Source organism: Typopeltis vanoorti, chromosome 15, assembly GCF_054136105.1.
Source record: "Typopeltis vanoorti isolate ZY-2024b chromosome 15, IOZ_Tvanoo_1.0, whole genome shotgun sequence".
NCBI lineage: Eukaryota > Metazoa > Arthropoda > Arachnida > Uropygi > Thelyphonidae > Typopeltis > Typopeltis vanoorti.
This window is the reverse complement of record NC_143563.1, coordinates 40748678-40885925: the sequence shown is the minus strand read 5'-3', so window position 1 is coordinate 40885925 and position 137248 is coordinate 40748678. Positions and strand designations below refer to the sequence as shown.

At 37.2% G+C, this 137248-nt stretch overlaps 1 protein-coding gene across 2 annotated transcripts; it reads left to right on the top strand.

Annotated features, from left to right (window-relative positions):
* The first annotated feature begins 50058 nt into the window (after positions 1-50058).
* Positions 50059-131609, top strand: LOC150098686 (uncharacterized). Of its 2 annotated transcripts, none has more exons than XM_090405229.1 (2): positions 50059-50788; positions 129820-131609. In XM_090405229.1, exon 2 carries the CDS (start codon positions 130001-130003, stop codon positions 131402-131404), a length of 1404 nt encoding a protein of 467 aa, XP_090261355.1. In that variant the 5' UTR covers positions 50059-50788; positions 129820-130000; the 3' UTR covers positions 131405-131609. The 2 variants fall into 2 exon arrangements, with proteins under 2 accessions (XP_090261355.1, XP_090261356.1); XM_090405230.1 differs by lacking the exon at positions 50059-50788 and adding an exon at positions 90943-91105.
* Positions 131610-137248: the final 5639 nt, after the last annotated feature.

Sequence of the window (137248 nt, the reverse complement as noted above, 5' to 3'; positions counted from 1 at the left end):
GTGGCAGTCCATTCCAATCATGCATCACTCTAAGAGAGAAAAATCTAAATCTCGCCCTCTTCTTAATGGCAATCATTCTCACGAATGAGAATGAATGCCGTTCTCTTCCAAGGATGGTGTCTTGTCCTTTCCTCATCCTCCATAAAATAAAAAATTCAACAGAAATCCTGTATGATCCTTTCAGAAGTTTGTAAGTCTCGATCATATCACCCTCTCTTTCTCTTGTTTGCTAGTGTCTGCAGTCTACAAATTCTCAATCTGTCATCATAATCAGTATTCCACAACCCTGATTATTATTTTTAACACTCGTCTTTGCACTTTCTCCACTGTATCAGAATCACAAGAGACCAGACCTGTGCACAATAGTCCAACTTTGGTCTTATCAAGGCCTTGTAAAGAGGCAAAATGACATCCTTATCCTTTATATATCAAAGAGTTTGCTTTAGAATTGCAGTTATTTTTTGAGTTTGCAATCTTTGCTACATGGTCCTTCAACTTCATATCCACTAACACTTCAAGATCTCTAGCCTGATCAGTTTCTTCTATCATAATCCCTCCAATATAATATGACATTGGATATCTAATAACACTGAAGTGCATGACTTTGGATTTCACTTCAGTGTCAGTAAATATAATTTCCCATGCCCAGTGAAATGAAAATCATTTCATTCTTCAAGCACTACATGTCATCTGCATTGTTGATTACCCTACCTGTCTTTGCATCATCAGTAAATAGCTGTATGTTGTCTGTCATATCCTTCCAGTGTCTTTAATGTATTTGAATAATAGTGGACCAATGACTGATCCTTGTACACCACTGGTTACCTTAAATCTTGCAGACTCATATCCTGCGTATATCACTGTTTGATATGTCAGTCAGCCATTCTCTTATCCATGCTAAACCCATATTCTCCAGTTTATGCAACAGGCATCCATGCTGTATTCTGTCAAAAGCCTTAACAAAAAAATTCCAAAAGTATCATGGTGTATCCATTCCCCTTGTCTAGCTCAATGGTAGCATTATTATAGAATGTGAGCAAGTTGCTAAAACATGACCTTCCCTTAGTAAACCCATGCTGTTCTTTGCAAAATATAGATTCTCTGTCAACCCATTTCTGAATGCAAGCCCTGATTAGTTGATAGTTGGACACATCAATCTCTTTCCACCACCCTTTTGCAATGGAATTACCATACATTCTTTGCGCTCCTGCGGAATCTTCCGTGTTCTGAGATTCAAATTATATAGCCTGTTTAAAGGAAATAGTTTGTTCAGTTGAACATTCTTTTAGTATTCGTGCTGATATCCCATCAGTTCCTATTGCTGAGTTCTTGTGCAGTTTGTGCAACAGCTAATATCTCCTCCTTATACACCTCAGTTTCTTCATCCAGTGAAGAGGTGGCAGTGAACTAAATGTTGTATACACCAGTTTGATAGCTTTTATCAAAATGGACACTTGTTTGTGGAACAACCTCTTCTGCACATGTCACTCACACCATCTGCATTCAGTAGTTATTCTTTCATATTCATTCTTTCTGTTACTAGCAGAATATCGATAGAATTCTTTTGGGTTGTCTTTAGCTTGCAGAGCTAATTTATTTTCATACTAAAACTTAGCTCTCCATATGATACTTGTGACTCTTCTTGCCTGCTGCTTATATAATTATAACTGATATCCTCCTTATGCACATGGTATTTCTTCCACATAATCTTTTTTTCTTACAAATCTCTTGCTTAATTAGATTACACATCCATTCAAATCCCATCCTATTTATTATTTGAACTCTCGGGACATTCTGATATTGCATCATGTAAGTATTTTTTAAATGCTTCCATGCATGGTTGAAATTCTTCCCATCCAGCAACCAATACCATTGAACTAAAATCTTTATACTCTTTTGGTGGTCATAATTTCCTGCATGTAACCTTTTCTGAATGGAACATTTATAAACTGAGTGCTGCATGATCACTGTCACCAACCAGAGCAGAATAGTTAAGTCTTTAACTGAAACACCCTACTCTTTGCACCAATCTTTATTTGTGATGCATTTCTTCATCACCAGCAACCGATCCACCAGGTCTGTAACAACACCCCACTATATATATATATATATATATATATATATTTGATCTTGTTAGATTCCACCTCGCACCATGTGGCTTCAAACTCACTGCCATATGGAAAACTGTTGCTAGTATTACAATCATAGGTCTCAACATTAACTGGATTCAAGTCATCCAATATCATTAGTAGCACACCCTCTCCTCTCATATCCTTCCTAAAAATACTGTACCCTTTATACTCAATACCAGTTAGTATGTCTGATTCTGATAGCCAAGTCTTACTAATGCATACAATCTGAGGTCCCAACATATTGACAGCAACAAACTCTACCCCTTTGTTTCTGATACTCCTGGCATATATATACAGACATAATAAGCTACCTACTTGTTCTGTTGTATACCCTTGTCTCTAGTCTGTGACATAGTTGGATAACTTGAGAAGTGTTTGAATTAAACTATGTAGGACACATTTCATCATATTTTGAAGATTTAGTGGGATAATTTAGTTTTTTTTTTCTGTTTTTAGTGAATCATGTAATGATATGAGCATTTTTATGTTTGAATGTATTTGGTAAAGCATTCTGGTTATACCTTTTTAGGTGATTACTTTTGCAAATTTCAATAATCCTTAATTGTACTGAAAATGATCTGTAAAGTTAATTTTTGCTTCATTACATGTCATAGTTACAATTTGTAAATAGGGAATCAAACTAAACAAATAGGAATAAGAAAAAGTTAATAAAAAGCTACATACATATAATTATTATATGTAGCTTTCCAGGCTTCTCTGTTTTGAGCCAGTTGAGTTATTTCTCGTGGAGAGAGAGTAACTGCACTGATAAGGTGGTTAATATAATATACTGCCAGAATTGTGTAGTTAGTCTTCCTTTCCATCTTTGTCCATTTGTGGGAGCATATAAAACTAAGATATCAAAGTAGGGAGAAGGAGGATGTCATAGTTGATGTCCAAGCCAATCAACTTGACGTTTGTGGTGGGTTTCTATCAAGGGTATTTGGTTTGCCTCTTCTAAAATAGCAGAATTATGAATATGATCCTTCCAGGAGTAACTGAGTAGCAGGTTTCATTAAAGCTATTAATGATTTTTGGGGTGCTTAAGGGTCAAAGCTGTATAACTGAGTGGAGACCTCCACATAGCCTTTAAAGGAATGCGGGGAACCGACCAGGGCTTGTGATCTTATGTCCAATCCTCACCTCGTGGTGCGCCCTGTTGGGTATCTACCTGGATACTGAACGAACGAGGACGGGCTGGCAATTTTGGATTTAGCTAACCAAATTGTATTTGTATTGGCTTAAACCAATATACAAAATGATGGTACAACATGACGAAATTTCATGCCAGCTGGGGTGTTGCTTGGTTACACAAGGCCCCTCGTTTTTGCCAGGGAGAAAAGTCAGCTACTGGAACAAATCTGAAAGCACACCCCAACTCAACATCAACTCAGTTAAAGATCGGTACTATACTATCAACATAAGCCTGAATGGCAAAGAAATGGAGCTAGCTGAGGAATTAGATAAGTACCAGATCGACATAATAGGAATGACTGAAACAAAAAAGAGAAACTGGTGAGATCTTTCTGAGCAATAAATACAAAATGTTATATATTCAGGCAATGACAATCAAGGAAAAGAAGGGGTAGCCATAGAATTCACTAAATAAGAGGCTAATCTTCAATGGCAGGCAGTCTCAAGAAGAGTGATGTGGGCAAATATCAGAATAGAGAACTAGACAATGAGACTTATTTGTGCCTATGGTTCCACAGAAGGCTCTAGTAAGGTAGAAGTGGAGGAATTTTTTGAGGCTCTAGAGCAAGCTACTGACAATGAAAAAGGAAAAGTTGGTCCTTGTTGGGAATCTAAATAGAGTAGGAAGTGATTGTCAGACATACAAAAATATTTCGGGAAAATTCGGAGAAAAGAGCAAAGCTAATAATAATGGCAAATATTTTGGGAAAATTTGGAGAAAAGAGCAAAGCTAATAATGGCAAATACCTGTTGGATTTCTGCTCAACTAATATAAGTAATAACTACTTATATTAGTTATTACTAACACCATGTTCCAACATAAAAATGTGCACAAATTCACATAGAAGAGGCAAGGAATAAGAAAAGTCTCGTTGACTTATTGTTGATGGAGATGTTAATGTCAGCTCTTTGCTTTATGCGGACGATGTTATACTTCTAAAAAAATAAATCTGCTACAAGGTTGCAAGATTCCCTGACGAAATTGAATAACTTGTAATAGATATGGTAAGGTCAACAATAAAAAGACAAAGACAATGAAAACAGGTAGAATTGTTGAAAATGTCAATTGTGTTTTGAATGGGGAACTTGTGGAACAAGTAAAACATTTCAGCAACTTAGGTACCATTTTTAGTGAAGATGGTAAATTAAATATGGAAATAGACAACCGAATCAACAAAGCTGGTATGGTAGGAAGTCAATTGAATAAATTCATATGGAATAAGAGAGAAATTAGTTGGAACACTAAATTAGCTGTATACAAGACAGTGCTCGAACCAGTTTTAACTTACGGATCTGAGAGCTGGGTCAGAAGTAAAACACTTTACCAAAGACTAGACACCGCAGATATGAGAGTCCTGAGAAAGATTAGAGGCGTGAACAGATGGCATCAATGGCAATATCATGTTAAAAACGAGGATATTAGAAAAGAACTTGACATTGTCAGCATCCGCGTTAGCAGAGCTAATCTCAGGTGGTATGGTCACTTAAACAGAATGGGCGATGAAAGATTAGTAAAACGTGTTCTCTGGCAGCAAAGTGACCCAGAGAAAGACCAAGATATAGGTGGATTGATAGGTACAAAGTGCCTTAGACGATAGAAATATAAGATCTGATAATGTTGGAGTCTTGACAAGTAACAGACTGATTTGGAGGAAAACTGTAAATAGGAAGAAAGTGATGTAATTTTTTTCATCTAGTACTATCATCTATCCTGTTGTGTATATATATATATATATATCTTAGATTCCTGTGTTGATTTAGAGTTATATTTTCTTAATATTATGACATTACATTATGATATTATATTTGAGCCTAAGTATGGGAAGTCTTCTATTTTTTCTAAGCTATGTTCTGTAATGATGGAACCTTCTATTCTATTTGTATTTTATTTTTATTTGAGTTAACTCAATCCAAATATCTTTGCAGCTTGGTATAGTTTGTCCAAGTGTTGCACCTTGGATAAAGATGAATCTATTAATTAATACTATATCATCTGCATAGCTGAAGTCACTGAGACAGTTGTTTATCATTGGTTGTTAGCATCGCGACGAATCCATCCTGTAAATGTAGTCTATGGTTAAAAAGAGGAAGGGAACCATGGTCTCCGTATAGTACTCTTGTTGTTATAGGAAATTTTCCTGTTCTCTATTGACAAGAACATGAGTGTGAAAATTTTGAAAAGGTGCTGCAATTGCTTTAATAATAATTTTGTTTGGAATATCCTAATGATAAAGATTACTAAACATGTTAATTCTACTACTGGAATCAAATGTCTTTGTGTAGTCTATGAAATTGAGGATTAGAGATATATTGTCGTCTTTGGAACCACCCAGTATTCTTATGCTGAATGTATTCTAATGTGCTTCTGTTTAGGAATCCCAGTTAGTTTTTCCTTAATAGTGGGGAAATATAAGGCTCTATATTATTAAGAATCATTTTATTGTAAAGTTTCAGAGCTGTAGGTAATAGTTATTCCACAGTAGTTTTTCAGTGTATTTAGGTTTCTTTTTTTCCCTGGTATTGGTATAATTATACTTTCCAATGGGAAGGTATTTCTCATGTCCTGAGAGTGCTATTGCAAAAATATTCTGTAGTTGGTTGCCACCATGGAGTATGGCTTCGACTGTGATTCCATCAGTCCCTATGGATTTACCTGTTTTTTCGCTTGCTGAGTGATATTTTGAGTTTGACTAGAGTGAAGTTGTTGCAGTTTATAAATATTTCTTCACTTATTTTGATTCTGGGCACTGGGATTGGTGAATTTTTTTTAATGTTAAGTAATCTCCAAAAGCAAGCTATTCCAGTCATGCTCTGTGAGAAAGAAAAATTTAGCTCTCACCCTTTCATTCATTCTCAACTCCCACGGATGTCCTCTCAAACCCTCCATAAAATAAATTTCCATCCTGATAGCAGGATGGAAATTTAAAAGTATCATTTAAAGTATCATACAGGATATCTGTACGATTCAAACAAATGTAGATCTATCCTATCAAACCCTCTTTCTCCTGTCTGTTAGCATCTGCACTCCACAACTTCTCAATCTCTCCTCATAATTACATTCCACAGTCCTGTATCATCTTGAACCCCCTTTTCTTCACACCCTGTCTACTCTACTTGCATCTCCTTGGAAACGAGGCAACCAGATCTTTTTCACAGTGGTCATATCAAAGCCTAATAAAGAGGCAAAATTTACAAGAGTAAATTGAACTTACAAAATAAATTACTGCTTTACCGGATGGTTATCCGTCCAGTTATTACCTACGCCTCACCAGCATGGAGTCACACTTCCCGATCAAACATTTCAAAACTAAAAGAATCCAAAATAAGTGCTTAAGGATGATTTTAAATGTCCCATGGTTTATCAGAAATTCACAGATTCATTGAGAAACCGGCATTCCATTCATTTCCTCCCTTCGTTGTGATCTGTCAGAAAAATTCTTCAAGTCAAGTTCACATTCAAACCCCCTGATCGTACAAGCTGTCAGTTACAATGAAACAGAGTAATGAAGGCTATTCTACTCCCAGCTGATCATAACTAATACAACTGTCCCTAGAGGGAGAGCTTAAAGCTCACAAAATTTCCTTTACAGACAAAGGGGAATATGAAAAGCAATTTTGCCTCACCCATCCTGACAGTAGTGTTATAAGTTATAGTTACCCAGAACTACAGCCTTTCGAAATGTGAACTTTAATAATTATAATCACCCTGTATGTGTATGTCGGGCTAATATTCAGAGTGGGCAGTGTACATCCATGAAATAGCAATATCACCGATTTTATATTTTTGCATTTACTCCAGTTAAAGCCTCCCCTAATTGTTTCGTAGCTTTGCGTAATTCCTAAAATTAAACACAATATATACTAATGCTGCATGAAGAGGACACTTTTCGACGTGTAAACATTGCGTCGCATTCGGGTTAATACCCTGGGTGTGCGGGCTATTACATATACATTTGTGCCCATTGAAGAGACATACGGCAGGTCAAATTCTTAGCCTTCCAGTGTTTTAAACAACTTAGAATGCGAGCAGGTTGAGTGCTGAGACAGTAATGCCCAGAATTCAATGGTTATGATTAGTTATTGTCAACCAATTCATTTTTCATGAGAAGCTGATTTTTTTTTTTTTTTTAGTTTCATCTGTTTTAGCTGTTTGAAGTGTGAACTGGGCACATATCTATCTATTCCCTTCTGCCATACGGCCGGGGGGGGGGGTAGCTATATGCTACCATACTAGGGAGATGATTATGAGCAAGGTGATTTCCCATTGCCTTCCTTGCTGTAAGTATTTGACTGTAACCTGTGTGTTCACGGGGCTGGTTTGCCTGCTTGCGGGATGAACCCTACTGTCCACGCCCAAGACCGGCTAACTTAGCTATGGCTGAGGAAGATCCTTAAACTCCTCACGTCGTGGACGGGAATCGAACCTAGGACACTCCTTCCCCAGGCATATAGTTGCGAAGTAGAAAGCCACTAGGCTAAACGTGCAGACATAACTAATAACTTTTTTGCCTATCTTTACAATGGGAACAGTGTTGATGATCTACCGAATGTCCTGTTTTCTGCCAGTGGGGATTGTATGATTGAATATAGTTGGAGGACGGAACTTATGTATAAATAAGTAAAACGAGTTAGTGAGGCCTGTTTTGGTTCAATGTGGAAAAAATAATGTCCCAAATGAATATCTTTTACGATTTTTATGCGTATTATATGGCTGTATTTGGAGATATTAACAAAATTTAAATTATCGGTGTCTAACTCTATTATTATATAACGGTGTCTCCACAGAGTCAAAAAACCCATCGCGGGAGACCCCACATTGACACACTAACCATTATTTACACAACACCTATCATACTTCTTAAATTCATTCACAGATGAAGCAATCACAACCACCTCTGGCAACGCATTCCACCCCTTTACAACCCTCCAAATAAAAAAATCTAGTCCTAACACCCTTGTTAACCACACTCTTACATGATCTCCAGGGATGTCCACTCCCTTCCTGCACTAGTCTTAAAAATATCAGTATCAATCCTGTAAAATCCCTTTAATAATTTATATGCTTCTGTCATATCTCCTCCCCTGCGTCTATCTAAAATCTATCCTCGTAGGGGAACATCCCAGAGACCTGCAACAATCTTTGTAACTCGCCTCTGAATCCTATTCCCCATTTCTTCATCACCAAGAAATCCAGGTGACCAGATCTGTGCACAATAATCTAAATGCAGTCTTATTAATGCCTTATAAAGTGGAACAACTTCCTTATCCCTACCCCTACTTGTTGGTGTGTTCTTCAACAACCATGTAATTTGATGTGATATTTTGGAATCTTTGCAATATTCCCTTTAAACTTAAGTTCTCTGTCCACAATTTGGGAGTTATTGTGGACAGAGAACTTAAGTTTAAAGGGCATATTGCAAAGATTGCTAAAATATTTGCTAATGATAATCTAATCTCACTACGAAGCTTAAATTCTTTGTGCTTCTCACATAAACGGTCTGAGTGAAGCATTGCCAGTCAGTGGCGCACCCAGGATTTAATCTTGGAGGGGGGGCCTAGTACTCGAGAATTAATCTTGGGGGGCAGCGAGGTGAGTAGACGATTTGAGAATATACACACTATGGATTGCGTACGACCTATGCCTGATCATCTCCAGTGATCGCCAATACATGATACCCGTGATCTCTGGCCCGGCTCGAGCAAACAAAGTAACGCCCGAGCACTACTTCGTTCGCCTTGCGTTCACAACGACCGTGATTCCCGAGAGCCAGAGGGTATTCCTATCTCATGTGACCGTTAATTCATAAGTTGTATAGAAATAGAAGACTACACAACATAAATTTTAAAAAAATTTAAATTAGAAAAAGATTTCGGAAATTTTTCTAGTTTTTTTTGCCAGTTTTCTTTTGGGTGGAGCCAGGGCCCCCTACCTGGGTGCGCCAATATAGCCAGTAATCACTTGACCTTTATGCTTTACATATTTGAAATTAATTGATAAAGCAACTAGATTTGAACCACCAAATCCTTTCTGCGTGTGGTCAAGCGCCGTAGAGTACAAACACCACTTCAACTGAGCTACACAGGCTCTGCGTGGCAAGAATATAGAAAATAAATATATCATGAAAGTGGCAAAATATACTGGAGGTTGTTGAAGAAGCTTAGGAATGGAGGAAAGAGTGCTGTAAAAGGAGTTAGAGATGATAAAGGTGACATGAAAAGGGTGGAAAAAGATATCCTTCAAGTATGGAGTAATTACTTTGAAAAACTGTTAAAAGAAACAAGCAGTGATGACAGCACAGTGGTAAAAAAACACTGCCCAGGCATGCAGTCAGGAATACATATCCATACTTGAAGTAGAAAAAGCCATCAAAGGCTTGAAATGTGGAAATGCAGCAGGAGTAGATGATATTTGACCAGAAATGCTGAAGTATGGTGGTATAAAAGTGTTACAGTGGCTGCACTGCATAGTTCAGAAAGCCTGGACAGAGGGACGAATTCCCGATGATTGGAGTAGAGCTCTCATAGTACCCATATATAAAAAGAGAAATAAAACTGAATGTGAGAATTACAGAGGTATTTCCCTACTGAGTGTTCCTGGCAATATCTATGCAAGTATACTTGAGAAACGGTTGAGAAGAATTGTGGAAGAAAAGCTTGGTGAAGAACAAGCTGAATTCAGGCCAAATAGAGGCTGTCAGGATCAGATCTTAACTTTATGACAAATAGTCGAGAAAGCATGGGAATATAACAGACATCTGTATTTAAGTTTTGTCGATTTAAAAAAGGCATATGACAAGGTGCCAAGAGAGAAGCTATTCAATATGCTACAGTTATATAATGTCAATGGGGCATTATATCAAGCAATACTTAAGTTGTAAGTCAGCAGGTTAGAATTGAAGGAAGTACAGGAAGATGGTTTAATGTTAAATCTGGTGTGAGACAAAGATGTACATTATCCCTTCTGTTATTCATTATCTACATGGATCACTTTATGAAGGAAAGTGGTATTAAACATGATATCAAAATTAGAGATGTTAATGTCAGCGCTTTGCTTTATGCGGACGATATTATACTTCTAGGTTTGCAAGATTCCCTGACAATTAAATAACTTGTAATAGATATGGTATGAATGTCAGCAATAAAAAGACAAAGACAATGAAAATAGGCAGAGTCATTGAAAATGTCAACTGCATTGTGAACGGAGAACCTGTGGAACAAGTAAAACATTTCAACTACTTGGACACGATTTTTAGTGAAGATGGTAAATTCAATATAGAAATAGACAACAGAATCAGCAAAGCTGGTATGGTAGGAAGTCAACTGAATAAACGTATACGGAATAAAAGAGAAATTGGACAAAACACTAAATTAGCTGTATACAAGACAGTGTTCAAACCAGTTTTAACTTATGGATCTTAGGAGCTGGGTCAGAAGTAAAACACTTAACCAAAGACTAGAGACCGCAGATATGAGAGTCCTGAGAAAGATTACAGGCGTGAACAGATGGCATCAATGGCAATATCATGTTAAAAACGAGGATATTAGAAAAGAACTTGACATTGTCAGCATCCGCGTTAGCAGAGCTAATCTCAGGTGGTATGGTCACTTAAACAGAATGGGCGATGAAAGATTAGTAAAACAAATGTTCTCTGGCAGCAAAGTGATCCAGAGAAAGACCAAGATATAGGTGGATTGATAGGTACAAAGTGCCTTAGACGATAGAAATATAAGATCTGATAATGTTGAAGTCTTGACAAGTAACAGACTGATTTGGAGGAAAACTGTAAATAGGAAGTAAGTAATGATGTAATTTTTTTCCTGTTATACTATCATATACTGTATACCCCTTGAGGGTACATGGCAGGAATTTAATAATGATGATGAAGAATAGAAAAGATCCAGGGCCTGACAGCATATCCAACAAAGTTATTAAACTGCTACCCTGAAATGTCAGCATATATCTTACAACAATAATAAATGCTATGTTCAGGTTTAAGTACTTTATCTCTGCATGGAAGTTGGCAGACGTAGTTCCTATATACAAGCCTGGCAAGGATCCTATGCAGCCTCAAAAGTATCGTCCCATTAGTCTGATTTCTAAACTGGGCAAAATAGCAGAAAAAGGTATCCTTTCCAGAATTCAACTTTCAGTAAAAAAAATTAAACATCCCTCCTTCAGAACAGTTTGGTTTTCGGCAGTTTCACAGTACCACCCAACAAATTCATAGACTAATTGAATTCATTACCACAAATTACAATTGGCAGCAATACACTGGAGCAATTTTTCTTGACTTAGAAAAGGGGTTCGACAAATTATGGCACTTTGGACAACTATACAAGTTGATTTTAGCTGGCATTCCATTAGATCTAGCAAATTGTAAAGTCATTTCTTAATGGCAGACGAATGTAACTCTCTTATGATATATATTATCTACCCAGTGACGAATCTTGGTAGGAGTGCCTTAAGGGTCCCTACTGGCACCGATACTTTTTTGCACGATTTACATGGCGGACATTCCGCACAATCCAATGTCATCTATCATTGCCCTATACGCAGAAGACAGCTATACTAACCAGATCTATTAAACCGCATCTTGTCACCAAGAAACAGCAATAAAACCTGCAGAGATTAGAGCACTGGTACCCGGAATGGAGATTGCAAGTAAACCCTCAGAAGAGTATCGCCATGCTCTTCACTAAAAACTCAATATCTCCCAAAGATGACATCTTCCTATTTAATATCAAGATTCCCTGGAAAGCAGAAGCCGAATATCTGGGTGTATTGCTGGACAGAAAACTAACCTTCAGTCCACATATAAAAGCCTCGTGTACAAAAGCATCAAAAATCATTGCACAGCTTTACCCTCTTATTGATAGGAATAGCAAGCTGGATACCAAAATAAAAATGCTCCTTTATCAGTTGATGATTCGACCCATTATTACTTATGCATCCCCAGCCTGGAGCCACACCTCAAGTACAAATATCTCAAACTACAGAGAGTGCAAAACAAATGTCTCCGCATGATCTTAAACGCACCATAGTACACCATAGTATATCAGAAATGTCCAACTCCACTGGGATACAAATATCCCCTACATCTACTCTTTCCTGCAGTCTTCAGCAGTAAAGTTCTTCTCAGCCTCCTCTTCACATCCAAATGAATTAGTGCTACAAGCAGCAAATTACGATGAAACAGACTTCTCCAAATATAGGAGACCCAAGGCCATCCTACTTCCAAATAAAGATCTTTAAATCGCACCCACTCAGGAAGAGCACTTAGCTCATAAATGTTTCCCTACACAGCAACCTTATCAGATAGCAGGGATTATGAAAGCATTTTGCTTCACCCTTATAGTCAGCAACTTCTTGCGTCAAATTGATGAGAATTTTGTAGCGCTGGTTGCAAAAGCCACCCAGACCTAACTGAAATGAGCACGCGACGCTACTGATATATAAATATATTATAGTCGATCCCTGGCCGAGTCAGTTGAGTTTTCCCCCATAAAGTCTCGTATTTCGGGAAAATCGATAGTCGAACTTACACTATATCAAATGCCAGTTAGGGTTGAGGACAAAATATGGCATTTTCTGTCCTACTTTCTCAACCTATAAGTCTTCAAATTCTTGGCAAAGCTAAACGCAACTTCCAATTGGTTTTATTATCATTATTATAAAACCTCCATATAGTCAAAGACTCATCGGTTATACACACAATTTATCATACCGCGCCTTAAATATATATTCACTCTCTCTGCACTCACCACTCTCCATACGAAAAACCTGCTCCTCACACCATCCTTATACAGCTTCCAAGGATGACCTGTTGTTCTCTTCCTATCTTTACCCATTCTGTGCAAAACTTCCCCGACATTAATCTGGTAATAACCTCTTAACACCTTAAATGTCCCAATCTTATCCGCTTTCCTCCTCCTATCCACCAATTTCTGAAAATTACATTTTGTCAATCTGACTTCATACTCAACATTTCAGAGACCAGAAGCCACCTTAGTCAATCGTCTTTGAACTTTTTCCAACACATTTTCATCTTTTTGGAAACAGGTGACCAAGTCTGTGCACAGTAATTCATATGTGGCCTGATCAAAGCCTTATACAAAGGAACCATAACATCTTTATTTCTACAAGTCAGTGCCCTCTGCATCATTCCCATTATCCGCTGTGTTGACCTCACAATTTTAGTAACATATCTCCGAAATTTTAGGTCCTTGTCTACAATCACTCAGATCTATCATCTCCTCTATCATTTCCAAGATATTTCCACCGATTGTGTACTATACATCCCATCTCTGCTTCCCAAACTTCAAGCCTTACACTTTACAACATTCAATTGACATCCCCACCTATTTACCCATTCAGCCAGTGTATTCAAGTTCTCCTGCAAAGCTACAGCATCCACTCTACTCCGGATAGTTCCCCAACTTTGCATCATCTGCAAACAATCGCATATTACCATTCACACCTCTCCAAATATTATTTACATACGAATTAAACAGCAATGGACCAAAACAGACCTTTGAGGTGCACCTCTAGTAACTTTCCTCTTCTAGGATATCACTCCTCCATAGACAACTCGCTGATACCTATCAGACAGCCAGTCTCCAAACCAGCGAACTGATGTTCTGTTCAGCTCCATCCATTCCAGTTTAATTACCAGCTTGTCATGTGGCAATTTATCAAACGCCTTTGCAAAATCTAAATAAACCACTGTATATGTAACTCCCTTATCTAACGCATTTGTCACTTTATTATAAAAAGTAAGCAGATTTAGCTGCTAAAGCACGACCTTTCTTTAGTACTCGTGAATCCATGCTGACCGACAAAGAATATTTTTCTGTTGTCAACCCAATTCTGAATCTTAGTTCTAAATAACTTCTCTAATACCTTAACTACAACTCCAGACACACAGACTGGTCTATAATTCGAAGTCTTACTCTTATCGCCTCTCTCGCGAATTGGAAGAATTTTACCCTCTTTCCACTATTTTCGAACTTGACCCAGTGAGAGACTCATGTTGAAAAATATGCAAAACCTGTTGTTCACTCTCTGGAACACTCCCTCAAAACTCCTGATGAAATAGCATCAAGTCCCGCAGCCGTATTTACATCGTCTATTCAATTCCTCATATACCTTCTGTTCACTCATTAACTGTTCCTCCTCCTCCTTTTTTTTCACTGCTTCGAGTTCTTCGTGATATCACATTCCTAAGAATGAAATACCTTTATAAATTGCTCATTAAATATCTTAACTATATCCTCCGCAGCGATTATCATTCCTCCGTTTTCACCAATCACTCCCATCCTACCATAATCATTCTTTCTTCTACTGGCAACATATCTATATCTATCTATATGCGTGTGTGTGTATATATATATATAGCGGCCAAATATATATATAATATATATAAATATATTTGGCCGCTTTAGCTCAAAGCTGCTCACACGGCATTTTTGCTGTATGAGCAGAAAATGCTCTACTCTATACTTCTCATGCAACTCTTTGTTATAATTACTAATCTTGTTCTTCTTCCATAATACCTTCTTCTTAGAGATTATACCTTATCTCTTGATTCATCCATTTCACAACTGCTTTATTTATCCTCTTAACCGTGGAATATAGTCTGAAAAAAAAATAATAAAAAAATTAAACATGAAAAAATATTGCTTATTATCGATACAATTATACAGTTTGGTATAATTCAAAATTACTTAAAAATAAAATATATTCTTCTTGATTTGTTTCATGAAAAAATCTTTATTATAGATAAAATTATACAGTTTAATATAAGTCAAAATTACTAAAAAATAAAATCCATTATCATAACCCCAATAATGTTCTAAAATAAAAACTATAACAAATGTTATGTCTTTAATTGTAATGTCCACATATTTAAAGAGACGGAGTAAACATCATAAGCACTACGAACAATCTACTACTGGCGCAAACTGCATATAATCAAGAGTGGAACTGTGCGACGGACAGTGCCGCGTTACGCTAATAGCTCGCATCTCACTATGACATGCATATGCTTGCGCTCGTAGCAATATGACACAGTGGTAAACACAGTACTGCTAGCGTCCTTCGTCATCCTAAGTGCTACGAGATGGATTTTTATTATTTTTTATAGAAAATAAGAGAATTATATAGGATTGGTGATGATAAACTTAAATATTACAAGCAAATATAAATAAATTAACAAATATATTTATATATCGAGAAAAATTGCGGCAACTGCAGTTCCACAGTGCCTATGCACGAGTCTCCCCTGATCTTTTCCAAAAGACAAACTCTCAATAACGATGCTACCTGGAGTATACCAAGGCTCGGATTCATGCAATCTGTCATACTACGGGTAAACAGGATTCAGTCTATGAAAGTAATTCTGAACATCAAGACACATCCGGCTCATCAAATTGCCCAAATCGCAACCATATGCCTGGGGAAGGAGTGTCCTAGGTTCGATTCCCGTCGGTGACGTGAGGAGCTGAAGGATCTTCCTCAGCCATAACCAAGTTAGCCAGTCTTGAGCGTGGACAGTAGGTTTTTTCCCCCCTAGTTTATCCTGGGATTTTTCATCCCGCAAAGCAGATTAAACCGGCCTTGAGAACTGAACACTACAGACATAAGATACACTGGAACATAGGGCTGATCACCCTATCCTGTGAACGGTTTAAGGTCCGATAATTAATAAACTCTCGACACCACAAGGTAAAAGAGGGAAAGGAAGATGAGAAGAGATGAGATATTCTTTTCAGCCCCATTTAACAAACCCGCAATTACTTGTACTGAGATATTCAAATTTGATACATACTATAGTGTTTTATTGTTCAAATTCCATGGCGATGTTAGATAAATGTTATTTTTACGTGGCAAGTGTATGAATGTTTATTTTTCGGTCTTCATCGATGGATAATCAGTAAAAATACAATTTGCCACAGTGCTGAGAACTATAGCTGAGATAGGGATTCAATGAGGGGGGGAGGGAAACTACGGGCTGCGCTTCACAGATTTATTAAGTATCTTCATGTGTATAATCTGTGACATGCATAATATATGATACCTGAAATGATAGGTATATTTTGGAACAAGGCTTCACTATGTCAGTCTGCAGACAACCATCAATTTTCAATATAACACACTCCCTTATGCAATTTCCAGGAATGGCCTCTAGTTCTTCCCTTTCCTTCTTTTCTACTATCTGCAAAATCTGTCAGTTATGCATCCAGCGAATACCTCTCAAGAGCTTAAACGTTTCAATCATATCACCTCTTGGCTTTCAGCTTCTATCAGCTAAACTTTGCAGATTACATGATTCAACCTATCCTTATAGCTAACATTTCACAGTCCTAATATAGTTTTTCTCAACCATTTCTGCCCTTTGCAAAGTATCTTCATCCCCTCTAACCCTGGTTACCAGATCTGAGCTCAGTTGTCAAGCTGTTGTCTGATGAGGGCCTTATACAATGGAATCACTACCATTTTATCTCTGCTGAGCTGATTAATGTTCATTTTTATATTGCAAATCTCTGAGTTGTCTTAAACACCTTTGCAACATGTCCTTTAAATTTCAAATTTCGATCCACTATAACTCCAAGATCCCATGCATCCTCAATATCCTCCAGTATACCTCCACATATAGAGATTGCAGCATCCCATCTACTGTTCCCAGAATTCTAAACTTGACATTTAGTAACATTAAACCTTGACCCATTCATCTGTCCACGTTCCAGCTTATTCAGATCTTACTGAAGAGCTATTACATCACCAATACTCTCAATAACCTTCTGGGGATTCACGTTATCTGAAAACAATTGAATATCTCTGCGAATTTCAGTTAAAATATCATTGATATAAAGTTGAAAAGTATTGGTCACAGCACAGAGGCCTGTGGAACTCCACTGGTAACTTTCCTTTTTTCTGATATTGTCCCTCCATACATGATCCTTTGATATCTATCAGACAACCATTGCCAATCCACTCCACCAACTTGATATCTGCTTATCTTCACAGATAATATTATTTTATCTTATCTTCCTTCCACTTCTCGGGTTTTCTAGTTGTAAGGGTTTCATTAAATATTATTATTATTATTATATTATTATTATTATTATTATTTCAGGCGACTCCAGGGAGTCCTTAGACTCATCGAGGGAGGCCATAAACATCATGTCCACAAAACTATACGACATTCTCACAGTATATGTCATACTTTGCCTTGAACTCGCTCACCGTAATAACACCCACAACAGACTCTGGCAGCTTATTCCACTCATTTACCACTATAAAAGTAAAGAACCCAGCTCTAACACCCCTGCGAACCACACTCTTGCCCAGCTTCCACAGGTGTCCCCTAGTTCTCCCACCACCAGTCCTGATCTCAAAAATATCCTCTGAATTAATCCTATAGAATCCCTTTAGTAATTTGAATGTCTCAATCATATCTCCCCCTTTCCGCCTATCAACTAGTTTCTACAACCCACAAATCTTCAACCTGCTCTCATATGGTTCATTCCATAGAACTGCTATCATCTTAGTCACTCGCCTCTGGATCCCATCCACCTCCTCCCCATCAAAAAGGAACCGAGGTGACCAAATCTGCGCACAGTAGTCGAGATGAGGTCTTATCAGGGCTCGGTACAGAGGTATAATAACTTGCTTGTCTCTGCTGGTCAAGGTATTTTTCAACAACTAAGTGAGTTGATGAGCTGATTTAGCTAGCTACTTTTGCAATGTGCCCCATAAACTTCATCTCCCTATCCACCACCTGTTTAGATAAATAGCCAAGTCAAGAGAGCTGTAAGTTGTTTAGTGCATTCCGTTAAGACCTGTGACGAAATTTCATCCAGTCACAAACTATCTGCCATCCAGAGTACTTAATATTGTAAAAACATCTACTCCACTTAGTTCTAATCCCTCTCCATTCTCTTTGGCATAAGACTCACATCCCCAGAATGAAACACTGTAATAAAGTAATCATTAAACAGCTCCACAATATCATTCGCCTTGGTCATTAGACCACCCTTTCCATCTTGCTAGACCATTCGTCTGCAATCATTCTTTCTTTTCTATTCATATAAGAAAAAATTCCTTAAGGTTGTCACTTGAGAGTAGTGTTAGCCACCTCTCATATTCTAATTTTGCCTGCCTGCTATACTAGTCACCTTTCTTGCTTGAGCTTTGCATTCCTCATGCAATTGTTCACCACTTATTTTATACTTTTTCTATAACTCATTTTTTTCTGCAATTCTTTGTTAATTTCATTGGTGATCTGTTATACCCCAAAAATGTGTGGAGCCATTTAATCTTAAATTAGATATTGCTTAGTATCAAAATATTAGGCAAATTGATTTTAAGTGATGCAGAATTGTGTTACAAATTACCTAACTCGAATTTACATTACACAAGCACAAGAAAGGGTTTAGTTTCAGTGATGATATGCCTTAATATTATTTTGTCATAATAGACTAACTAGTTACTTGACCAATTCAATTATTATTATTATTATTATTATTATTATTATTATTATTATTATTATATAAACACCTCCTGGAGTTAAAACTCATCAAGGGGTTAACTGGTTTAATGTTTTCTGCATTTACCACCTCAATTAGTAATACATGGTGGTCAAAATTAAAGTATCTCTGTGTTAAGGCCTAGTGGGGCGTCACCCAGTGATTCCAATGCTACGAAACTTTGCAGGAATACATCGTTCGTCATGCGGAAGCGATATCTGAGAGAAAAGAAAGTTACAGAAACTCACCACTGGGGGCGTTGTATGCAGTACGGAATGTAAATGTAGCAATTTTTCTGTGTATGCAAGGCGAAAAGTGACAAAAGCATAAGCAGCACAATTTTATTCACTTCCATTATGCATTTATGGGCTGCACTGTTCAGTGTGCTGCCTTTTCCCGTATTCAAAAAACTGCATACTTTGTGCATGTTTAGTGAGTTCAACGGCAGAACGCAGCTGGTCGGAACTCATGTTGCGCACATTCAGCATTCTGCTGTCTTTTAGCACTGGCAGGGTGTCCGGATGATCATGATAAACATTGCCGAGAAAGCCATAGAGTCATATGTCACAGGGAGTCAGATCACGCGGACGAGGGAAACGCATGGCCGATCACTTTGGCTTCCGCGAGATGTTCTCGAATAACCTCCTGTACGGATCGATCGATGTGTGAGAATAGGTGCCATCTTGCATGAAAATGGTTGAATTCATGCACAGGCGCTCTGTAGCTGTGGCACAACAAAATTGTTTATCATATCGCACATCTATCGGCAGTAACTGAGCAGGTCAGAGGAAATAATTGGCGAATGTCTTCAAAGAAGAATGGTCCAAAGATAAACGAAACCTCACAAAGTAAACCGCAATACTAATTCCATACAAAACGTATTCCATTATATTCATCCAAAGTAAACTTTTGGGTGAATATAATGGAATATGTTGGATTTCATGAGCGTTTTTCGTAGCGCTTACCGATCAGTTGTGGGTATTCATAGCTCGCTTCAGATGAAATTGAGCCTCACCCACTACAAAATCATCCACTGCCATATAGAGTCCAACTCCACTCGAGCAAGGAATGTGAAAGCGAATGTCAGACGACTTTCAAAGTCCTCCAGGTGCAACTCCTGTTTCGATATTACTTTGAATGGGTAGAAGTGCAGAATTGTTTCTTAGAATTTTCCTCATAGTTGTGATATAGCATATGCACTACAGGAAAAAGTCATGTTTTTCATGATTTTTTGCACAACGAGGGTAGCAAACCTTATTCACTTGTTGTGAGGTGATTGGTTTGCGACCTCTACCAGGTCTTACTCCCGTCGATCCCGTTTCTTTAAAAACAACTGATCGTTCGCTGCAGAGTACATAGAAATAGTTGACCTAATCGACATTTGTTCAGGAGATGCAATTCGAGAGTGCATCAACACCACTGCAACTTTTTAGGTAGTAGAGCTTCACGAGCAAAGCACATTTTGACAAATGTAGTGTCAAAAATGGTTTTTCTGCATTTCTTTAGACTGCATTAACAACTAGAATGTAAGGGGAATCATGTGTCCATCTATTTAAAACCTCCTGGCACCTGCTGAGTTGCGTGATATGCAAATTCTATGCAATTCGTTTTTACTCCCTGGTGGTAAATTTTGCAACTGCTCTTTTTCTCTGATATCACTTCCGCATGACGCACAATGTATTCTTGCGAAATTTGGCAGCAATTAGATCACTGGGTGCACTCCACAAGGCCCTTAAACAGGCATACTTTAGGTATTGTTTCTGGGAAAATTTATTGAAAAATTTCCATGTTACTCCTCTAAATAAATATTAATTTTATGGCTATTTTTGTTTAGGAGTACTTTTTTTTATAATGTCATTGGCTTTTTACTCAATTTTTTAGGGCATGACTAATGTTTTAAAACAGATACATGAAAAATACTGTATATGGAAAGAATAAATTTGGACATGTCTTTGTAGGATGTTCCTGGTGTCTTCTTATTCAGCGGAATCTGGCGTTTGGCGATATACATTTGTATTACGGCTGAAGTACGACCGAATGGAAGTGGGAGGTTAGAAATGTCGAGATAGAGAGATGGGGAGAATTGCGGGTTAAGCAAGATGTATGCGAATTTTAAAACCCGGATTTTAAGGGAGGGCTGAGAATTTTTTGGGAAGTAGGTGAAAAATAGAAAATGTTTGGGGAAAAGAGGATAGAATATGGTAGAACAAGATTAAGGGTGGAAGTAACGGGGTAGGAGCCGTTTAGACAGAGCGTCTTCTTCGGAGCTCCTGGGAAAGGCGGAGGCTATGTCATGTCGGCTTGATGTTTTTGTCTTGGGTGTATCTGTGTTGTTTTCTACTGGTCGGAGTCGTGATCTAATATTTATGTTTTGGAGCTTCCAACTCTCAGAGATTATATAGGGATGGTGAACGTTTATTGAGTTTTTGTCACATTTTATGGCTATCATTTCCTATATTCTAATAAATGTTTCGTTTTCCTGCATTTCTGGAAAACATTTAAAAACACTTAAATGTTTTCCAGAAAATCGTTTTTTATTATTTAAATATTCTGGAGTTGTATTGTTGCAGTCACAAAAGTGTTCTTGTAGTCTTGGCCATAAAGATCTGATCGAGGAACCCATAAATGACAATGCAGTCTTGTTGGAAGGAAATTTGTAAACTACATTGTTTTGTTCCAGTATTTCTTTGTATGTGTGAGATTTTGTAGATTTTAGTATTGCTAATTTTTGGTTCGTGGTGAACATCAGCTTATAATCGCTCTGTTTAAAAATGTATTTGTGTGCTTTGTATGTATTTTGGATCTATGGCAGTTTAATGATTTTTATGTGTTGGGAAGTTTGTTGGATTGTTTTGACGGGTCTTTGCTCTTTTGTTGGCGTAATTTATTAGCTGTTTTGGGTAATTTCGGTTTTTAAAAATCTGTGTTAATTTCTTTATTTCTATGTTGAGATAGTTTTGTGTAGTCGAAAACTTAAATGCATTTATAAATTCTGCTAGGATGACTGATTATTTGATAGAATAAAATATTCTATGAAAAATTTGATAGAATATTTTCATAGAATAACAACGTCAGTGGAATTGTCAGTTCATTAGCACATTTTTTCACAAAACGTGGTTAAATGCCATTCAGTCCAATAGCATTATTCTCATCAAGATGACTTAAATAGTATAGATTTCTATCTCATTCTCATTAGGTAAGCAACCAAGGATACCCGGTGTCCATTTTTGAATAGTCCAGATGTGTTCTTATCAAAACCTTGATAAGGCTTGATGATTCCTTCTAGCATAGTTATCTGATAATGTCTTCACCAAAATAGAACTAGTTTCTAACGTAAGTTTTTATCTGTTACTCAAAAGCATCTGGCTTCATTGGTTATTTTTAGAAGGTTTCTATTTATATATTAGGTTCCCTGCTATGTTCTCAATCAAAAATTCATGACCTACACTTCGCGAACTTCTTTCATTGTCATTTGTCCATGGAACCAGCTATTCAAATCATTTTGCAGGAATTCTGTTTCCGTGCTGTCTCATAATAAGCAAATAACTGAATATCATCTTTTATACTAATAAATTGTATGTTAGTATCATTAATGTTCAAATTAAACAACAATGGGACAATTATAGATCTCTTAGTACACCTAGTGTCACTCTTCCTTTAGACGAGGCCCCTCTGGAAATCACTTTCTGATGAGTAGCTGACAATGACTAACCTCTCGGTTAGGAACTCATTCATAAAATCTGATGCGCATATTGCATGCTCATCCGTTTGAATGGATATGACAACAAGATCCGGATGTCGATTCAAATCCCTTGTTGACGTTAATGTTTGTGATTGTCTTTTGGCAGGTGATGAATTTTGTGGCCTGATTTGAGACCACTACCTTTGCTTACTGGAGGTGTCAAATGGCTTATAATATTTCATGTTTGGTGTCCAGAGGAGGGTTTGCAGAACACGTCAGAAATGAATAAAAAATACAAAAAAAATGCAAAAATACATAAAGAATCCTGAATTCACCAATAGCGCTAATGCACTATATATTTGTGTACATATCAGGGGTGGGTAGGTGTCATAAAAATAAATAAATCCAATCACGTAAATTTCAATGATGTAAGTATATTTCATTTCTCTTACTCAAACCTGCTGTCACTTCTGTTACTGAATATAAGCAAATTACTAAAGCTTCGGGCTTTTTCACAAAATCAAACTGGCATCCTGGGGGGCCTGTCTACCTATCGCTGAATATGAACCCTGACTACCATCTCCAATAACTCTGAATAGCCTTTCATATCGGTATACATAGATATGATCAACTAAATATAATCTGTATATAGATCAAAGAAAGCTCTGAAGCTCTACTTTTTTAGACCACACTTTAATCATAACAGTGGCCTTACGATTCCAAAAGATTGGGAAATTGTTATACTCAATTGCCTAAAATAGATGATGATAATAATATCAAGCTAATGCGTTTTATTCCCTTAGCAGGCAAGGCCTTTAATTAACCTATCTAGCTTCTGGAGATTGATTGTGCAGTTCAATCGCCGCCAGTAGCCAATCAGAGATAGCTGGCCTATGTCTATCACTAATTATAGCAGCAACTGACGAAGAGACCAGCAAACAAATGCTGCCATCTATTAATACCTAACTCTAACAGGATATGTTACTGTCTGAAATAAGCTAGGTTCTACGGTCGATTTTCTTGAGTTTAGGGGATAAAAATTCGAGTTCACGGATGTAAAACCCGAGTTTACGGAATGAAACATCGGAGTTTCTGGGAGGAAAAACCCGTTTTCCCATCCCAGAGATCGACTAACTCGGGAACCTGAGAAAGGCCTAGAAAAAGTTCCTGCAGTCAGTGACTGGACTCGAACAATAAGTGTATCTTCATGCAGAGGATGCAAGCAAACTTCCATTGAGCTTCATCGGCTCTGTGTAAAAGATTCTGTCATAATAATTCATTTTATTTATAATTTCATTTCAATAGTTTCAACAAACACAACTACATGAAAAAGAGGGATTCAAACCTGGCACATGCGCTGTACTGTTTTATTGTTCAAATTCGTTACTGTTGTTCTTTGCTGTCACAGATGTCTTACTGTTCTTAGGACTAAATGTTTGTATATAAAATAAATATTATATTTCAGTGTGTCACATGTACCTTTAGTACGTGAATGTTTCATAATATCTTACACTAGATATACTAGAGTAAGATATACTATGGATATATATGTATATATGACAGAATGATCATTGACTCGGTTAACATACATAGTTTTATGAAAAAAATTGAATGACTAGAACCGAGATTTAATTAAAAAGGTTTTAATATAAACACACTACTAGTTTCGGCCTGTAACAGCCTTCTTCAGGTGACATTATAAAAGAAAAAACATTAAACATTGAGGGTTAAAAGACTATGAACATCATAGACAGTCTTTATACATAATTAGCATTAAAACGTTGTAGTTGTATTTGAAGCTGTTCTTTCATTTGTTGCATTGTTGGGAGAGTGCGTGCTTGCTGCATCACGTGAACGCCAGTACATGATTACAGCTGAATGACTATCCGGGAGGTTGTAGCTTAAGTTGTTATTTAGGTGAACAGGATTGAAGATGATTTCTCTCGATTCCACAATTTTTCTCTCTATTTCGTCACTGCAACGGAAGATGTTTGTAGATTTTTCCCAGCAGACTTTGTGACTTTGGTTATCATCATTAGGATTAGCCGAGAAGAGGATATGACTTGATAATGCACTTGCTCGCTGTCTCTTGTAAGTAATGTCTCTCATGTGTTCTTCCATACGCATTTCGACAGATTTGTCTGTCTGCCCGAAATAAGGAATATCGCAGTCACATAATATTTTATATACGCCAGGGTATTTGAGTTGATGATGACAAGGTTTTGGGTGGCTAATTAAGGAACGGATCTTTGGAAGTGGAGTGAACAAGGTTCTGAAATTGTATTTTTTTAGAACTTTTGCTAATTTATGTGAAACAGTACTTATGTAAGGAATAGATATATTGCTTTTGAATCTATTTGTTTCTTCTGAATGATGTCTGGGAGGATTAAGAAGGAATTTGTTAATGATTTTCTTGGAATATCCATTAACTTCGAAAGAAGTTTTCAGATGGTTTATTTCTGTAAGCAGTTCATTTGGATCATCAAGAAGAGAACGGGCTCTATGTCCCAAGGTGGAAATTATTCCAAGCTTATGAGGAGGGAAATGATGGGATTGACTGTGCAGATATCTGTTGGTATGTGTAGGTTTTCTATATATCGATATTTTTAGTTTACCAGCAGAAGAGCGAGTCAGTTTGACATCAAGAAAAGGCAAGGAATTATCCGTTTCAAGCTCAGCAGTAAACTTAATACTTTGATGTCGGCTATTGAGATGTTCGAGGAAAACCATAAGGGATTCATGTCTATGGGATTCATCTCCAAACAATGAAGACATCATCCACATAACGTTTCCAAACTTTAGGTGTTAAAATAAAGGAAGAGATTGCCTTGGTTTCAAAATCTTCTAAGTAAATATTTGCAAGAACAGGAGATAAAGGATTACCCATAGCCAGTCCATGATTTTGTTTGTAAATATTATCTTGAAATTTGAAGTAACCGGACCTGATGCAATGTGTAAGCAAGGCTAACATTTTTTTGGATAACTTGTCCTTGAGTAATGTTAGGACTTCATCTGTTGGGACATTAGTGAACAAAGAAGTTATGTCCAAGCTAGCCATGATGTCATTTTCATCAACTGTAATATCCTTGATGTATGTAACAAATTCTGTAGTGTTCTTGATAAAGGAAGGTGATTTCCCTGAAAAACTTTTGAGGTATTTGGCAAGGTATTTTGAAAGATTGTATGTAGGAGAATCGATACCTTCTACAATTGGGCTTAATGGGGTGTTCTCTTTATGGGTTTTAGGAACACCATATATGCGAGGAATTAACGGATGGAGAGAGCGAAGAGATAAACGGACGTTTCGGGATAATTCAGTTGTTGTTTTTAATCAGTTGTTTGTACGATTTTGAAGTTCGCGAGTTGGATCTCTCTCAAGTATTGAGTAGGTATCATTATGTAGTAAATCAATCATTTTATTCTTGTAATCTTCGGAGTTCATGATGACTGTTGCATTTCCTTTATCTGCAGGGAGGATGATTATATCTCTGTTGTTTTTTAAACTTTTAATAGCTTTGCGTTCAGTTGAAGTAATGTTGTCTGCAGGTGGTTTTGTGTTATTGATAATAAAGATTGATTCAATACGTAGAAGGTTTGCATCTTGTGGAGGGAGAAAAGAAGCAGCTCTTTCTATTTTTGTAAGTAGTGTTTCCTTTGGTATTAATTTTGGTGAAGGAATGAAGTTTAGACCTTTACTAAGGATGCTTTGTTCTACATCTGAAAGTATATAGGAGGATTTGTTGATAACGACTTTGTCAATATTGATGTGTGGTTTTGAGTTCCTATTATTTTGTAATCTCTTTAACGTTTCAAATTTTTTTATAAGATTTACTTTGTTATTATATTGTATTCTGGCTGCTTGAGATTCACAGTATGTATTAAAGGTATGCCAACTTTCATTATCTAGAGATTCTTCCAGTATTTCAGCTATGGTTCATAGCTTGGTATATATATATATACCAAGTATGTAGGAGAAATATATATATATATATATATATATATATATATATATATATTTCACCTTGGTATATATATATATATATATATATATATATATATATATACCAAGTTATTTTAAACCTGGTTTTTACTCCATTTCCAAAGTAAGCAAACAGACAAATAAGTCAAGTTTGCGCCTGCATTTAATGCAAGTCTAACTGACCCATAAAAAAGTAGTACAAGTCTAGGCAACTCGTAGTAAAGTTAGAATAAGCTCTGATTACTATTCTTAATATTTACCCTTACTGCAAAGCGCCATCTCCTTGAGGAGATGTATGATGCTATGCATTAGAGGCAAGGGGCCGCTACCTAGACCGGTTTCGACCTTTATCGAGGTCTCATCAGTGGGAGCCAGGCTAAGAAATACCTTGGTTAAGTAATACAGAGCTTATAAATATTTTACCAAAACAAGTTACCAAAAGCTGCTTTGACCTTATTAAATAAAAATCTCAGGATGAGAGATAGATGTAGAAAGTTTTTTACCTTGAGTATAATATATGTCAAAGATCCCAAGTTATTTTAAACCTGATTTTTACTCCATTTCCCAAGTAAGCAAACAGACAAATAAATCAAGTTTGCGCCTCCATATAATGCAAGTCTAACTGACCCGTAAAGAAGTACAAGTCTAGGCAACTCGTGGTAAATTTGGAATAAGCTCTGATCACTATTCTTAATATTTACCCTTAATGCAAAGCCCATCTCCTTGAGGAGATGTATGATGCTATGCATTAAAGGCAAGGGGCCACTACCCAAACCGGTTTCGATCTTTTTTGAGGTCTCATCAGTAGGATCCAGGCTAGGAATAGGAATATTAAGAATAGTGATCAGAGCTTATTCCAACTTTACCACGAGTTGCCTACTTGTACTACTTTCTGTGTCAGTTAGACTTGCATTACATGCAGGCGCAAAATTGATTTATTTGTCAGTTTGCTTACTTGGGAAATGGAGTAAAAACCAGGTTTAAAATAACTTGGTATCACTAACATATATTATACCCATGGTAAAAAATTTTCTACATATATATATATATATGTATCAACTATGTATCAGTAGTGATGCAGGGCGTATGATTCTTGGGTTGTGTATTATCAGCATCTGTGTTTTGGTGCCGTTGATTAGAATTGCGTTTTGGTGGAAGTATGTTGTGATTTCGTTTAGCTCCTGGTGTGCTTTGCACAGAGCTGCGTTAATGTCTGTGTGGATTGCTAGTAGTGCAGTGTCATCTGCGTATTGAAATATTTGAATTCTTATGGATATGTTATGAACATCGTTAATGTATATGTTGAATAGAGTGGGTGATAATATGGCACCTTGAGGTACATCGTGTTTATTTGTATACTCCGACTATGACATATACCTATTTTTGTTACTTGTGTTCTGTTTGAGAGGTAGTTCTTGAACAATGTATGCAGTGTTCCTCTTATACCTATTGAGTATAGTTTGGTGAGTAGTATGTCATGTTCAAGTATGTCAATTGCTTTGGTTAGGTCCAGCAGTATAAGAACGGTGTACTTGTTTTTGTCGAGAGCTTTGTTTATTGTGTCGGCGATGTCTTCTAATAAAGTAATGGTGCTGTTTGTTTTCTGAAAGCCGTATTGGTTTTGTGAGATGATGTTGTACTTCTCTAAATAGTTCTGTAGTCTGGTGTGTGTTATTTTTTCTAGGATTTTTGAGAACTACAGACCAATAGCTACACTGGTAGTGTAGCTATTGGTCTGTAGTTCTGAGTATCGTTTCTTTTGCCGTGTTTGTATATTTGCGTAATTACTGCAATTTTTAGTTGTTGTGGAATAATGCCTGTGTATTATTCCACAACGAATAATATTATGTTCAGGAGTTTCAAAAGTGGTGGATTTATTTGTTCAAAGTGTGTTATAAGGTCTGTGAATCTTATTTTGTCTATTCCTGGAGGTGGTCTTATTTTGGGTTCTGAGAGTTTTAGTTTTAGAAGTGCTTCTTTCAGTTCCTGTTTTGTTACGGGTGGAAAATACATCGTTTGTTGTTGACTTTGTGTTGGTAGTTTTATGGTGATCGTTGGTAGTTTGTCTTTTTTGAGTTTTGTGATGTTGTTTGTGAAAGCATGGTTGAATGAGTCTGCTAGTCCCTCTTGGTTTGTGTCCTGACCGAAGCTTTTTGCTATAAAATCTTGTGCTGAAGTTTTCTTTTTTCGGGTTACTACTACTACTACTACTACTAATAATAATAATAATAATAATAATACTCTGTTCTGTAATAATAAGTTTCAGAAACTAGTGTGCTCTTTATTTTAATTCAAACAAATAGAACATAAAAAGAAGGTCGACTAACATTAATCGGAAGATGATGATAAAGATGCTGCATAAGAGGATGGAGTAGGTGCTGGAGAATTAGGATTTGATTCTGTTTGGAGGGAAGCTTACCACTGAAGTTGATTTCTTAAAAAAGGTATCAAAGGTTGTTTGCACAGCCTTTTCCTTTTTTCATCATGAATGGTCTTGTAGCATCGGGAAGCTGCCAGCAGACGCATTACCACCAGTTTCTGTCCCATGTAACTGAATCCAGATATTTATTTTCTTCTCTTGTCCTTTATCTCCTTTCAAACGAAAGAATCATCTGAATTTCTCATGCTACTATCATCATTGATATACAGTATATTAAAATTCCGGCCCTTTCTTATGTTGCTTGTTCTATCTAAATTCACTATACCTATCACTTGCTCTTTCTGGTAGGTCTCATTACTACCAATAATTTGTGATCCCTCACATTCACCTACTCTACAACTCTCTATCTCCACCCCTCTGACCACCAACTAAACCGAACCTCAACTACCATCATCATCTACACAAACGCTCTCTACCGCCAACTACCAGCACCACTGGTATTTTCACAGACAATCACAAACAACCATGTCCATGGTGGGAGTTGAACCCGCAGCCTTTTGGCTGGAGAGCGGATACGCTGACCACTCGGCCAACTAAGCTTCAAAAAGGAACCTTTTGATGACTTTGTTTAAACTCTTTATTAATATTTATTATCCATTCTTTTAATAATACTTTTGAAAATTATTTTACCATAGTTGTGAGTGAATGCTTCTCTAAACAACTAAACTTGGGTCTGAGAATCATCGGTCGACAGTAAAAATGAACTATATAATTATTGTACTGTTGTGTAGCTCAGTGGATGTGGCGTTTGCATACCACAGCGCTTGACCGCACGAAGGAAGACTTTTTGGTTTCGAATCTAGTCGGCAACAGGAAGATTTTTTTCTAAGCCTTTTTTCGGCCGGTTCCCGAGTTAGTCGATCTTTGGCACAGGCAAGCGGTTTTTTTTTTTCTCCCGGAAAGTCGAGTTTTTCGTCCCGTAAACTCAAGAAAATCGACCGTAGAACCCACATTATTTCAGACATTAAATACGAGTGTTAGGGTTAGGGACCACGATATGGCGACACTTGTTGAGCCATCTCTCTTCACTGCGTGCCGCTTAATTAGTGATAGCCTTGGGCCAGCTATCTCTGATTGGCTGCCAGTGGAGATTGAACTGCCCACTCAGTCTCCAAAAGTTAGATAGGGCTAAACGGCTTTGCCTACTCCTTATATACAGGAATATAAAGGCATTAGCTGATTTTTTTTTGTTTCACATTTCTGGTGTATGTTACAAATTTACCTATGGTTATTCGTAGGCATTTTGTTAAAACAGTTTCAAATGTCAAAGCATCCTAAACACTTAAATTAACTTTCATTCATTCACAAAGTTGTTTTTTTACTTATTTATTTTAAACTCTTTCTTCTCACACATTTCTGCTAAGTTTATTCCTGATTTCTCAAGCTGTCTCTCTTTCCGCTAGAGATGTATTTACTTATTTTGAGAACTAGATTGGTCAATTGGATAGCGTACCTGCTTTCTAATCGAGAGGGCTTGGGTTCGAATTTCATTACGGCATGAATGATCGTGAAAGGCATGTAGTTGATAAATTTCATCGCCAGTGGCAGACCACTAACCAGCGTATAAATATGAGGTTGGCCTAAAAGTAGGTTTGCTGACACCTAAAGCACAGAGTTTGCTGATTTTCTAACTTTTATAGCCTCTACCCACGACTAAAGAATATATTATAGCTTTACAGGCTTTTGTGGGCGAGAGTCGTATACAGTAATAATTAAGTAACATAGTATAAAGTATATCAAAGAAATACTTCTGAATTACGGTGTCACTGGCAATATACCTGAAAAAATGACAGTAGTGAATAATTAATCATACAGTATTGCTTTATGGATTTTTTCCCTCAATAAAATAGGTCATATTTAAAGCGATGAATATCTGTTATTTACTTAGTTATTGTGATGCATCAGAATAACTAAGTGCTATATTTTGCTAAATATATGCTTAAGTTTCCAAAATCTTAATTATTATGAATACCCATATTAATGAGCCAGCTTTAGGTACTTTGCCCTGGCATCACCCAATAATGTCTGTGTTGTCATCTGTTATTATTCTTAATCTGTAATATACCCTTTTTGCCAGGAAACAAACTGTTCTGTAAAAGTACAGTTTATAATGTACTTTAGTGGAGCTTGTCATTTGGCATAACTGATTTTTCCCACCTATAGTAAGTTTTCCTTAAGCCTTATTAGACGAAGATTTTTGTTGGGACCCTTCCCCCTTTATATGCTTGAGGATGATGGCTATCCATTTGTAGACTGCTTTTTAGACATAATCTGTAAATAATATCAGCATTTTGCTTACTGCACCAATTTACTTGTTACTGGAAAGTATAATCCAGTGGTGGACATGTCATCTTGTTGCACTTCTGATTTTCATCTCTACCTATTTTATCATATGCCTAGGTGCATGACAAAAAAATAATAATGGGGGGAAGACTACCATTTGCTGTATTTCCTCTTTGCTTATCTTTCTCGCTTTGTATTTTGTATAAAGATTATCATTGGTGTTAGAACTCAGTACTAATGTGTTCCAATACCAATAGTAAAAAATATTCCTTAGGATAATAGGGTCCAATATCATCAGTTATTTACTTAAAATATGGTTCAAGAAGGTGAAAGAGAATACTAGGTTTGTGATGTTATGTTCCTTGTGCATATGATAAAATCAAAGAAGGAATATTATATATTCATTATTTATCCTTTCTTTTGCCATCTGTCATGGTACTTTCTGCATCAATAATCAACACCCTTCATTTCCTGATAAGCATTATACTAAACTTTAATGCTTTTGCATTTTGGTTTTTTTACTAATTGCTGGCTTGGGTAGTATGGAGATCCCATTATTAAAAGATTCGATACTAGTTTCATGCTTTCTTATTTCAATTTTTTTAAATAATTATGGGGATAGCAAAATAGCTTTCAAGAAAGTATTCATTAATTAGAAATTAAAGATACCAAGAAATTCGATCGCTTACATTTGGTTGATCGAATGGAACACCTTTTTTGTTGCCTTCTTCAATCACCTTGCACAAAAGAGGACTTTATATCCTGCACAGAAAGAGCAGTTGATTGTGCAAGATACTGGAGGAACAGCTGATGATATTTATTGTATATGACTTATGTCTCTTTTTCTTCATATTTTACTTATTATTCCCTGTATAATTCACCTACCAAATTTAAGCTGTTCTCATTAGTAATGTACCCTAATTTGTTGTAAATAATGTTGTACCACATGTGTTTGGATGCGAAATAAAATAAACCAAGAAATCATATACTCGGTTTAATCTTTTTTCCAAGTGTAAGCAAACAAAGTTTGCACCTGAAGTATTTTCAGGACTGGGGCAACTCGTGGTAAAGGTGGTATGACTTCACATCACTTGCCTTAGTATCTCATGATGCAAAGTGCATCTCCTTGTGGACATGTATAATGCTATGCATTATGGAAAGAGTTACTACCCAGACCAGTTTCACTGTTAAAGTGCAGGGTTATCCTCTCCAAAAATTCATGCGATCACTCAGATCACCCAACAATGAGCAACCTGAGTGATTGTTTAACTCAGCAGTGGCTCTGCTCAGTGACAGGCTCGCTTAACACCAAGCAGAACTGCTCATATTCCAGGAAAAGCATCAGTCAAGGAAGCCCTAATATAGGCCACACCAATGGATCAAAATCCCTGGATGTCAAAAGTTCCCTAAGGCAAGCTAAACCTTAAGGGAGCAAAAACTCTGCTCCCCTGGAATCAAACCACCAACAGGTTCCCTGTTTAAGTGTGAGATTCCTCTCCAAAAACTTGTGCGATCACCCAACAATGAACAGCCTGAGTGATCATTTAATTCAGCATTGGCTTCCTCCACCACTGAGCAGAGCCATAATGTCAGTGGTGACCCCACTCAGAGACAGGCAAAACCCAACCCCCCAAGCAGAGCTGCTCATATCTCTAGAAAAGCACTACCCCTTCTGCACAAAAGCACATCTGTCAGAGCCAGACCCATAAAAAGCAATAGCCAAGCCTCAGTTAAAACTTCATTGGCTACAGCATTGCCACAATCACTTCAGCACAAAAGCATAGTCGTGAGAGCCAGACCTGGAAACAGCAACAGCAGAGCCTCAGTTAAAACTTTATTGGCTACAGCCTTGCCACAACCACTTCGCTGTTTAAATGTGGAGTTATCTCCAAAAACTCATCAGATCCCCCAGGCCACCTAACAATGAGGACTGAAGGACTTCTTAACTCGGCATTGGCTCTACCCAGTGGCAGGCTCACCCCATCACTGAGCAGAACCACACATGTCATCTGAGGGGTAATAGCAATAGCCGAGCCTCAGTTAACTTCATGGGGTTACAGCCTTGCCATCTGTTACCCCCCCCCCCACGTATAGCATTATACTTGTCCGGAAAGAGATGTGCTTCGCATTATGGGATACAAAGGCAAGTGATGTGTAGTCATACTACGAGTTGCCCCAGTCCTGAAAATACTTCAGGTGCAAACTTTGCTTACACTTGGAAAAAGGATTAAATCAATTATATAATTTCTTAGTATCTTTAATTTATAGTATAACCAAGTGAAAAAACTTCCAACAAAGAGTATTCATTGTTGATAATGTGAATGTTGTAACAGATGGTAAAGGCATCAGTGGATATCGAACAAATATTGATGAAGGTTGCACACAAAAAATAAACTTAGTCTTATAATTGTTAATTGTAAACAGAATTATTCATAGAAATAAAAGTTTGATCGGACCTAACTCTTATTGGTAAGCAGCTAGATACTAGCATACACCTAGTCTAGCCATAAATATTGTTACAGCTTGAACAGTGTGTAAATCTTTAATCTATTAGTAAATCATTTACAGCTTTCAGCACATCTAAACCACATGTATAACATGCATATAGCTGCTCTGAATGTTTGAAATGTCTTCCTTTTGCCTTGTACACACCTGAAGTCTGTGAAGCCACTGCAATGGTGGCACACAACATCCAATTAAAACACAGCCACTGCTGACTCCAAATCCACCTTCATGCTGATGATGCTTGGATGTTGTTTCTTGTAGGCTACTCTGACCACAATGGGCCTAGCCTTGTGTGCAGGGGCTGAGTCCTATTGGAAGGTCCATGTCTACCTTGAAAAGGTGTTGTTCAGGAGCTATATCACAGATTCCAGCACAATCAAGAGATTGTGCTGGAGGTTTTGACTTCTTTATCACAGAAATGCAACTTTGGTGGAGGTTTTGACTCCTTTATCACAGAAATGCAACTTGTATACCTCCGATAGATTTCCCCAAACCATCACTGATGTGTAGTGATGACCCCTCTGAATCCTGGCACTTGCTGTGTGGGGAATATACCAAATCATTTTGGTGGTTAAACAGTTCTTCAGTGGTGAAAATCTTTTCATCTGTGAAAAGGATATCTCTGTTTCTGTTGTTTGCATATTGTTGGAGAAGTGCCTTTGATTTTATTACCCTCTGCCACATAAGTTGCGGCGTTAGGAAGTGTCCAGTAGAATGATGATAGGCTCTCACTCCCAGGTCAGTTAGTACATGTGACATTGTTCTCTGCCAAAGGTTCATCTCTCATGACATCACTTTCTGCATTCTCCTAGGATTACGGCAGAGGCATGCCTTCGCAGCCCTCACAAGCTGTTGTGTACCAACATAGCATGTTCGACCTGTTCTTTGGCAGTCAGATATATCTTCTGTATCATTATAATGGTTAATAGTCTGATGTACTATTGACCATTTCATTTCATTTTCATTTCATATGATGATTTAGCGGCCATGAGCCCCTTTTACAGGGAGGTACGGGCACCACCTCAATTCCCCCCTATTTTTATCCGGGCTCAGAACCGGCATAGCTGACAATGCAGATCTATGGTGGAGGGATTGTCTTAAGTATTCCTGACTGTATCCATGTGTGTTCACGGGGGGACCGGTTTGCCTGCTTGCAGAATGAAAACCCCCAGATAAACTGGGGAAAAAACCCTGCTGTCCACACCCAAGACTGGCTAACTTGGCTATGGCTGAGGAAGATCCTTAAGCTCCTCAAGTCATCGACAGGAACTGAACCTAGGGCACTCCTTCCCCAGGCATATGGTTGCGAAGCGCATAGCCACTAGGCTAACTGTGTGGACATTGACCAGAATACCGATCCGAAGTGTTTTCAGCACATTGAAAATAACAGGTGGCTGCATTCCAACCTTGGGAAGCAAAGTGCTATTAGAGCTACACAGTTCTCATAATCTCCCCACTGCATGTTAACCTGTACAACTAGACCACTCTCTCTCAACTGATATGCATGCAATGTTGACTGTACCGCTGATAATGGAACCGAGCTCACCAGTTGTGTGGGCATGTAGGGTGTGTGTAGAAATATTTATGGCAAGATTTTGTGTGTGTGTAAATTTATATATCACTCCCATATTATTATTATTATTATTAAACAAGACCTCATGGAGTCAAAGACTCATCTAGGAGGTCCTTTTATCTCACACACATCTCATCATACCGGGTCTTAAACACATTCAAACTCCCTGCAGACACCACACTCTCAGGCAAGGCATTCCAATCATTCACAACTCTGCACGAAAAAAACCTGCCTCTCACTCCCCTACTCACACACTCTTTATACAGTTTCCAGGTATGACCTCTGGTTCTCCCCTGATCTCCCACTATTCTCTGTAGAACTTCTCCACCATTGATCCTATAACAACCCCTTACCAACTTGTAGGTCTCTATCATATCTCCCCTCTTCCTTCTCTCCACTAGACTCTGCAAATTACATCTTTTCAATCTTTCCTCATACTCGACATTCCAGAGGTCAGAGACTACCTTAGTCAGTCGCCTTTGGACCCTTTCCAACATCTCTTCATCCTTCTGAAAACCAGGTGACCAAATCTGGGCACAATAGTCCATGTGTGGCCTAATCAAAGCCTTATACAATGGAACAAGAATCTCCCTACTTCTACATGTCAGGTCAGTGTCCTCCTCATCATTCCCAGAAGTCTTTGTGTTGTCTTCACAATTTTGGATATACAAGAGACTGCAAAGCCAATAGCAACTCAGTGCTGCGTGTAGGCAGTAGTGAACAGAGTAATGTTCATATTCTTTTGAAGAGTTGGGGTCTTTGGGAATATTAATGGAGAAAGCTGTTCCAATGAAGTCAGGTAGGTGAAGTGAAATGTGTGGGAATAGTAAGTTTAAGGAATCAGCAGTTCAACTATAGGCAGTTGTTGCTTGTGTTATTATTATAGATTTAGCAGAAATAAGAAGTATAGTGGATGCCAGTTTCAGCTGAATGGCCTTTGGAAATATTTGTAGAAAAGAAATGCAGTTTGGAAACTGACCATGTACATATGAGACAGTGGCAATTTTAAAAAGCGTGAGAGAAAGAGAGAGAGAGAGATTGTGAAACTACTAAACTTCCTTCTGAACAACACAAGAAGTTTTAGATGCACCACTTCCAAGAATTGAGGCAGATTTTGGATTTATATGAGTTAGTAGCCTGGATAGAGATGAAAAGTAATGTTTTAAATGTAAAAGATTGCCAAGTTTTTTTTTGTAAGCCAAGGATTCTATAGAAGTGATGTTGTACAAGGAAGGGCTGGGATATATATCATTCCAAGAGGAGAAATCTGGTCTTGACTAAATTTAAGCTCAGCATTATTGAAGTAAAGGGAAAACTAAAGTCTTTTAAGTGTTTTGTAGGCACTAAAAGTGATCATATTATCACCTCATTGAAGGATGTCTTGAACATCAGTGCTTAGGACACTGGTTATAGATGAATTTGAAGCTTTAGATATCTGAGCATTGCAAGGTTTGTCATATGAGATATGGAGTCTGTCATATCAGGAATTGTTTGTCATATGACGAACCCCAAACCCTATTCCTATGAATAGGGTTTGGGGTTTGTGAGAGCAGATCATTTATGTATATGAGGAATAGGGTGGATGAAATAACCAAACCCTGAGGAGTACTTGCATTAGTAGAAAAAATCTGCAGAGTGTATTGCCTCCACTGTTAAATGCAGTGAATGACCTGAGAGAACACTGGCAATTTAGTTATGACAAAGTGGAAAACCATAAGATGACAATTACTATTATTACTACAGTATGGCGCAAAAAAAAATAAAAATAAATAAAAAAGAAAACAATACTGAATAACTACAACTATTTATGTTATGGAGTAAACTGGTTTATTAATAAAGAAATATATGCCTGATGATATGTACATCCCAATTATCAGTGAAATCTTGGTTAAATAAAGCATTAATAATGGTAGATTACATGCTCAAAATGGACACTTTGTCTTTCAAGACAGGTTTCGTAGCACATGAGAAGGTTCTCTGTTATCTTGGAGAACAAGGATTGGGACATTTGCTGGACATATTGTATAATTTTATCCCTTATTTCAAGGTTTGAAAGCAGGTCATGGTGGAATACTTATTTGTTTTGCTCTAGCAGCTCTATATGAATGAAAATAATGCTCGACAATAAACATCTTTTCTTCCAACATCAACACCATTGTTACAACTAAATGTAATGGCATAGACTCTACACATGCTCTTCTATTAATGTGCATGCAGTAGAATAGAAATCTTGTACTGCGTGTACTGAAAGGGATGATAAAGCCATACTCTACTTAGGATAAGATGGCACGGATTACAATATTTGCTTTTCTGAGCAGAACTGCAGTATCTGAATATCAATATCTACTTATCAAGTAGAAGTTGTCAAATAATTACTATATAGGTGGTAAGTGTCTGGGTGTGTCACTCTCGTGTTTTTTCCCCCCACATGTGGAAAAAACATTTTCATAATTATTATTTAGGCATATCTGTTGAATCCCAGGTTTCATTGTGAGAGGGTCCACAGTTAACTATTATTCATACAGTGCCTATCATAACCTCCTGCTCATTCACCAGTGGTGAATTCTCCATGCTTGCTGCGCAAACTCATTAATTGAGAAAGAAGTAATATTTATTTGTTATTAAATGCATGCATGCATTTATAGGCATTCCATTTAGGCTTTTATTTTTGTAGACAGAAGACATTTTAAGCTTGCGCGGCAATAATTGAGCTTTGCGTTGTGTATCGAAGGCCGACGCTAGTCAAGCTACCTTGGCTTGCTTGGTTGTGGGAGAGTCTGGGTCCTCGCTTCAGCACTGTGATTTCATGCTTGCACATAGCCATTTCTGTTCCCTCCACGTCATCTCACCCTGTTGGTTAAACACAGACCATACGCAGTCAAAGTAGCTCTAGCCAGTGAGCTTCAGCCAGCCTTTACAAGTGCACATGTTGCTTGGGAAAATTAAGTTACAACCAACTTTTTATGACGATGTTATTGACCAGTTCATAAAGAAGAACTGTTGGATAGAATTTGTATTCAAGTAGCTAAATTGAAAAATATAGAATATCATTTGTAAAATAAATGTATTTGTATGATTAAATGTACATAAATTTCTAAATACAGGTAATCCTTGTATAACGCAGTACTTATACAACGCAGTTTCGATATAATTGGTATAAAATTGTAACCCTTTATCTTTTCATATATTTTTCATCGTGCCATTTAAAAATCAAATTTTATCTTCATTAAATTTTTGTCTGCCTGTATCCAGCATGTAATTATAAGTAGTGAATTTATATTAGGGGAAATACCCTATAGCACACATGTACCTCAATTGTTTACCGTATAAAACGTTTATTGTTGAAAATTGTACTCATTTCTTCCAGGAAAGTGCATTAAAAATCATAAGTGTGTTCATCTCAAGCTGAGTACTTTATTTTCTGGTGAGTTACATACAATATGTAATGCTTGCTTTTTTGTATAAAAAATTATTTTTATAGTAATGGCCACAAACTGCTACAAAAGGGAAAAACCAACATTGAAAACAAAATTTAAATTCTCTCAAAGAAAAATATTCAAAAACTTGGATCGGTTGAAAAATGGAGAAAAACCAGGAGTTCTTGCAGGGACTTTGAATTTAAATGAATCAACAATTCGAACAATCAAACAAAATGAACATAAAATCTGAGAAAGTGTTTATTGCTGGGTCAACGATAAGTGCAAAGCACGTTGCTCGTGTATGCAATATTCTAATAGAAAAATGGAGAAATCTCTAATGATTTCAATAGAAGATTGCATCGCAAAAAAAATTCCTATGGATGGAAATCTTATTAAACAAAAAAACTCTCAAAGTATATAAATATTTATAGAGTAGACCAGGTGTTCAATGCAGATGAATCTGGGTTATATTGGAAAAAAGTGCAAAAACGCACCTATATTTCGAAAAATGAAAGATCAGCTCCTGGATTCAAAGTTTCCGAAGATAGAATTACTCTACTGTTTTGCAGTAATGCATCAGGTGATCATGACAAAACCAGTGTTTATTAACCAATCTTCAAATCCTCTTGCTATGAAAGATGAAAATATGCACTATTTTATTTTGCCTAAAACATTTATGCATTATGTGCAATGAACTTTAAGTGCAATTTGTAATTTTTATACTTTTATACTATGTATTTGTTTCATAGTTTATATGTTTTCTTAACCTACATGAATTACCTGAATTAAATAAAAATATATTTTTTGTTGGTATGTCGTTGTTTATATAATTTCAAAAAAAAAAAAAAAAAACGATTTCGAAAAATAAACCTTCTTTTTCTATGTGATCTGTGTCTTGCATAACGTGATTTATATAATGCGGCATTTCTGCGGAACCTAACATCCGCGTTATACGAGGGTTACCTGTACATAGTTTTAAATGGTCCGTAATTCATTATTCAGACTGTTAATCAGACTTCAATCACACTTCTCATTCCCTGAATGATAACAAGAGCAAGCTTAAATTTCAAGACCAGCATTTGCCCCTGTCATTCAGTGATGGTCTCCAAGCAAAATATTTAGTTCTCACACCCTTGCTGTCCAAATTCCTACTCAGCTGCTTGGAATCTGTTGTTTGTTATATGTACGTTATCTGCTGCATTTAATATTTAAAGAAATGTAATTACAAATACAGTATCTAATACTTATTTCATGCTTATTTCTGTTTATTATTATTATTACAAGACCCCCATGGAGTCAAAAACTCATCAAGGAGGTTCTTTTGTCATACACACAGCTCATCATACTGTGCCTTAAACACACTTAAATTCTCTGCAGATACCACACTCTCAGGTAAAGCATTCCAATAATTCACAACTCTGCATGCAAAAAACCTGCTTCTCATATCACTCAATCTGGCCTGGCAGACCATATTTTGGATACAACCCTAGGATCTCCTGGAAAAAAACCACTATGCTCCACCATAGTAAATTCAGAAAAGAAAGACTATTTTTAGAATCTGTGGCAACACTCAGAAATCAAGTGAATTTAAATAAATACATTTGCATAAAACTTCCCAAAATTTGGGAAACAGTAATTATCAGAGATCCCACCTTACATCCTAGGCCACCCACAAATGCCCATAGAGGGCGCACCACCTAGATAGGACTCTAGAGTCACCCGTATATTTCACTTAGCATTGTATTATATTTGAGCATGTGTTACATTAGTTTTTTTTTTTGTAATCCTTGAAGATATCTCAGTGATTGAGACAAAATATTGAAAGCATTAAAAATCAGTTTTAATCCTATCTGAGTGCTGTATATATTCCATTAAGCCTCCAACATGAACATATGGCTTTACACTCCCCTGCTCACACCCTCCTTATACAGCTTCCACAGATGTCCTATGGTTCTCCCCTGATCTTCCACTGTTTGCTGTAAAACCTATCCAACATTCATCCTATAACAACCCCTTTTGATAGAGACCTACTAACTTGTAGGTCTGTATCATATCACCCCGCTTCCTCTTATTCACTAGACTCTGTAAATGGCATCTTCTCATCCTTACCTCATATTCGACATTCGAAAGATTAGAAACTACCTTAGTAAGTTATCTCTGGACCCTTTCCAACATCTCTTCATCCTTTTGAAAACCAGATGACCAAAGCTGTGCACAGTAGTCCATGTGTGGCCTAATCAAAGCCTTGTACAATGGAACAAGAATCTCCCTACTTCTACAAGTCAGTGTCCTCTGCATCATTCCCAGAAGCCTTTTGTATTGTCTACACAATTTTGGCTGTGTACCCTAAATTTCTGATCCTTATCCACTATCACCCCCAGATCTCTTATTTCTTCCACCTCCGACAATATATCCTCACCGAGCATAAATTCTGCATCCCATCTTTGTTTTCCAAATTTTAAAACCTTACATTTTGCAACTTTGAACTCGCATCCCCATTTCTGTGCCCATTGAATCAATTTATTCAAGTCTTCTTGTAAGGTCACAACATATTCCCTAATCTTCATAGTTCATCCCAACTTTGCATCATCTGCAAACAACTGACTATCTCCATCCAAATCTTCGTCAATATCATTAACATACAGTTTAAACAGCACTGGCCCTAAAACAGATCCCTGAGGCACACCACTAGTGACTTTCCTCTTCCTGGATATTGCTCCCCAATACATAACTTGCTGATACCAATCAGATATCCAGTCTCTGATCCAATGCACTAATCTAATATCCAACCCCCATCGGCTCTAGAGTAATTATCAACTTATCATGTGGAAATCTAATGAAAAGCCTTTGCGAAATCTAACCATACTATTGTGTATCCTCTCTTCTGTCCAAGGAAGCTGTCACCTTATTGTGATAAGTAGATTACTAAAACATGACCACCCTTTAGCAAATCTATGCTGTCCATCAAAGGTAATACCATTGTTGTCAACCCACTTCTGGATCCTAGTTCTCATCAGCTTCTCTAACAACTTAACCACAACACCTGACACAGAGATAGGCCTGAGTTCTATCACCTCCCTTATGAAGTGGCACCATCTTGTCCTCCTTCCACTCCTTTGGAACTCGACCCAGTGCAAGACTTATATTAAAAAAATATGTCAAGGCAGATATCAACTCCCTGGAACAATCCTTCAGAATACGTAGTGTTATGTTATGAAATCCCACAGCCTTATTAACATCAAGTTTGCTCAATTCCCCATACGCCTCCTGCTCACTTATAGTCAGTTTCTCCTCCCTATAATCAACTGCTCTCAATTTCTCCATGATGTCACATTCACAAGAATGAAAGACCTTTATGAACTGCTCATTAAGTATCTCGACTATATCTTACGCAGTAGTTTTCCTTATACCATTTTCTCCAATCAATGTCAAAAAAAAAAAAAAAAATCAGCTAACGCCTTTTTATTCACGTATATATAGGGAGTAGGCGAGGCCATTTTTAGCCCTATCTAACTTTTGGAGACTGAGTGGGCAGTTCAATCTCCACTGATACCCAATCAGAGATAGCTGGCCCAAGGCTATCACTAATTAAGCGGCACGCAGTGAAGAGTGATGGCTGAACAAGTGCTGCCATCTTGTGGTCTCTAACTCTAACACTCGTATTTAATGTTCTGAGATAATGTGGGTTCTACGGTTGATTTTCTTGAGTTTATGAGACAAAAAAAACGAGTTTCCCGGAGAAAAAACCCGCTTGCCCGTGCCAGAGATCAACTAACTCGGGAATCGGTCAAAAAAAAGCTTAGAACAATTTCCTCTAGTCGCCAACTAGACTTGAAATCAAGTCTCCCTTTGTGCGGCCAAGGTGCCATGGTGTGCAAGCACCACATCTACTGAGCTAAATCAATGTCATCTTTCTGTAATCATTCTTTCTTTTTTTTGCTGGCTACATATCAAAAGAACTCCCTAGGATTCTTTTTGACTTCATTAGCTAATTGCTGCTCATACTTTACTTTTACTACCCTTAACAATGAAGTCAGCCTCCTTGCTTGGTCTTTGTAATCCTCATGGAATTGGTTATTACCACTTTTCTTAAGCTGCCTCCATAATGCCTTTTTTGTGCCCTTTTGTGTACACCACTTATTTAAGATACTTGAACTATAAACAGAATTAAAATTGGTTAATTGCTCTAGACTGGTGTTGCTAGGTGATAGTTGCTGTTGGGATATCAGGAAGTAGTGCATTATGAATGGAGAAAACAAAAGGTTAGGTGTATGGAATATATTGCAGTAATGTCATAATGAAGGTTTATTTTCTTGATCATATGAATTAGTAAAATAATATTTGGTTTACAGATCAAGTATTGATAAAATTTATTAACTCTGCCAACTAGTTTCGCCACACTTTAACTGTTGGCATCTTGAGGACACTGACATATAGGCTTAAAACAATCTCACAATTATGAGTAACTAAAACTGACAAGAATAATTACAAATAAAATAGAATCAAATGTGAGTGAAACACGTATTGCGTGTACAAGGTTAGCTAGCTGTTGCTAAGGGGGGGGAAAAATACCATTCAAGAATTTTCAAAGAAGCAGCCACCGTCGCTCATTCTACTGTTAACCTTAACAGAAATCAAGGTTTTATACTCCCAGAGATATGGAAAACCCTAATTAGATCTCTAAAAATACAAGAAATGAACTTCAACACAAACTACAGGAAGTTCCTTAGCAACAGCTAGCTAACCTTGTACACACAATACGTGTTTCACTCACGTTCGATGCTATTTTATTTGTAATTATTCTTGTCAGTTTTACAGTTACTCATAATTGTGAGATTGTTTTAAGTCTATATGTCAGTGCCCTGAAGATGCCAACAGTTAAAGTGTGGCAAAACTAGTTGGTAGAGTTAATAAATTTTATCAATACTTGATCTGTAAACCAAATATTATTTTACTAATTGCATTGGAAAGTAATGTATTGGAAAGGGTAGGAGAATTGAGTTTAAAATTCTGTATGATGCATTTCTTGCTGGGTAAGACCTCCCAAACTGAGTTTGTTGACTCCATGGAGACATATTATAATGTTAAATAGCAGTGGCATAACTTATATTTATTTTGCTTATCTGAAATTTTTAAAGCTAAGTAATTTATCAATGACTATTTCATTCCACTCGTTGTTATCATACTCGCTAGTGTATCATTACCACCTACCTTGTAAATTTTAAAATAACATTAAATTATTGTAATATAATGGTATTTGTGACTTGTGATACATAACCTGTTGAAATACATACAACTGAAATCATTAGACTTGTTATACTACTTAATATCAGCATAAAAAAAAAGCATGCAATCACAAGTGTATTTTGTCAATTTCAATAGATGTCTTTTGAATGAATCTTAATAACAATTTTTGCAAAAAAAAAAATAATTACGAATATATCATAGAATAAACTGTAAGGCAATCTGTGTGTCTAGATTGTGGTTAAAGTATTATAAAGGTTAGTGAGGACCAAGATTCAGAATTGCATTGACAGCAGTAGCATTATCATTGATGGATAGCATGGGTTTGATAAAGGAAGATCATCTTTTAATAATTTACTTACTTAAATAAGATGACAAGCATATTAGACAAGGAAGATGCATACATAGTGATATACTTAGATTTTGCAAAGGCCTCTGAAAAAATGACAAGATAACTCCTTGGAATGCAAGGAGTTGAATAATGGATTGGTGTGTTGAATTGGAGAATTATGTATCTGATAAATGTTGTGTAGAGGGGAGTAATATCCTAGAAGAAGAAAGTCACTGGTTGTGTGCCCTAAGGTCTGTTTAAGGGGACACATTGCTAAGATTATGAGGCCACGATAGATTATGATGATGATGCAGAGAACACTCACATATGGAAGTTTGATGTGTATGGTACCGATATTGGTAAAGGTTAGAATTGTAATCTGCAGATGATGCAAGTTGGCAAGAATTATGAGGAATAGAATAAAAGTTTTGGCTTTGCAAGAGGACTTGAGTAGATTAAGTGGATGGACAAAATGAACAAATGAGTGAGGTTACCATTCAGTGTTGCAAAGTGTAAGGTTTTGAAATTCACGACTCATTAGACTCCATGGAGGTCTGGTTAATAATAATAATGCAGAGTAAACAGTTGGTGGGATAACTTACAGGTAGAGGAGATAAGGAATTTTAGATTGGTCGGTTGCTTTGAATTTATAGCAACTAAGGTTATGAGGTCAGGGTATTATTATTATTATTATTCAGGCCTCCATGGAGTCAAAAGACTCATTGTGGGAGTTCCTTCCTAAGAACATAAAGTCTGTCAAGATTCATCGAGGGGTGGTCCCCCTTAAGAAACACAAAGTCTATCATACCACTCCTTAAACTCATTGACCGTTCTCGCTCTCACCACTCCATCAGGCAATGCATTCTACGGTTCAACCACCCTCCACTCAAAGAAACCACTCCTCACCCTCTTGCTCACAGTTTCCTTTTGTAACTTCCAGGGATGGCCTCTTGTCATCACTCCTTCCTGCTGTTCAACCAAGCGAAAGAATTCCCCAGTGTCAACCCTGTAACCACCTCTCAACAGTTTAAAAGTGTCAATCATATCACCTCTCCTTCTATCCACTGAACTCTGCAGTCCATATTCCGTCAGCGGATCCTCATAACTATCCTTGTACAGTCCTGAAACCATCTTTGTCATCTGCCTTTGTACCCTTTCCACAGTTAATTTATCCCCCTTCAAATCCTGGGGACCAAATCTGAGAACATGTCAGTGAGAACACATAAATTGTGTGTTGTCACTAGTTTATCTGTTTTGGGTGATGAAAAACCTGAGTTCCTGAAAAGAAAAAACTTTCCATCTCCACATGAGGCTGGCTAACTCACTTTTGGTTGAAAAACCCTTATAGTGGTTCTTCACATCCTAGATAGGATTTAAACTCAGGTCTTTCTGGTCATACCTAAAATTAGGGGACACATTGCTAAGATTATGATGATGCAGAGGACACTCACGTATGGAAGTAAGGATATGGTTCCATTATATAAAGCCTTGATCAGGCTCCATATGGATTACTGATCACAGATTTGGCCATCTGGTTTTCAGAAGGCCCCAGAGTTATTGGAAAGGGTCCAGATATGATTGAATGGCTAAGTTCTGTGTTTCTGATCTCTTAATTGTTGAATATGAAGAAAGATTGAATATGATTGAAAGTTGAATATAAGTTAGTAAGGGGTTATTAGAAGATCAGTGTGGATAAGGTCTTTTCAAGGAATGGAGGGAGACAAGAGGCATGAAAGCAGTATAAGTAGAGTATAAGCAGAGGAATGAGGAGTAGGCTTTTTGCATGGAGCATGATTGATATTTAAAATTCATTTCCAAAGAGTGTAGTCTGATGATGATAACGAATAATCATCATAAAATCATGTAGTCTTACACTGAGTGATGAAATTCAATATCCAGTTTATTGGAGGCTTGAGTTGTCTTCAGAAATGGTCTGATTAGGAACAGCAATTCCAAAATTGCCTAGCTAAGAAGCCTATCACTGTGTTTATACAATGTATCCTAAGTTTTACAACAACATTTCACAAACAAGATTGACATACAAATGAATAATTATGTAACTATCACAGTATTTAAAAACCACAAATATGGAGCAGTGATTGTTGCATGTCTGGAGACACATTGGAACTAAAAACATTAGAAGGCTGGTTGTTTGGAACGGCAATGTGTAGTTCATATATTTATTTATTATTATTTTAGACCTATAAAGAGTCATGAGACTCATCATGAGAAGTCTACCTTATACAACAGTCTGTCTTACCATTAAATTTGTTCACTGTTGATGCTTTTACCACCTTTTCAAGCAGTGCATTTTTGTTTTTTGTAGATAGATATAATGAGGTCCCAATTATTTCTCACCTCACCAGGCTTTCTTAATTATGCAATGTAGCCATTTTAAAAAATTTCATGTCCTCCCATTTGAACAAGTACATTAGCCTTTCAAATGTTGCTGATAGAATATCATCTGTTCCAGCTACTTTTCAAGGTTGTAGGTTCCTGATAACTTTTTCCTGCCTCAAAGTTGATATCTACACCTGACTGTGTTACTCTTGATTCTTTTCTATCAGTGTCACTGCTTTTTTCAATAGGTTCTAGAACATTTTGCTACTTTCATGATATTTATCTTCTGTCTTAAATGATATTTATCTTCTGTCTTCTGTCATGATACTTATCTTCTGTACAAAATCATTCCCCATGACTTTTATTTAGCTAATTTTATGTATTGCTTAGTTTTCTTGAGTTTATCTCGGTATTCTCAGACACATGCCAACTTACTTGTTAAGAGTTTTTGGTATGTTTCTTATTTTCCAGGATTGCTTTATTAGCAAAGTTTGGTCGATTGGTAGAGTCTCTGCTACTAATGACTCACAAAAAGTTAAGCAAGTTTTAGCGGGATTAGTAGTTTGAATGGGTTCGATCGTTTGATGCTGTTAGCACACTTTCCCTCGATGAGTCTTTGAACTCCTTGGAGGTGTCACATAATATTAAAATAATAAACTTTCAGTGATTTCTAAAGAGTTTTGGATTTTTCCAGAGGTGTAGCTTGGGGGGGGGGGGGTCTGCAACACTTTGAACCTTTGTGAACTTTTGCAGTTAATTCTAAAGTACAGTCCCGAGAACTCACTTCCAACTATTGTATAATACTAATGCAAATTTTCCTCACAATTGCTGTGTTGCTAGTTGTGAGAGGAATTTTTCTAAATTAAAATTGATTAAGAATTACCTGCATTACTATGAAATAGACTTCACCAATGTCATCAACAATTTTGCTAACAGAAAAGCAAGAAAAATAACATTTTAGAATGTTGAAATTAAAGTTTTACTTCAAAAATAAACATACTGTTTTAATTTATTTCTCTATACATTGTTTTGACTTTTTGTAGTATTTTTGGTGTGTATCGAGAGGTGGTGGTAAACTCAGGGCCTGCCCTGGGCTGCAAAAGCTTTAGTTACATCACTGGATTTTTCTACAACTTCATCACATACTTCCCTGCTTAATCGATCAATGTTTTCTCCAAATTTTTCAAGTGAGTCTGTTGGTTTTGATCATGTTCTAAAGTTATTAATTTTTGAATTCTAATAGTCTCTGGCACAAGCCTGGAAAAAATTAAACCAACATAACAGTTGTTGGAAGTAGAGGAAATAAGAGATCTTGGGGTGATAGTGGACAAGGATCTAAAATTTAGGGGACATCACCAAAATTGTGAAGACAACACAAAGGCTTCTGGGAATGATGCAGAGGACACTGATGTGTAGAAGTAGGGAGATTCTTGTTCCATTGTATAAGGCTTTGATTAGGTCACACATGGACTATTGTGCCCAGATTTGGTCACCAGGTTTTCAGAAGGATGAAGAGATGTTGGAAACGGTCCAGAGGCGACTGACTAAGGTAGTTTCTGACCTCTGGAATGTTGAGTATGAGGAAAGATTGAGAAGATGTAATTTGCAGAGTCTGGTGGAGAGGAGTAAGAGGGGAGATATGATAGAGAACTACAAGTTGGTAAGGGGTTGTTATAACATCAATGGCGAAGTTCTACAGAGAATAGTGAGAGATCACGGGAGAACCAGAGGTCATCTGGGGAAACTGTTTAAAGAGGGTGTGAGTAGGGGAGTGAGAGGCAGGTTTTTTTTTGTGCAGAGTTGTGAATGATTGGAATGCCTTGCCTGAGAGTGTGGTGTCTGCAAGGAGTTTGAGTGTGTTTAAGACACGATATGATGAGATGTGTGTGTGTGTGATAAAAGGACCTCCCAGATGAGTCTTTGACTCCATGAGGTCTTGGGGTAGTAATAATAATAATAACAACAATTTACTATTGTTATATAGGTTTTAATTCTCTTTCATTTAAATGCAATCATTTGTTATTAATAACACTGAATGCTGAAGATAGAACAGTAAATTACAGTATATTAGAATATTTATAATTAATATTATCATCAGAAGTTCTGGTTGTTTAGAGCATTGATGTTGTGTAGTTTACTGTATTTATGTATTACATTTGTGAATTTATTATTTTATATCGTTTTTATTTATTTTATTTTATTTTTTTATTTTTTTCAGAAATGAAAACCATGGTAAGCTCTTCTTGACCAAGAAAATGAGAAGCTGATGACAATGACCAATGCTTTATTGCAGTCTTACATAGTAAAAGTTTAAAAAATTCATGCTAAAATATACACCAGATGATTTGTAGACAGTAAGTTACAGAATAAAGAGAGGAATGGGTTTATTAATGAAATAATCATATGAAATATTTTTTGAAGAAAACATCAACAGCCACAGAATATTAGAAAGAAAGACTAAATGCTGTATCAGAGGTGTTCAGAATAAGTGCACTACAATTAACACTGAGAATAATTACAAAGTAACTGATAAAAGAGAAAGTGTTAAGTAATACAAAATACATCATGAATGTGGAACAAGTGGTAGGAAGCTTTTCATGTTTGAATGAGAAAAAGCCCTCAATAGTTCAGTGTAAAAGGAAACATTTTCCATGTTCAGTATGTGGAAAGTCATTTTCAGACCCAAGAAATCGAAGAAGACATTTACTGTTACATACTGGAGAAAAACCTTTCTCTTGTAGTGCATGTGGTAAGGCATTTTCATTATCATATGATCTCAAAAGGCATGAAAGAGTTCATACACAAGAAAAGCCATTCATTTGTTCAACATGTGGGAAGGCATTTTCACTCTCAAGTAATCTCAAAAAACACATATTAATACATACTGGAGAGAAACCATTCTCCTGTTCTGTGTGTGAAAAGACATATAAACAATCTCATGAACTCAAAAAACATTTAAGAGTGCATACAGAAGAAAAACCCTTCTCTTGCTTGACATGCAGTAAGACATTTTCTACATTAAATGCACTGAACTCGCATTTAAAAGTTCATAAAGAAAAGCTATTCCTTTGTTCCACTTGTGGCAAAGCATTTTCGAGGTCAACTGCTCTTAGGGAACATTTAAGAGTTCACACACAAGAAAAACCATTCCTTTGTTCAACATGTGGTAAAGCATTTTCAAGATCCAGTAGTTTAGCAATACATTTAAGAGTTCATACACAAGAAAAGCTGTTCCTCTGTTCGACATGTGGTAAGGCCTTTTTGAGGTCAGCTGCTCTCAGAGAACATTTAAGAGTTCATACACATGAAAAACCATTCTTTTGTTCTACATGTGGTAAAGTGTTTTCAAGATCAAGTAACCTTGCAGTGCATTCACAAGTTCATAAATAAAACCCTTCTTTTGTTCAACATGAATGATAAAGTTTTTGTCCTTATTTAGTCTAAAACCTGTTTGTTGTGTGTGTGTGTGTGTGTGTGTGTGTGTGTGTGTGTGTGTGTGTGTGTGTGTGTGTGTGTGTGTGTTCTCCCCCTCTCTCAGTTTTGTAGCCATCCAGTAATCTCAGAAGATAATTTAAGATTATAATCTTAGGAAACATTTATAATTTATCTTAGGATATAATTTATAATCTAAGATTATCATGTTAGAAGATATTTGTAATTCATACAAAAAAAAAAAAAAGAATGACAGTGAATTGTGCCCATTGATTGGAAAACACCTAAGTTTGATTCTCATCATGACAAAAGCAATCTTTACATGTTTTTTTCAATTGAACATGAGTTAGCCAATCTCATACAGAGGTAGCAGGGTTTTTCTCTTGGAAACTCAGGTTTTTTCATCTTGCATACAGAAAAGCAGCTCGAGTAAACATGCATTTTACAGACAAAAAAAAAATACTAGTGGTGGTGGGCAATAGACAATGATTATAAGTTGCAGTTCCCTGTAGTTGATGGATTAAGTTGCAGGAGACAGAAAGCTGTAGAGTAGGTGCCCTTCCTTAATGAGTGTATGGACTCTTTTGAGGGGTCACGTAATAGTAATATCATAATACAATGCATGGCAAAGCATTTTAATGGATAAGCTATATAAATTTATATTGAAAAAGGTCCTTAGTCATCACATGCAAAGACATTTCCAGAGGTAAGTCACCTTAAACAACATATATTGAATAGATTGAAAAAAATTTTGATTTCTTTGTAAATTGTTCTGAAGTAGTTTCTCTGTTGTAAAAATTATTATTATTATTATTCAGGCCTCCATGGAGTCAAAAGGCTCATTGAGGGGAGGTCCCCCCCCCCAGAAACACAAAGTCTATCATACCACTCCTTAAACTCATTGACTGTTCTCGCTCTCACCACTCCATCAGGCAATCCATTCCATGGTTCAACCACCCTCCATGCAAAGAAACCACTCCTCACCCTCTTGCTCGCAGTTTCCTTTCATAACTTCCAGGGATGGCCTCTTGTCATCACTCCTTCCTGCTGTTCAACCAAGTGAAAGAATTCCCCAGTGTCAACCCTGTAACCACCTCTCAACAGTTTAAAAGTCACAATCATATCACCTCTCCTTTTTCAATCCACCAAACTCTGCAGTCCACATTCCCTCAGCCGATCCTCATAACCAAAATTGTACAGTCCTGAAACCATATTTGTCATCCATCTTTGAACCCTTTCGACAGTTAATTTATCCCCATCAAATCCTGTGGACCAAATCTGAGAACAATAGTCTAAGCGTGGTCTGATCAGAGACTTATACAACGGAATGATAACCCTTTTATCTCTGCAGGTCAGTGTCCTTCTCATAATTGCAGCAATCCTTTGTGTTACCTTCACCACCTTTGCAATATGTCCCCTAAATTTCAGGTTTCTATCAATCATCAACCCCAGATCTCTTGTCTCCCCTACTTCCTCCGGTATAACTCCTCCCATAGAGTATGCAGCATCCCATCGATGTTTTCCAAACCTCAAGACCTTACATTTTGCTGCATTAAACTGACACCCCCATTCATTTGCCCATCTATCTAGCTTATTCAAATCCTTTTGCAGGGCTACTACATCTACACTATTACTAATAATCCTTCCCAGCTTTGCATTATCCACAGACAACTGAATATCCCCTTGCAATCCACTGGCAATGTCATTGATATAAAGGTTAAACAATATAGGTCCTAATACTGAGCCCTGTGGGACCCCACTTGTAATCTTCTGCCTCCATGAAACTGCTCCACCATACACAACTCTCTGATACCTATTAGACAGCAAATCCTGAATCCAGTTGACCAATCTGACATCCAGACCCATGTGCTGCAACTTAAATATCAGCTTATCATGTGGCACCCTGTGAAATACCTTTGCGAAGTCTAAGAAAATTGCAGTATATGCCTTTCCCTCATCTAATGCTCTTTGTATCTTTATCATAAAAGGCTAGCATATTGCTAAAACAAGAGCACCCTTTCACAAATCCATGTTGACTCTCACAGATAACATTACCCTCATCTGCCCAATGCTGTATACAGTCCTTCACTACTTTCCCCAATATCTTAACAACTACTGATGACACACAAACTGGCCTATAATTAGACACTTCCAGTCTGTTACCACCCTTATGCAATAGCACTATCATACCTTCCTTCCATTCTCTGGGCACCTTTCCTGCAGCCAGACTTTCATTGAAAAGCCAGGTTAAAGGCACTGTCAGTTCCCTAGCACATTCTCTCAAAACTCGTGGTGAAATACCATCCAGTCCCAAAGCTTTACTGACATCCAGAGTACTCAGTATCTGAAACACACTCTCCTCCTGTACCTCTAAACCTCGAACCTGCCCTATCCCTCTAGCATTAAAACTGATAGGATGAAATACTCCAATAAAGTGTTCATTGAATAATTCCACTATGTCCTCTGCATCAGTCACTCTATTCCCATTTTTATCCCACAATATCATTCTTCCACAGTCACTGGCCACATAGGTAAAAAATTCCCTAGGATTTTCTTTGGATTTTAGGGCCAATCTCCTCTCATATTCCAGTTTCGCTTGCCTTACCACACTAGTCACTCTTCTGGTCTGTGTCTTATATTCTTCATGCATCTTCTCTTCACCTGTCTCCTTATATCTATTCCATAGCCTCTTTTTTGCATGCAATTCCTGTTTAATATTGCTTGTCATCCGCTTTACTCCAAATTGTGTCCTCTTCTTCACTCTTGGTATACAACTTACCATTGCTGCTAACAAATATTCTTTCACAATTTCCCACGCATTAATGATATCCTGGCCTTCCAATTCCTCCCTCCATGAAACTTCCCAAAGTTGACGTCTAAGACTATTATAATCACCTGCTTTATAATTCCACATAAGTTCCCGTCTCTTTGATACTCCTGCATGTCTATTCATTTTCCAAGGTCAAAACCATATGGTTACTCTCTCCAACTGGTGGGAGAGATGTCATCTCAGTTATTATCAACTCTTCTGATGCTATAACCAAATCCAAAACTCTTGAACCTCTTGTTCCCTCTATTACATGTTGCCTAAGACATTTGTCTTAGACAACATGTAACAGAGGAAACATGTAACATGCAACAAAAATTCTAGAAATTCCATTCCCTTATTGCTACATGCACTTCCTCTCTCCAATTTATACTACTGTAGTTAAAATCTCCCATAACAATCATTCTTCTTGCACTTGTCAAACTTAACTGTCTAAACATCTTTTGGTCCCTATCCTTTGTACTTTTGGGTCTGTAGCAGCATCCCACTAAATATCCTGTCTTGCCTACCTCTACCTCACACCATATGCTCTCATAATCATTTGTCTTGCTTCCTTCCAAAGCCTCCACTCTTAGAGGACATAGGTCATCACTTATCATAAGCAGTACCCCAGCACCACACTTTCCCCTCCTATCCTGCCTAAAAATGCTGTACCCAGTGACTTCTATTCCTGTTATTTTATCCTCTTTTGTCAACTATGTCTCAGTGATCCCAATAATTTTTGGCCAGGCTGATGCTATCTGCACCACCAATTCCTATCCTGCCACCAATTCCCCACCAATTCCTATCTCTCAAAACTCGTGGTGAAATACCATCCAGTCCCAAAGCTTTACTGACATCCAGAGTACTCAGTATCTGAAACACACTCTCCTCCTGTACCTCTAAACCTCGAACCTGCCCTATCCCTCTAGCATTAAAACTGATAGGATGAAATACTCCAATAAAGTGTTCATTGAATAATTCCACTATGTCCTCTGCATCAGTCACTCTATTCCCATTTTTATCCCACAATATCATTCTTCCACAGTCACTGGCCACATAGGTAAAAAATTCCCTAGGATTTTCTTTGGATTTTAGGGCCAATCTCCTCTCATATTCCAGTTTCGCTTGCCTTACCACACTAGTCACTCTTCTGGTCGGATACTTCTGACATTAGTATAAAGCATGTATATGCCACTGTTTCTATACCCAGCATTATCCCCTCTAGACTCCACTGGGCTCAGTGTTACCTGATGTCGTCTCCCTTCTCCCAAGTAGGGAGACAACATAAATGCTTAATTCTTTTTAAGTATTTTCACAGGGAGTTGATTTAAAAATGAGTGACAAATAATATCTTCTCTAAAACTTTTTTTTTAACTTTGTATATCTGAAAGTCATTTATTTTCATATTATTATTATTATTAATGGTATATCCATGGAGTTCAGAGACAAACTATCATTCTCACACACAAAGACTATCATACCTCTCATATCATAACCCATTCACTGTTCAGGGAATGTGCAACTAATTCTGTCAATCTATTCCACTCATTTACCACTCTCTATGCAAAAATTTCTGATCTGTGTGCTTTATTATCCATAATCTTTCACAACTTCCACAGATGACTCCCAGTTCTCATATATTGAAAAATTTCCTTGGCATCAATTTTATAAAACCCCTTTAATATCATAAGTTTCTATTATGTCCATCCTCTTTTCTGCCTATCAACTAAACTTTGTAACCCACACACCTTGAACCTATCCCAGTAGGGAACATTCCACATTCTTGTCACCAGCTTAGTTACTCTTCTTTAAATCCTCTCTACCACCTCCCGATTAGGGTTACCACCTTTTGGTAAGTCTAATGAGGGACACACTTATCGAATATTAAAGTCTTCCCCTCTCTCAAATTAAAACATGAAAAAGCCAAAGTTCAATATGTAATTCTAACCTTATAAAAAATTAAAAGATTGAATACATTGGTATTGGTATTGGTATTAGTGATTTAATAATATTTGTATTTTAAAGTTTAGTTTCTATGATTTTACCTTAAAAATGCACAAAATTCACTATAATATCACTTGAAACACTTTTAATGTGGAGAAAATACTGAGGAGCACAAGCTTACCTGTTCTTGAAATTTGAGATTTGAAACTGTACTTCATATTTGATTTGGCTGCTTCTAAAAGCTGTCTGTTTTGTTTTGCTCAAACAAAATAGTCCTTTCAAGTATCTCTAACAGTTTTTGAAATGATGATTTCACTTTTTATGAGGTCAGCTGAGCACTTGTTTCTTGAGTCTCTCCATTTTAAATTCATACAAAGGCATTACTACCAGGAATGCTTAAAACAAACTATATGAGCTTATAGAGATTGGGAATGTTTTCTTTACCAGTATTCTGAATAATCTCCTTTCATTTCATACCTAAGGTTTTGCCTGCTGTATAGTCCACTTTAGTGGTATTTATTTTGTCACAACTCAGGCAGAATTCCTCATAAAACTCATCCAGGCTAAATCAGATTCTAGATTAAGTGATTTCACAGTCTCTTTGAGATGCTTGAAAGACAATTCACTTTGGAGGTTTAAGTTCTGCAGCAGACTAAAAAGATTGTTTTCTGTGAAGTCAAATGATTTCTCCAAATGGCTTAAAGTTTTCTCGTGGAACTTAAGAAAGTCTGACTTGCACTGATTGCTTTCTTGAGGGATCATGGCTTCTAATATCTCTTCAGTGGCATTTCCAAAGAACCTGTCCTCTTGTCTTTTAAGAAGTTTGTTTTGTAAAACACTGACTACTTCAAATGCCTCTGATGCACTCAAGTCTTCTTTTTCTAGGAGTTTGATACATAAAATGGTTGAAACATTTGAGAAAAATAAAAAGTATAGTTTGGCTTGGATGACCTTCATGCCATCAGATATTTTCCTCAGAAAAACAGGACATTCTTCAATGCTTTAAAAGTAGCTCTCAATAGCATCTCAGTTAAGTAAAAGTCTATCAGCTGCAGGTTTTAAGGAAAGCCATCTAGTACAAACATGCCTCAGAACCTCTTGCCATTCTAAATCAACAAACTCAAAATATCTCTGCAACTCTTCTCTCCTTTTGGCAGAACAAGAAAAGTAGTTATAAACTTTGAGAACAACTGTTTCTATATCTATATTTAGTGCATCACATGCATGCTTACACGTGTTATGTATGATGTGAGCTGAACAATTGGCTTTTATTATTTTGTTATTTGCCTTAGATAATAACTGATACACTGAATGTTTCTTCCCAAAATTAACACTGCCTTTGTCTGCGCTGTAGCTTGTGACATTGTCTAGGCTCAGGGAATGCTCTTAAAGACAACTTTTGATATTTAAAAAAACTGAATCTGAATTCTCTTCTGGATCCTCATAAAAATCAAGAACCTTACATTCAATGCCCTTTTCAGCTGTGAAATATCTTACACACAGAGGCCACAACTTTCTGTTACTTGCATCAGTTGCTATAGAAAAGTAACCTACTTTTTTTAGATCTCTGGTAACTTCGGAGACTGATTCAGGGGCCATTACATTGCAGACAAGCATTTTAGCCTTTGTCCTACCACATTGAACCTTTAAAGCAATTTAAGAGTCATTATATATAACAGGACACATTTTATTGGCACAATCCATACTTGAATATGATAAATTATGTTTCACTGCGTGATAAACCAAACCTTATTTTGCAGCTGTTACTGATTTTCTTTTCGTTTCAGATGATATAAAAAAACTTCTTTCCAATTTCATTCCCTGTTTGCTACTGTTCTCTTTCTTTGTGTGGATATTCACTGTTTGAATGTTTTTAACTTCATTTTCTCCACCATGTGCAATACTGAATTCACGGAAGCCAATATTACAGAATGCTTTAAAAGAGTTTGTTCCGTATGGCTTCAACCATGGATATTTCCCTTCCCAAACACTTCTGTACACACATAAAAGCTTCATTTTTTTGCTTTACTTCTCTTTTTCACTATCACTTGAAACATCGTGAAACTAATGTTGTGCAATACGGCTCCAGTTCACTATCAGTGACTAATGTTGTGCAGAAAGCAATTATGAAAAAAAGAAAAAGAAAAGAAATAACAATTTAGTATCCCACAAAACTTAAGAACATGCTATCTCTCAATCATTGATCATAATAATAACTTACCTCTTCCTCTGAAAAAAAAAATGCCACGACTTCTCCTTTAAACAATGAAAAATCAAGTCAAACTCAATGTAAAAAACAACCAACTCATAGCATTCATTCGTTGACGTTGAGCAAAGTCATATGTATCTAGATTTTAGAAGGCTATGATAATGTATAACATCACTGGGCAGTGATTTCACTGCTGCCAACATAATATACAATAATTATGGTGATAAATCACATAAACACATTAGGCCACGAACATGCTTATTTCATATTACAAGTAAAGATTATCAGTTAATCGAATCACAACTAGCATTACAATCTATGGGAATCTAAGTCATCTGAGCAGAATTTGATCAATGAAAACCCCAAAACACAGATATTTTTGCATGGTACACATTGTGGATATAAATTTAAAAATGTCACTAACACTCGCTAAGAATTCTCGCAAAATCACCGCATAAGTTGTCCCACTTAAGTGTAATTCGGGATGCTGAAATGTTTCTTAAAATTCGAGATGTCCCACCTAATTCAGGACAGGCGTCAACCCTACTCCCGATCCCCAAGAAACCCATTTTAGAAATCTGTGCACAGTGGTCAAGATGCAACTGAATCACAGCTTTATAAAGAGGGATAACTTCCTTATCTTTATTTGTTAGTACATTGTTCACCATTCAAGTAATTCTTTGAGCTATTTTACTGGTTTGAGGGCAGATGTCCAAGATTTTTTGTCCTTTTATAAGTTTGTCCAAGGGAACACTTGTCTGGTCGGACATTTTGTCCAATCTCAATTTGTCCTATATATCACTGTCTTATATATTACTATGTTCAATCTAGATTTTTTCTGAGTGAAAATGCCAGAGTAATTCTGAGCCACTTGTTTTAATTTCTACAAGATATGTATGTGAGCTTTTAATTATAACAAATCAAATAAGGAAACAACAGAATTAATTCAGAAATGACGTGAAAATGAGATAATGGATTTTGAAATCTGTCGTGTTTGGAGAATTTAGTCTTCCTCATTGACTACCTTGGCTGGGTTTACCTTCAAACGATAAGCGATTGACCCCAGGTACATGTTGAATCTGTTTTCAGCCTTGTACTGAGGATATTGCTGTACTAGGGAGAAAATGCGTTCTTGGTTACGCAGGTAGAGGCTATTCACAGGACCCGTGATATTTCATTGACCTCGAAGAAGGTATGTTATATCTTGTTTGTTCTGCCTATGTTTCTCCTTCAGGGAATTGATGAACCTCCAATAATAATAAATTTAGTTTAATCCTTTATCCAAGTGTGAGCAAACAAAGTTTGCGCTTGAAAGTATCTTTAGGACTGGGGTAAGGTGGTACAATAGCGGGCAACTCATTGCAAAGGTGGAGCAAGCTAACATCACTCCTATCTCAGTATCTCCCATAATGCAAACCACATCTCCTTGCGGATATGTATATTGTTATGCATTAAGGGAAGGGCCACTACTCAAACTAGTTTCGACCTTTATTGAGGTCTCTTCAGTGGGAGCCAGGCCCAAGTGGAGATACCAGGCAGAAGCATTAGCAAGGTCATCTCTACCTATAGGAGTTGCCAAATGGTGTGCCACCTTTTTATTAAATTACTCTGGATTTAGAGAATGATGTTGAAAGTTTATTTTTCACTTGGTTAGACTATAATAAATTTAGTTTAATCCTTTATCCAAGTGTGAGCAAACAAAGTTTGTGCCTGAAAGTATCTTCAGGACTGGGGTAAGGTGGTACAACACCGGGAAACTCGTTGCAAAGGTGGCGCAAGCTAACATCACTCGTATATCAGTATCTTCCATAATGCAAAACACATCTCCTTGCGGATATGTATAATGTTATGCATTAAAGGAAGGGCCACTACCCAGACTAGTTTCGACCTTTATTGAGGTCGATGAGCCTCCAAAGTGATGGATGGTAAACCACGATCAACTTTTGGAATTTGTTATGAGAACCTTCTACAGAATTGTTGGTTCTCTGTGTCCCATTCATGACCAAATCATGGCCATTCCATACCTCAGGTGAAAAGCGAGCGTTTTCTGCCCCCCCATGCCCTCGAGCTCGACGCCATCTGATGTAAACATGTTCAATATACTCTATCATTCCTTCCAGGTCTTCCAAAACACTCTCTGCAATGTAGTGTAGTCAAATACTTCAAGTACGTCATCAATTGGCACAAATAGCAAGCCGAACAGCAATAATGCTTCTTCACGTATAGGACTTCCTGCAACTTTATACTGCTGTGACAGACCCAAAGCTGCCATATGTCGCCAAAGGGCCTGAGAAAAGTGAAATAGACACTTTATATTTGCATTAGGAAATATCTCCCATGCAGCATTCATATTCGCCAGCTCGAAATCCATCATAACAGTATGTGGATTCACAATGATTCCTGCTTGTTTTGCAGTGTTCACAACATGCTGGTATATTGACCGATATGTAGTTTCAGTTTTTGCGGGAGTTATAGCATACACCAGAGGCATGACATGCTCTCAAAATATTCCATGCATAGTAAACAACTGAGCAAATTGTGAGGTTGTAGTTTTAAATTTGCCATTGGAGAAGATGTCACACGCTCCAAGTAATCTTAGGTTCTTTGTTGTGGCAAAACCAAGAAGATGATCCTCATCCTGTACACCAGAATCATAAAAAAGAAATCTGTCATGATTTAATGTTAGTTGATATTCTTCTGGTATCTCAACGCCAACCAAATTTGCGGGAGTATGAGGCCTTGCAGTGTTCTGCCATCTGTTGACTTGCCTTCGTAAACTATTCCTCTCTGGCAACATAAGTAATACTTCATCTTGCTGAACTTGTCCTATAACTATATGCATAACGTGTGAGGGTGGACCATGCATATTGTCTTGCACCCTTCTCTTTAGATTATTTTTAACTTTCCTAACCTCTCCGTCCGCGCCTGATTCATGTTTGTGATCGTCCTTGCCGTCTTTATACACCAGAATGTTGCCTAAACTGGCAGTTGTGATGCACCTAGCATTGCAACCGTCACAAACTTCTCATCGCCAATACTGTCTAGTCTTATTCTTGTTATAAGAATGAAAATGATAACAATAATTTTGTTGATAAAGCATTGGTTTACCCCTGTCACTCATCACAATTTCTGCCATATTCAGCACTGCCAAATTTTAAGGAAAAAAATGCTAACGTCAATTGACTATTATCAATTGACAAGTTGCTTATAACTCCTTGGACTAATATGAAGAATTGAACAAATAGCATTGGACGAATAACCTCAAACCCAGGTGCTTTCAGGGCATTTCATCCAATTATTTTCAATTGGACAAATAGCATTGGAAGGAATAGGATTGGATGAAATGTCCTACTGGACAAGAAAAGTAATGGACGAAATCGAGGGAATGGACGAGATTTTGATTGGAAAATAATTGGCCGAACTGCCCTGAAACCATTTTACCAACTTTTGCAATGTGTGTTTCTGAACCTCAACTCTCTGTCCACCATTACCCAAAGTCCCTAGTCTCATCAATTTCCTGCAATCCAATAACAACAACATGGTACACCATATGCAACATTTGCAATATGCAACCTGCAGTGCATAACCTTACATTTTGCAACATTCATTTGACAATCATTATCCTTTGCCCACAATGCCAATTAATTTAAAGCATCCTGCAGAAATTCTATTGTTATATTTTATGGTTGTCTACTGTGCCATTGTAACATTTTATTTCCTTACTGTCTTGTATTTTAAATTCAACTGCACCTTTATTAACCTTGTACGCGCTGCACTCCCAGCATCTAACTTTACACTGCTTTACCTTTACTTTAACTTTAATCTGCTTAACATACGTCTCACTATTAATCCTACCTAATTTTATTCTGTGTTCCCACTGCTAGTAAACAGACTTTAAGTTATCAACCTATCTACGATATACAGATTACCAATTCTTGCACTAATCAATCAGAAAAATTTATTTTGATTAATGACTGCACCATTCTAATTGTTTATGTAGTTTGAGAATTAAGGTAAGGAACACATGCAAGATCTTATTTAATACAAATATTTTCCTATAGCAAGTCATGGCAATTCTCAATCTAAAGTGCACACAGGTTTGCTAATTTTTTAGAGATAGTGCACTGGCAATAGATCAGGCAAAGTAGTTAAACAAACAAAACATTTTATTTTAAGCTAGTAAGAAAGTACAGTATACACATATCTAGGGGGAGAGGTAGTCTTTCTCAACCTATTCAAATACACAGTAGCTGCAACATACAATTTAGAACTTTGCACATAACAGTTACTTGATTCCATCACAAAGCTAACTTATTTATAATACATATGTAGCTATTCCATAGGTTACATCTTAACTTAATTCCTTCCATTATATGTACACATTTACAATCAATATACCTCTTTTGTAACCATAACTCATTACTTAACATTTCAATAACAAATACCTGTAAGCACACTCATTACACATACTAATTACAATGATACCTTTCCAAAACATTAACAAAATGTGCTTACTTACAATAACCTTTTACATACACCTTTCAGTCAATTGCACAAAACTTCAGATACATCTTCGTCATCGGTTACGATCATTGCTTGGACTTTGTGGCGGTTCTCACTCTGGGAATTGCTGGAGAAGATCGGAGTGATTCTTCTGTCAGTACTGCCACTGTGATTTCCCATCAGTAACAGGAAAGGAACTGCTGAAGTCTTTGTTATGACCACGGAAGTAGCACTCTCCTAGCACGACCATACATTCAAACAGGAGCTCCATCTATAACAGCTTTGCCTCCACACACCTGGAACTCCATCCTCTGAGAAAAGAATGGATGGAGTTCCACACACCTGGAACTCCATCCTTTTCTCAGAGGAAAGGATGGAGTTCCAGGTGTGTGGAACTCCATCCATTCTTTTCTCAGAGGATGGAGTTCCACACACCTGGAACTCCATCCTCTTAGAAAAGAAAAAAAAACTGACAGTCTAAAAATCAAGAACCCTCTTGGTCCATCTCAGTCCTCTTATATCTTCTCTAATCAAGTTCCAAAGGAGTGGAAGGAGGGCAAGATTGTGCCATTTCATAAAGGAGATGATAGAACTCCAGCTTCAAACTATAGGCCTATCTGTGTGTCAGGTGTTGTAATTAAGTTGTTGGAGAAGCTTGTGAGAACTAGGATTCAGAATTGGGTTGACAACAATGGTATTGTCTTTCATGGACAGCATGGATTTACTAAAGTGAGGTCATATTTTAGTAATCCACTTACTTATTACAATACGGTGACTGCTTCCATGGACAGAGGAGAAGGATACACAGTCTTATACTTAGATTACCACATGATAAGTTGATAGTCAAACTAGAGTGGATAGGGTTAGATATTAGATTGCTGCATTGGATTGGAGACTGGCTATCTGATAGGTATTAACAAGTTGTGTATGAGGGAGCGATATCCAGGAAAAGGAAAGTCACTAGCGGAGTGCCTCAGGGGTCTGTTTTAGGGCTATTACTGTTTAACTTGTATATTAATGATATTAGTGAAGATTTGGATGGAGATATTCAGTTGTTTGCAGATGATGCAAAGTTGGAATGAACCATGAAGAGTAGAGAAGATGTTGTGGCCTTACAAGAAGACTTGAATAAAATGAGTGATTGGGCATGGGAATGGGGATGTAATGAGATGCAGAATTCATGCTTGGTGAGGATATATTGTCGGAGGTGGAGGAAATAAGAGATCTGGGGGTGATAGCGGATAAGGATCTGAAATTTAGGGGGGACACAGCCAAAATTGTGAAGACAACATAAAGGCTTCTGGGAATGATGCAGAGGACACTGACTTATAGAAGTAGGGAGATTCTTGTTCCATTGTATAAGGCCACACATGGACTATTGTGTCCAGATTTGGTCACCGGGTTTTCAGAAGGATGAAGAGATGTTGGAAAGGGTCCAGAGGCGACTGACTAAGGTAGTTTCTAACCTCTGGAATGTCGAGTATGAGGAAAGATTGAGAAGATGCAACTTGCAGAGTCTGGTGGACAGGAGAAAGAGGGGAGATATGATAGAGACCTATAAGTTATTAAGGGGTTGTTATGGGATCAATGCTGGAGAGGTTCTACAGAAAATAGTGGGAGATCAGGGAAGAACCAGAGGTCATCCCTGGAAACTGTATAAAGAGGGTGTTAGCAGGGGAGTGAGAAGCAGGTTTTTTTTCATGCAGAGTTGTGAATGATTGGAATGCCTTCCCTGAGAGTGTGGTATCTGTAGAGAATTTGAGTGTGTTTAAAGCATGGTATGATGAGCTGTGTGTGTGTGTGTGTATGATAAGAGGACCTCCTAGATGAGTCTTTGACTCCATGCGGTCTTGGGTAATAATGATAATAATAATAATTCTTTGTTACTATGGTATAGTTTCCAGGATTACTTGCCAGCATGATGTCACTTCGGCTCCCTCTGCTTGTGTGTCTCTATCGTGGTTGCATATTTTCATGTTTGCAAGACTTGGCAAACATTTGTTTTTTCTTAGTCATCATTCTAATTTCTGGGAATCCCCTTTTTTCCATTTTACATTCAACTTAATGGAAATTATTTTATGTATTTTACAGAAAATTTATTTCATTTATTTAATTACCACATAAATTCTATTTTATATATGTTTGGAAAGCTCTTTAAAATCGAACTCGATAAGTTAATTAATTTAACGAGTCACAAGAAATTTTATACTATATCACCTTTATTAACTATTATTCTCCCCAATTTTCCATCATCAGCAAACTGAATATCTCTGCTTAAATCTTTCCCTGTATCATTGGTATACAAATTAAAGAGTAGCAACCCTAGCACAGAGCCTTGAGGTACTTCACTAGTCAATCTCATTCTTCTAGATTCTACTCCACCATAGACTACTCTTTGGCATCTGTCTCTCTGTCTGTCAGCCACCTCTTTATCCATACCATTTGCTCTAATTTTTTTGTAAAGTTTTATATGGTATTCTCCCAAATGCCTTTGCAAAGTGCAGTAGTATCATGGTGTATACATTTCCTTTATCCAGTTCTGCTGTCACTTCATTGTAAAATGTGAATAAATTACTAAGGCAGGAAATTACCCTTTTCAAAGCTGTGCTTCCAGTATAGGTTATTGTTTCCCTATCCATCCACTGTTAGATTTTACTTTTAACCAACATTTTCGATACTTTAACAACCACCACTAATGTACCAATCGGTCTGTAGTTTGCTATTTTCTGTGTTAGAGTCACCTTTATGCAATGAAACTGGCTTATCCTCTTTCCACTTCCCTGTAATCCTGCCAGAACTGATACTTATATATCAGAAGCAATGCCAGTTCTTTTGCACATTCACAAAATTGGCTGCTACTGTAGGTTCGAGATACACAGAAAAAAAAAAGCAGTGCCATGCATTAGCAGATTAGTACAGTGACTGCAGGACAAATAATTTCGGGGGACTTCAACTGTGGGGATAGATTCGAAAGAGGAAAGAATACATGGCGGAATGGAAATGGAATTTATACAACTACTAAGAGGCAGTTATCTGAAACAGCACATGATGGAGGAGTTTGATACTGCAAGATCTAATAGCATCAAAAGACGTATCCATAATCAAGGTGGTTGCTCTGTATCTAATTGGGGAGAGTGATCATGCAGTTTTATCTTGCCAAGTTAAAAAATAATGGTAAGACTATACAGGTCATTGTTGTAGTGCTTCATTAGTAGCGTTTCCGATAAATGTAGTGAAACAGGATTGCAAAGGGACTTTTTTTAAGCGCCTGTGTAGCGGAATTGGAAGAACGACGGTATGTTGCACCCTTCGATTGGAAAGGGCACAAGTTCGATTCTCGTTGTGATGGGAGAAATCTTTATATACAGACATTTTCAATTGAAGGTACGTTAGCCAATCTCATATGGAGATAGCAGGGCTTTTTCTCCTGGAAACTCAGGTTTTTCTTCCCACATACAGACAAATCGGCCCTTCAGAACGCACGTAATTTACAAACAAAAAATACTAGCTGTGGTGGTGGTGGGCAGTAGATGGTGCTGATGTTGTTGATTGGTAGTAAAGGTTTGGTGTAGTGGTGGAGATGGAGAGTTGTACAATAGGGTGTCCTCCCGCGATGAGTCTTCGGACTCCTTGGAGGTGTCATGTATAATAATAATAATAACAAGTTGCTAGATGTGTGGAATTTTCAGTAAAGAATGGGATATATGTGAAGCCTACAGAACTTGTCGAAATTGTCACACTTATCAAAACTACTTATTGAAATTGTCACACTATAAAAGATGCTTAACAATGAATTTGCCAAGAGGCATTGAAAACCTAGATGTGCTACTGATTTCCATCTTTATTAAAATCTTCATTAAAATAAACATTTTCAGTACATTAATTGTTACATAAAAAACTGGAAGTGAAGGATGTCAGAAGTGTATTGGAATTGGTTAGTCTTTAGGATTTTCTTTGGGACAATATCTCTTAACCAACTCATACTAATGCCAATACTAATTATTTTATGCACTATATATGTGTGTGTGTGTGTAAAATAAAAATTGGCAGCAGATCTTGTTACTTTTTTCATAAAGTCGACCAAATTACTAAAACAGGAGTGCCCCTTAACAAATCGATGCTGGCCTGCATAAATATTTGCCTCATCTTCCCAGTTCTGTATATGAGTTCTTACCAGTTTCTCCAAAATCTTAACAGAAATGGAAGAAATACAAACTGGTCTGTAGTTTGATACTTCTATTCTACCACCACCCTTATGCAATGGTCTTACCCTTTTCAGGCACCTTTTCCATTGCCAGACATTCATTTAATAAGCCAGTTCACTGAAGCTGTCAGTTTCCTTAAAATGCTTTCCCAAATCCCTCTCTAGTTCCACTGCCTTATTGACATCCAGAGTACTTAGTATTTGAAACACATTTACCTCATGCACTCCCGAGCATTGAACCTTCCCCATCCTTCTAGTAATAAAACCTCCTTTTTCAGGTTGAAGTATCTAACTAAAGTGATCATTAAAAAAAAATCTACTGTGTCATATGACCTCCATTTTCATTTAAGTGTTATTCTTCCACATTGATTTCTTCTCCTACAGGCCACATAATGAAAAGGTCTTGGATTTTCATTGGCTTAGGGATTAATCTCCCCTCATTCCAGTTTTGTCTTTCTTGCTGTACTAGTTACTTTCCTGGCCTGAGTCTTATATTCCTCATGCAGCTGCACTCCACCCCTCCTTCTCTTTATAATTCTTCCATAACCTCGTTTTCATCTGCAGCTGCTGTTTGATTTCATTGTTATTATTATTCTTTATTTTATAATAATACAACAACAGAATGGTTATTCTCTTTCAAAGAATTTACATGTACACAGAAGGATATAAGCACAAACTTCCAATGTCATACAACTTTCATTACAAGGCTGCTTACATTTTGTTACAAACAGTTAGTAGTTATGTGTATAATTTTTCATTCACCTCTTCAATAAATGATAATGACAATAATATATATATATATATATATATATATTTAAATACATTACAATAACTTTATCATCATCATATATACAGAGTATTTACAGATATCAATTCAAATTAAGCACAAATGCCAGCCTGGCTGGCAAAGTGGTTAGTGTATCCGCTCTCCAGCCAAAAGGCTGTGGGTTCGAAGTTGCAGTTAGTTGGTGGATTGAAGGAGTTGTAGAGCAGGTGCCCTTCCTCGATGAGTCTTTGGACTCCCTGGAGGTGTCTAATAATAATAATAGCTATTTTTATGTAACCATACATAAATGATAATACAAATGATGCATTTTCCAATTTTATGAATGTATTTACTCTACAGGAAAACTTTTTTTATAATAATCAAAATATTTTTTACAATGAGTGATATCCTTTTTAATAATATTGGTTTCAAATGAGGTATAATGCAATTGCATATATCCTTGAAGCACGTGCTAAGCTTACCTGAGGATGACATCCTCAGGTAAGCTCAGCACATGTTATTGTGCTAAGTTAATATGTTGCATTCTTGGCAGTAGTTCATATGTATTCCACACATACATGCACATGATACCCAGAAATTTCACGTTGCATCACTGTACTTGGAAGTCAGTTAGTGTAGTGTGTATATTTCTCTTTCGTGGTGTAACCTTAGGGATCATTTTAGAGTACTATGACTTGCAAGGGTTCTGTTTTCAAAAGGCAATGTATTTAGTATATCTGGAATATAAAAATTACAGATGGTTTTTCCATAATAGTTGTTGTATTTATATGTAATATAGTTAGTTGCCTGAGGACTGGCACAGGTTTCTATGTAGCTGTTAATATTTTGTATTCTGCAATGCAAATAAAGTTGGCATAATCTCTTTGCTCCTAGAAGATCAACTTAAAATCATAGATTTTGTCTTGTCACAGTTTAATATTTCAAAGTATTTGTGGCACAGCTATTAAACAACAGAATTACATGATAATCACAGTAATGAACTTTAATGAAAGCATAAATATTTCATAGTGATAATAACAGTACCTCATCAGTCTGTAAAAACAAATCAAATCAAAGAACAAGGAACACAAGGTACATACAACAGTCAGTTTACATTAAACATAATTGCTGTGTGCAAGAAATTAATATTAATAAATAATATTAAAACTATTTTTGATGATTACATAAAATGAAAATCTCCAAATGTTTGGGAGAGAGTGGCAAGTATTATGATTCAGGTTAGGCTAGTGTAAAAGGCCTTCCTAACTTTCTTTGAAAAGGCATTCATATTTAAAACTGCTTTGTGAAGAAGATAAGCTTCATCCCACAGGATAACGTGTTTAGTATCGGTACTGTACTGTGCTAGACTAGAGCTTTTGAGGATATTTTTTTCTAAGCAGTGTTGATTAGATCTATGAAATCCTCCAAGAGAGTTTTTGTTCCGTTTAATTTCTGGAAACTGTACTGTGTTTTAGGAATGATATCAATTTTTTCTGTATAGGTAGCAAGTTTATTAAAAATAATCATCTCCATAAACTCATTGATAACTAGTATTGTAGTTATGGTAGTTGCTGACTGAATTTCATTTTCCTTGTTTCTATACATTGCTTGGAAAGAAGTTAATTGACATCATAGTGTGATAAACAAACAGCCATATTGCACACCTTAATATGATGTAGCACCTCTTTTCACTGCAGCAATCCTACATGGCATATTTTCCACAAGCATATGATAGTGATCAGTGAGAAATTTGGGCCATTTTCCTGTAAGCATGTAATGAGATCCTGGGTTGTTGTGACATCACACCGCCACTTCCGAATTTTGTTGGATGGCATGTCAGCCCATGTAACATGTGAATGTGCAAGAGAATTGGCACTGCTTCTGATGAAGTTTTTCAATCTAAGTTTTAGCTCTGGTAGAGTTCCAAGGGAGTGGAAAGAGGGTAAGATAGTACTATTGCATAAAGGTGGCTCTAAGACTGAAGTACCCAATTACAGACCAATTAATGTATCAGGAGTGGTTGTTAAAGTATTGGAAAAGTTGATGAAAGGTAAAATACAGCAGTGGGTGCATAGGTATGAGATACTCTATAGTGGGCAGCATGGCTTTGTAAATGGTAGGTCCTGTCTTAGTAAGTTATTCACATTTTATAATAAAGACAGCAGAACTGAACAAAGGTAATCACTACACCATGATACTGTTCAACTTTGCCAAGGTACTGGGCAGAATACCACATGGAAAACTATTACAAATGGATATAAGGCTAGTAGTATTGATGGGGGGGGGGTTATGAACAGACACCAGAGAGTAGTATATGTTGGCGTGGAATCTAGGAGAATGATGGTGATTAGTGGAGTACCTCAGGGTTCGGCACTAGGGCCACTACTGTTTAATTTGCATATCAGTGACTTAGGGAAAGATTTAAGAAGGGATATTCAGTTATTTGCTGATGATGCAAAACTGGGGAAGACAATAGTTAATAAAGGTGATAGATTTCCTGCAGGATGATTTAAATAAATCAGCATTGTGGGCACAGAATAATGATTGTCAACTGAATGTTGCAAAATGTAAGGCTATGCTCCAATTTACAGAATGAATGTCATTTAGCTGCAGAGGTTCGCTAATAGTGTTACCTAACATTAGAACTACATCCCATAGTCTCACATCACTATGTTCCTTATACAATCCTTATGCTGTTGTGAATTTAATAATTTGCACTGCAGTTTTACAGAGTTAAATTCTTGATGCATACCATACCTTAAACACATTCAAATTCTCTGCAGACACCACACTCTCAGGCAAGGCATTCCAATCATACACAACTCTGCATGCAAAAAACCTCCTTCTCACTCCCCTGCCTCACACCCTCCTTATACAGCTTCCAGGGATGTCATCTGGCTCTCTCCTGATCTAGCTTGAGATTTTGCTTGAGTAAATTTGTTCTCCCCTCAGTAGCAACATTTTCGTTAGTCATGTTTTGCATTAGACTTATGTTTCCAGGTAGGTTTGGAAAGGCCATAACATGCATAGTGAAGATTTCAGAGCTGGTTTTTTGCTTCATGACTCTCCTTCTCCTTAGTTCTTTAAGCTGCTTATGCTGCCTGTTAACAATGGTGATGTCCTTTGTTCTTCAATCACTGTTGACCACTGTCTGCACCTGAATTTTGAAAATTATATAATTTGAAAACTATCTATTCGACAGAGTTTGGTAATTTATACATACATATCTTCAGCTTGTTGAGTGGCAGCTTTAACACTTCCAGGTTAATTAGTAAGGGGGGAAAACTCCCTTATAACATACAGATAAAAACATTAATCCTATCTTCAATGCTAGATTAAGCTCTTCTGAAAAGAGTGGGATGTCCTTCTTTTACTGTTTGTGTTTTGGTGTATACGTGCATGTGATGTTTTCCCTGTAATCTATGTAACTGATCGTGTTTAGCCTTTTGGTTGTTCTATGGATGTTATGAGCTAATTGTGTTGATACCACTTTCATTCTTGTTTTAGTGTTCAATGACTGTTTGGGTTCATAGTTTAGCTGACAGGCAGAGGAAACTGGGAGGATATGATAGAAACTATAAATCAATAAAGGGATTCTGTATGATTGGCACAAAAGAAATTTTTCAATACATGTGAAGTAGTTGGAAACAAGGGATCACATTTGGAAGTTGTCTAAGAGTATTTAGTTAGTAAGGATGTGCAGACTAGGTTCTTTACTCAGAGAGTGGTAAATGAGTAGAATGGATTTCCAGAGGAGGTTGTGAGTGCCGCAACAGTAAATAAGTTTAAGGAAATGTATGAGGGGTTTTATGCTAATGGATAGCATGGGTCTCCCATGATGAGTCTTTTGACTCTATGGAATACCTGTATAAATAATAATAAAACTGAAGCACCTTGTTCATGGAAATAGTGGTGTGAGATATGAAGAAAGAGAATAGTAATGCAAGAGGAATAGGAGAAGTTGGAGTGGACAGAGAGACCAGCATAGGGAGAGTAGATGTTAGAAGTGGTAATGAATGTATGTATGGTAATGCATATGTATATTCCCATGATCATCATGGAAATGGAATGGATCAGGACATGAGTGAGAGTAGTTGAGACTGAGAAGATATTTGGAGTAAGTGGTAATAAAGATGATTGGGAAAGGGCAGGTGTGATAGAGACATCGCAAGCAAGTGACTTGGGTGGGACTGGTCTATGACCAGTCCCACCCAAGTAAAAAATAGAAAACCCACGCGTGAGTGGGTTTTCTACATACAGTGAAGGAAAGGTTACCATTAGGAAGGTGTGTTACTAAAGTGTCTAGGAAGGGTAAACTATGGTTATTTTTCTTTATGTGCTACCTACATCCCACAAGATGATGATGATGATCCCACAAAAAATACAAGTTAAAAAATTAAAAACTTACTTAAAAAGTATCTTTCTGGCCATCAGACATTACAAAAAAAGTCAAACCTTTTGGTTCTTGTATCCCTCCCCTACTAATATGCTTTACCTAAAATCCACAAACCTAATTCTCTCCTAAGACCTATAGTAGATGCCACTGATGCTCCATGATACAAATTGCCAAAACAGCTGGCTAACTCTGTTATCCCCCCCCTCACTGGACTTATCACATCCTATATGAAAAAACCCATTTTAAGACCTTGATTGAAAATCTAACTTTAAACTTAACACTCTTAAAAACAGTGTTTTTCTTCTGATATCTTAGATCTCTTTTCCTTTGCTCTGGAAGAGCAAAATTTACAAACACATAGAGGAATCCTGTCAAATGCTTTTGCAAAATCCAGCATTATCACTGAGTAGCCATTTGCAGTTTCCAATTCTGTTGTCACTTTATTATAAAAAAAGTAAGCAAATTACTAAGGCAAGACCTACCCTTCACAGAACCATGCTGCCTTTCGTAAAGTATCATATTCCTGTACCCAATTCTGAATTCTGTGTTTTAACCAACTTCTCCAGTATCTTAATCACCACTCTTGAGATATTAATTATCCTATTATTTGCTGCTTCTCTCATGGAGCTTCCTTTTTGTGTAGTGGGATATTTTGCCTTCTTTCTACTCCATTGGACCCTTACCATTTAATTTAATTTAAGCCTTACCAGAGGCTTAAATTAAATGGCTTGGTCAGAGGAGTTAATAATTCCCTTGCACATTCTCATAATGCATGGGTTGATATGCCATCTAATCCTATGACTATGTTTGCATTACTGCATAAGGTTCAATGATATTCTAAGCATTTCCATCTCTTCACACTCTGTTCTCCCATTGGTCATCGTCACATCCAAAATGATAACTCAGTAACTCAACTATTTGGTTTTTGCTTCTGTTACTTACCCACCATCAGCACTTTTTTAAAAATCATATTTCCATAGTGATTCCTCCTTATACTTGTCACATAGCAAAAGAACTGTTTAAGATTTCTTTTAGCCTCATCAGCTAGCCTTCTTTCATAATTAGGTTTGGCCTTCCTTACTGTAAAGGTCTATCTCTGCCTTGTACTGCTTGGGAGCATCCTGATTACCATTTCTTTATACTCCACAACTTTTTTTCTTTGTTGGTAACTCCTGCTTAATGGTACTATTCATCCATTCTTCCTGATTTATCTTTCTAACTCTGTGTATAGAGTAGGATACCACTTTCTTCAAACTCCCATTGATGAGTCCCCATGCACCACCACCATCTCACTTCTACAAATTCTTATTCCATGGCATTGCTAAAAGCTGACTCCTCAGCTTTCAACAATCTTCCTGGAGCAACCCTGTCATTCATTCTCTGGCAGAGCAGTAGGCCTTTGCATGCTGTCGGCTTTCTTGTTGCCATGGAGAGCTGAGGCTTGGCATGAGGTGGACTTACCTTTGACTGTGTGGGGGGCTGAGGTTCAGCTCAGTGTCTCAGGAGAAGCTAAGGACTATTGAGATTTTGAGAGCTTATTGTGCTATGCTACAGAGTGGCCTTGTTTAGGTTACTCATGGGTTTTTGGAATTCTGAAGATATTGACCCAATGAAATCCTTAGTAAAGGTCAAAATGGTCTAGATAGACCCCCCCCCTTACTGCATACCATTATGCAGATCCTTTCAGATGTGCATAATACTTTGCATTATAGATACAGCTTCTGTATAATACATCTATATTATAGATACAGCTTCTATATAGATACAGCTTTGCATAATACAGCTTCTGTATATAAGTAGCCTAATCATGACGATACTTCATGTACAAACTTTGTTTGCTTACACTTGGATAAAGAATTAAACAAGAATATAATTTCTTTACAACTATAATTTACTTTGTAACTATGTGGAAAAAACTTTCATCAGTCCATACACAGTATAAATTTTGATAAACTTCCCTTTGTAATGTGCATACATATCAGCATTGATATTAATATCCTTTGGAAAGAACTGGCTTTAAGCCTTGTGTTGGAAGAACCTTTATAAGGAAGAGCATTTCAACTGAAGGTGAATTAGCTGGTTTCACATGGAGGTGATGGTATTTTTCCCCCTCACAATCTTAGGTTTTTCTTCTTATAAAATGAACAAACTTGCTAGTGTAAATATAATTCACTGGCCTTTAGCCTTAGTTGCTTTAGTTACAGTTCCAAACAATCCAATCTGATCCTAACAACAATTCTTCTTGTCCATACTATATAGAATAAAAATGTGATTTTATACAGAATGATCAAAAAATAGCTTAAGAAATAGTCTTCAACTTTATGCAGCTAACATATTCAGATTATTCTCTGTATTTTGGATCATTATATTATTGCATGTTGCATGCTGCACATTACACAAATTTAAGCATTGCCTTGACTCCTCCATTCAGTGAGTTTTAAAGTCCAAAAATGCACTGCCTAATAGAGTTACTCTAACTAGCATGTTCTGTGTATTAGCATACAGAAATTCACTGAGTTAAAAGGGTTTTTTTTATTATTAATTGTGCTGACTAGTCATATTTTGAATTTTTTTTCTAATTGTAAAGCAGTTGCATAATTGGTCATTAAATGCTTCTTTGAAATAGCAGAAGTTATTTATTCATAAGATCATAATGGAAATTTAGTTTGTAAATGGGCTTTGAGATTTATCGAGATATTGGACTGAATTTGAGTTTTTAATATTTTATGCTTAGCTTTTTCTAAAGCCAGATCACATTTGATGTGAGTGTAAATATTAGGATGTACTGTATAATAGTCGCATTAGTATTAAAGAAAAATTGTAATGGAAAAATTAATTAGCATCATATCCAAAATATCCTTGATAATGATAACTTGAGTGAAAGAGAAATGGGAAATAGACAAAGGCAACTTTTTTTTTTTATTATTATTATTATTATTCAGGCCTCCAAGGAGTCAAAAGACTCATCGAGGGAGGTCCTTTCTAAGACATAAAGTCTGTCAAGACTCATCGAGGGGAAGTCCCCCCCTGAGAAACACAAAGTCTATCATACCACTCCTTAAACTCATTGACTGTTCTCGCCCTGACCACTCTATCAGGCAATGCATTCCACGGCTCAACCACCCTCCACACAAAGAAACCACTCCTTACCCTCTTGCTCACAGTTTCCTTTCGTAACTTCCAGGGATGGCCTCTTGTCATCACTCCTTCCCGCTGATCAACCAAGCGAAAGAACTCCCCAGTGTCAACCCTGTAACCACCTCTCAACAGTTTAAAAGTCTCAATCATATCACCTCTCCTTCTTCTATCCACCAAACTCTGCAGTCCACATTCTCTCAGCCGATCCTCATAACTATCCTTGTACAGTCCTGAAACCATCTTTGTCATCCGTCTTTGTATCCTTTCCACGGTTAATTTATCCCCTTCAAATCCTGGGGACCAAATCTGAGAACAATAGTCCAAGTGTGGTCTGATCAGAGACTTATACAACGGAATGATAACCCTCTTATCTCTGCAGGTCAGTGTCCTTCTCATAATAGCAGCAATCTTCTGTGTTACCTTCACCACCTTTGCAATATGTCCCCTAAACTTCAGGTTTCTATCAATCATCAACCCCAGATCTCTTGTCTCCCCTACTTCCTCCAGTATAATTCCTCCCATAGAGTATGCAGCATCCCATCGATGTTTCCCAAACCTCAAGACCTTACATTTTGCTGCATTAAACTGACGCCCCCCCATTCATTTGCCCATCTATCTAGCTTATTTAAATCCTCTTGCAGGGCTACCACATCTGCACTATTACTAATAATCCTTCCAAGCTTCGCATCATCCGCAAACAACTGAATATCCCCCTGCAATCCACTGGCTATGTCATTGATATAAAGGTTAAACAATATAGGTCCTAGTACTGAGCCCTGTGGGACCCCACTTGTAACCCTCTGCCTCCTGGAAACTGCTCCACCATACACAACTCTCTGATACCTATCAGACAGCCAATCCTGAATCCAGTTGATCAATCTGACATCCAGACCCATGTGCTGCAACTTAAATATCAGCTTATCATGTGGCACCCTGTCAAATGCCTTCGCCAAGTCTAAGAAAATTGCAGTACATGCCTTTCCCTCATCTAATGCTCTTGTAACTTTATTATAAAAGGCTAGCATATTGCTAAAACAAGAGCGTCCTTTCACAAATCCATGTTGATTCTCACAGATAACATTACCCTCATCTGCCCAATGCTGTACACGGTCCCTCACTACTTTCTCCAAGATCTTAACAACTACTGATGACACACAGACTGGCCTATAATTAGACACTTCCAGTCTGTTACCACCCTTATGCAATGGCACTATCTTACCTTCCTTCCATTCCCTGGGCACCTTTGCCAAAGCCAGACTTTCATTGAAAAGCCACGTTAAAGGTATTGTCAATTCCCTAGAACATTCTCTCAAAACTCGTGGCGAAATACCATCCAGTCCCACAGCTTTACTGACATCCAGAGTACTCAGTATCTGAAACACACTCTCCTCCTGTACCTCCAGACCTCGTACCAGTCCTATCCCTCTAGCATTAAAACTGACTCTTCTAGGATGAAATACTCCAATAAAGTGTTCATTGAACAATTCCACTATGTCCTCTGCATCAGTCACTCTATTCCCATTTTTATCCCACAATATCATTCTTCCACAGTCATTTCTCCTCCTACTGGCCACATAGCTAAAAAATTCCCTAGGATTTTCTTTGGATCTTAGGGCCAATCTCCTCTCATATTCCAGTTTCGCTTTCCTTACCACACTAGTCACTCTTCTGGCCTGTGTCTTATATTCCTCATGCATCTCTTCACCTGTCTCCTTATATCTCTTCCATAGCCTCTTTTTCGCATGCAATTCCTGTTTAATATTGTTTGTCATCCACTTTACTCCAAATTGTGCCCTCTTCTTCACTCGTGGTATACAACTTACCATTTCTGCTAACAAATATTCTTTCACAATTTCCCACGCGTTAACGATATCCCGGCCTTCCAATTCCTCCCTCCATGAAACTTCCCGAAGTTGACGTCTAAGACTATTATAATCACCTGCCTTATAATTCCACATAAGTTCCCGTCTCTTTGATACTCCTGCATGTCTATTCATTTTCCAAGTCAAAACCATATGGTCACTCTCTCCAACTGGTGGGAGAGACGTCAACTCAGTTATTATCAACTCTTCTGATGCTATAACCAAATCCAAAATTTTTGAACCTCTTGTTCCCTCTGTTACATGTTGCCTAAGACATTTGTCCCTCAAGAATTCTAGAAATTCCATTCCCCTATTGTTACATGCATCTTCCTCTCTCCAATTTATACTACTGAAGTTAAAATCTCCCATAACAATCATTCTTCTTGCACTTGCCAAACTTAGCTGTCTAAACATCTCCTGGTCCCCATCCTCTGTGCTCCTGGGTCTGTAGCAACACCCCACTAAATATCCTGTCTTGCCTACCTCTACCTCACACCATACGCTCTCAAAATCATTTGTCTCACTACCTTCCAAATTCTCCACTCTTAGAGGACATAGGTCATCACTTATCATAATCCTTATCACTTATCATATCACCCCACCACCACGCTTTCCCCTCCTATCCTGGCGAAAAATGCTATACCCAGCGACTTCTATTCCTGTTATTATATCCCCTTCTGTCAACCACGTCTCAGTGATCGCAATAATTTTTGGCCAGGCTGATGCTATCTGCGCCACCAATTCCTCTCCCTTATTCCGGATACTCCTGGCATTAGTATACAGCATATAAATGCCATTGTTTCTTTAAAAGATTTCAATAGGGTTGAGGGTGGGGCTTTGGTTGGCCAGTTCAGTTTTTCTACCTATATTGTCTTCAAACCATGCAGCCAGGGGCCCTTGCTTTGTAAGTAGGTGCATTATTGTGCTAACACAGGAAAGGGCTTAAATGTAAATATAGTAATGTGAGTGGACTAAGAGGTAGATAAATCCAGAAACCTTGCTCCACAGAAAAAATGTGGAAATTTTTTAAGCTACTTTAATAAACAATGCAATTTATTTGAATTTCAGTGAAGCCTTTGATAACATTCAACAGACAACCTACTAATTGAAATGCATGAAAGCTATACGTGTATTAGCAATTCTTTTATACTAACACATACTGAACTATACTATCTTACATAAATTGTGTTATATGTACCTTTATTTTGCAGGTGTGTGTGTGTGTGTGCATGCATATGTACCATTCTGGATAAGAGTGGTCACATTTCACTCTCATGACAGTGAAAAGTTCATGTATATAATTAAAATGTAATTATTAGTAAAATTATTTTTATAAAAGTAATACATCTTTATTTTATTACTGTCTAAAAGTAAATAATATCCATATTGGTGTATAAGTGTTCAAATGTAAAAAAAAAATTAATAATATTATTGTTATTATTAGAATTAATTATTAGAGAATTAAAGAAATTATTATTATTAGAATGACAATGCTGCTGCATTGTCATTCCATGATTTTAATTTAGATTTCAGTTGTTTCGTTAAGTGTGAGGTCTGTTATATGTATTCCTTCGATCACATAAATGATTTGTGGATGTTTAGCGCGGATGGAAGTAGGGTGTGTGTGCGAAGTGTGACCTGAACGAGGAACTGATGAATGCAAATATGAAATTGATGACAGAAAGTGTTAGTAATGAGAATTTCGTGGGAAACATGAGTGCACGTTTGAAAGAGAAGGATGGTGAGTAAAGAGAGGTGAAAAAATGTTAAAAAATCAGTAAAAAAGAAAAAGAGTGATTTGAGAACCGTAACGGATGTTAAAAGGGACAAAAGTGAGGTGAGAGTGGTGGAAGGAAACGAAATTGAGAGAACAGATGAAACTAGAAATGGCGTGACGCAGAAATCGACAGTGAAAAAAATCAAAAGAATGAATGATAGCGAAAAAAGAATGAATGGTGGCGAAAGTTGGAAGCATGTACACCGAAAGTACAGAAACAAAGAAAAATAAATGAGAGTGAAAGTGAGAAGAATGATAGCGAAAGTTGGACGTATGTTGGACCGAAAGTACGGAAACAAAGAAGGATAAATGAGAGTGAAAGTGAGAAGAGGGGGTCGAGAGTTAGAAAGATTTAATGATAGAGAGAATGTGTCGCAAGATTCGGAAGTTGAATTGGATTGGATGAGGCAAGAAATGGATGCGGAATGAAATTAAGAAAATTCAGGTCAAAACTATTAAAATAAATCATGATGGCATGAAAGAGTTAACGAAAGATGAACGAGTGGCATTGTATGGCGACTCCATTATTAAAGGTGTACTAGAGGATAGAATGCACAAGGTATGTTTTCCAGGCGGTAAAATGAGTAGAGGCATTGGATATGAGGCAGGAACGAGCAAAAGAGTTAATAGTATTAATTGGTACAAATGATATGAGAGAGGATGACCAGAGATCAGGAGGAAACAGTTGGAATTGAAAAGGGTTCTAAAATGAAGAAGCAGAAAGGGAAAGGTCCCAGTCTAGCATGGAGAGATCACAGTGAGTGAGTAGTATCAGTGGAACTAGCTGTAGATCCAGAAATGAGCTGTTGTGTTTGTATACCAATGCTAGAAGTATAAGAAACAAGGCAGATGAAATGGTTGCACTAATTGCGTCTGTTCACCCAAAGATTGTCGGAATAAGTGAGACATGGTTAGATGAGGATGACATCCTGACAGGAATAGAGATGGAAAGGTATGATGTGTTTCGTGAGGATAGAAGGGGTAAAAAGGGAGGGGGAGTGCTATTGATGATAGAGAAAGAGTTATGTCCATACAAAGTAGAGATGCAAGATGGAAATAGTGCCAGTGGTTTTGAGGCAGTATGGTGTGAGATAGAGGTGAATGGAATCAAATACTTTGCGGGAAGTTGTTATAGACCAAGTAATGTGGATGGTGGTAATAGTGAAATGTATAGTCAAATTAGCCAAGCAAATAAGAAAATGGTGATCATTATGGGTGATTTTAATTATGGCAATATAGACTGGAATGATGAGATAGCAACTGGAAGTAAAGAAAATGAGTTTCTTGAGTTTTTGAGGGATAACTACCTCAGACAGTATGTAACAGAGGGCACATGAGGATTAAGGGTCTTGGATTTGGTCATCTCATCAGAGGATGTAATTATAAATGAGGTGTCAAATCATCCACCAATTGGTGAGAGTGACCATGAGGTGATTACCTGGGTGGTTGCCAGCAGTGCGATGACCCCTGTGAGAAAAGGGTATATGTGGAACTACAAGGGGGGGGGTGATTATGAAGAGCTCAGGCGACAGCTTGCGGGTGTAGCATGGAATGAGGAGTTAGCTGGAAAAGAGATCAATGCAGCTTGGCAGATTTTCAAAAACTATCTAGCACATGCAATGTCTAAATGTATTGCAAGGGTGAGAAGGTTAAATAAGGTAGGTGTGAGATGGATGAATAAAGAGATCAAGCATGCAATACAGAGAAAAAGGGCTTTGTGGAGGCAGCATAAGAGAAGTGGAAATAACCAATTTCATGAGGTCTACAAACACCAGGCGAGGAGAGTGACTTGGTTGGTGAGAGCAGCTAAAGAGAGGTATGAACAGCAGTTAGCTAGTGAAGCCAAAAAGAATCCTAGGGAGTTCTTTCGATATGTAGCCAGCAAAAGAAAGAATGATTATGGAAGAATGACAGTGATTGGAGAAAATAGTATAAAGACAGCTGTTGCAGAATGTGTGGTGGAGATACTTAATGAGCAGTTCATAAAGATCTTTCACTCTTGTGAATGTGACTTCATGGAGAGATTAAGAGCAGTTCATAAAGATCTTTTACTCTTGTGAATGTGACTTCATAGAGAGATTAAGAGCAGTTGATGATGGGGAAGAGAGACTGACTGTAAGTGAGCAAGAGGTGTTTGGGGAGTTGAGTAAACTAGATGTAAATAAGGCTGTGGGGCTTGATAATATATCGCCGCGTATTCTGAAGGAAAGTGCCAGAGAGTTGACACCTGCCTTGACATATTTTTATAATACGAGTCTTGCACTTGGTCAATTTCCTAGGAGTGGAAGGAGGGCAAGATTGTGCCACTTCATAAAGGAGGTGATCGAACTCAAGCATCAAACTATAGGCCTATCTGTGTGTCAGGTGTTGTGGTTAAGTTGTTGGAGAAGCTTGTGAGAACTAGGATCCAGAGTTGGGTAGACAACAATGGTATAATCTTTGATGGACAGCATGGATTTGCTAAAGGGAGGTCATGTTTTAGTAATCTACTTACTTATTACAATAGAGTGACTGCTTCCTTGGACAGAGGAGAAGGATACACAGTAATATACTTGGATTTCGCAAAAGCTTTTGATAGAGTACCTCATGATAAGTTGACAGTGAAACTAGAGCAGATGGGGTTGGATATTAGATTAGTGCATTGGATTAGAGACTGGCTATCTGATAGGTATCAACAAGTTGTGTATGGGGGTGCAATATCCAGGAAAAGGAAAGTCACTAGTGGTGTGCCTCAGGGATCTGTTTTAGGGCCATTACTAATTAACTTGTATTTTATTGATATTGGCAAAGATTTGGATGGAGATATTCAGTTGTTTGCAGATGATGCAAAGTTGGGACGAACTATAAAGAGTAGTGAAGATGTTGTGGCCTTGCAAGAAGACTTGAATAAATTGAGTGATTAGGCACGGAAATGGGGATGTGAGTTCAATGTTACAAAATGTAAGATTTTAAAATTTGGAAAACAAAGATGGGAATCAGAATTTATGCTTGGTGAAAATATATTGTTGGAGGTAGAGGAAATAAGAGATCTGGGAGTGATAGTGGATAAGGATCTAAAATTTAGGGGACACATATAGATTTGAGATTTGGTTAGCAACGATCAGATGTCAAGTATACACTTGGTAGGGAAACTTTAACAGACGTAGAGGAGATGAAAGATCTCCTCTACTTCATAACAGAAGTGATGGTGGACAAGTACCTGAAATTCAGGGGCCACGTTGCACAAGTTGTGAAGACATCACATCGAATAATGGCAATGATGCAGAGAACCCTGACATGCAGAAATAGAGAGGTTATGATTCCATTATATAAGGCCTTGATCAGGTCTCATATGGATTATTGTGCACAGATTTGGTCATCAGGTTTTCATGGTGACGAGGATATGTTGGAAAGGGTACAGTGAAGATTCACAAAGGTAGTCAGTGGTCTTTGGAATGTGGAGTATGAGGACAGATTGAGGGAATATAAGTTGCAGAGCCTCATGACTAGGAGGAAGGGGGGGGGATATGATTGAGACATATAAACTGTTCAGGGATTGTTATCAGGTAGACATGGAAGAGATTTTTCATAGAAGTGGAGAAGGAAGTAGAACAAGAGGCCATTGATGGAAACTGTATAAGGAGGGTGTGTGCAAAGGAGTGAGAAGCAGGTTCCTTGCATGGAGGTTGGTTGGTGAGTGGAATGCATTGCCTGAGTGTGTTGTGGATGCGGACACATTGAATCAGTTTAAGACACGGTTGGATGAGATTGTATGCAATAGTGAGTACTTCCCACGATGAGTCTCTGACTCCACGGAGGTCAGGGGTTGATAATAATAATAATAATGACAGTGGTACCACATAACATCATCTAAAGATAAGGCAGACCTCTTTGCATGTCTTCCAAATCTAGCATAAGTGACACAAGAGATATCTTCCACTGTACAGCTTACAGCATGGCTGCTCTGATCATTTGTCAGAAAAACATCCAAAAAATCCTCAATTGTTTTTGTACTAATAGGTCCAGTGGTACACATGGTATTCCTCCAGTGTTCAAAAAAAAAAAAAAAAAAAAAAAAAAAAAAACGTGATTTCTTGAATTAACATCCATCCTGTATAGTCTGTGAATGCTGTCCACATCTGGTATTTACCGAGTAGTATGGAAGCAAGCCTTGATCTAGTTGTCCCAAAATAAAAAAAAAAGGAAGATAAGTTAGCCATCAAACTATTCTCAGAGCAAAATCATGTAGAAAGCCATTAATGGCTTGCTTCCATTAGTAATGACCAGTATGGATTCTGCCACTATCTTTCCACAGCAAAACTCCTAGCTAATGTTACCCACTGTTGGTCACAAGGTATGGTAAACTTTGGGGGAATTCCTGTAATTGATGTTGATATTTCCAAGACATTTGATTAAGTCTGACATTCAGAGGGGTCTTGCCATGTGACCTACCTTATAGTTTCCCTACTTGTGTTATGGGATTGCCAGTTTTCTCTTTTGTCATTCATCATGCTGTAGGGATGTTACATCCAATTTCTCTATCAAGCTATGAAAACCCAGGATACTGTACTTTTATCCAAACACTTCCTCATAGAGCAAATGACCATCTCTTACTAGTTAAAAATCCTATTTGTGGTTTTTGGTCTGATGACATTACACTTTGCCTTCATTTTATTATGAAACCTTTCAGGTTTCATAATAAAATGAAGAGCCAACTTCTTTATGGAGACCTTTGAAGAGAAAGCCTTAAACTCAGCCCCACGAAAACCTACCATATGGCTTCGCTACGTTGATGATGTGTTCGCTATTTGGCCACATAGCCCGGATTCACTCTCCTTTCTAACACATTTAAACACCCAATACCCTAGAATCAAGTTCACCCTGGAAAAAGAGGAAAACAATAACCTCCCCTTCCTAGACACACTAGTCACTCACCAACCTGATGGAACCTTGGTTTTCTCAGTTTATAGAAAACCCACCCATACAGGCAGATACATTCACCAACAATCCCATCACTCCCCCTCACAACAATATGGAGTTATCAAGACACTATTCAACAGGGCAAAAATAATCTGTTCAAATGATCAAGCACTAACCACTGAGGTAAATCACATCCATGACACTTTCTCAGCCAATGGCTACCTCCCAAAAAGAATCCAAAAAATACTTAACCCAGATATCCACAACCCACCATCTCCTCCCCTTCACAAAAAATATTACTCTAAATCCATCACCATTCCCTACATCCGAGGCACCTCAGAAAAAATCAACAAAATTTAAAAAAAACATGACTTGACCACCTGGTACAGACCATATAGAAAATTGGCATCCCTTATCCGCTCCACTAAAGACCAACCACTTCCCTTGTACCTAACTGGTGTATACCAGGTCCCTTGCAGCTGTAAATTGTCCTACTTTGGCCAAACAGGCAGGACAGCAAATATCAGAATCTCAGAACACAGTGATTACATCCGATTTCACCAGTACAGCCACTCCGGGCTTGCAGATCATGCTCTGGATACTCGCCACAGAATAAGATGAAAGAAAGCCACAGTAATACACTGCAGCAAGTTCAAATATGAAAGACTATTCATGGAATCAGCCTCAGCCCTTAGGAGCATGCCAAACCTCAACAAATTTGGATGCATGAGACTGCCCCAAATTTGGGAAACATTTATCAGAAGAACTTCAGCCCAAAGGCCAAGAACTACCAATATAGCCCGCCAGGGGACACCATCAGGACTTTAGGAAAACGTTAGTTTCCTAGCTTCGGTTCTCATTTGCTGTTATGTAGTACTTGTGTGCACTTGTCTTTGTATTAAGTTCCCAAGAAGATAGCAACGTAACGTTTGCTGAAATATCGGAAAGTATATATTAAAGTTTATTTAATTTATATTTCTAGTGTACACTGTCAATTCCTTAATTATTAGTTATCATGTATAACCAGCGTATAAGCCTCTCAACAAGAATAACAGCTTCTGATGTATACCGCCCTCTTTTGCTGTTGACCTTGAAGGCGGTATCGGATTGCTTTGGTTATAATAGGTTTCTTTATCACCCAATAGTAAGTGATAACATCAAACATATTTTCCGAATTCTAAAGTATTGCCCTGCAACTTCTATTTTAAGATATTTGTTTACTCTATTCTAGCATGTTTAATTCCTCTGGGTCTCTATAGATGGGCTTTGCTATCTACTTAGATAAATTCTAACAAATTTCTGATTTCCAGGGCATTTTCCCTTGAACTACATATTCATATATCTTCTATATACACAATATCATGCTAATTTTTCTGAGCTAATTTATATGGGCTGTTAGTATTATTTACATTTAAAATTTACATTGCTCTATTAATGCCTTCAGTTCATCTCCATAACAAATACTTTTTTTGAATTTTGGATGGGACTCCTGTAAAAGTCGATGCAATAAAATTTTGGAAAGATTATGACGCTGCATCGCATTTTACAGCATTAAACTAAGAATATAATTTCTTGGCATCTAATTCACAAGGAAGTAATTGTGTCTTTACAACAAGTGGCACACTAGATGGATAGAGAGGAAGGCTTCCACTTGCGTGTTGGGCCCGCACAAAGGCACTTGATCAGGAGGTGGTACCATTTTATTTAAAATTTCATTTTAATTTGCAAATTCTATTTTGTGGGTGGGCTGAAAGAGGCACTTTTGTTCAAAGTTATATTTCAGAAGTAGTTGCTATCCACAAACGTCGCAGACAAGGAAGTGGGAAGAGAATGAGATTTTTGTTTTTTGCATTAATTTAACCTTGATATCTTAGTGGGTCTGGCTACTATTGATAGAACATCAATGAAGGTTGAGATCTGTTTAGGTATCTGGCCCTCCCATAATGCATACCATTATGCACGTTCGAATTGAAGTATGATTTACATCAAGCATGGGCAACCTTTCCTAGTTCGGTGGCCAAATTATCATTCTGTCTCTGAGTCAAGGGCCGGACCAAATTATTACATAAAATAAGTTAATACTAAATGAATTAAAACAAGTTGCTACTTCATATTTAATTTATTTATAATATAATGCTTTGGTATAAAGCTCTACATAAATTTTATAATATAATGAACGACATAACAATTTAATGTGAAGATTGGCCTTGTACTTCAACTACGAGACTATCAATATTGACGGTAAAATTACTTAAGGATAATAGTATAAAATTACTTAAGGATAATAGTATAGAAGTTTCGAGGTTTTCGTTCGTTATTCATGTCCGAATTTTTTATTTATTGTATTTCATCCTCGAAAAAAACTGTTGACACATATGTGCTGCTGAAAAGACAAATGATTTTTCTTGAAAAGGTGCTTAAATTTGTATATTTTTCTTCCTCCAAATAAAATTTATAAAAATCCGTCAAACCAATGTTAAATTGTGATTTTAGCACTAAATCCACCTGAAGCTCAGTAAGTTCCATCTGTAAGTTTTCTGGCACATTTACATCAGCATCCATCAGACGAGCAAATATAACGAATGTGGAGTGTTTGTTTTTGAAGTTGGCAAACCTTGTATCACATTGCTCTATTAGTGCTTTCATTTCATCTCCATAACAATTATAAGGGATATTTTTATGAGTTGTTAGAGTAGGAAAATGATAACGATTTTTAGCTCTTATCTGACTTTCCAACAATCTTAGTTTATTACAAAAAGCTTGGACATGTCCATGCAGTTCATGAACTAATTCTCCTTGTTTTTGCAATTTAAGATTCAATTCGTTTAGGTATCTGGTGACATCTACAAGGAATGCTAAATCACACCCACTCATCATCATTTACTTGGTTAATTGTGTTTCCTTTTATGTCCATAAAATCTGCAATGTCTTGTCTCAGATCATAAAATCATTTTAACATTTTACCTTTACTCAACCACCTTACTTCACAATAATAAGACACATCTTCATAATCCGAAAATAGGTCTGCCAAATACTCCTTAAATTGGCTGTGATTAAGTGTATGTGACTTAATAAAGTTAATACTGGCTACTACAACTTCCATAACATTTGTGAATTTAATCGATTTTGCACACAGATTTTGTTGGTGGATAATGCAGTGAAAATTTGTTAAATTTTCCGGATAGATCTGTAGTTCTATTGCTCTTTCATGAACTATTCCAATAAATCTCTTCTGTGCACCAACCATTGCAGAGGCTGCGTCAGTACATATACCAGATAGTGAACTCCATATAAGCCCAAATCTCTCGAAGACTGTGTTGACTGTTTCAAATATATCTTCACCGGTAGTTGTTCCTTTTAACGCCGAAGCGTCAATAATTCTTCTCTGATGTTGAAATCCGCATCAACTCTTCGAATAAATATTGCTAGTTGTGCTGTATCGGAGCTGTCATCCAAAGCAATTGAAAATGCTTTCAATCTGGCAATCTTCTCTTTTAAACTTTTTTTGATATCATCAGCCATAATTTCTATCCGTCGGACAACAGTATGTCTCGACAAACGAATATTCTCGAAGTCTTTTTTCTTTTCAGGACATATTATACTTGCAACATCCAGCAGACATTCTTTGATATCCTTCACCAAATGACTTAGAATGCTTAGCGTTTTTTTTTTTTTTTTCCCGCTTACCACAAAGCTTGCTTTGACAATGCTGTGGTGCTGCATTCTTTGCTTGTTGAACATTTGCTGCTGGGTATCCAAATTCTTCTTCAACTTCTGTATTTCATCTTTTCGTAGTTGTTCATCAATTTTTGGGTGATCAGTATGTCTCGAAGTAAAGTGTCTCTTCAAGTTGTATTCTTTGTTGACGGATACGGATTCGTTGCACAGCAAACATACAGGCAATCCTTTATTCAGAATAAAATAGAATTCTCCATCCAGTTGTCTTGAAATTGACGATTCTCTGCATCTACTTTTCTTTTTTTGCAGTAACCTCTGACATTGTCCCAAATTTATAAGCGATATTCAGAACTGTCAAAGAAAACTCTTCTACACCACACAACACCAACGCAAGTACTGAACTGACATGTAACACATGCCGCTAGTCAAAGTGAGAAAGAGACCTTGGTTGGAGAAAACATAGTGTGTTTTGTGCAAGTCATATGACGTCAGCTTAATGTGTGTTAGTAGAACACACCATGTTTTCTCCCACCATGAATCAGACAAACTTTGCTGAAATAGATTAGGGCCAGATCAAAAGAAGTAGAGGACCGGATCCGGCCGGGTGGTTGCCCATATGTGCTTTACATTATGGGACACCGAGACAATTTCACATCAGCATACAATCTTTGTTTGCTTACACTGGGATAATGGATTAAACAAGAATATAACCCACTGGTTTTCTTCCTACTCATCATATATTTAAATTATTTGTATTAATTATAGATTGTGTGAAATAAGGAACACTAAAATTATTTAATGATCGAAAATATATACATATTTTCGATCATTTTTTATAACTAAAATTTCAAAAGATACATTGAATTTTAATTTTTAAAAATTACTGTCAATTTTCAGTCATCCTGTTATATGTGGAGTGGAGATTATATGTTGTTAAGATATTTTTAGCAAATTGTTATCAGAAATTAAATGGAAAAATTTCAATTCTGTAATTCAGGAAATGACGTTTTCCTCCATAGCTTTGGGACAACTGAATAGATATAGAGAAAAAAATGATAGGTGTTCTAAGTTCTAATCAGGAACTAGAAGAACTGAGTTGATCGATCTCTGGCACAAGTAAATGGTTTTCTTTTACTCTCTGAAACGCATATTTTCATAATCTGAACTCAAGAAAAATGAACGTTGAACACACCCTGTTTCAGACAATAATATATTGTATTCAGGTCCAACATGTGGCGGCACTTGAGAAAGGGATAGCACAATTCCATGTCCTCTTCAAGTGCCCCTTAAAAATCTGTGAATCAGCCTACTCTCCCTCAGTACAGTCGATGAGTTTTTATACAATATTAGATTGTCACCCAGTGAAGTATTTATTACAACAAAGTTGAATCATTATTTGGAAATGAAAATCTCCAGGCAGTGTGCTCCTTCCCAGTTAGTAGAGTATTGTCCTGCATCGTCTGTCTGATCCAAGCAGAAAGAGAGAAATCGTCTTTATGCCTAAATGAGGGCATATATGAGAACAGAAGGATTTATAATGGAACAATATTAGATGGAGAATCTCCTTCTCCAAATGAGATGCATGAGGAATTTGTCCACTGTTTTCCACTCTGCCACCATATCTACCTTATTTAGACCTTCCTTCTATATCAGTTCATTCCAGAAGTGGAACGTTTCCATTCATCTATACTGAATGAAATAAAATCTTCACTTCGAACTAGCTCATCAGCAGTGGGAACAAATGGCTTTACTTCTGCAGAACAATGATGGATTTGTCTGCCTATCTTTCAAGATTTAATTGATCTACTTATGTGTACCTTTTCACTTTTAATGTTTTTTCACTTGGTTGCAGAGTAAATTATAATAGACAAATTATATTCTCGTTTTAATCTTTATCTAAACCAGGGTTTCTCAAACTTTTTCTACGATGGAACACTTCACAAATCCTGAAATGTTCACAGATCACCTTGGTTATTTTGTAATGTATTAATTAATAATTAATTGGTAATTTAGCTTATTTTATTGTTAAATAATAATTATTAATGATTGATAAATAATTATTAATTAATAATTAATTAAACCATCATTAAATTAATTTGTGCTGATTTTCATTGACATATCCCATTCTGATCCCCAAAAATTTATAATATTATAAGTACTTACGAGTGACTCCAGACTTTTTGTCCTGTGTGCTCGTTTTGTAGGGTACGTAAATATAAATAAAATAAATGAGTAAATCGAAGTTAAAAAAAACAATCATTTATTGTCAAATGTTAATTAGTAAAAACAAAACACATAAACATAGTAAAACACGTATATTGCAATTTAAGTTCGTAATGACTCCGATGTTTTTGGGTCTTTGAATTACAAATTCTTTTGATATCAGGCACAATATTAGAAAGTTGAATTCTCAATGTTTATATCGCCGAAATGAAGCCTATTGGCTCTTTATATTTAAGTTGAATTCTCATATTTGGTGTAGCATCGAATCTGTTCCTGGACGTTGATTTGGTTGCAGCATAATATGAAAATCCTGCCATGGATAAATATGTCTTTGTTAAAGGAAGTAAAACAAGAGTAGCTAGTGTTGACATGCTGGGGTACTCCTGTTAAATTTGTTCAGAAATCATTTATTGGCAGTTCCTTGTATTTTTGTTTTAAATCAGAGTCACTAATTAAGTCAATTAGATTTTCATAGTCACTTGCACTAAAGCCTGCTGGCTTAGCTGTCACTGTAAATGGATTCAGAACCAAGGAATTGTCCTCACTGGATTTTGGAAAATATTGCGAAAGGGTTGATTGCAAGTCATGCAGGTGTTCTAAAATTACGTTAGATACTTCATTTACTATACAATTTATTTCAGTCAAAAATTCATGCAAGGTGGGAAAACAATCAAAATTATTCTGTTCAACTCTAGAAATCCAGAATTGCAACTTCCTATCAAAAGATGCAATTTTATCTCTTGTATTAAAAATTGTAATATTCTTTCCTTGTAATGATAAGTTAATTTCATTGCACTTTGTAAAAATATCTGCCAGATACTCAAAACTCATCAACCATTATGAATTTCTTAACAATTCAATAAAATTTTGACTTAAATTATGTGACATCAAGAAGACCATTAAGGGGAAGGTAGGCTGACTATATTTCGTTGAGACAAAAACGGGACATTTGAATGGCAAAAACGTCACGAGGGTTATGTAATATCCTGTATTCATGAAAAAGTAAGACGATAAAAAAAAAGGTTTTATTACATAAACATTATTTTTGCGAAGTCTTTTGCAACCACCAAAATTGGTGTTCGTGTTCTCTGCACACAAAGCAACAATTTTGTTTTGTGAGGCAAACTTGTCATTTACTTCTTCAACATAGCAGACTATATATCGGATGTTTCACCAGGTAAGGAAATAAAGTCTATATTTTGTCTTGAACACCACAATTTGGCAAAAAGTTAACCCATAACGAATGGAAAAAGTCTGATGTCTTTTTTTGTTTGATTCATCTAAACTGACTGTAATGATTTTTGTTTTATTCAATCCTCTATTACTTCGCCCAGTATGTGTGATGATAAAACGTTAGTAATTCCTGCTTCTCATTTAGTACGTGATGAAGAAAATTTTGGTTCAAAAATTTTATTTATCAATGTTGACGAGCAGTCATTTGCGTGAAAACTTTCTTCGTGACGCACAGTATAATCAGCAACAAGAGCTTCACTTGCTGCAATTTTATCGCTTTCACTATCAAGATGTTTCTCCATAAAAAAGCTGATGTTTTTAACTAAAGACGAAGTCTTTTCCACATCCTTGTGTTTCTGGCTACACAGATGTTGGTTAATGTCGCTTCTACCTCCATGAGCAACGAAAAATGAACATTACATTGTTGACATACCACTTTAGTTCCATCACCACAGCTTGTCCATTTTAATAAATTTGAATTCTTTCTGGAGATGGTCATTAAAACTGTAGTTTTGCCTCTTTGGCATTGCAAGGATTAAAACTTTAAAAAATAAGACTTCAAACTTTAAAAAAAAAATAGGAAATTTAAACCACCAGCATTGAATAACAAAGCCCCCCCCCTGGTTAGCACACAGGCAAAACAAAAACTAACGTTACAGCAGAACAGACGCTTCTTCTGAGACGCGCTAGTGTTGCCAACATGTATTTTTTTATTTTCTCTGAATAAAAAATCACTGCAGATATTGATATTTAGTATCGAACGATGCGACTCCATGGTTATACAAATTAGTGGTATCGATAATATTGATATACGATTATGGGTTGCGGATAATAATTTATGATTGACCAATATTAAAAGTATATTTATAATTTTTATTAAAATCGAGACAAAAGTGACATTTTTATTAAAACGACGGGATGGCCGGGAAATATGAAAAAAACGGTATTATCCGTTCAAATCGGTACGTATGCTCAACCTAGGAGAGGAGTATATCTCAAACATTCTTTTCAGAATTGCACTGTTTTCCTAGAGTTTATTCTTTAGAATAAACTGCTGTGCGTACTGTTTTAACAATAAACACAGCATCTTATATTACGCTTATTTAAAATATTTATAGAATTACTGTAAATGAAACTATCAGGTGCTGCTGAATCATTTTGCCAAAGGGAAATGAAACAAGTATTCTTCAGAACACTAATCGAAGTCATCATTGTTTATTGGTTGCTATGGTTATGAGAGGGCGCCTCTGAAATAATTCAAAGTAGTTCTAAGTATAGAGGTGTTGGCGTGCGTGGATGAGCAGTGGAAGCATCTGTAGAAGTAAACACATTAATTATTATATTTCTTCGATCTTCACTGAAGAGTTTTGTGGATCCCTCTGGTGAGTCAATTCACGATTTGTTGCATTTAAGTATGGCGAATATGACCCTAATCGTGTGTGTAGAACACAGTTGGTGATGAAGAGTAGCTTCATATAACGCTGTTTGGTTTGCGTAAACGTTAATCCTGGTTTAGATATAATTAAAAGTTATCCGAAAAAGAGGCGATGGCCTTAGCGTACTTGCAAATTTACTACATGCCCTGTAATAATATGGCTGGATAAAGAAAGGTATGACTCCACGACGATGGCCTGCTCTCCGATACGTGAACAAAAGCACGTGACCGGGTTGATGGTACGAGAGCCTTAGTAGGAACAAAGTTATCTGAAGTAAGTCACACTGCGATCTAAGCGGCACCACTCGTCAGGCAATGAACTCATGCGTCGCTATGCTGAACAATAGAAATCCTTCCGCGGCAAATTTGGAAAATATAAAATTTCTAAAAGGAAACAGTCCAAGTAATATCCAGAAAAAAAAAAAGCCACATAATCATGATAAACATCTCCTGTAAACGGCAATCTTTCTACAATTTATTCATAACATTTCTACCTTTATTATTTGTAGTCTACAAACTTAGTTTTGGTTAGAATATAATGAGTAATATATTAGTATTTTTTTCCTTTTATTTTCCTTCAACAAATGATAACTTCGAATAATTATACGATATCCGTCTGGTTTTTTTTTGTTTGTTTGTTTTGCTTTTTTCTTGCAACAGAGAAACTCAAAGTTTATTTCCGCCTACATTGTTTACATTATGCGTAAAACTTATCATTATCCTTGTGAAGACTAATAAACAGGGGAGAATGCTGGTCTTGAAATTCACGCTTGCTTTGTTATCATTCAGGGAGTGAGAGGTGTGATTGAAGTCTGATTAGCGGAATAATGAATTACTGACCATTTAAAACTATATATTTAGAAATGTACAGGGTGTTCGGGATAAATTTGACAGTTTCGTAAGGAAAAAGAAAATCTTCTTTGTATCTATTAAATTTAATGAATTGACAAAAAAACATTACAGGCAGAGTTAATTACAATACTATCAACAAGATTTACTCAAAATAACCACCATTAGCATCGATCACAGCTTCAATTCTGCTTCGGAACCTCGAACAAGCTGATGCTACAGTCTCCCTGGGAAGGGCCGCAAAAACTGTTTTAATTTTATCCATTAACTGGGCTTTTGTATTACTGGAAGTGCGATTGGTGTCTTTTTCAACTGCGCCCCATACAAAATAATCCATGGGGTTAAGGTCTGGGGAGTTTGGAGGCCAAACATTTGGACTGGTGAAGTCGTAGAAATTTTCAGACAACCATTTTTGACTTTTCCCAGAGGTGTGGCAAGGGGCCGAATCCTGCTGCCATACATACGGCCTACCATTGGCTACCCTTGTTATCCAGGGCTTGACTACAGTTAGCAACTCCACGAACAAAGCCCGAATTCCAATGCCAGGGTTCTTCAACACCTGTTCCTGCAGATTTGTGAGGAATTCTGCTGTACGAACGCAATCAGATCGTCTGCTAGGGATCTTTCTTCTTGCTACATCCTCGTAGTCACCATTGCAAGTCTCTAGTTCATGCCTGATTGTTTTTACTGTATTCAGGGAGCATTGGGCAGCAGTCGTAATATCCTTATTTTGATGGCGGGCACGAATCATCATGATACAAGTTATTCTCTTCCATGATTCAGGTGGGTTCCAGCTATCCATCCTTTCTGACATCTTGTATATGAATGAAGAAGGGTCCAAACTTTTAAATGAAGAGAAGTGTGTGTTAATACATGTAACTTACGGAAAAATATAATTAATTATAAATATGTCAAATTTATCCCGAACACCCTGTATGTACATTTAATCATACGAATACAACATTTATTTTACAAATGATATTCTATCTTTTCAATTTAGCTATTTAAATTCTACCCTATGGTTCTTCTTTATGAACTGGTCAATAACATCGTCATAAAAAGTTCGTTGTAGCTTAATTTTCCCAAGCAACACGCGCACTTGTAAAGGCTGGCTGAAGCTCACTGGCTAGAGCTACGTTGACTACGTATGGCTTGTGAGTGAGATGTGTTGACTATGCGCGCGCATGAAATCACGGTGCTGCTGCGAGGACATGGAAGCTCCTACAACTGAGCAAGCATCAGCCTTCGATACAGAACGCAAAGCTCAATTATTGCCGTGGTGCAAGCTTGAGACGTCTTCTGTCTACAAAAATAAAAGCCTAAATGGAATGCTTATAAATGCATGCATTTATTAACAAATAAATATTACTTCTTTCTCAATTAATGAGTTTGCAGCAAGCATGGAGAAATTTCCCCTGCTAATAAATTATATATTGTATGCTGTATATTCTTCTGTTACAGTGATTGTTTACTTAAATGCAATCATTGATGATTTCACTGGTAGTGTTTCTTCACTTCTAGTAATGAAACTTAACATCCAATTTATGAAAATGTGCAATATCAGATTTCTTTTGATTTGGAAATATCAGCTGTTATTTCTTCAAAATTGCATTGAATACCAAATTAATGTACCATGGTGAATATAAGGCTGAGCAGAAGCGTTTCAGTTTATCAGTTTATATAGATGTTGGTCAAATAAAATTGACACTGCTTTCACAACCGCAAAGCTAATCAAAAAAAAGAAAGAAAGAAAACTACATAACCCATGTGAAATGAACCCAAAACACCAAATCTGTAAAGGTACTGGTATTTGGTACTTGGTGACTTTTTTTTGTAGTATTAATTTTTTTTTCTTTTTTTTTTGTGGTGGTGATTTACTTGTTTCAGTGACTTCAAATGGTTATGTTATTGAGAAAAGGTCCATAATTTTTTCAATCAGGAAACTAATGTACATTTATTAATTCATACACAAGAAAGCCTCTTGTTCAACAAGCCCTCTTCAGTCATGCACTTTAAGAATTTCTTAGATCGCACTTACAATAAGCTGTTCAATTACATGTGTAAAAAACATTTTCTGTCAGCTAGTTCAAAATCACATATGTGGTTTGCAACCAAGAGAAGCCACCCCTTTGCTGAAGTTGGTTAAATTATGAAAAATGTTTTGTTGTTGTGAAGGTTAGTAGCAAACATTTCCATCATTACGATTAAAATATATGCAAATTAGTCCACACCCCCTGAGAAACTTTTCTCTTGCTCAGTCTGTATGATGACACTTCATATTTTAGATAATCTGTTTATATTATTTAATATCATTGTTTAATAATTTTTTATTTATTTATTTTTTTGGAGACGAGATAAGAGCCGGGGATGGAGAGGTATAAGCTAATTCTTTGTTGATCCTCAAGAAGATTCTTATGTGTGATAGTTTATGACAAAAATGTGTGTGGGATCAGGTATTTTACGGTTCAGAAAATAGCATTATATAATTTATGGAATAGCACCAGTTAATTAATTCTCCAAATTTTCAGGACAATGAACACATTTCAATGCATTTCCATCTACAAATGGACTGAAAGGATATTTAACAGATTGCACTAAGCAAAAACGTTACAGCTTTTTAGCATGCGATTCTCATTCAGGATATGCTGAAGTCATATTTATTAGTTCATACTGAAGAGAAATCATTATCTTTTTCAACTTGTGCTTTGTTCAGGATAGAACATTCCTTTGTTTGACATGTGGGAAGACTTGTATTCCAATAACCTAAAACTACATTTAGTAGTTCATATGGAAGATAAACTCTTTCTCTGTTTGATACATTTAAAGTCCATTTCAAAAATGTCACTCTTCAGTATACTGTGAAGAAAAGTCCTCTTGTTTGATATGCAGCAGATCCTTTTCACTTGCTGATAAGTGAAAACATTTGTTATTCCATAGGACATAAACCATTTTCTTTCACAAAATGTAGTAAAGGATTCTCATGATTATATTACTTAAAACAACATTAGGGTGTACAGCATTGAGAAACCTTTTGCTTGTTCAGTATTTAAAAAACATTTGTTCATTCCAGAGACTTAAAAAACCCAATTTAATAGTTCATAATCAATCAAGATCATTTCTTTGCTCAACAAGTGTCAAAGCATTTTCAAGAGTAGATGCTCAAAAACAACACCTGTTGGTTCATACTCAAAAAATTCTTTCTTTTAGAGAAAAAACCTACCATAGTTTTTTGAATTATTTACACACAACACATGTGTTAGAGATAATAATTTATTATAAGGCCATATATTTCAGGCTGGAAATTGCAGACCATCTTAAGTGGCAAAAAACAGTTGACACAAGGTAAAATGCAAACAATGGATTTATTTGAAATAGAGTAAGTTGTGATGTTATATTTCCAGTAATATTATGTTCTAACTGAGGAAAAAGTTAATCATAACAGTTATTCTGCAGGCTGTTGAAAAAGCTCAGAAATGTAGGAAAGAGTGTTGAAAGTTTAGTTTTCTCTTGGTTAGAGACTACAATAAATTTAGTTTAGTAGTTGGAAGGGGACCAATCGTTCGATGCTATTGGCACACTCTCCCTCGATGAGTCTTTGGACTCCCTGGAGGCATAAATAATAATAATAATAATCCTTTATCCAAGTGTGAACAAACATAGTTTGCACCTGACAATATCTTCAGGACTGGGATAAGGTAGTACAACACCAGGCAACTCGTAGCAAAGGTGGACCAAGATAACGTCACTCCTATCTCAGTATCTCCCATCATGCAAAACACATCTGACAATCTGTGAAAATCTGATCCTGACAGCCTCTATAGAGGCTGTCAGGATCAGATTTTCACTTTATGACAAATGGTTGAGAAATCGTGGGAATGTATCAAAGATTTGTATTTAAGTTTTGTAGATCTGCAAAAGGCATATGATAAGGTGCCAAGAGAAAACCTATTCAAAATGCTATGGTTATATGGTGTCAATGGGCATTATATCAGCAATACTTAGTCTTTATTTGAGTTGTAAGTCTATGAGAGCTCTGCTCCAATCATCTGAAATTCATCCCTCTGTGTAGGCCTTTTGAATTGAAGGAAGTACAGGAAGATGGTTTGACACTAAATCTGATGTCAGACAAGGATATACATTATCCCCTGTGTTATCTACATGGATCACATTATGATGAAAAGCTGTATTAAACCTGATATCAAAATTGGAGATGTTAATCTCAGCTCTTTACTTTATGCAGATGATATTATACTTTTAAATAGATCCGCTACAAGTCTGCAAGATTCCCTGACTAAACTGAATAACTGCTGTAATAAAGTTGGTGTGAAAATCAGCAATAACAAGACAAAGACAATGAAAATAGGCAGAAACATTGAAAATATCAACTGTATTGTGAATGGAGAACCTATAGAACAAGTAAAACATTTCAGCTACTTAGGCACAATTTTTAGTGAAGATGGTAAATTAATGGAAATTATTATTATTATTATTATTATTATGATTATTACACCTCCAGGGAGTCCAAAGACTCATCAAGGGAGGGCACCTATACCACAACTCTGTCTCTTCACCACATCCACCAACTACTTTCATCTATACCAATGATGTCTACCACTGACCACAAAATAGACAATAGAATCAACAAAGCCAGTGTGGTAGGAAGTCAAACTGAATAAATTTATATGGAATAAGAGAGAAATTAGTCAAAACACTGAATTAGCTATATACAAGACAGTGTTTAAACCAGTTTTAATTTATGATTCTAAGAGCTGGATTAGAAATAAAACACTTGACTATAGACTAGACACTATAGAATCAGAGTACTCAGAAAGATTAGTGTTGTGAACAGATGGCATCAATGGCAATATCATATTAGAAATGAGGACATAAGGAAAGAATTTGACATTGGTAGCATCCAGGAATGTGTTAGCAGAGCTAATCTCAGGTGGTATGGTCACACTTAAGCAAAACAAGAGAAATATAAGATCTGGTGATGTTGGAGTCTTGACAGATAATAGATTGATTTGGAGGAAAATTGTTGATAGGAAGTTAGTAATGATGTAAGTTCTTCATGTAGTACTATCATAATATCCTGTACACCCCCCTAGAGGGTATGTTAGGAATTTGCTGCTGCTGATGATGATTATTATTATTCTACTCAGATTTTCCCATAGTTTTGATAATGATAGGTAGTCATTTCGATTCAAGTTATGTTGCCGAAGTAAGGCTTCAGTACTCTCCTTAAATAAAATGTGAATTTGTTCAAATTTGTATTGACGGTGATGTAGTAAGTGTGTTTCAGACCACTGAATGTTTTTGTCTCTGTCTATTCTGTGTTGAGCCAAACCACATTTATTGGATTTCCTGTGGAAAATATACGATTGATGTTCTTGTAACCTCTTTTCTGTTGAGCATACAATTTGTCCAAAGTAGTATAGACAGCAGTCACAAGGAACTTGAATCAGTGAGGAGAATTAAGTTGAGAGTTTATTTTAATAGGTTTAAAGGCTATGCAATATGTAGGTGAATCAATACAGTATACAGTTCGATGGAGTGGAGTGTATTTTTTTAGGGATCTTTGGTAAAACCATAGAACCTAGGTGTTCTTGCACAATAAGTTTTTAGCGTTTCTATGGTGCCTGCATCTAAACTTATAACTTTGTATAGAAGAGAGTTTAATCTTAAGTTGCCTGTTTATGGAGCTGTGATCCAGTATAGCAAGTTCCTTGTGATTGCCATCAATCATATATATTTTCCACGGGAAATCTGATAAATCTGGATTGGCACAACACAGAGTAGACACAGACCACAGCATTCTTTGGTGTGAAACATGCCTTCTACATCACTGTTGATACAAAATTGAATGTTTATATAAAGGGAGTGCTGAAGCCTTGCTTCACTGCCTGAATTTGAATTTTATTATTATTATGGGCAATTCCAAGTTAGACTGATCAAGGGAGGCCCTAAACATCATGTCAAGAACTATCCAACATTTGTGCAGTATCTATCATACTTTGTTTTGAACTCATTCACATTCATGGCACCCACAACAGACTCTGGAAACCTATTCCACTCATTCACTACTCTCCAAGCAAAAAACCTAGTTCTAACACCCTTGCTAACTACATCTTTACTCAATTTCCATGGATAGCCCCTAGTTCTTCCACCATCAGAACTGTTCTGAAAAATTTCCTCTGAATTAATCTTTTAAAAACCCTCTAGTAATTTGTATTTCTCAATTATATTGCCCCTTTCCCATCTATCAACCAGTTTCTGTAACCCACAAATCTTCATCTGTACTTGTAAGGTTCATTCTATAGACCTGCTACAGCTACTACCATCTTAATCACTTGCCTCTGGATCCTCTCCTCATCACCAAGAAACCATGGCCAAGATCTGCATGTAATAGTCAAGATGGGTCTTATCAAGGCTTGATAAAGACAAACAATAACCTGCTTGTCTCTGGTCATCAAATTATTCTTCAGTAACTAAGTGATCTGATGAGCTGCTTTAGCCAATTTTGCTATGTGCCCCCTAAACTTTGAATCCTTATCCACCACACTCCCAAATCTCTGGCTTCATCAGTTTCTTGGAGTACAGTTCCCCCAATGCAGTATACAGCTGGTAATCTTCATCATCATCAGCATCAAATTCCTGACATGTACCTCAAGGGATGTACAGGATGTTATGACAGCACTACATGAAGAACTTACATCATTACTAACTTCCTATCAACAATTTTCCTCTAAATCAATCTGTTATCTATGAGGACTCCAACATTATTAGATCTTATCTTTCTGTCATCTAAGGCACTTTTTACTGTCAATTTTATCCACCTATATCTTGGTCTTCATCTGGGTCTTTTCCTGCTAACCTGGCAGAGAACATTTGTTTTTTTTTTAATCTTTCCTCTCTTCATAATCTTTTCATCCCAAAATGCATAGTCTTACATAAACTGACATCCATTTTGCTTTTCCCAGTATTCCAATCTATCCAAATCATCCTGCAAAATTTTGACATCATCGGTATTAACTATTGCTCTACCCAACCTTGCATACCCTCTACCCATCATCGGCAAATAACTGAATAGTTCCTTTCGGAGCCTTTTGTATATCGTTAATGGACAAATCGTGGACAAATCATTAATGGACAAGTAGTGGTCCTAGAACAGAATTCTGCAGTACACCGCTAGTCACAGGCCTTCTTTTGGATTCTACTCCTGAATAAACTACTCTCTGATATCTCTTCATTAACCACTCTCCCATCCATCTCACCAACACTATATCCATCCCCATGTGCTGCTTACTGATTGGAATTCCATATGGTATCCTGTCAAAGGCCTTTGCAAAGTCCAGCAGTATCACTGTAAACCCATTTCCTTTATCCAACTCAGCTGTCGCTGTATCATATAACATGATCAAGTTACTGAGGCACAACCTACCCTTCACAAAATCATGCTGTCCCCCTTTACAGTGTCCCATTTCCATCTATCCATTCCTGTATTTTGACAAGAAGTCCTGATATGCTGATTGGTTGGTAATTTGCTACATCAGTCTTGGAGCCTGCTTTATGCAATGGAAGTATTTTCACCCTCTTTCTACCCCCTCCAGACTAACCCAGAGTTGGGACTTAGATTAAACAATACGGTCAAGGGCACTGACAACTCCCTTCCTGCTTCACGTAAAACTCAACTCCAACTGGTATACTATCCAATCCCATAGCTGTATTCACATTATGGTTTTGTAATATGCTATGTACCTCCATTTTATTTACCTCAGTTCCCATAGAAGCATTTGGTTCTCTCATTCTTGCAAAATCACCACCTGGATGATGTACTCTTGCAAAGTGTTCACTTGGTAATTCTACTATTTCGATTGATTCAGTTACCTCCCTACCATTGGCATCCATTAAAATCATTTTGCCATATTCATTATTTCTTTTACTTGCAGCATATCGAAAGAACTGTTTGGGATTCTCTTTAGCCTGCATTGCTAACTTCCTTTCATAATCTGCTTTTCCCTTTCTTACCACATTAGTTACCCTTCTGACCTGTGTCTTGTACTGGTAATGTGCCTGCAGGTCACCTTTCTCCTTAAATTCCCTCCACAATTGTTTCTTTCTTTCTTTTTTTCTTTTTTTTTTTTTTCCAGCTTCAGCTTAATGATGATATTTATCCATTTAACTCCCACTTGATTTACTCTCCTGACTCTAGATATGCAGCTTGCCATTACCTCCCTCAAACACTCCTTTACCACTTCCCATGCACTATCAGCATCCAGCCCTTGCAGTTTTACATGCCATGGTATCGATCCAAGCAATCTCCTAAGCTTGTCATACTTATCAGCCCTGTAATTTTACATGTACCCTGTCTTAACTGAAAATTCCACATATTTGGCCAACTCCCAGTTCAAGACCATATGATCGCTCTCACCAGTTGTCAGCAATTTGTCATGCTCAGATGGAATTACCAGATCGAGCACTCTTGAATCTAGTATATTTTATCACATTCTGTCTCAGGTAATTATCCATTAGTAACTGCATAAATTCCATTTCCTTCCTCCCATGTGTCCTCTCCTCCTTCAAATCTATGTTCCCATAGTTGAAATCATTCATAATAATTACCTCTCCTCCACTTATTTAGTATATTTGTCGATGCATACTATGTCCATCATCTTTTCCATCCCCTGGTATGTAGCAGCATTCATCTGTATATTTTGTTCTGCTAGCCTCAATCTCATACCAGATAGCCTCAAATGTGCTATTTTCACTGGCCTTCAGTTGAACTTTTACTCTCTTTGGTTGCAGTTCATCGGCTATCATCATTAACATCCCCCCCCCCCATTCTTTTCTTTCTATCCTCCCTGAACACACCATATCCTTCACATTCTATCCCACTAACTATAACATCTTCTGTTAGCCATGTCTCACTAATGCCAATAACCTTCTGCCAGGATGAGCCAACCAATGCCACAAATTCCTCCTGCTTGTTTCAGATGCTCCTGGCATTAGTGTACATAAGTGCAGAAGCCGACCACTACCTTGACACTTTATACTACCTATCCCATTCTAGTTTGTTAGTACCAGCAGTAGTAACTTAGGCATATTATACACATTCTTATACTCAACTGAAAAGAATAACTGAAGGCAAAATAGAGGGGAAAAGAAGAAGAGGCAGACCAAGGAAAAGCTTTCTTGAGGAGTTACCAGGAGGTTAAGAAGAAAGCCAATGACAGAGCGGAATGGAGGAAATTGCTGCTGAGCTACCAGTCCCAAGACTGATGCAACTGATGATGATGACACTCAACTGCTTGACTGAAATTTGCATATCTACTGAACAACCCCCCCCTTCCCCCAAAAGCTCTAGTTTCCCTAATTCTGCACATCCACTTTCACTTCAATCAACAACAACACTTTTTGCAGGCTCCATCCACCAAATCCTTGTGCAAACTATCCTTCTTGTATAAGTCCTTTTGCCCATCAAACTCACTCCAAACATCCACAAACTCCACACCATTCCTCCTGCATAGCCTATACATCTAGTCATTAGCTATTATGTCCCTCCTACTCAGCTCTATGCCATCATACCACAGGAACAGACTCACTATGTTAACTCTCTCACTGTTTCCTTTTACTACTTCCAGTAATTATTTTATGTCCCTTCTCACCACGCTTTTCTCCTTTTAAATCATTCATTCCAGCCACTATGATCATTTCTTTCACCTAACATTTTGTGCTCTAAATAGCCTCATTAACATCATTAATTTTCGCATGCAGAAAGCATGATTTTGTCAATCTCTTGTCGATCACACCTTTTTATGATTGAATTGCCATACAAACCTCACTTTTTAATTTTTCTCTCTCTCTCTCTCTCTCTCTCTCTCATTCAAGCACTCATTTCTCTTATCTCGCACTTTCTTTCTTTCAGTTATCAGCTGACCCACTCATCAGACGTTTCTGCATTTGCTCCAGCTGCCACTTTGCCCTGTGTATCACTTCACACAACTGAGCTATCTGCCTCATTGCAGCCAACTCTTCATTTACATTAATCATACTGTTCTTTGTTTCAACACATTTACTCTCTCTCTCTCTCTCTCAATCGTGTCATATTAATCTCACTTTTAATCCTAATCGGAATGAATGCCTATTATTATCAAAAATATGGGAGGCCAATTCGAATATGCATCATAATTTATTTTATTTTATTTTTTTACTATTATGATTAACCTTTTCCTCAGTTGGGACATAAAACATTACTGGAAACATAACATCGCGTTACTTACTTTATTTGAAATAATCTATCATTTGCATTTTACCTTGTATCAACTGTTTTTTTGCCACTGAAATGGTCTGTAATTTTCAGACTGAAATATATGGCCTTATAATAAATTATTACCTTTACCTTGTGTTTAGATGTAAATATTCCTACTCAAAAAAAGATCCTTCTCTTGCTTAATATGTGACATCAGGTAATTCAAAAAGCACATTTACTTCACACTTGGACAAAATCTTTCTTTTGTTCTGTGTGGTGAAAGATTTTTACAAACAAATAATTTGAAACAATCCTTGGTAGTTTACAGTCAAGAAAACCCTTTTCTTGACTATGAACTATCCTGAATTCATACTCAAAAAAGATCCTTCTCTTGCTTAATGTGACAAAACATTTTCATGCCCTAATGATCTAAAAGCACATTTCTTACCTCATGCTGAAGAGAAGCCACTCTCTTGTCCCATGTGGCATTTGCTCAATCATGTGATCTAAAATGACATTTGTTAGTTCACATACAGGAAAAGCCTTTTTATTTGAAAGCAAATTAAATGACAAATATCGATTCATAAGCAAGAAAAACCATTTTTATGCAAAACATGTGCCAAATCATTTTCGGCATTCGTTTAATTGAAACTTCACTTTGCTACATAAGTGAAATAAATAAATAAAAAGTTCATGTTCAGATGTCCTAAAAGTACATTAATTCCTTCTATTGTTAGACATTCATGCTATTTTCAAGGTGGAATTATTGCTTTTGACCCATGATTGTGGTATATCTGAAAAAAATGACAGTGCTGATCCTTATTAGTTGTTTTAAAGCAACATATAAATATCAATAAATAATGCTCAACATCAGTTCTTGTTTGTAGCTTAGGAAATAATTTTCCTAATCAACTTAATATTTATTTCTGTCAATTATTAAGCCAGTTAATTAAATCTTCTGTAAAATTGATGTGTTTTATGTTCATTTTAAGAAAAATTGGTGTTCAGAAATTCATCAACTGTGTGGCTTAATTTTCTATTTTTGAAACACCTTAATCAAACTAAGTTCAAACTATAGTCCAGGAACTCAGAGTCATATAGCATTAGACAGTTTCGGCATGCTTCTCCCCACTAATTTCCTTCACTCACTTCCCCATGCCTATGCAGTGTGTGTCTGTCTCAGTCTGCTGTGTGTTGTCCCTTACTTTACACAGCCTAGTCATTGCACGATATGTTTGTGTAGAGAACTTTTAAATGTTTTTTGCATTTTTTTTTATTGCCCATGGCATCCAAGAATGTAGAAAGAACAAAACCTTAAAGAAAAGTAGTATCGACAATTGAGATGAAAAAAGAAATTATCATGAAACACGAAAGCAGTACACGTTTGACGGATCTGGTAATGATGTTTAAAATGTCAAAGTCAATGATAAGTAGCATTCTTAAGAAAAGGAAGGAATAAAAGCAGCAAATGTGGCTAAAGGCGTGATAACATTGACTTCCAGGAGATCACATGTTATTGAAGAGATGGAAAAACCCCTTTTAGTGTGGATAAACAAGCGATTACGTGGTGACGTTATTACTGAGAGAATTATTTGTGAGAAAGCCAAACATCTGCATAGCGAACTTAAGAAATGCACACCTGAGACCAGTACTGAAAATGGGGAGTTTAAAGGAAGTAGAGGCTGGTTTGATAAATTCAAAAAAACGAACTGGGATCCATAGTGTTGTCATGCATGGAGAGGCTGCAAGTGCCTATGTAGGATAAATTTGTAAAAACCTTTAAGGAGTACGTGAATAGTGAGGGATTTTTTTTTATCTCAACAGGTTTTTAATTGTGATAAAACAGGTCTTTTTTGGGAAAAAAATGCCCAAAAGGACTTATATCACAAAAGAAGAAAAGACGGAACTGGGATATAAACCTATGAAAGATAGAATTACTGTATTTTGCTGCTTTGAGGTAATGCTAGTGGAGACTGTAGGATATAGACTTCTCATTTACCATTCCGAAAATTCACGTGCTTTTAAAAAGAACAATGTCATAAAGAGCAAATTTGGTGTTATGTGGAGGGCCAACACGAAAGCGTGGGTTACCAGAGAGTTTTTCACTGAGTGGATTTATCAAGAATTTGCTCCCACTGTAAAAGCTTATCTTACTGAAATAAATCTACCATTTAAAGCTCTTCTAGATGGACAAATGCTCCTGCTCATCCCCCAAATTTAGAGGAGGATTTAGTTGGGAAATTCAGTTTCATCAAGATAATGTTTTTTTGCCACCCAATATCACTTTTATCATACAACCCATGGATCAGCAAGTGATTTGAAACTTCAAGAAACTGTATAATAAGGCAATATTTCAAAAGTGCTTTGAAATAACCAATGCCACAGAACTGAGTTCTAAAGAATTTTGGAAAGAGCATTGCAACATTCTTCATTGCTTAAGGATCGTCGATAAGGCATGGAAAGAAGTTTCTATTAAAACAAAACAAAAAAATTATTGACATTTTTTGGATATGGGAATGGATTATTTCACTTTCCATTATTTCTTATGTAAACTCTTGATTCAGACTTCGAAATTCATAATTCTAACGGGTTTCTGGAACAAATTAAATACGAACTATGAGGCACCATTGTAAATATATTTTGAAAGTTTTCACTTGGTTACACTATAAATTAAAGATGCCAAGTAATTATATTCTTAGTTTAATCCTTTATCCATATGACAATAAAAATTTGCATGAAGTAACATCATGTCTGGACAACTTGTATATAGAGGCCAAAGTGCTTAAGGGTCAAAGCTGTATAACTGAGAGGAGACTTCCACATAGCCTTTAAAGGAATGTGGAGAACCGACCAGGGCTTCTGACCTAATGTCCAATCCTCACCTTCTCGTGGTGCACCCTGTTGGGTATCTACTTGGATACTGAACGAACGAGGATGGGCCGACAATTTGGGATTTAACCGACCAATTGTATTCTTATTGGTTAAACCAAAATAAAAAATGATGTACAACATGACAAAATTTCATGCCGGCTGAGGCGTCGCCCAGTTAAACAAGGCCCCTGCTGTTTTCACCAGGGAACCAGGGCAAACAGCGAAAAGTCAGCTACTGGAAAAAATCTGAAAACATATCCCAACTCAACATCACCAGAGTTAAAGATCGGTACTATCAACATAAGAAGCCTGAATGGCAAAGAAATGGAGCTAACTGAGGAATTAGATAAGTACCAGATCGACATAATAGGGGTGACTGAAACAAAAAAGACAAAAACTGATGAGATCTTTCAGAGCAATAAATACAAAATGTTATATTCAGACAATGATAATCAAGGAAAAGAAGGAGTAGCCATAGTGTTCAACACAAAATATGAGGCTAATCTTCTTGAATGGCAATCAGTCTCAAGTAGAGTAATGTGGGCAAATATGAGAATGTGGAACTGGACAATGAGACTTATTTGTGCCTATGGTCGCACAGAAGGTTCTACTAAGGTAGAAGTGGAGGAATTTTTTAATGCTTTAGAAAAAGCAACTGACACAATGAAAAAGGAAAATTTGGTCCTTGTTGGGGATCTAAATAGCAGAGTAGGAAATGATTGTGAGATATACAAAAATATTTTGAGAAAATTTGGAGAAAAGAACAAAGCTAATAATAATGGCAAATATCTGTTGGATTTCTGCTCAGGACATGGAATGGTTATTACTAACACCATGTTCCAACATAAAAATGTGCACAAATTCACATGGAGAGAAGAGGCAAGGAATAAGAAATGTCTCATTGACTATGTTATTGTTGATAGTGATGTTTTCTCACTGGTGAAGGACACCAGAATGTACAGAGGATTGGAAATTGGAAGTGATCACTATTTGGTCTTGAGCAGGATAAAATTGAATTTCATATTGAAAAGAATAACATTTAAGAAAGTTTTAAAGCGAATAAAAGTTGAGCAGCTCTCAGATGTGAACTGTAGACTAAAATACACAAAGATTATTGAAGAAAAATTGAAAGAGTTTGAGAACAGGAATCAAACCTTGGGGATTCAGTGACAAGCCTTGAAGAAAGCCCTGATTGATTCAGCTAGAAAGGCATGTGGTGAAGTTGCCTGCAAGGATAGAAAAATTAGAACTCCATGTTGGACACAGGAAGTTAAAGAGGCAGTGAAGGAAAAGAAGAAAGCATATCAAAAATTCCTGGCAAATAAGTCAGCTTGTGCTCTTAGAGAATACAGAGACACTGTGTAAAACCAGCTAAACAAAAGTCATGGGGGGACTGTGGCAAGAATATAGAAAATAAATATCAAGAAGGTGGCAAAATATTTTGGAGGTTGTTGAAGAAGCTTAGGAATGGAGGAAAGAGTGCTGTAAAAGGAGTTAGAGATGATAAAGGTGACATGAAAACGGAAGAAAAAGATATCCTTGAAATATGGTGTAGTTACTTTGAAAAACTGCTAAATGAAACAAGCAGTGATGACAGCACAGTGGTAAAAAAACACTGCCCAGGCATGCAGTCAGGATTACATATCCATACTTGAAGTAGAAAAAGCCATCAAAGGGTTAAAATGTGGAAAGGCAGCAGGAGTAGATGATATTCGACCAGAAATGCTGAAGTATGGTGGTATAAAAGTCTTACAGTGGCTGCACTGCATAGTTCAGAAAGCCTGGACAGAGGAACGAATTCCCGATGATTGGAGTAGAGCTCTCATATTACCCATATATAAAAAGGGAAATAAAACTGAATGTGAGAATTACAGAGGTATTTTCCTACTAAGTGTTCCTGGCAAGATCTATGCAAGTATACTTGAGAAACGATTGAGAAGAATTGTGGAAGAAAAGCTGGGTGAAGAACAAGCTGGATTCAGTCCAAATAGAGGCTGTGAGGTTCAGATCTTCACTTTACGACAAATAGTCAAGAAAGCATGGGAATATAACAAAGATCTCTATTTAAGTTTTGTCGATGTGAAAAAGACATATGACAAGGTGCCAAGAGAGAAGCTATTCAATAGGCTACAGTTATATGGTGTCAATGGGGCATTATCTCAAGCAATACTTAGTCTTTATTATTATTATTATTATTCAGGCCTCCATGGAGTCAAAAGACTCATCGTGGGAGGCCCTTCCTAAGAACATAAGTCTGTCAAGACTCATCGAGGGGAGGTTCCCCCCTAAGAAACACAAAGTCTATCATACCACTCCTTAAACTCATTGACTGTTCTCGCCCTGACCACTCTATCAGGCAATGCATTCCATGGCTCAACCACCCTCCATGCAAAGAAACCAGTCCTCACCCTCTTGCTCACAGTTTCATTTCGTCACTTCCAGGGATGGCCTCTTGTCATCACTCCTTCCCGCTGTTCAACCAAGTGAAAGAACTTCCCAGTGTCAACCCTGTAACCACCTCTCAACAGTTTAAAAGTCTCAATCATATCACCTCTCCTTCTTCTATCCATCAAACTCTGCAGTCCACATTCCCTCAGCCGATTCTCATAACTATCCTTGTACAGTCCTGAGACCATCTTTGTCATCCGTCTTTGTATCTTTTCCACAGTTAATTTATCCCCTTCAAATCCTGGGGACCAAATTTGATAACAATAATCGAAGTGTGGTCTCATCAGAGACTTATACAACGGAATGATAACCCTCTTATCTCTGCAGGTCAGTGTCCTTCTCATAATTGCAGCAATCCTCTGTGTTACCTTCACCACCTTTGCAATATGTCCCCTAAACTTCAGGTTTCTATCAATCATCAACCCCAGATCTCTTGTCTCCCCAACTTCCTCCAGTATAACTCCTCCCACAGAGTATGCAGCATCCCATCGATGTTTCCCAAACCTCAAGACCTTACATTTTGCTGCATTAAACTGATGCCCCCCCATTCATTTGCCCATCTATCTAGCTTATTCAAATCCTCTTGCAGGGCTACCACATCTGCACTATTACTAATAATCCTTCCCAGCTTCGCATCATCCACAAACAACTGAATATCCTCTTGCAATCCACTGGCAATGTCATTGATATAAAGGTTAAACAATATAGGTCCTAGTACTGAGCCCTGTGGGACCCCACTTGTAATCTTCTGTCTCCTTGAAACTGCTCCACCATACACAACTCTCTGATACCTATCAGACAGCCAATCCTGAATCCAGTTGACCAATCTGACATCCAGACCCATGTGTTGCATCTTAAATATCAGCGTATTATGTGGCACCTTGTCAAATGCCTTTGCTAAGTCTAAGAAAATTGCAGTATATGCCTTTCACTCATCTAATGTTCTTGTAACTTTATTATAAAAGGCTAGCATATTGCTAAAACAAGAGTGCCCTTTCACAAATCCATGTTGACTCTCACAGATAACATTACCCTCATCTGCCCAGTGCTGTATACGGTCCCTCACTACTTTCTCCAAGATCTTAACAACTACTGATGACACACAGACTGGTCTATAATTAGACACTTCCAGTCTGTTACCACCCTTATGCAATGGCACTATCTTACCTTCCTTCCATTCCCTGGGCACCTTTGCTGAAGCCAGACTTTCATTGAAAAGCCAGGTTAAAGGCACTGTCAGTTCCCTAGCACATTCTCTCAAAACTCATGGTGAAATACCATCCAGTCCCAAAGTTTTATTGACATCCAGAGTACTCAGTATCTGAAACACACTCTCCTCCTGTACCTCCAGACCTCGTACCAGTCCTATCCCTCTAGCATTAAAACTGACTCCTCTAGGATGAAATACTCCAATAAAGTGTTCATTGAACAATTCCACTATGTCCTCTGCATCAGTCACTCTATTCCCATTTTTATCCCACAATATCATTCTTCCACAGTCATTTCTCCTCCTACTGGCCACATAGCTAAAAAATTCCCTAGGATTTTCTTTGGATCTTAGGGCCAATCTCCTCTCATATTCCAGTTTCGCTTTCCTTACCACACTAGTCACTCTTCTGGCCTGTGTCTTATATTCTTCACGCATCCTCTCTTCACCTGTCTCCTTATATCTCTTCCATAGCCTCTTTTTCACATGTAATTCCTGTTTAATATTGTTTGTCATCCACTTTACTCCAATTTGTGTCCTCTTCTTCACTCGTGGTATACAACTTACCATTTCTGCTAACAAATATTCTTTCACAATTTCCCACGCGTTAACGATATCCCGGCCTTCCAATTCCTCCCTCCATGAAACTTCCCGAAGTTGACGTCTAAGACTATTATAATCACCTGCTTTATAATTCCACATAACTTCCCATCTCTTTGATACTGCTGCAGTCTATTCATTTTCCAAGTCAAAACCATATGGTCACTCTCTCCAACTGGTGGGAGAGATGTCATCTCAGTTATTATCAACTCTTCTGATGCTATAACCAATTTATACTACTGTAGTTAAAATCTCCCATAACAATCATTCTTCTTGCACTTGCCAAACTTAGCTGTCTAAACATCTCCTGGTCCCCATCATCCGTGCTCCTGGGTCTGTAGCAACACCCCATTAAATATCCTGTCATGCCTACCTCTATCTCATACCATATGCTCTCGAAATCATTTCTCTCACTTACTTCCAAAGCCTCCACTCTTAGAGGACATAGGTCATCACTTATCATAAGCAGTACCCCACCACCACGCTTTCCCCTCCTATCCTGACGAAAAATGCTATACCCAGCGACTTCTATTCCTGTTATTATATCCCCTTCTGTCAACCACGTCTCAGTGATCCCAATAATTTTTGGCCAGGCTGATGTTATCTGCACCACCAATTCCTCTCCCTTATTCCAGATACTCCTGGCATTAGTATAAAGCATATAAATGCCATTGTTTCTATACCGAGTATTATCCCTTCTAGACTCCACTGGGCTCAGTGTTACCCGACATCATCTCCCTTCTCCCAAGTATCTATTCCCACAAGAGGCCACCCCTGCTATCATCCTCCCTGGGACACACTGACTCGTTCAGAACAGCAATCTCTCCAGATGCCTATGTCCTTCCTCATTCAAATGTAAATGGTCTCTCAAATAGAATTCCTCTCTTTTCTCAAACACACTCCAAGCATCCACATATACCAGTCCTCTCTTGTCACACATTCTTGCTATTATGCCATTCAATATCACCGCTCTTCTGCTCAGCTCATCATTATCATACCTAGGCAACACACACACTCTTTTTCCTCTCTCTGTCTTCTTCCGTACAGTCTCAAGCAAAAACCTCATATCTCTCGCTGCCCGACTTACATTACCACTCAAGTCATTCATTCCTACCATCACAATCATCTCATCCACCCTTTCACCTCTCTTAATTGCCATAGCCACCCTTTCTATTGTTCCTCCAGGCAAGCACTCCTCACGCATCCTATCTTGAACACCACGGATCATTGAGTCACCATACATTATACCTCTTACCATTCCCTCTCTCCTGTTGTTTCCATTCTCTCCTCTTCTTTCATTCCCATAGGTCTCTCTCATTCCCTCTCCTCTACTGCTATTCTCTCTTTCTAGCATTCCCATACTCTCCTACTGTTTCCATTCTCTCCTCTTCTAGCACTCCCATACATCTCTCTTATTCCCTCTCTCCTACTGTTTCCATTTTCTCCACTTCTAGCACTTCCATATCCCTCTCTCATTCCATCTCTCCTACCATTTCCATTCTCTCCTCTTCTAGCACTTCCATATCTCTCTCTCATTCCGTCTCTCCTACTGTTTCCATCCTCCCGTCTGCTAGCATTCCCATACCTCTCTCTCATTCCCTCTCTTCTACTGTTTCCATTCTCTCCTCTTCTAGCACCCCCATACCTCTCACTCATACTCCCTAAATTCTCTCTCTCTCCTACTCTGATTCTCCTTGCATTTATCTCTTCCATTCTCCTAATCTTATCTTTCATACTTCTGCTCTCATTCACAAGACATTCCACCTCCTCTTTCAACTCATCTGTCTCCCTCTGCAGGTCAGTCACTCTTAATCTAAATTCACTCTCCCAAATAAAACCATCTCCTAAACTTTCACAGTCACTCACACCTTCCACACTATCAACTATTATTTTCTCATTCATATATATCTTTTTTTCATTCTCTCCTATCACACTACTTGCCTTCCTACATTCATTCGCCGTTCCTGGAGCAACAAAGTCGGATATCGATATTTCTAATGCACTTATTTCCTCCAACTGCCTGCATTTTGTGCATATACGCTCTCTTTCACAAGCCACATATCTAATTCCCGAGACGCATACATGCCGCAAGTACTGCATGCCAGAAAGTCCCTTATGATATTGCTAATAATTGAGTTCTTAAATGGTGGAGGACTTGGCGATACGCCACTTGCGACTGCTGCTGAATCCGTCATCATTCCTTACTGCCGAGTAGTGTAATCGTTAATTATTCAATTAATAAATTCCTTAATAATAAATAAATTATTTGAGTTATAAGTCAGCAGTTAGAATTGAAGGAAGTACAGGGAGATGGTTTAATGTTAAATCTGGTGGGAGAGAAGGATGTACATTATCCCCTCTGTTATTCATTATCTATATGGATCATATTATGAAGGAAAGTGGTATTAAACATGATATCAAAATTGGAGATGTTAATATCAGCTCTTTGCTTTATGCGGATGATGTCATACTTCTAAATAAATCTGCTACAAGTCTGCAAGATTCTCTGACTAAATTGAATAACTGTTGTAATAGATATGGTATGAAGGTCAGCAATAAAAAGACAAAGACAATGAAAATAGGCAGAATCGCTGAAAATGTCAACTGTGTTGTGAATGGAGAATCTGTGGAACAAGTAAAACATTTCAGCTACTTAGGCATGATTTTTAGTGAAGATGGTAAATTCAATGTAGAAATAGACAACAGAATCAGCAAAGCTGGTATGGTGGGAAGTCAATTGAATAAATTCATATGGAATAAGAGAGAAATTTGTCAGAACACTAAATTAGCAGTATACAAGAGAGTGTTCAAACCAGTTTTAACTTATGGATCTGAGAGCTGGGTCAGAAGTAAAACACTTGACCGAAGACTAGAGACCACAGATACGAGAGTCCTGAGAAAGATTATAGGCATGAACAGATGGCATCAATGGCAATATCATATTAAAAACGAGGATATTAGGAAAGAAATGGACATTGTCAGCATTCAGGAATGCATTAGCAGAGCTAATCTCAGGTGGTATAGTCACTTAAACAGAATGGATGAAGAAAGATTAGCAAAACAGGTGTTCTCTGCCAGGTTGGCAACAAAACGACCCAAAGGAAGACCAAGATATAGGTGGATTGTTACAGTACAAAGTGCCTTAGACGATAGAAATATAAGATCTGATAATGTTGGAGTCTTGACAAGTAACAGACTGATTTGGAGGAAAATTGTAAATAGGAAGTTAGTAATGGTGTAATTTTTTTCATGTAGTATTATCATATCCTGTACACCCCTTGAGGGTACATGGCAGGAATTTGATGATGATGACGACTTCACATTAATTGCCTTAGTATCCCATAATGCAATGCACATATCCTTATGGGCATGTATAATGCTCTGCATTATTTGAAGGGCCACTACCCAGACTGGTTTCAACCTTTATTGAGGTCTCATCAGTGGAAGCCAAACCCAGAAGTGATACCAAGGTTAAAGTAATGCAGAAATCATATTTCCATTTACAAATAGTCAAAAAGTGTCACACCATATTACTAAAATGCTCTGGATTACAATAAAGATGTTTGGATAGTCATGATGTTACATCATGCACAAATTTTTATTTGCATACACTTGGATAAAGGATTAAACCAAGAATATAATTTCTTGGCATCTTTAATTTATAGTATAACCAAGTGAAAAACTTTCAAGCATCTTTTTTTAATCCAGATTATTTTAGTAATAAGGTGACAGTTTTTGACTACTTATAAATGGAAATATGACTTCTGCATTACTTCAACATTAGTATCACTTAAGTCAAGTAAGGAGCACGATTAGGTTGTAAATTAGTGATTGATTGAAGATGAAAAGACTCATTTGATCACTGATAGTGGAGCACAAGGTAAGACTTTGACTTTTGATTTTTGATGCAATTTAATTGCTATTGCTTCGCGTACTTAGCCAATGATTGGTATATGCTGGCAGTCCTCTGCTGCTGCAGGATTTTCTACAGAATTTCTGCTGGCAGGTCTCTAGGCCTGCGGGATTTCTACTTGCACTCACACGCAATTAAATCGATATGAGTTTGCCTAATGTAGATGCCATCCCTGATTTGCTCGATGAAGAGCCAGCTCTTATACTCATTAATAAACTTCAAAAGAAGTTCAAGCTGAAATGGCCTACTAGCATGATCGACCCCAACATCATTATCGAGTCACTCAACAAAGGGCTAGCACTTGCTTTTGTTTAAAAGCTTCTCAAAAAATTTGAACGAGAATGGCCCAGCTACTTAAACATATATTCTTCACCCGAGGTTGATTATGAGGAAAATGAAGACTCTCCTCAAATGGAGGAAAAACCCAATCTAGTTGTCTCTACCTCTAATCTTTCTGATCAAGGAGAGATCCATGCTCATAAGAAGCTAAAAACTCTCGCTGCTGAGCCAACTAATGATGTTGGGTATGGACGAAGACGCTCCCATTTCAAACCCCTCTGCCTCCCCCAATGAAAAGGTGCCGCCGATTATCCTAAGGGGAAAGCATAGATGGACAACACTGAGAACCACTATGGCTAACTTACAAATAAGTTATAGATCGGCTAAAAATGTAGATGAGGGCATAAAAATTCATCCCACCACGGTGGCTGATTATAGAAATCTTACAAAGGAGCTGAACGCAAGAGGAACACAATATCACACATTTTCACTTGCCTCCGAAAAAAATTTAGAAGTGGTCCTATGAGAAGCCTCCGAGGATATTCACACGGATGAAATAATCACTGACCTCACTTACAGGATCTACCTCCCATAAAGGTCAGTAGAATGTTCAGATCAAATAAGACACCTAGCCCTCTAGTTTTAATAGAGATTCCTAATATTTACAAACACGTATACAATCTAAAATCAATCTGTGGATTAAAATCACCCCAGACCCATTGAGGAAGGGAGCATCTTCTGGGCAGTGCCACAGATGTCAAAAATTTGGCCATGCTCAGAAGCTATGCAAAGCCCAGTACAGATGCTTAAAATGTGGCAAGAATTACCCCACAAACACCTGCACCAAGCCAAAATATACCCCGGCTAAGTGCGCTAATTATAGAGGGTGTACACATCACCCCCAAAACAGATAGAACGATCCAAATAATCAACCTACCTTGTCATCTAGTGCGAGATTTCCTGAAATTCAAACTCCTCAGTCCTCCAAGAGTGAGAACATGACAACAGGTGCTTTCCCACCATTAACTGAGCCCCTTAAGAAAATTAATATTCAACATCAAGTGAGAACATATGCTGATGTGGCTTGCTCCAAACAGATAGTACAAAACCAGAACCTGGCTAATCCACATTCAAATCTATCAACTATTATCACCTCTTCTCTTGCAAATATGCTGCAGGATTTCAGCAACTCAAATCCATCACTAAGTGTTACAAAAAGATTCTTACAGCAAACCCAATCCATATTATCTGCACTCTCTGATGCATAGGAAAAAAATCACCCCAGAGTTGCTTAGGATTATCGCTTGGAATGCCAACGTTATCAAAAACAAAGTGTTGCAAATCCAGGAATTCAATAATAGATATAACCCAGATATATTTCTAATCAATGAAACTCACCTGAGGCCTGCTGATAACCTAAAAATCGGAGGCTATCAGATTTACAGAAACGACAGACTTGGGTATAGAGGTGGAGGTACAACCACCCTTATCAAAAACGATATCAACTATCATGCAATAACCAATCCTACAACCACCAACCTCGAAATCACAGGCATTAATGTCAATGTCCTCACAAACTCAATTGGCAACCTAAAAATTTTTGCTGCTTACAACCCTCCATCAAACACATTGTTGACCTCAGATCTGGATGCCATCCTTGGAGTAAAAGGACTGGTCATCAGCACTGGTGACTTCAATGCAAAACATCCTGCCTGGAACAGTAAATCTACCAACAAAAATGGCCGCATACTGTTAAACTACCCAAGTTCCAATTGCATAGCTGTGGCTGGTCCTTCAATACCAACTCATCTCAGTCCAATTGGCTCCTCCGATGTCCTAGATATAGTTGTCCTCCAAAATGTCAAATTGCAGTACAACTTGGATTCACTTGACGAATTAATCTCTGACCACAACCCTATTCTGCTCCAATTACACAATCAGAAGGGACTGTCCCCCCCCCGCCTCACATCTTCATACCTTGGGAAAAATTATCCAATGTGCTCCCAAACTTTGGTCCTGTTCCTCATATTAACTCTAAAGAAGAAATTGATTCTGCAATCAATAAATTTACTCAACAAATCAATGTAGCCTTATCATCTATCACCTCAAATACTCCTACTTCTAAGCCTAAAAGACTTCAGAAGATGTTATGAACTTAATCAGGGAAAAAAATAAGGCAAGAAAAAGACTTTAATACCAGGGCTCTCCAGGTTAAAAAGTTACTCAACTGGTTGAATAGTGCAGTGAGAGATACACTGAAGGCCCACAGAAACAAACTATGAGAAGATAAATTAGCTTCAATTTCACCCGGTGATCAAACCGTTTGGAAACTGTTAAGAAATATCAAAAATAAAAATAAAACTCTTCCTCCTCTCAAATCGGATTTAGGCATAGTTCAGATGCTGAAACTATAGTCAAAAACTTAGAAAAGTAGTGCAGTCCATCTTATGAGAACCTGAACTGCTTTTCTAAGTTTTTGACTTAGAAAAATACAAGATTTAGTCACTCAACAAAGTGTCACTCACAAAAAAACAGTGTGATTACTTGTACCAGCTAACTCACACCTACTTCTCTAGCCAAAATCGATGAGATCATACAAAATTTAAAAAATAAAAAAGCTCCTGGACCTGACGGCATCCCTAATAAAGTTATTAAACTGCTACCCCAAAAGGCCATTGTACATCTTACAACAATAATAAATGCCATGCTTAGATTAAAATACTTTCCCTATGCTTGGAAGTTGGCAGATGTGGTCCCTATTTATAAGCCTGGTAAGGACCCTATCAGGCTGATTTCCAATTTGGGCAAAATCACTGAAAAAGTCATCCTCTCCAAAATTCAAGTTTCTGTTAACAAGCTAAATATCCTACCTATAGAGCAGTTTGGTTTTCGCAAACTCCACAGCACTACTCAACGGATCCATAGACTAGTTGAATACATTACCACCAGCTTCAACTGGCATCAATACACCAGAGCAGTCTTTCTTGACTTAGAAAAGGCCTTCGACAAATTATGGCACTTTGGACTCTATACATGCTGATTTTAGCCGGCATTCCACTGTGTCTGATCCACCTCATTAAGTCCTTTCTTTCTGGAAGACGCATGCAAGTTAAATTAAATGGGGCGGTATCTACCCAGCAGCGGGTCTTGGCTGGAGTGCCTCAAGGATCCCTCCTGGCGCAGATACTTTTCGCGATTTACATTGCAGACATAATGAGGTGCATCGCATAACTCGATGTCATCTATCATTACTCTCTATGCTGGCGATACAGCAATACTGGCCAGATCTCTTAAACCGCATCTTGTTACAAAGAAACTACAAGATAACCTGCTGAAACTGGAACACTGGTTTTCCATTTGGAGACTGCAAGTAAATCCTCAAAAAAGCAGTGCCCTTCTGTTCACAAAAAATTCAACATTTCCCAAAGAAGACATCTTTCGATTTGGCTCATCAAGCTTCCCTGATGAGCCAAATATCTCGGCGTACTGCTAGATAGAAAACTAACCTTCAATCTGCATACAAAATCCTTATGCGCAAAGGCATCAAAAGTTATCATTCAACTCTGTCCTCTGTTATCATTCAACTCCGCCGAGATATTTGGCTCATCAAGATTCCCTGATGAGCCAAATATCTCGGCATACTGCTAGATAGAAAACTAACCTTCAGTCCACATACAAAATCCTTATGTGCAAAGGCATCAAAAGTTATCATTCAACTCTGTCCTCTTATCAATAGGAACAGCAAACTAGATATTAAAATCAAATTGCTCCTCTACTAGTTGATGATTCGTCCCATTATCACTACTGCATCCCTTGTCTGGAGCCATACTTCAAGCTCAAATATCCTTAAACTGCAAAGACTGCAAAACAAATACTTACGCATGACCTTAAATGCACCATGGTACATTAGAAATGTTCAACTTCATCGAGACACAAATATCCCTTATATCTACTCTTTCCTGCAATCTTTCGCAGTAAAATACTTCTCAAAATCGTCCTCACATCCAAATGAATTAGTCCAACAAGCAGCAAATTATGATGAATCGGAATTATACAAATATAGACGACCTAAGACCATCCTAGTTCTCTTTCAAGATCTATAACTTGCCCAACTCGGGCTGAGCACGTAGCTCATAAATTTTTCCCTACACAGTAACCTATCAGATGGCAGGGATTAAAAGCATTATGCTTCACCCTTATAGACAGTAATGTTCTGCATTAGTATCACTTCTGGGTCTGGCTCCCACTGATGAGACCTCAATAAAGGCTAAAACTGCCTTTGTAGTGGTCCTTCCCATAATGCATTGTATTACAGGTTACTAAGCAATTAATATGAAGTTATTAGCCGCTATATACAAGTAGCCCACTCATGATGTTACTTCACATGCAAATTTTTATTTGCATGCACTTGGATAAAGAATTAAACCAATAATATAATTTCTTGGCATCTTTAATGTATACCTTAATCAATACAAGGAGAAAATTATTGATCATTAAAATGATATCTTTTAATTCATGAAATTTTAAGAGTATTTAAGTTGATCTATGTGAGTCACATTCTAAACCTTTCATATAAGTAATATAACTTTTATATTATATACATATATATTCACGATTACATTTTAAGTGTATAAAACTGCCAAAAGGCTTCATAAGGGTTGAATATTGTGTTTTATCCAATTAGCAGTATTTTTTCTAAGGCAAATATACTTTTGTTACTTTTAACCAAGTTTGAAAAGTGTATTTGCCTTAGAAACTTGAAAAAGAGTTTTAAATGTCTTGGTATAATTCTTTTATTATTATTATTACATGACACCTCCAGGGAGTCCAAAGACTCATCGAGGGAGGACACTTACCCGACAACTATCTGTCTCCGCCAGTCAATCCACCAACTAAAACTAACTGCAACTACACCAACAGCATCTACTGCCTGTCACCACCACTAGTATTTCCACAGACAATCACAAACATCCATGCCCATGGTGGGATTTGAACCCGCAGCCTTTTCGCTGGAAAGCTGATACACTCGCTCGGCCAACAAAACTGGCCGATTCTATTTAAAGGACTTTTAACTCTATCCAGAACCTGTATATTTACCTTTTATTAGTGCTTTTTATTATTATTCTTTCAGGCAATTCCAAGGAGTCAACAGACTCATCGAGGTAGGCCCTAACATCATGTCAAGAACAATTATTCGACATTCACACAGTATCTATCATACCTCGCCTTCAACTCATTCACAGTCATAGCACTAACAACAGACTCTGGCAGCTTATTCCACTCATTCACCACTCTCCAAGCAAAAAACCTAGCTCTAACACCCCTGCTAACCACATTCTTGCCCAGCTTCCATGTATGGCCCCTAGTCCTCCCACCACCAGTCCTATTCTCAAAAATATCTTCTGAATTAATCTTATAGAAACCCTTCAGTACTTTGAATGTCTCAATCATATCACCCCTTTTCTGCTTATCAACCAATTTTTGCAACCCACAAATCTTCAACCTGTTCTCATGAGGTTCATTCCATAGACCTGCTATCATCTTGGTCACTCGTCTCTGGATCCTCTCCACATCCTCCCCATCAAGAAGAAACTCTGGCACCCATATCTGGGCACAGCAGTCTAGATGGGGTCTTATCAAGGCTCAATACAGAGGAACAATAACTTGTTTGTCTCTGCTTGTTAAAGTATTTTTCAGAAACCAAGTGATTTGATGAGCTGATTTAGCCACTTTTGCAATGTGCCCCCTAAACTTCAACTCCCTATCCACCAACACTCCCAAATCCTTGGCCTCATCAATCTCCTGGAGTACGGTTCCACCAATGTGATATACTGCTGCTAATCTTTTCACCCCAAAATGCATAACCTTACACTTTGTCACATTAAATTGACATCCATTTTCCTTAGTCCATCCTCCAAACTATCCAAATCATCTTGCAAAATTTTGACATCCTGTGCACTCACTATTGCTCTATCCAACTTTGCATCATCAGCAAACAAGTGAATACTTCCTCTCAGATCCTTTCCTATATTGTTAATGAACAAATTGAAAAGAGTGGTCCAAGAACAGAACCCTGCGGCACACCACTAGTCACAAGCCGTCTTTTGGACTCTACTCCTGAATAAATCACTCTCTGATATCTCTCCATCAGCCACCCTCCTATCCATCTCACCAACCCTTTATTCATTCCCATATGCTGCAGTTTACTGATTAGAGTTACATGTGGTATTCTGTCAAAGGCCTTAGCAAGGTCCAGTAGAATCACTGTAAACCCATTACCCTTATCCAGTTCAGCCGTCACTGTGTTATAAAATGTGAGCAAGTTAATGAGGCATGATCTACCCTTCAGAAAAGCATGTTGTCCCCCATACAGTATCCCATTTTCATCTATCCAATCATGTATTCTTTTCTTGACTAATTTCTCCAAGACCTTGACTTTTGATACGGTTTCCTGGCCTGCAGTGAAACCTTAGGTTTTTTTTTTATCTGCACTGTTAAATATTTTCCACAATCTCATGACTGCAAGTTGTATTTTTGAGATGTTAACTTTTGTGCACTTATAAAAATACAGGATAGTAAATATTCATTATTGTTTTTTAGCTGACTAGTAAACTATTGTTGCCTTTGAAATATCAAAAGTTTCAAAGGCAACTGAGAACCTACAAAACCTCAATCTTTGTCATGTGAATTACTTAAAACAGTAGGAAAAGTCTTATGAGTCTCTCTATTCCAGTGTTCTTCTTATTATTATTACCCAAGACCCCATGGAGTCAAAGACTCATCTGAGAGGTCCTTTTATCAGACACACACACAGCTCATCATACCGTGCTTTAAACACACTCAAATTCTCTGCAGACACCACACTCTCAGGCAAGGCATTCCAATCATTCACAACTCTGCATGAAAAAACCTGCTTCTCACTCCCCTACTCATGCCCTCTTTTTACAGTTTCCAGAGATGACTTCTGGTTCTCCCCTAATCTCCAACTATTTTCTGTAGAACCTTTCCAGCATTGATCCTATAACAACCCCTTACTAACTTGTAGGTCTTTATCATATCTCTCCTGTCCACCAGACTCTGCAAGTTGCATCTTCTCAATCTTTCCGCATACTTGACATTCCAGAGGTTTAGAAACTACCTTAGTCAGTCACCTCTGGACCCTTTCCAAAATCTGTTTATCCTTCTGAAAACCAGGTGACCAAATCTGCGCACAATAGGCCATGTGTGGCCTAATCAAAGCCTTGTACAATGGAACAAGAATCTACCTACTTCTACAAGTCAGTGTCTTCTGCATCATTCCCAGAAGTCTTTGTGTTGTCTTCACAATTTTGGCTATGCGTCCCCTAAATTTCAGATCCTTATCTACTATCATCCCAGATCTCTTATTTCTGCACCCTATCTTTGTTTTCCAAATTTTAAAACCTTACATTTTGCAACATTGAACTCGCATCTCCATTTCCGTGCCCAATTACTCAATTTATTCAAGTCTTCTGGTAAGGTCACAACATCTTCTCTACTCTGTATGGCTCGTCCCAACTTTGCATCATCTGCAAACAACTGAATATCTCCATCCAGATCTACACCAATATCATGAATATACAAGTTAAACAGCAATGGCCCTAAAACAGACCCCTTAGGTACACCACTAATAACTTTCCTTTTCCTGGATATTGCTCCCCCATAGACAACTTGTTGATACCTATCAGATTGCCAGTCTCCAATCCAATATCCAAACCCCATCCACTCTAGTTTGACTATCAACTTATCATGAGGTAATGTATCAAAAGCCTTTGTGAAATCTAAGTATGTTACTGTGTACCCTTCTCCTCTGTCGAAGGAAGCAGTCACCTTATTGTAATAAGTAGATTACTATAACATGACCTCCCTTTAGCAAATCCATGCTGCCCATCAAAGATAATAGCATTGTTGTCAACTCAATTCTGGATCCTAGTCCTCACAAACTTCTCCAACAACTTAACCACAGCACCTGACACACAGATAGGTCTATAGTTTGATGCTTGAGTTCTACCACCTCCTTTATAAAGTTGCACAATTTTGCCTTCCTTCCACTCCTTAGGAACTTGATCCAGTGCAAGACTCATTTTAAAAAAATATGTCAAGGCCAGCATCAACTCCCTGGCACATTCCTTCAGAATACATGGTGATATATTATCAAGTCCCACAGCCTTATTTACATGTAGTTTGCTCAACTCCCCACACACCTCTTGCTCACTTACAGTCAGTGTTGCTAATTACAGTTAAAGTGTTTTGAAAAGAAATTTTCCAGCTGGTTCTCTGATGAGAATAAACAGTTGTAAACAACTCCAGCCACTGAAACTGTGAATCAAAATTGTTAATAAAAGGTGGATATACTGACTGCTAGTCAAAGTTTGTCTTCTGGGTAAATGGGATAATACCAATTTCACCTGCACTGAAAGTTATATTCTTGTAACTGTCAGTCATTTCTCAAAACTTTAAGTTTTAGAGGGAGACATTGCTCTGTGAACTGAGCTGTGCAAAAATTTTCTTTGTTTGTTGAATAATCTTTAAATAAAGTCCATCCTTAAATTATGTCATTTAAGGATGGCCTTAAGTGATGCTATGAAGTGTAGTGTCAGAATTAAAAAGAAAACTACTATGAAAATACATAGATTATTTGTCATTAAAATTTTCAGATGGATTTTATGTTATTTTAATGTAGAAAAGTTTTTTCACCTTAGGTATAAACTGTGTTAAAGATACCAAGCAATTTTATAAGCTAGGTTTTAATCTTTTTTTTCCCAAGTAAGCAAACAGACAAGTAAGTCAAGTTTGCATCTGAACATAGTTCAGGTCTGAGGCAACTCATAGTAAAGGTGGAGTAAGCTCTGATCACTTTCCTTAATATTTCCCCTAATGCAAAGTACATCCCCTTGCAGAGATGTATGATGCTATGCATTAAACCCATACCGGTTTCGACCTTTACTCATCTCATACATTTGCAAGGGGATATGCCTTGCATTAGGGGAAATACTAAGGAAAGTGATCAGAGCTTACTCCACCTTTACTATGAGTTGTCTCAGACCTGAACTATGGTCAGGTGCAAACTTGACATACTTGTCTGTTTTGAAAGTTTATTTTTCACTAGGTTAGACTATAATAAATTTAGTTTAATCCTTTATCCCAGTAAGAGCAAACAAAGTTTGCGCCTGAAAATATCTTCAGGACTGAATATAGTGTTGTACTATCTTACCTGGGTAAGTAATACAACATCAGGCAACTCATGTCAAAGGTGGAGCAAGCTACCAACATTCCTATCCCAGTATCTTCCATGATGCAAAACACATCTCCTTGTGGATATGTATTCTGTTATACATTAAGGGATTGGCCACTACCCAGACTAGTTTCAACCTTTATTGAGGTCTCTTCAGTGGTAGCAAGGTCATCTTTATCTATAGGAGTTGCCAAAAGGTTTGCCACCTTTTTTTTTATTAAATTACTCTGGATTTAGAGAAAGATGTTGAAAGTTTATTTTTCACTTGGTTAGAGTATAATAAATTTAGTTTAATCCTTTATCCAAGTGTGAGCAAACAAAGTTTGCACCTGAAAGTATCTTCAGGACTGGGGTAAGGTGGTACAACACCAGGGAAACTCGTTGCAAAGGTGGAGCAAGCTACCAATACTCCTGTCTCAGTATCTCCTATAATGCAACACATCTCCTTGCAGATATGTCTAATGTTATGCATTAGGGGAAGGGCCACTACCCAGACTAGTTTTGACCTTTATTGAGGTCTCTTCAGTGGGAGTCAGGCCCAAGTTGAGATATGTTGCGGATATGTCTAATGTTATGCATTAGGGGAAGGGCCACTACCCAGACTAGTTTTGACCTTTATTGAGGTCTCTTCAGTGGGAGCCAGGCCCAAGTTGAGATACCAGGCAGAAGCATTAGCAGGTCATCTCTACCTATAGGAGTTGCCAAATGGTGTGCCACCCTTTTTTAATAAATTACTATGGATTTAGAGAAAGATGTTGAAAGTTTATTTTTCACTTGGTTAGAGTATAATAAATTTAGTTTAATCCTTTATCCAAGTGTGAGCAAACAAAGTTTGCACCTGAAAGTATCTTCAGGACTGAGGTAAGGTGGTACAACACCAGGGAAACTCGTTGCAAAGGTGGAGCAAGCTACCAACACTCCTGTCTCAGTATCTCCTATAATGCAAAACACATCTCCTTGCAGATATGTCTAATGTTATGCATTAGGGGAAGGGCCACTACCCAGACTAGTTTTGACCTTTATTGAGGTTTCTTCAGTGGGAGTCAGGCCCAAGTTGAGATATGTTGCGGATATGTCTAATGTTATGCATTAGGGGAAGGGCCACTACCCAGACTAGTTTTGACCTTTATTGAGGTCTCTTCAGTGGGAGCCAGGCCCAAGTTGAGATACCAGGCAGAAGCATTAGCAGGTCATCTCTACCTATAGGAGTTGCCAAATGGTGTGCCACCCTTTTTTAATAAATTACTATGGATTTAGAGAAAGATGTTGAAAGTTTATTTTTCACTTGGTTAGAGTATAATAAATTTAGTTTAATCCTTTATCCAAGTGTGAGCAAAAAAGTTTGCACCTGAAAGTATCTTCAGGACTGGGGTATCCTGAAGATACTTTCAGGCGCAAACTTTGTTTGCTCACACTTGGATAAAGGATTAAACTAAATTTATTATAGGATTTAGAGAAAGATGTTGAAAGTTTATTTTTCACTAGGTTAGCCTATAATAAATTTAGTTTAATCCTTTATCCCAGTGAGAGCAAACATAGTTTGTGCCCGAAAATATCTTCAGGACTGAATATCCACAAGGAGACGTGTTTTGCATTATGGGAGATACTGGGATAGGAGTGTTGGTAACTTGCTCCACCTTTGACACGAGTTGCCTGGTGTTGTACTACTTACAGAGGTAAGATAGTACAGCACTATATTCAGTCCTGAAGATTATTTTCAGGTGCAAACTTTGTGTGCTGTCACTGGGATAAAGGATTAAACTAAATTTATTATAGTCTAACCTAGTGAAAAATAAACTTTCAACATCTTTCTCTAAATCCAGAGTAATTTAATAAATAAAAGGTGGCAAACCTTTTGGCAACTCCTATAGGTAAAGATGACCTTGCTACTGCTTCTGCCTGGTATCTCCAACTCTGGGCCTGGCTCCCACTGAAGAGACCTCAATAAAGGTTGAAACTAGTCTGGGTAGTGGCCAATCCCTTAATGCATAACAGTATACATATCCACAAGGAGATGTGTTTTGCATTATGGGAGATACTGGGATAGGAGTGTTGGTAGCTTGCTCCACCTTTGACAAGAGTTGCCTGGTGTTGTACTACTTACCCAGGTAAGATAGTACAACACTATATTCAGTCCTGAAGATATTTTCAGACACAAACTTTGTTTGCTTTCACTGGGATAAATGATTAAACTAAATTTATTATACTTATCTGTTTGCTTACTTGGGAAAAAAAGGATTAAAACCTAGCTTATAAAATTGCTTGGTATCTTGAACATATGTTATTTTAAATTATACATGATAAAAATTCAGTCATATTTTAAAATCATAAGGTTTGAAATGTTGGAGAGATTGAATTTCAGTTGTATCTTAGGATGCATAGAATCATGGAATCGTTTCATGCTACTTCAGGGTGTGTGCTGATCTTATACTGGGTAATGAAACTTCACAATTCATAAACATTCACTTTCATGCCCACATGGGACCTATACTTGCAAGTTTAAGTATACATGGCACTTTCTCTGTCAACCAGTAAGTTTCAAATTTATTTATCGTGAATAAATTGCTTGTAACAGCAATGAGACATAGATTACAACATAAAGTCAATGTTTTACTGTATGATGTATTGCCTTGACCAGTAAATACAAATCACACAATGCATATTTAGAAGACTTTCTCTGATTTGCCACAAAAAAAGTCTTGCTCCCACCCCCCCAGATTTCAGTGTAAGTCAATAGGAGTTGTGCAAAGTGATTGGTATTATATCATTGTTTGGAGAACATTTCCTTTGTGTGAGAACCATTCCAAGAATTGATCAGTAAATAATGAAAATAGGAAGTAAATTTTAAAAAAGCAAAAGGAATTTTTTTGAAAACATAATTTGTTGCAATAATTTTTGTTACTAAATTGGCCCTTTGTGTTGCACGTATTCTCTTCTGTTTTCTTAAAAAAAAAAAAAATCAGCTACAGGGGTAAGGCTGTTTCAGTCCTATCCAACTTTTAGAGACTGAGTGGGCAGTTCAAATCCACCAGTAGCCAATCAGGGATAGCTGGTCCAAGACTATTATTAATTATAAGCAGTGCCCAATGAAGAGAATCGCCGATTTTCTTGAGTTTATGGAATGAAAAACTAGAGATTCTGGGAGGAAAAAAATGATTGATCACACCAGAGATCGACTAACTTAGGAACTGGTTGAAGAAAGGCTTACAAAAGTTCCTCTACTCTTGACTATACTTGAAAAAGCTTTTGTTCAGAAAGTTATTTTTATTAAATAAAAAATATTCCATTTTGTCCAGTCTGCAGTTATTTGCAAGCATATTTGTTGAGCTGGAAAAAATGCAATAATGTACCATACTATTTCTACATATATTGGCAACTGAATTAGAAACCTTTACCCAGATACACATAAACATCATTTACATGTATTTAAGAATGCTGTTGGTCAAAAAACAAAAAGACTCTTTTGGATTTTGATGAAGAGCTTATTGTGGGACCCCCATCTGGTTGGAGCCACAATTTTGAAAACAGCAGAACTGACTGGTTTCTCAAAAGGTTAGATATCCCATGTCAAATCAGTGAAAAGATAAACCACACTATTGTCTAAGAGGTATAACTGTGGTCTTAAGATCGCCTGTGAGGAATGAGGTTGATGTCATCTGAGAAGTATTATATGGGCAAACAGAACTTCCTACATGCAGCAAGTGATGGAAGCATTTAACAAAGGCTGATCCCATTCCATATCTCACTTCATATTGCAGAAAATTAAAGAGGATTAGTATTGCCTATATGGAAACCACTGATTTTTTTAAGAACTGGAACGCTCTTCTACAGTGGTGTCAAAAAGAAACAGTATAGTAACAAGGATATGAAGCACCTGTGGCAAGTGTCTAACTTGTGCCACCCCCCTCCATCCAAAAATGATGAAAAGTTTGAAAAATTTAAATGTAACAAGTTAAATTTTACTAAATGCAATATGTTAAATACTTACTACTTACAACCCATAAAAATGAGTTGCAGTGTGTTGCAGAATTTGTGTGTCTAAAGCAGCATATTGCCAAAATTTAAAAATACAATATAAAATAGCAGACTTTTATATCTATTTATTTATTTTTATTTTTTACGTTTTGTGCCCTAAACCTAGTTGTGCCCGTAGCAGGCGCCTCTTTTGCCATGCCCTCATTATGGCACTAAAAAGGAACACCGTGACTGGACACTGAACACTGGAAAAAAGTTATGGGCTGATGAGTCAGGGTTACACATTGTTCTGTACTGACTGTAGGCAGAGAGTTTAGCAGGAGCCCCATGAATCAATGAACCCAGCACCTTGTAAACACAACTCAAGGTTTTGGAGGTGGTGTCATGGCGTGGAGCATGTTCCGTTGGTACAGAACAGATCCATTCATATTGCTGGAAGGTCAGGTTCTCCAAGGAATATCTGAACATTGTTACCAATCAAGTCCATCTTGCAGTTGACTTTTTATCCAGTAGGTGACAGTTGTTTTATGGACAACAATGCTACTGTCCACTGTTCAAGAATTGTTCAGCAGTGATTCAGCAAGCATGATAGTGACTTCTCCCACCTTCCCTGGCCATCACAAAACCCAGATCTTCCATTGAAAATGTATGAGATATGTTAGAAAAACAGATCCGGGAGCAAAATCTCCTTTCCATTAAATTTGAGCCAGTTAAAGGACTGTGTGGTGGATGCATGGTATACTGTAGACATAGATGCAATCCAACACCTTGTGGATTCTGTGCTAAATGCATATGTACTGTAAGTCAGGCTGAAGGAAGTCCAACACAGTATTAAAGAAAAGTTTTTAATTCAGTGACCGGTATGTGTATACCAGATGATTCAGGAAGAATATGCACAACACTTGGAGCATGTAGCAGAGATTTTTTGAGGGAGTGGGGAGAACCTACCTTCATACGAAGGTAGGTTTTAGATATTTACACAATCATACGAATGGTTGTGTAAATATTTATAAAAAAAAAGTGGCAAGGAGACCACAGTGGTAATAAACAAAACCAAGACTCATACCTAGTAAACTATCCATCCAGAAATTCACAATCGTGTCCAGGCAGGTTCTCAAAAATACTGTCCCCAGCATCAGCCACAGTGCAGCATATCTGCGTCTGTGTACAATATGTAGTTTGCAACCTTGAAACAAACTAAAAGTTACTCCCTCATATAAATAGATATTGCAGTTTATTATTGCCTCAGCTTGAAGTGACGTCTCTGCAAAAGAAAGATCGTTGCAGTGGTGTAGCTAGAGCTACACCAAGAGCAAAAATATTACAAAACATTTAAAATCATGTATAGGGAAATAAATTAAAACACTATGTTTATTTTTGAAGTAACACTTTAATTTCAACATTCTAAAATGTTATTTTTCTTGCTTTTCTGTTAGCAAACTCGTCGATTACATTGGCGAAGTCTACTTCATAGTAACATAGGTAATTGTTAATCAATTTTATTTAGAAAAACTCCTCTCACAACTAGCAACACTTACAGCAATTGTGAGCAAAATTCGCAGTAGTGTTACAATATTTGGGAATGAGTTCTCGAGACTGTATTTTAGAATTAAGTGCAAAAGTTCCAAAAGGTTCAAAGTGCCGACCGGGGAGGAACCCCCCCCCCCCTTCCGTCTCTCCCTAGCTAGGCCTCTGGATCGTTGTATGGTCTTTCTTCTGCAAAAGATGTTTTTTTAGTCGATTCAAAATTTGTCAATTTCTGGTTTCTTTTCTCAGAATAAAACTTGCATTGTAATAGGGCAACTTGAATAAAATCCGCTGTAGAACATGAGTGCGTACAAATGATTACAAGTCGAATAATATTTGGTTATTTTGAAAGAACGTTTTAACTAGACAATAACCAAGAATAACTATTTTATAAAATCAAATTGCTATTTTGGTTAGCCAGTGTCTCGTGGAAACGGCAAAGTTTTCCTTCCTTAGGGAAGGAATAGACCAGGATAAGACACTGGTGTCTAGCCGTAGTTGCTTCAGCTAACGAAACAACCACAACTGGAAAAAAAAAAAAAAGAAAGAAAGAGAGAGAGAGAGAAAACGATGCTTAATTGAGTGGTAATCTCAATTAAGTGATTGTGTGTGTAAGCTCTTTAATAGAACAAACTACTGCTCTTTAATTAACTTTTTATTTATCTGTAGAATTTGGTATTATTTTTAAGTTTGTCCGCAGTATAATGGAGAACAGTTATTCTATCGGAGGTAATACACTACGTAATGATACTGATGATAATAATAATAAATAATAATAAACACCTATTTATGACCTGTTGACATCGAAACACCAATTGCTTATAAAATAAATAAATCCCTTCACTCCTAGAAGTCACACGTACACTATAAGCAATTGCATTATTATAATAATACATTAAATATACAATAAATTATTATAATTCATTATACAAGGACATATGTAAGAAAAATCATCTATTTGCGCCAAATAAACTATAAACCAAACTAAACCCCCCTCTCCAGTAGTAGGCCAAGTGGCAATTTATGTACCACTGCAAGGTGAGGTTGTCAGTTGGGTAAGAGAAACAGTCTGTAGTGTAAGCCATCTCTTAGTTGGCCTTCCTAGAGAATGCCAGGAGCGAATCAAGAGATGACTTGGACTACAGACTGTCTCTCTCCTACCGAACTGACAACCTCACTTTGCAGTGGTACATCCTGTTTCCAAAAATGAGGCACTGGCGGCCTAATTGCAGTGGTGTAACTGTTTCATATTGGAAGAAATAACAATATATGCTGGTATAGAGGCTGTAAGATGGCAAATTGTTATAAAAATGGGGAGAAATGTGAATATGATCTCATTAGATATTTATTATTATTTAAATAGGCAAAATAAGCCATTAGTATTGATATTAAATTTCATTTTTGTATAGAGCAATGTGTATTTTGAGTTTTATTACATAATTCTTTTATAGTTTTCTCTTACAGCTTAAGTTCCTCTTTTCATTTTTCAGGTCTACTAAATGTGAATTATTATTAATACTGAATATTGAAGAAAAAGAAGAAATAACAGTGAGTGTACCGTAGATCGACGATCTATGTGGATACAATTAATCCTGAGTAACAATGACTATTGCTTTAAGAATTGTCATGCATTGAAAAGGTTATCGAACTAGTTGGAAGAAGGAAACCTTCATGTTCTCACTTATGGATGAAGAAGACACGAAGATTCGTAAAGAAGAAAATGCAGAGGAGTTTCCCTTTAGCGGCATTACTGGCACAAAAAGCAACACAAAGATGTTGCAAGTGGACAAGTTAATTAAATCCCCTGGTAATGAAAAGCATTTGAATGCATTTTCATTCTCAAATAAGCTGAAAGGAAATTTAACGAATAAAAAAGTGAAAAAACGTTACTGGTGTTCAACATGTAAGAAATCATTTTCTCGTTCCGATGTGTTGAAGTTACATAATTTAGTTCACACTAAAGAGAAATCATTCTGTTGTTCAACATGCGGAAAGGCATTTTCACGCTCAAGCCATTTAAAGAGACATCACTTAGTTCACACTCAGGAGAAACCATTTCTTTGCTGGACGTGCGGGAAGACATTTGTTCATTCCAGTAACCTAAAAGTTCATTTATTGGTTCATACTCAAGAGAAAAATTTCATTTGTTCAATATGCTCAAAATCCTTTTCCAAAGCAGGTGCTGTAAAACGGCATTCGTTAGTCCACGTTAAAGAAAAACCTTTCTCCTGCTCCATATGTAACAAATCCTTTTTGCTTCCTGATAGATTGAAAGTACATATGTTGTCCCATAGTGAAGATAAACCATTCTCTTGTCCTAAATGTGGGAAAGGATTTTCACGATTAAGCAACTTGAAACAACACTCAGTAGTGCATAGCAATGAAAAACTTTTCACTTGCTCAAAATGTAAGAAAATATTTCCTCGTGCAAGTAGCTTAAAAGCCCATTTATTTGCTCATACTCAAGTAAGGCCTTTCCTTTGTTCCACCTGTGGCAAAGCATTTCCAACAGCGGGAGTTCTAAAACAACATTTATTAGTTCATACTAAAGATAAGCTATTTTCTTGTTCAATGTGTGATAAAACATTTTCGTATGCTAGTAGTCTAAAAGCGCATTTGTTTGTTCACACTCGAGAAAAATCCTACCTTTGTTCAACATGTGGTAAAACATTTTCCAGAGCAGATAATTTAAGACAACATTCGAATGTTCACATTCAGGAGAAACCTTTCTCTTGTTCAAAGTGTGTTAAAACATTTTCGCGTCAAAGTAATCTAAGAGCTCATTTATTAGTTCATTCTAAAGAGAAACCATACCCTTGTTCCACGTGTGGCAAGACCTTTGCAAAGTCAGGTGATGTAAAACGGCATTCTATAATCCACATCGAAGGAAAACCATTCTCTTGTTCCATATGTAAGAAGACTTTTATGCTTAAAAGTAGATTACATGATCATCTATTGATGCATACTCAAAAAAAACCGTTCCCTTGTGAAACATGTGGTAAGACATTTTCAACATTAGGTTATCTTAAACGCCACTCATCACTGCATGCCCGAGAGACTAAGAAAAAGAAATAATGTCCATTTAGCTTAATAGGAGGTATAATGAATTAAATCGAATCTCATGTGCCTCTAATGATTGTGATCATATCTCAGAAATCGACATGCTGATTTAATTTATTCTTGTTCATCTGGCACAAGAACAACATAATTATGAACTTCTATCTTTAAATAACACTTTTGTTTATGTAATTGACCTAGTTCATTAAATTTTTTGAATAAATTTGTTTTGTTATATATTCATTTTTTTAAAAATTAGTGTTCAAAAATTCATTACTAATCTAAATGACTTATATACCTGTCGGTAACAACAGCTGAGTGAGCAACCCAAACAACCATATGGATGAAATAATTTGTGCTTCGTATCCATGTTCTAATAGTATTTATATCTTATTTCGATTTCAAAGGACACTTCTCAGCCATGTTTAGTGATGTATAAACATGTGAAGGCCGATTCAGTCAATATTAGGATTAGAGTAGTTCTACTAACAGAACTTATGTGACTTTTCAACTTCAAATTTACTCATCGACTAGAGAAAACTTTTTTGGCCTTTCCGAGTTTTGTCATAGTCTAGGTATTGTTATTTTGTCAGAGGGCAAAAATCTTTTTCATTAGACTCCAATTATTTAAGCACTGTTGTGTCATTCGATGGACATATGAGTTAGGAAAAAGATTGGCTATGGTTGGTCAGACTAATTGGCTAAGTGGATATTTCTCCATTCGTTGATTAACTGGGTGGTAGATTCAACTCGAACTATGACCTTGATATTCAACAATATTTTTAAGAGATAGATGATCTTCATTTCTTATAAGGTGACTTGAGAAAGAACCATTTTAGTTACTCGAAGCTGAGTTTCCAAATTTGTAACCCATAGCATAGAGTAATAAGCAGGGCCAGTCCAAGAGTATCTGTTGCCCCTAGGCAAAGAAAATTTAGGCGCCCCTATACATTGTCTCTCTCTATATATATATATTTTGTCATGCTCACACAAACATAAGCCCCAAAGTCTTAGCGTCCCTAGACGATTGCCTAGGTTCGCCTAATGATAAAACTGGCCCTGGTAATAAGGATAAATCTTCATATCATAAACAAAATAATTTATATTATTTTGTATGGCTGCTAGAAAGCCAAGGTCCTCAGGTACTGCCGAGTGCACTTTTAGGTTAAAATACCCTTGAGTGATAGATAATGCTCTCCTCGACGGTATCTTTACCTTGAGGTTGTGATCAGCAATGCTGTTGGTAGCAAGCTACCAGTAGGGCTACCTTAGTCAGACATGGGAAAGGTTCCAGATTAAGAGAGAGAGAGGAGAGGGGGGGGGGGGTAAATGCGTGCTCAACCAGGAGAAATCGCTTTCACAATCCCCAATCTGGAATACCAGATTGAAGTATGAACAGGTGACTGGTAACCTCTTGTAAAGAAAAAAAAAAGAGAAACCCAGAAGCATCGCTTTCTTTTTGATGCTTCTGAATTTATATTTTTTTATTTATTGCATACAACAGCAAGAATAGGGTAAACGATTTGGAATGACATATACAGGGTGTTCGGGATAAATTTGACATATTTATAATTAATTATATTTTTCCGTAAGTTACATGTATTAACACACACTTCTCTTCATTTAAAAGTTTGGACCCTTCTTCATTCATATACAAGATGTCAGAAAGGATGGATAGCTGGAACCCACCTGAATCATGGAAGAGAATAACTTGTATCATGATGATTCGTGCCCGCCATCAAAATAAGGATATTATGACTGCTGCCCAATGCTCCCTGAATACAGTAAAAACAATCAGGCATGAACTAGAGACTCGCAATGGTGACTACGAGGATGTAGCAAGAAGAAAGATCCCTAGCAGACGATCTGATTGCGTTCGTACAGCAGAATTCCTCGCAAATCTGCAGGAACAGGTGTTGAAGAACCCTGGCATTGGAATTCGGGCTTTGTTCGTGGAGTTTCTAACTGTAGTCAAGCCCTGGATAACAAGGGTAGCCAATAGTAGGCCGTATGTATGGCAGCAGGATTCGGCCCCTTGCCACACCTCTGGGAAAAGTCAAAAATGGTTGTCTGAAAATTTCTACGACTTCACCAGTCCAAATGTTTGGCCTCCAAACTCCCCAGACCTTAACCCCATGGATTATTTTGTATGGGGCGCAGTTGAAAAAGACACCAATCGCACTTCCAGTAATACAAAAGCCCAGTTAATGGATAAAATTAAAACAGTTTTTGCGGCCCTTCCCAGGGAGACTGTAGCATCAGCTTGTTCGAGGTTCCGAAGCAGAATTGAAGCTGTGATCGATGCTAATGGTGGTTATTTTGAGTAAATCTTGTTGATAGTATTGTAATTAACTCTGCCTGTAATGTTTTTTTGTCAATTCATTAAATTTAATAGATACAAAGAAGATTTTCTTTTTCCTTACGAAACTGTCAAATTTATCCCGAACACCCTGTATATTAAATGAAATGTCGCCGCTTCTAATTTTCGCTGCTTAGCTTGGAAAGCCCAAAGAGTATTAACCGAAACTAAGAAAAAAATTAACGGGAACTATAGAACTCTAATCTGTCATGTATGGTGTAAGGCAGAATAAAAGAGCAAACTGATAGTTATAATGATAGATCAAAAATGGAATTAAGAGTTACGCTTTTATTAATGGAAGGGTAACTGTAAGACTGAAATTTGAAAGAGACAAACATTAATAGCAGGGGCGAATATTCCAGGTGTGTGGTGTTCATCCACCGACTAACAATATCACCGATATTATATTTTTGCATTTATTCCCGTTAAAGATCCTTAATTGTTTTCAGCCTTTTTAATTCCTAAAACTAAACACATTATACTAATAATTCATGAAGAGAACACTTTTCGACGCCTAAACATTGCATCACATTCGCGTTAATAGCCCGGGTATGCGTTCAAAATACACCATTGAGCCCTTGGAAAAGATGTACAGATGACGCGGAATCAAATTCTTAGCGTTCTAAACCAATCAGCAAGCGAGGCAGGGTGAGCTCTGAAACAATATCACTGTGATTAGTTATTGTGTCAACCAATCCAATTCAACGTTGTCATGCGTTGCTGTTTTGTTTTCTGAGTTTCATCTGTTTTGCATCATGAAGTGTGAACTGATGTGATAGGCAAATGTTTAATATATAAATTTCAATAAACTTATTTTTTTTTGCTTATTTTTACAATGGTTAGTCTGTATAGACGAAGCCCTTTGGTCGGAAAGACCTGGGTTCCATTCCCGTCCACGACCCGAGGAACCTTTATCTGGTCTCTTTCGACTAAAGGTGAGTTTGCCGGTCTCATACAAGGATAGAGGGTTTCATCCCTCAGACAGGCAAGCTGGCCAGTGAGGCACATGCAATTTACAGACAGGAACACTTGGAGACAGGAGTAATCGCCTTATCGTCGTTTTATGGTTATAATCCTATTATAGTGTATAGCACATCAGTGCTCATCTTAATTGGTCTAATGCAATTAATTGTAACCAAAGTTTGGAAGAGGAGGACGAGTCTTACCTCCTTCGACTATAATCCGTGTACATTTAAAACTTTCTTACATCGACATAAATGCAATCATGCGGTCAAACTGACGTAAATTTTGTAGCTTGGATTGCAGCAACGATAGCACACCTAACTAGGCTGACCATATTTCCTTGAGACAAAAACGGGACATTGGGATGGCGAAAACGGGATGGGGGTTATGCAATATTGTGTGTAATATTCATGAAAAAGTAAGACGAATCAAAAACCTTTTACTTTACCCAATATATACGATGATAAAACGTTGGTAATTATTGCTTCTGATTTGGTAAGTGCTGAAGAAAACTTTGGTTCATAACTTTTATTGATTAATGTCGACAAGTAGTCATTTGCGCGAAAACTTTGGCCTGAACAATGATAAGCAACAAGAGCTTCATTTGATGCAATTTTATCACTTTCGCTATCACCATCACGTCTCGGCATAAACGAGCTAATGTTTTTAACTGAAACCAGAGTCTTCTGAGCATCCATATGTTTCTGGCTATGTAGATGTCGCTTCTATCTCCATGAGCAACGGAAAACAGAACTGCAATCACACCTCTCAGTGAGTGAGAGGTGTGATTGAAGTCTGATTAGCAGAATAATGAATTACTGAGCATTTAAAACTATATATTTAGAAATGTATGTATATTTAATCATACAAATACAACATTTATTTTATAAATGTTATTCTATATTTTTCCATTTAGCTACTTGAATATAAATTCTACCCTACGGTTCTTTATGAACTGGTCAATAACATTGTCATAAAAAGTTGATTTTAACTTAATTTTCACAAGAAACATGCACACTTGTAAAAGTTGGCTGAAGCTCACTGGCTAGAGCTACATTGACTGCGCATGGCCTCTGTTTAACCAGCAGAATGAGATGACCTGAAATGGCTAAATGGCAATGCACGCGCATCAAATCACAGTGTTGCTGCGAGGACCTGGAAGCTCCTACAACCGAGCAAGCGGTAGCTTTGACTAGACGAGCAAGCATCGGCCTTATTGCCGCGTAAGCTTAAAACTTCTTTTGTCTATAAAAATAAAAGCCTAAATGGAATGCTTATAAATGCATGCATTTATTAAACAAATATTACTTCCTTCTCAATTAATGAGCTTGCGTTGCAAGCATGGAGAATTCGCCCCTGCACTACACAGCTGTCCAGTTTAATAAATTTGAATTCTTCCTGGAGATCGTCATCAAAACTGCAGTTTCGCCTTTTGACATTACAAGGATAGACATAAAGCTTTAAAAAATAAAACTTAAAACTCTAAAAAATACGAAATTTAAACCACCGGCATTGAATAACAAAGCCAACGATTAGGTTAGCATATAGACAAAACAAAAACTAACGCTGCAGCAGAACAGACGTCACATCTGACAGGCCCAAGTTTTGCCAACATGTATTTATTATTTTCCTTGAATAAATCACTGCAGATATCAATATTTATTATTATTATTATTATTATTATTATTATTATTTCCACCTATCAACCAATTTCTGCAACCCACAAATCTTCAACCTGTTTTCATAAGGTTCATTCCATAGACCTGTTATCATCTTGGTCACTCATCTCTGGATCCCCCCCACCTCCTCCCCATCCAAAAGAAACCCTGGCGCCCATATCTGGACACAAGAGTCTAGATGGGGTCTTATGAAGGCTCGATACAGAAGAACAATAACCTGTTTGTCTCTGTTTGTTAAAGTACTTTTCAGAAAAGAAGTGATTTGATGAGCTGATTTGACCAATTTTGCGATGTGCCCCTAAACTTCAAATCCCTGGCCTCGTCAATCTCCTGGAGTACCGTTCCACCAGTGCGGTATACTGCTGCTAACCTTTTAGCCCAGTCCTCCAAACTATCCAAATCATCCTGCAAAATTTTGACGTCATGTGCATTCACTATTCGTCTACCCAACTTTGCATCATCAGCAAACAAATGAACAGTCCTCTCAGATCCTTTCCTATATCGTTAAGGAACAAATTAAATAGTAGTGGTCCAAGAACAGACCCCTGTGGCACACCACTAGTCATAGGTCGCCTTTGGACTCTACCTCTGAATAAACTACTCTCTGATATCTAGGAGGGTGGTTGATGGAGATCAACCACACTCCTATCCATCTCACCAACCCTATATCCATCCCCATATGCTGCAGTTTACTGATTAGAATTCCTTGTGGTATCCTGTCAAAGGCCTTAGCAAGGTCCAGTAGTATCGCTGTATACCCATTACCTTTATCCAGTTCAGCCATCACTGTGTTATAAAACGTAAGCAAGTTAGTGAGACATAATCTATCCTTCACAAAACCATGCTGTCCCCCATACTGTA

Coding starts and splice junctions, on each gene's coding strand:
- LOC150098686 (XM_090405229.1), top strand. CDS start 130,001: ATGTTCTCACTTATGGATGAAGAAGACACGAAGATTCGTAAAGAAGAA.